The sequence below is a fragment of the Ovis aries genome, chromosome 3 (assembly GCF_016772045.2).
Source record: "Ovis aries strain OAR_USU_Benz2616 breed Rambouillet chromosome 3, ARS-UI_Ramb_v3.0, whole genome shotgun sequence".
Lineage (NCBI taxonomy): Eukaryota > Metazoa > Chordata > Mammalia > Artiodactyla > Bovidae > Ovis > Ovis aries.
In genome coordinates this window covers 202,409,750-202,541,927 of record NC_056056.1, presented here as the reverse complement: position 1 = coordinate 202,541,927, position 132,178 = coordinate 202,409,750, and the positions used below count along the sequence as shown (strand labels likewise).

At 45.1% G+C, this 132,178-nt stretch overlaps 2 protein-coding genes and 1 long non-coding RNA gene across 6 annotated transcripts; 2 read left to right on the top strand and 1 right to left on the bottom strand.

Annotated features, from left to right (window-relative positions):
• The first annotated feature begins 18,099 nt into the window (after positions 1–18,099).
• On the top strand, positions 18,100–20,676 carry LOC132659519 (uncharacterized). The gene is made up of 2 exons (XR_009600057.1): positions 18,100–18,219; positions 18,336–20,676. It is a non-coding gene; the product is annotated as an uncharacterized LOC132659519 (long non-coding RNA).
• A 26,681-nt stretch (positions 20,677–47,357) lies between these two features.
• On the top strand, positions 47,358–86,774 carry FAM234B (family with sequence similarity 234 member B). 3 transcript variants are annotated; one of them, XM_027967852.2, is made up of 13 exons: positions 47,358–47,415; positions 58,457–58,855; positions 62,642–62,740; positions 66,326–66,514; positions 67,564–67,694; positions 72,718–72,865; positions 73,190–73,331; positions 75,115–75,258; positions 75,402–75,483; positions 77,038–77,193; positions 80,193–80,310; positions 82,595–82,815; positions 83,708–86,774. In XM_027967852.2, exons 1-13 carry the CDS (start codon positions 47,379–47,381, stop codon positions 83,711–83,713), a joined length of 1,872 nt encoding a protein of 623 aa, XP_027823653.1. In that variant the 5' UTR covers positions 47,358–47,378; the 3' UTR covers positions 83,714–86,774. The 3 variants fall into 3 exon arrangements, with proteins under 3 accessions (XP_027823653.1, XP_060270194.1, XP_060270195.1); XM_060414211.1 differs by having other exon boundaries at positions 82,595–86,774; XM_060414212.1 differs by having other exon boundaries at positions 47,358–47,462; positions 82,595–86,774.
• Positions 86,775–87,631: 857 nt separating this feature from the next.
• On the bottom strand, positions 87,632–97,999 carry GSG1 (germ cell associated 1). 2 transcript variants are annotated; one of them, XM_027965844.3, is made up of 6 exons: positions 97,931–97,999; positions 93,981–94,299; positions 92,343–92,513; positions 91,387–91,539; positions 90,477–90,588; positions 87,632–88,047 (listed from the first exon to the last, which is right to left on the bottom strand). In XM_027965844.3, exons 1-6 carry the CDS (start codon positions 97,937–97,939, stop codon positions 87,708–87,710), a joined length of 1,104 nt encoding a protein of 367 aa, XP_027821645.3. In that variant the 5' UTR covers positions 97,940–97,999; the 3' UTR covers positions 87,632–87,707. The 2 variants fall into 2 exon arrangements, with proteins under 2 accessions (XP_027821645.3, XP_060270196.1); XM_060414213.1 differs by having other exon boundaries at positions 92,466–92,513.
• Positions 98,000–132,178: the final 34,179 nt, after the last annotated feature.

The window sequence follows — 132,178 nt, the reverse complement described above, 5'->3', positions numbered from 1 at the left end:
ACTTAGGTAGCAGTGGGGAACACCTTCTCCCCACACCCCCAATCTGTCCCCCTCCGCGGCCTCTCTCTGGTACTTGGGCTGCAGACCCTCCGGATTCCTCGCGTGCTTTGCGGGGCCGCCACCCACCAGCCTCTGTACCCAGGCAGGTACTGTACCAGGTTCGCAGTCTTTGTAGCCCTCGCCCCTAGGGACCCCCGACTGCCGCATCTCCACCAATGGAGGTCCTAGTTTGCCCCTCACCTGCCCCCTGCCCTTCCACCTTCCATGCACACGATTGAAAAAGCATATTAACTAGATTTCTACTTATCACTTTCTTTATCCAACCCATTTTAGTCACAGATTCTACGTTAATTTCCTAAATCCACAGCTTTTCGGATTTACTTCTATTCAAAACAGTCTAACCGATTTTATTACCACTTATCAAGTGTCTGCTGTCCCTACCAAATATTTTACAAACATTATCTCTCCTTATCACACCGCTAAAAGTCTTTTATAGTCATTTTACAAAGGACAAACCCGAAGTTGAACATAATTATGCTTTTTGCATATTTGCCCACTGGTTGCACTGTCATCTGGGATTGTCAGCCTGATTGTTTGCCTCCTTTGTGCAGGCTTTTCTGAACCAAAACTGAGGAACCTCTTGCTGTGCCTGTATCTTGGGATGGAAGACCTTGAACCTGAGCAGGGCAGTGGGAATCAATAATGGTGATACTAATGGTCTCCAGTTTTATGGTAACATATTAACTTTATTGGAGAAGGCAATGGCACCCCACTCCTGTGTTCTTGCCTGGAGAATCCCAGGGACGGGGGAGCCTGGTGGGCTGCTGTCTATGGGGTGGCACAGAGTTGGACACGACTGAAATGATTTAGCAGTGGCAGCAGCATTAACTATATTACCTGTGGATAAAGAGGTTTCAGTTCAGTTCAATTGGTCAGTCGTGTCCAACTCTGCGACCCCATGAATCACAGCACACCGGGCCTCCCTGTCCATCACCAACTCCCGGAGTTCACTCAAACCCACGTCCATTGAGTTGGTGATGCCATCCAGCCATCTCATCCTCTGTCGTCCCCTTTTCCTCCTGCCCCCAGTCCCTCCCAGCATCAGAGTCTTTTCCAATGAGTCAACTCTTCGCATGAGGGGGCCAAAGTACTGAAGTTTCAGCTTTAGCATCATTCCCTCCAAAGAACACCCAGGGCTGATCTCCTTCAGAATGGACTGGCTGGATCTCCTTGCAGTCCAAGGGACCCTCAGGAGTCTTCTCCAACACCACAGTTCATAGGCATCAAGTCTTTGGCACTCAGCTTTCTTCATAGTCCAACTCTCACATCCATACATGACCGCTGGAAAACCATAGCCTTGACTAGACAGACCTTTGTTGGCAAAGTAATGTCTCTGCTTTTCAGTATGCTATCCAGGTTGGTCATAACTTTCCTTCCAAGGAGTAAGCGTCTTTTAATTTCATGGCTGCAGTCACCATCTGCTTTTTGACAAATATTTGTTGATTGCTATAAAATAAGTGGCCACTTAATTATTTTATGTTTTCTTGACTTTTATAAGATGCCATTGATTTTAAGAGGCATGTTATTTTGCATCCCATTAACATAGAATCCAAATGCTAACAAGTTAACAGTGGTGTTCAGTTGATTTTACAGCATTCAGAGATATTAAAATGTGAAGTAGTGTGCAGCTTACAAGTCATAAGAAATTATATGTTGCTCTCAAGAGCCCCTGAGAGGGGCTGCTCCTAGCCATGTCCTTTTGTTATAAATGAAGATCTTCAAGGGTAAAGATCTATTTTGCTTTAGCCTTTTCCTCACTCACCACAGCCAGGGGTTGCATAATGATTATCGAATGATTAACAAAGTTGGTCTTGATATTAGAGCTGATCATCTATTTTAGTTACTAAACTAGGTACAGTGAAAAGGGGCCTAATTCTTCATGTGGTCACGCAGCAAAAACATTTAGGAATCAGAAGACATCTGTTCAGAAGATTGCAGGCCTCAGGTTTTAAAAAATACATTTATTTGTTTATTTTTGACTGTGCCTCGTCTTTGTCGCTGCATGGGCCTTTCTCTGCTTGCGTGCACAGGCTTCCCATTGCTGTGGCTTGTCATGTTTCAGAGCTTGCTGGCTTCAGTAGGTGTGGCTCCTGAGATCTAGAGCACAGACTCAATAGTTGCGTCGTATGGGCATGTGGGATCCTCCTGCATCAGGGATCAAACCCATGTCTCCTGCACTGGCAGGTGAAATTCTTTACCACCGAGCTAGTGGGGAAGCCCCAGGCCTCAGTTTTTATATCTGCAAAGTTGGGGTTTTAATGTCAACTCACAGTGCTGCTGAGTGGATTAAAAGAGCCTTGTCTGGTACTTAAAAGTGCCGTGTACATTGTTAAGGGCTAAACTCTCTTCCTACCAACTCCAGTCCCACTCCCCCACCCCCTCTCCCCCTTCCCCGCCACCCTCCCTGCCACCCCACCCTTCCTGCCAGCCAGTGAGTTGGTTTTGCTACCAAGAACTGAACCCAGCTACTTCAAGACTGTACCAAAGTTAGACTGTAGTCTTAATAAAACAGCCCTGGCTTGGCTTGTTTTTTGATTGACTTAAGTTGATCAGCCCCTTACCTAAATGCCTGAGGAAAAAAAAGAGTCTCTCCTTGATGGAAAATATACTATCTGTAATCTACAGCTGTTACTTAAGCTACTGCTGCAATGACCATGCAAGTTAAAATCATGCCAAATGATCTTAATATTTAATGGGAAAATAACTGTTGCATGGCCGTTAAAATGTGTTGTCAAAACATTCAAAATGCTTATTATCAGTTAGAAATGTATAGGGGAACTTTAAAAACCCAATATTTAGTACAGTGTAATTTGAAACTTTAGAAACATTGGGAATTAACGTGTGTTATTTCATTGTTGTAAAACGCCAACAAAAATATCACTTGCACGTTAAAAATATTGACATTTTACTTAAATATTGATGATGAATATACTAACAATATACTAATACTGACGATGAATACCACCAGTAGCATCAATGCAGTGAAAGCAGCCTCTCAACTATGGCAACTTTACTATATGACAGTTATAACTTAGTTTGCCCTCCCCCCAAGAGAAAAAGTTGCTTTGAATGTGCTGGTAAATCAAGTTTTTGAGCCATAAAAGCTGAGACTGAGAATTAGGCTCAGGACTGTTGTGTCCAGGAGAGAGATGTAGGTTGGAGAAATAGATATGAAAGACGTCAGCATTTTTGGCTAGTCCCTGGCACCTTGGAAGTGATGAAATTGCCCTGTAGTATATGTAGAACAAGAAAAGAGGCCCTAGAACAGGACACTGAGGGATACCAGTCTTCAAGGGGACAGGCGACGGGGGACAACTGTATAAGGAGGATGAGGGAACATGGGGACACAAGGCGGGGGCAATCCAGAGACCTGGTGAGCCAAGTCAAGAGAAGAGGATGTTCCTAGAGGAGTGATGGGCAGTGACGAATGCTGCCAAGAATTCACAGAAAAAGGGTCTGGAAAGTGGCCGCTGGATGTAGCAATAAGAATGCCTATGACCTTGGCCAGAACAGTCACAGTGCAGGCTGGGGGTGCAGACCCCAGGAGTGACTGGATGGTAAAAAGTGGACACCACACAGGTTGTTAAAAGGGGAGGGAGAATACACAGCAGCTCGATGAAGAGATAGGGCCAAGTTTTTTTTTTTTAACATGGGGAAACACTGAAGTGAGCTTTAATTTTGAAAGGAAGGAGCTGGGAAGAAGGAAGATGTTAAAGATTCAGGAGCAAGATAGTTGACTGATAGATGTTCCTGAGAAGTTAAAAACAATTGTGAGTCAGAACATGAGAGGTTAGATATATATTTCTTTCTTTTTAAAAATATTTATGTATTTGGCTGTGCCGGGTCTTAGTTGTGGCATGTGGGATCTAGTTCCCTGATTAACAATCAAACCTGAGCCCCCTGCATTGGGAGTGTGGAGCCTCAGCCACTGGACCATGAGGCAAGTGCCTGGATATATTATTCATCATAAAAAGAGGGAAAGAGAGACTGATCCTGAGTAGTGTACAGACTTTAGTAGGTTGGAAGTGGAAAGTTTGGGGAGCTCATGTTGGAAGGCTTTCATTTTCTCTGTGAAATTGGTTATGGTGATGATGAAACAGGTAGCAGTTAGAACAGATACGGACTGACTGTTCTTTCCATATCAGCAAAGCATAGGCAAATTAAATAACAACTGACAGTAAGGCATCAGAATATGGTTGTTTATATTATTAAGCCTAGAATTTATTGCCAAGGTGATAGGGATCCATCTCACTAAGATTTACATGGTTAAATAATTAGTATTCCTGCCTGACGTTGGCAGAATGTCTTCTGATGTAACCAAGACTCTCGGAGAGGGAGAGTGTGCGACTTAAGGAGGAGGGAGCCCCCACCTTGTACCTGGTGTTGACTATGGACGCGGGCTAGCCTTGTGGAGACACCCGCTCCCTGCTCATCACAGTAGCGATGGTTTCACCTCTGCCTCCTCTTAGAGCCCAGCATACAATTAGCACTACACACATCAGTTCCCTAGGCAATCACCTCCTTTCGTTTTTCCTTCCAAATTGCAAGGTGAAAGTCATCTCCTTTAATTCTCAGTTCTTCTTAAGGTGTGATTTGTTTAGTCTCAAATTCATTTCACATATGTTCATTTATTTATTTAAAAAATTGAAGTATAGTTGATTTACAATGTTGCGTATACACAGCAGAGGATTATAGATGTGTATATACATACATATTTCTTTTCACCTTCACATTCTTTTCTGTTATAGGTTATTATAAGATATTGAATATAGTTTCCTGTGCTACTGACAGTAGGTCCTTGTGTGTATGTGTTAATCCCAAACTCCTAATTTATCCCTCCCCACACCTTCCCCTTTGGTAAGTATAAATTTGTTTTCTAAGTCTGTGGGTCTGTTTCTGTTTTGTAAATAAGTTCTCATTTTTTAGACACAGATGAGTTACTTCACTTTCTGTCTGACTTAACGTCACTTAGTATAATCTCTAGGCTCATCCATGTTGCTGCAAATAGCAATTTTTCTCTTATGTTTTTCAAGTTTTCTTTTACAGCTGAGGGGCATTCCATTGTGTATATATATTAATAGTGCGTATTCTTTATTCATCTACTGATGGACACTTAGGTTGCTTCCATGCCTTGGCTTTTGTAAATAATGTTGCTATTAACATTGGGGTGCATGTATCTTTTCAAGTTAGAGTTTCCATCTTTTTTGGATATATGCCCTGGAGTGGGATTGCTGGTTCACATAGTAGCTCTGTGTTTAGTTTTTTAAGGAACCTTCAAACTGTCCTCCATAGTGGCTGCGCTAATTTATATTCCCACCAGCAGTGTAACAAGGCTCCCTTTTCTCCACACCCTCACCAGCATTTATTAATTGTAGACTTTTTGATGATGGTTATTCTGACTGGTGTGAGGTAGTACCTCATTGTAGTTTTGATTTGCGCTTCTCTAACAATTAACAATATTGAGCATCTTTTCAATGTGCCTATTGGCCATCTGTAACATATGTTTATTTAATACCTACTATGTTCCTGAGTAGGCTCTGGGGTTCTAAACTGTAGCAGTGAGCAAAACAGACAAAAATCCTTGCTTTCTTGGAGTTTGCATTTCAATAGGGGAGACAGGCAATAAATAAATATCCTGTTGTTGTTGTTGTTTAGTCACTAAGTCGTGTCTGACTCTTTGCAATTCCATGGACTGTAACCCCTCAGGCTCCTATGTCCATGGGATTTTCCAGGAAAGAATACTGGAGTGGTTTGCCATTTCCCCCTCCAGGGGATCTTCCCAACCCAGGGATTGAACCTGCGTCTCCTGCTGTGGCAGGCAGATTCTTTACTGCTGAGCCACCAGAGAAGCCCAAATAACTACACGAATACATATAAAGTAAACCAGGCTCTGTGTGTGTGTGTGTGTGTGTGTGTGTGTGTGTGTGTGTGTAGACACTGGTGTGCCAGTGTGTGCTACTTCAAATGGAGAGGTGACCTTTGAACCCAGACCTGAAGAAATAAGGGCATAATCAAGGAGATAACTGGGGGAGAAGTTTTCATGTCACTGAGAAGAGCATGTGCAAAGGTCCTGTGGTGGGAAGGTATCCAGAACATTGAGGAAGATGAAGAGGCCAGTGCAACTGGAGAAGGGGAGAAGGTATTGGCAAGAATAGCTTAGACTGGACCCTGGAGCCAAGCTTCCTAAGTTCAAGGCCCAGCTTCACTGCTTATGAGCTGAATGACTTTGGACAAGTTATTTGTCTTCTCTGTGCTTCAAGGTTATCATCTATAAAATGAGGATAACAATAATATCTTCCTTGTAGTCTTCTTCCTAGGGTGAATAATTACAAAGCACTCAGAACAGTGCCTGGCACATTGTAAGGAAGATCTATGTAGATCTGTGTCTTATACTGGTTATTTCTCCAGTGAGTTCTGGCAAACACAGATGGGGTGCAGGGCAGATCAGGTGGGACCTGGTGGGTGTGAAAGGAAAACAAACATGGACTTGGTATTGCTAAGAGAGCTCTCTAGTATACATGATGCAGAATCAAGGTCTCTAAAATGGAGCCGGGGTGGGGCAGCAAAAGAGACACAGATGTAAAGAACAGACTTTTGGACTCAGTGTGGGAAGAGAGGGTGGGATGATTTGAGAGAGTAGTATTGAAACATACATATTACCATATGTAAAGTAGACAAGCACTGTGAGTTTGATGTATGATGCAGGGCACCCAAAGCTGGTGCTCTGGGGAAACCTGGAGGGATGGGGTGGGGAGGGCTGTGGGAGGGGGCTTAAGGATGATGGGGACATATGTATGCCTACGGCCAGTTCATACTGATGTATGGCAAAAGCCATCACAATATTGTAATTATCCTCCAACTGAAATAGATAAATTAAAAAAAAATAAAATGGAGCTGGAGGCCATCAAAGGAGTATGATTTATATATGTCAGCCTGGATGGGAATCTGGCCTTTTGATCACTTTTTCTCAATGCAGACATCCAGAATATCTGCAGAATTTTCCAGAAGCTCAAGATACTTACCAATCCTTTCCCTAAAGCGACTGAGACAGTCTGCCCACTTATTAGACCCATACCCCTGGAATGGCCTGTGACAGCCTATCCTTCAGGACAAATACTTCTTTTTTTTATGTCAGACTATGGCTTTGTGGGGCTTCCCTGGTGGCTCAGAGGTTAAAGTGTCTGCCTGCAATGCAGGAGACCTGGGTTCGATCCCTGGGTCAGGAAGATCCCCTGGAGAAGGAAATAGCAACCCACTCCAGTATTCTTGCCTGGAGAATCCCATGGATGGAGGAGCCTGGTGGGCTACAGTGCATGACGTCACAAAGAGTCAGACATGACTGAGCGAGCTTTTGCCTCAATAGGCCCCTGACTCTTTCTTTTTCCCAGAACAGTCATGTTTCCTGAATTACAGTTCCTAGTTCAGTTCAGTCACTCAGTCGTGTCCGACTCTTTGCGACCCCACGAATCGCAGCACAGCAGGCCTCCCTGTCCGTCACCAACACCTGGAGTTCACTCAGACTCACGTCCATCGAGTCTGTGATGCCATCCAGCCATCTCATCCTCTGTCGTCCCCTTCTCCTCCTGCCCCCAATCCCTCCCAGCATCAAAGTCTTTTCCAATGAGTCAACTCTTCGCATGAGGTAGCCAAAGTACTGGAGCTTCAGCTTTAGCATCATTCCTTCCAAAGAAATCCCAGGGCTGATCTCCTTCAGAATGGACTGGTTGGATCTCCTTGCAGTCCAAGGGACTCTCAAGAGTCTTCTCCAACACCACAGTTCAAAAGCATCAATTCTTCGGCACTCAGCCTTCTTCACGGTCCAACTCTCACATCCATACATGACCACTGGAAAAACCATAGCCTTGACTAAATGGACCTTTGTTGGCAAAGTAATGTCTCTGCTTTTGAATGTGCTATCTAGGTTGGTCATAACTTTTCTTCCAAGGAGTAAGCGTCTTTTAATTTCTTGGCTGCAGTCACCATCTGCAGTGATTTTGGAGCCCCCCAAAATAAAGTCTGACACTGTTTCCACTGTTTCCCCATCTATTTGCCATGAAGTGATGGGACCGGATGCCATGATCTTCATTTTCTGAATGTTCTTAAGGCCCCTCCAAATAAATGTTCTTCTTATCTGCAGCTTTCTGTGGGCTTTGTTTTGGGGGTGAGGTTCACATAGATCATTCATCATAACGACTTTGGCTTTATTTTGAGCAAGTAGAGAAACCACTGGAGGGATGAAAAAGGTCTCCCTTGCTACTATGTTGTTGAACACAGGTGGTGGGGACAAGGGCTGATGCAGCGAGACCAGGCAGCTGGCCCTGGAGTTGATGCAGAGAGAGATACTGATGGATGCTCAGACAAGCTATGGGGATGGTGAGGAGTGGTTTTGCTCTGGATGAACTTGAAGGAACTACTAACAGGATTTTACAGGTGTAATGGGCTGTGAGATATTGAGGAGGTGTTTAGCCTGAGCAGCTGGGAGAATGAAGAACCTTAAAAATCAAGTAGGGAGACTTCATTAGTGATTCAGAGGTCAAGAACCCACCTGTCAATGCAGGGGACACAGGTTCAATCTCTGGTCCGGGAAGATTGCATATGCCACAGAGCAACTAAGCCCCATCAGTTCATTCGCTCAGTCATGTCCGACTCTTTGTGACCCCATGGACTGCAGCATGCCAGGCTTCTCTGACCAGCACCAACTCCTAGAGCTTGTTCAAACTCATGTCCATCAAGTCGGTGATACCATCCAACCATCTCATTCTCTGTCATCCCCTTCTCCTCCTGCCCTCAATCTTTCCCAGCATCAGGGTCTTTTCCAGTGAGTCAGTTCTTTGCATCAGGTGGCCAAAGTATTGGAGTTTCAGCTTCAGCATCAATCCTTCCAGTGAATATTCAGGACTGATTTCCTTTAGGATGGACTGATTTGATCTCCTTGCAATCCAAGGGATTCTCAAGAGTCTTCTCTAACACCACAGTATGAAAGCATCAATTCTTCGGCGCCTGTGCACCGCAGCTAAGCCTGTGCACCGCAGCTAAGCCTGTGCACTGCAGCTGTTGAGCCCGTGCCCTGGAGCTGTTGAGCCCGTGCCCTGGAGCCTGTGCTCTGCAACCAGAGAAGCCACTGCAACGAGAAACCTGCACACTGTAGCTAGAGAGTATTTCCCGCTCACCACAACTAGAGAAAGCCTGCGTGCAGCAGCAAAGACCCAGTCAGCCAAAAATAAGTAAATTTAAAAAATCTAGCAGGTAGGACAGCAGCGGTGGGGGCGGCGGGGTGGATCTTTATGGTCATTCCTCAGGACTGGATGTTGATGCTGTCAGTCCATCTGCCTCTCTGAATTCTCCTTTGCTTCATATACTCACCTCCAGGTTGCAATTGTTCAAATGAGGACAAATAGCCAGGAGTTTTTAGCTACAGTAAAGTCTAAATTCAGACTTAAAAATGACACATTTTTTTTTTCCAGCCTCAGCTCTCCCATCAGCATCACATTTTGACAGTGTTCTGACCTCCAGTTCCCTAGAGTCACGGCTTCTCAAGCAGTGTCCTTTCCCACCGCAGTTTCTGCTTTACATTTGTTCGTCAAAGTTGCCCATGTGAGCAGTTTCTCCCAACAAAACCATCTGCACCAGAAGGGCATTCAAGCCTTTAAGGCAGCACACACACACACACACACACACACACACACACACACACACACACACACACCCAAGCACGACTACAGTGTCTGTAGTGAGTCTTTTCGGTATCTACCATTCCTGATAATAGCATTTAGTTTTTTAATTACTTTTTTTTGTTGGACTATAATTGCTTTATAGTGTTGTATTAGTTTCTGCCGTACAACAAAGGGAATCAGCTGTATGTATACATATATCCCTCCCTCTGAAGGCTCCTCCCACGTGCCCCATCCCACCCCTCTAGGTCATCACAGAGCATCGAGCTGAGCTCCCTGTGCCATGCAGCTTCTTCCCACTGGCTAGCTGTTTCACATGGTAATATATATATGTATATATGTATATATATTGTATATATACTGCTACTCTCCCAATTCACCCCACTCCCACCTTCCCCCGTTGTGCTCACATATTTGTTCTCTATGTCTGCGTCTCTATTCCGCCCTGCAAGTAGGTATTTTACAGTCAAATCTCAGCATTTAATCTCTCCTCCACACCAGTGTTCATAGCAAGGAGCACTTGGTCTTGTGTAGCTCAGCCCTGAGGTAATGACTGAGAAGGCCTACCACAACACAACCCCATTTTATGTCTTTGGCCCCTGATTTGGTGGTGCAGGTATTGGGTTGGTCAAAAGGTTATTTGGGTAAACCTGAATGAACTTTTTGGCCAAGCTAATGTTTTTTTTTCCTGTTCTGAGCAGGCTCGGCCTAGGACTTTGGCCCTCTCATGAACTCTGCCCGAGATCTCATCCTCACTCAGCAGTGAGCTTTCAGAGTCTGGGGAGACCATAGCAGGGCCATAACCTGCTTCAGAAGGAGGTGACCTGTACGTGGGAGGAAGTGAGGACCCAATAGTCAACAAAAATTGGTGAGCTTGACGTGCCAGGTGCTGGACTAGAATCACGATCTTGCACGTGTGTTCATGATGCTTCTCCATCATGAAATTTCATGCTTCTAAGGATTGGTGGGAATTTACGATCCCTGTCCCTGGTCATAGACTGAAAGAAACTTACAAGACATAGCAACATTATATGGGCTCTCTTTGGAGCTTGATTTAAACAAACTAAAGTTAAACAATTTTTTTTTTTCCCAAATAACCCAGAAAATTGAACCCAGGAATTATTGTCTGTGGCATTGGGTATAAATGAATGTGCTTATAGTTAAAGGGTTCCTTAGATGAGGAGTAAGGGACTTGGTGGTGGTGGTGGTTAGTTGCTAAGTTGTGTCCGACTCTTTGTAACCCCATGGATTGTAGCCTGCCAGGCTCCTCTGTGGGATTTCCCAGGCAAGAATGCTGGAGTGGGTTGCCATTTCCTTCTCCAAGGGATCTTCCCCACCCAGGGATCAAACTCACATCTCCTGCGTCACAGGTGGATTCTTTATTACTGCTGAGCCACCATGGAAACCTACTCACATGCTCGCAAAGTATCTTTCCCCAAAGAGTAACAGTGCAGTGGAGAAACTGGACTTTACCTCTCCTAGATCATAATTTACCACAATTAATATAACTCTGGATCAATACCCTGAGAACAGAAAATCACCCCTGGGTCATTCATCCCAGCCATAGATCTATCACCTGAATCTAACCATAAAGACAACAGAAACCACACAGATACAAATTCTGTGAGATTACTGACCTGTATTCTTTTAAAATGCCGGTATCTTAAAAGACAAGTGAAGGCTGAGGAGTTGATCCAGGTTGAAGGAGACTAAAAGCTTCCCCAATGGCGCAGTGGGTAAAGAATCTGCCTGCAAAGGCAGGAGATGCAAGAGATGCGGGTTTGATCCCCGGGTCGAGAAGATACCCTGGAGAAGAAAATGGCACCCCACCCCAGTGTTCTTGCCTGGAGAATCCCATGGACAGAGGAGGGCTACAGCCCAAAGCGTTGCAAAGAGTTGAACATGACCAAGCGACTATGCATGAAGGAGACTAAGGAAACGTGACAACTAAATGGTGTCTGTGATTGTGGACTGGACCTTGGTCTAGGAAAAAAAAAAAAGCTATAAAGAAAGTACTGGAATAAGCATTACTGGAATAAGTCCTGCATTGGAATGAGGACTGCAGATTAGACAGATATAGCAGTGTTGGAGATCCCCATACTGATGACTGTATTGTGGTTGTGTAAGAGAACATTCTTGTTCCTAGGAAATATACACAGAGAATTTAAGGGGTAAAGAGGGCACGATTCCTCTGTGACGGAATGGTGCAGAGGTGAGTTATAGTATGCACACACACAGTCTCTCTCTCTTCTAATATTGTAGTGTCCTCCTTCTTGTTTAGTATCCTCCACCTGTACCGATCTTCTCTGCACGCCTCAAGAAGGGACTCTTGTTCGAGATCAGATCCCTCTTCCTTTGCTTGGCATATTCTTCTGCTCAGGAGTTCATTTGGTTGGCGCCTCCTCCTCTCAACTCTTGGCTCACCTCTTCAGAGAGACTTTGCTTGCTGGAACCTGAACTGTTCCACCTTCCACAGAGCACTTATTACTATCTAAACATATAGAATTCATTTCTATACTTCTGTTTTCTTTTGTCTGCCCCCTTTTACTAGAATGTACACAGCACGAGAAGAGGCACCTTGCTCAGGACTCTGTTCCCCAGTAACTAGAATAGCGCCAGAAACCTAGGTTCTCCATATGCGCTTGTTGAATGAATGAAGGTGGGCCGGGGTGGGATGGTATGAAAGGGCAGGACTCCAGGAGAAAAGCTGGCAACGTGAACACGATTACTGGAGAGACTGTGACTGTGTCCATGTGTGTGCTGAATGTCTAGCATTCTCTCCTATACCAAGTACTTTTTTTAAATTATTTAAATAAATTTTTACTTTTTGGCTGTGCCACGAGGCATATGAGCTCTTAGTTCCTCAACCAGGGGTTGGACTTGGTACCCCCTGCATTGAAAGCTCAGAATCTTAACCACTGGATTGCCAGGGAAGTCCCCTAAGTACTTTTTTAAAGAAGAAATAAGGGAAAAATTGTGCATAGTTCGTATTTGAATCTTAAGGCTGGTCACAATCAGCAGTTTTAGAGAAAAAGAGGAATCCAAAGAGAGGAACTCTATTGACATGTCCATAACTAAATTGTAGTATCAGCTATTTCTGATGGCAGGGTCTATATTAAAATTGCAGTTAGAATGGAGAAAGGATCTGGTTCTTACTTACATTTGCCTGGGTGGATTGTCCTTTATTTTGAGAAGTTTCCCTTCTATCTTCTCCTGTTGAGGACAAGGTTATAATCTCCCTGTTCTGAGGGATCAGTGCCTGGATCTCATCTTTGGCTCTCTGCCTCTTCATTTCTTTGTGATTACTTTTTTATAATAATTTTGTGTGTGGGTCTGTGATGTGGCTTTAGTTATAGTGTGCTCCTTGCATCTCCTGTATCACTTGGGAAGCCTGTTATCAATGCAGATTCTTTAGCCCCAAATCAGAATCTCTGGGAGGGGGTAACAGGGAAACTAACTTTTAAAATTTCATATATTTTTGGAGAAAACTACATATTTCAGACACTAAAAATGTTCTGAAGGATGTGTTATAAAGAGTTTCTATCTGGCCCTTGTTTTCCAAACACTCACTTCCCTTTCTCAGAAGTATGTACTATTATGTTAGTTTCATATATATTTTTTCTGAAGATTTTTTTTGTACATAGACAGTTAAATGCATGCATGTATTCTTCTCCCCTCTCCTTATTACACAAATGATAGCCTACTCTACTCATGGTTCCTGTTCATTGTTTTCTTTTCATTTGCCTGTATATCTCAGAAATTATGCCAAGTTTTGGCGGGAGCATTTTTCAGTTATCATTCCTGTTGTTAATTTCTGGTTTAATTCCATTATGATCTGATAAATGCTTTTGTGTGACTTTTAGTCTTTCAAATTTGCTAAGATGTGTCTTATGGCCCAGAATGTGTTCTTTTGAGGTGAGTGTTCCGTGTGGGCTTGAGAAGAATGTGTATTCCTGCTGTGGTTGGATGAGACAATCTATAAATGTTAACTGGACCAAGTGATTGATAATGCTGCTCACATCAGTTATATCCTTATTAATTTTCTGCCTGCTTGATCTGTCAGTTACTAATAGGAATATGTTGGTGTCTCCAATTACAACAGTCAAAAGCAATTTGTCTATTTCTCCATTCAGCTTGGATTTGAATGGCTTGAAAATTGGTATATCTTCTTGGAAAATTGACCCTTTTATCATTATGCAGTGCCCCTCTTCATCTCTGAAGGGTTTCCTTGATTATGATTCATGACAAAATGTTTGGTCTAAATTTTCATCGAATCTATAGAAATATTTTTTTTCTGGCATTTTTAAATTCCTTCTTTTTTTCCCCAGCTCCTCTCCTCCATTCCCCACCCCCCTTGTTATTTCTCTGAACAGCTGCTATGCTAGTTCCAATTTGATTACTCAGCTTTGAATGGATTTCCCACCCCCTCCCACCCCTATGGAGTTGTATATATGAGAGGTGAGTGTATTTCTGTCATAGATGCCCTAGAAAGAAGTTTCAGGATGAAGTGCTTAAAGGCCTCTGATACTTCTGCACAATAAAACTTGAGAACCGTTGTTTATGATTTCCATGGAGCTCAGGAGAATTGGTGGGGTATTTGAACCCAGCTAAGCTAGAGCTACATTTCTTAGAATTTCCTTCCTTGTGTGGTTCCAGGTTGGGGTTGATGATAGAAGAATTTTGTGTAGGATCTTGAAAGGTGGAATGGAAGAAGCAGTCTTTTTTTTATAATTTAATTTTTATTAAAGTATAGTTGATTTACAACATTGTGCTGTTCTCTATGTCTGTGAGTCTTTTTTTGTTTTGTAGATAAGTTCATTTGTGCCATATTTTAGATTCTACAAACTGATAGCATATGGTATTTGTCCTTTTTTTCTGACTTACTTGACTTATATGATAACCTCCAGGTCCATCCATGTTGCAGAGAGAGAGACACACAGAGAGAGTTACACACTATACAGTTATAGTTACATAACTGTAACTATATACAGTTATATATATATAGTTGTATAATTGTAACTATAGTGTACATATAGTTACAGTATATATACCCTGTAACAGTTATAGTGTATAACTCCACTATATATATTTGGACATTATTTTTTAAAATATTCTTTTTTCACTATGGCTTATCACAGGATATTGAATATAGTTCCCTGAGCTACACAGTGGGACCCTGTTGTTTATCCACCCTATGTATATATTAGTTTATGTCTGCTAATCCCAAACTTCTCGTTCTTCCCTCCCGCTTCCTTATTCCCCTTGGCTGGCACAGGGCTATTCTCTATGTCTGTGAGTCTTTTTCTGTTTTGTAAATAAGTTCATTTCTGCCATATTTTAGGTTCCACATACAAGTGATATCATTTTCTTTCTGACTTACTTGATTTAGTATGATAACCTCTAAATCCATCCATGTTGCAGAAACAGCCGTTTTTTTAATGCTCTCAAGGTCAGTGGAGGGCATCAGTTGCTACTGCAGTTCAGATACATCATTATTGATCTGCTGGTTTATCTTGTTGGCCTCGAACAGAAACCTGTAGCTCCTTCAGCTCCTGACAGACCTTTTCCTTTGACTTCTCTGTACTTTGGGGAAAGGAGAAGATACAGCTCCGTGGTGAAAGATGACAGAGTCTGGGAGAGTGGGCGCAGCCCTGGGACAAAACAGAGAGTGAGCAGCTGTCCATACCGCATTAAAAGAAAGAGACAAGCTTCTGGGCCTCTTTATCGCTAGGGAATGAGAAGAACGTGCTTGCCAGATCAGCAGTGTGTGCCACTTGACAGAAGCTGTGTGGTTCTGCTCCAATAATGGTGTCACATCTGGTGTAGCACCTGCGATTGGGACAGCTGTAGAGTTCCCCGGTGGCTCAAATGGTAAAGAATCTGCCTGCAGTGTTGGAGACACGGGTTCTATCCCTGGGTGGGAAGATCCCCTGGAGAAGGAAATGACAACCCACTCCAGTGTTCTTGCCTGGAGAATCCCATGGACAGAGGAGCCTGGTGGGCTAAGTCCATGGGGTCGCAAAGGGCGACTAACACTGAGTAGTGAACCAGCAGCTGTCAAGAAAGGTAAATTAAACTGGGATATGATGGGGACCATCATCTTTGCCTCCTTTAATTCTTTGAAGATGGTACTGATTTCTGTAATTCTTCCCAGTATATGGTATTTCTTCTGATCCATACTATCATGGGTGGAAGAGAAGGCAGGAAATTTCAGAGGCTTTCACTTTGCCACTTCTACCCTAATGACTGTTACAGAACAGGCCAACGGAATAAATCCACGGGCTTTTCCTGTTTCTAAGTGTTAATACATCCATCCTAAGGATACACCCAGGGACCTGCCAACCACTGGCAGGTCTGTGTACCCATTGTATATCCACCATGAGATGAACTTGGGCTAGGACACCATTTCTCTCCTGGCTTTCTTTTTATTTCTTTTCTTTTTTTTTTTTTTTTAAAACATCTCATTGATTTGTTTGGTCACACCAGGTCTTAGTTGTGGCATATAGGGTCTAGTTTCCCGACCAGGAGTGAAACCCAGGCCCCCTGCATTGGAAGCAGGGAATCTTAGCCGCTGGACCACCATGGAAGTCCCCCTATTTCTTTTATTTTTTAAGAAGAGAGAAAAGAGAATTTTGTTTGAGCTAAGTTGAAGATTATAACCTGGGAAACAGATTTTCAGAAGCTCCTGAGAACTGCTCCATTGATCAGGAGTTAGAGATGAAGTTTTATACATTTTTGAGACAAAGAAATTATGTATCATATTGGCAGGTTAACATTGTATCCATAGTTCAGCCAACAAGGTTTTTAGTTTTCTTTTCAATTATGCATGTACAGACTAGACTTTGGTCAGGGTGACCCACTGCACTCTTGTATGAGAAGAAAAAGAAATATATTAATCATAGAACTACAGTATTGCAATGCTGGCATCTGAAGAAAGGGGTTAACTTTTTCTCACAGATTTTTGTCCTCCTGTGTTAAGGAGATATAGTTAATGTATAACGGAGGTGCACTTCGCACATTGGGAAAGGCCTGCCACAAGGGGGCATGTCATTTGTCTTCCTTTTTCTTTCTGTTCTAGTTTGATTGTCCCGCCACAGAATATTTATGATTTTCTTCATTAGGTTTCATCAAGTACCTAAAAGTCTAAGCCTGAATGTGTACTTCATCTCTCAGCCACAAATGCTATGTGTTTCCAGTTATAGCTCGGGAAATAGTCTAGGCTGTATCATCAATTTGTGTTTCATAGGTAGTGTTTATAAACTGCTAAAGATCGCTATTAAAATTTCAGTATTAGAATATTTCAAATTTCTTGTACCTTCTCCATCTTCATAACTTCTTCAGCTCCTGAAATTTTTAAAAATTGTTTTAGGAAGATCCTCTGGTTCTTCAGGGTGAATAGTTTTTCCAAAAGTAACATGTTTGGATATGTGTTCTATACATGGGCTGGGTTGGGAAATATATTTTTATGACATTGTATTCAGTCCCTCAGTCGTGTCTGATTCTTTGTGGCCCCGTGGACTAGAGCCCACCAGGCTCCTCTGTCCGTGGGATTCTCCAGGCAAGAATACTGCGGTGGGTTGCCATGCCCTCCTCCAGGGGATCTTCCTGGCCCGGAGATTGAACCCGACTCTTTTGTCTCCTGTACTGACAGGTGAATTCTCTACCACTGGGCCATTAGGGAAGTCCCTGTCTAACATCCTTGAGTTCCATTCCCATACACGCCCCAGTTCCTGTTTCTGCATATTGGCCAGGTATTCAGATTCACAGACTGCATATGCCATATGCTTCCAGAGGATAATTCCCCGCTTGGGTTCTGCTCAGACTTGCCCCTAGTCCTTGGTTTGAAGGCAAATGGGCAAGATGGAGCCAGAGCTGGAGGAGAACAAGCAGCATTTTGTGAACTACCTGCCTCAGGTATGGTCTGCTGGGGGATCTCCATTTGAATGGAGTCTGTACTCCTTTAGCAAAGGGGAGGGAGCAGCTTGGGCCAGCCTGGAAGATTAAGAAGGCTGGTTAGGCTCTTGCACCCAGGTATCCCCATCTTAGTTTCTGATTCTCACTCTCCTGTCCTTGATTTTTGGCGTGAGGCCTCTTTAGGCTCTTGTTCAATGTTCTCTGAGCTCTGCTGGCTCAGCAGTTTGGTATCCCTGGTGGCTCAGTGGTAAAGAATCTGCCTGCTAATACAGGAGACACAGGTTTGATCTCTGGGTCAGGAAGATCCCTTGGAGAAGGAAATGGCAACCCACTCCAGTACTCTTGGTGGAAAATCCCATGGACAGAGGAGCCTGGTAGGCTATACAGTCCATGGGGTCTCAAAGAATCAGACACGACTGAGCTACTTCACTTTCACTTTTCCAGTATTCTTGCCTGGAGAATCCTGTGGACAGAGGAGCCTGGCCGTGGAGTATAACTCAGTGACTGAAGAGCAACACAACAGAAGCCTGGCTGTTAAATCCTGGACTTGATGTTCAGCTGCCTGTGAAAAAGGGTAAGAACCTCTTCAAACACTGCCACGGAGGCTTTCTCACTTTCACTCTAGGTCTAGAGTCGTCCGGTTAACCTGAGCCCATCTTTTAAAATTTTTATGTTTTTTTTTCCTTCAAGGCTTTTAAGGCTATGAACAAAAGTCAGCCGAAGACTATGGTCTTTCTTACTTACCACCAGTAATCGAGTCCTTACCACGGTTTGACCTATTAGTGATTCAGTCCCACAGTCCTTTTTCGGAGGGACCAACTATTTTAGCCTAGGTGCTTCAAAAAAGCAGAGCCTTCGACAAGGACTTGGGTGATGGTCATTGTTCTGGAAAATAATCCTCCAGGGAACAGAAGGAGGGAGAATGAAGCAGGAAAGGAGGAAACGATGACCTGAGAGTGCCTCAGTGAGTGGATCCCCTCTGGAGAACTAGAGCTTCATGCTGGGATGGATGCTGGGAAGTCACGCAGAGCGCGCCTAAGAACTGTTACTTGAAAGAGAAGAAAGCAATGTGTGTGCTGACTCCTGTTCTTGTAGGAGAATTGCCCTGTGGAGTATCAGTTCTCTTCCATTTCCAGTTTTTAGAAAAATTCGTTGGTTCTTCCGTATCCTCTAAAGGTGATCAATGAGGTTTTGGGTTTTTTTTTTTTTTAAAGTATCATTATAAACGTATGGATTTTACTGTATTTTATATGTTTCACTGTACTACAGTCATTATTCTTTTTTCTTCCAGTTTTATTGAGATATCACGGACATCATTCTCATGCTCAGTTGCTCAGTCGTGTCTGATTCTTTGCAACCCCAGCGACTGTAGCCCACCAGGCTCCTCTGTCCAGGAGGATTCTCCAGGCAAGAATACTAGAGTGGATTGCCATTTCCTCCTCCAGGGGATCTTCCCAACCCAGGGCATACAGCACTGTATATGTTTAAGGCACACAGCATAATGCTTTGGCTTATGTTCATCATGAAATGAACATATATTATCTCATATAGATGCAAAATTAAAGAAATAGAAAAAAATTTGCCTTGTGATGAGAACTCTTAAGATTTACTCTTTTAACAACTCTCATAAATAGCACACAGCAGTGTTAATTGTATTTATCATGTTCTATGTTACATCTCTAGTACTTATTATAACTGGAAATGTGTACCTTTTGACTGCTTTCATTGAATTCCATTTTCTCCCACCTCCCACCTCTGGTAAACCATAAATCTGATCTCTTTCTATGGAGACTAACTTTGAAACTATGAAAATATCTTCTTCCTCATCAAAATTTCTATTTATTTGTCTATTTCATTATACAATCATTATTCCTATTGGTAATGCTCCATCTTTGGCTATTGGGAAAGTGAAGTTGCTCAGTCATGTCAGACTCTTTGCGACCCCATGGCTCCTCTGTCCATGGGATTTTCCAGGAAATAGTACTGGAGTGGATTGCCATTTCCTTCTCCAGGGGATCTTCCCAACCCAGGGATCGAACCCAGGTCTCCTGCACTGTAGACAGACGCTTTACCGTCTGAGCCACCAGGGAAGTCCCTTGGCTATTGGGAGCCCCTTCAAATATTTTCGGACTTCCCTGGTGGCTCAGACGGTAAAGCGTCTGTCTACAATGCGGGAGACCCGGGTTCAAAGAGTCGGACACGACTGAGTGACTTCACTTTCACTTTCAAATTGTTTCAGTTTTGACCATTGGGAACTCCTTCAAACTGGCTCCTGTGGACTTTTTGACATGAAGCCAGTGAACTTTAAGAGCTTCCTTGTTTTCTAGCATGACTTGGTATTGCAGGCTCATTCCTGCTCCAGACAGAAATTCATCCCTTTCCCCAAGCAGCCCTGGTTCCTTTCCGTGGGAAATGGTATTTAGATAATACAGCCTGGCCACCAGGGGTCCCCATTGGGCTGGTCATTGCTTCTAGGTCGTTTGCCTGGGCAGCGCTAGAAACACACACACACACACACACACACACATACACACACACACACACACACACACACACACATATATATATATATGTGTTATTTAAACATATATACCTTCTAAGTTAATACTGATATTTCCAATTCAAATAAAGCATCACATTTTCAAAACCTAACTTTGATTTTATATTTGTGTTTCTTTGCTCTTATTAGCATCATTACTTAATTTGCTTTTGCTTATTCTATGTCTGTATATAATAGTTTCAATCATCATTAATGAGTTATTTATTTGCTTTATCCTATTATATGTATATGGAGAAGGAAATGGCAACCCACTCCAGTGTTCTTGGGAATCCCGTGGAGAGGGGAGCCTGGTGGGCTGCTGTCCATGGGGTCGCACAGAGTTGGACACGACTGAAGCACCTTAGCATGCATGCATGCATTGAAGAAGGCAATGGAAACCCACTCCAGTGTTCTTGCCTGGAGAATCCCAGGGACAGAGGAGCCTGGTGGGCTGCTGTCTATGGGGTTGCACAGAGTCAGACACGACTGAAGCGACTTAGCAGCATTATATGTATATATGTGTGTTTAATAGTTTTATACTTTTATTATTAGCAATATGACCCCTGAATACAATTTAAGATAACCTTGCATTTCTATTTTTCCTTTGGACTGTACCCTATAGGAAAGGTACAAATTGCTGTATTTTGAAGTTATTGAATTAAATCATCTCTATATAGTTAAGGCATCATCTTGATATATTTGATTTTTTGTTCTCAATTTTCAAGGATTAATATTTTCTCATGTTGATTTAAATTTGGTTTTATGAGTACATAAACCATTTATATTGTTTCGAAGTTAAGAACTATAAAACAAAAGTATTTTCAGAGAAGTTTAGCTTCTAACTCTGTTTCTTCAAACCTCCTGCTTTCCTCCTAAAGGTAACCATTTCCCGTGACTGTGTGCTCAGTCCCTTCAGTGGTGTGTGACTCTTTGCAACCCTCTATGGACTGTAGCCTGCAGGCTGTTCTGTCCATGGAATTCTCCAGGCCAGAATACTGGAGTGGGTTGCCGTGCCTTCTTTCAGGGGATCTTCCAGGCCCAGGGATCGAACCAGCATCTCTTACATCCTGCATTGGCTGGCAAGTTCTTTACCACTAGTGCCTCCTGGGAAGATCCCAACCGTTTCCCATTGCATTTTAATTTATTCTTCCATTTTTGAAAACATACATGTCTCATTTTTCCTCCCTCTTTTGGTAAAGGTAGAATACTATACGTTTTATCTTGCACCTTGCTTTTTTCACTTAGCTGTGTGTCATGGAATTTATTCCACAGTGGTACATAGGAAACTTTTTTTTTTTTTTCACAGCAGGATTGTTCTCCATTGTATGAATTTATCCAGATACAAATGGAAAACAGCACCAAGAGATTTGGAACCAGTAACTAGAAGGATAGAATTATCACTTAGTGTGATGGGAAAGACAGCAAAAGGCACAGGTTTTGGGGGGAGTATCAAGAGTTTGTTTGAGGAGGCATTTTGTTTGAGATGCCTATTAGACACCCAAGGTTATTAGTAAACAGTTTTGGCTAGATGAGTCTGAACTTCAAGGTGGACAAAGAGCAGGATAAGGAAGAGGCTGGCGGAAACGTGAACTTGTTTTTGCTGACCTATTTCTGCCAGCCAGTCTTCTGCTCTGGGCTCTAGCCACCTCCGCAGAGGTCTCTCACTGTCCATGTCGTTAGTTCCTGGAATTTATGTTCTCTTGAAGCTCTTCCTTGTTTGATTTTGGGGAAGGGAGCCAACAATCTGTGCCAGGAACCAGAAATTCTATTTGAGTTTTAAAATTAAACCAGGGAGAGGAATATTTATTTTTTCAAGAGGGAAAAATACGGGAGGAACTGCAGTTTATTGCCTCTTTTCAAGTATCCTATGAAAACATCCCAAAGAGACTGAACCTGATTTCAGTCAGGTTCAGGAAAACAAAGGTTCAGCAAAGCTAGGAACTACAAACTGAGAAAATAAAAGACTGACCCTTCATGAAGAAATGTTATAATATAGGCCTCTGAAGTTCTACTACGAGTAAACAAGTGTCGTATGTCCTTAAGAGGTATTTCCCTAGGCTGTAGCATGCATGGGGAAGATTTCAGGTCATCAGTATTCGATAGACAAGTTACAATCAGCCTTAAATACGATCACTGTGAAAATAATAGGAGGGGTAGATTATAAAATGAAACTAGGTGATACAACTTGAGGTCAATAATATATAAAAAGATATTTTAAAATTTCAATGGAAATTAACATCTGCATTTTGTATACGTTCTCTTGATTGACTCTAGGTTCTTACTATTTTTTCTTTTCTACTTCTGTCCTGGTAGCAACTTTAAATTTTTTTTTTTTACAAGTGTTACCTGCTTATTATCCAGTAATACAAGTGAATATGGAGTCAAAAGTGAGAGTTCTCTGATAAACCTCTCCTTTCATGAACTCAAGACAATATACCTCCCAGAGAGAAACATTCTTGGCAATTGTGTATTTCTCTTTCCTGTCTTAGCCTGTTTAGGCTGCTGCAACAAAAATATCATAGTTGGGGTAGCTTATAAACAACAGAAATTCGTTTCTCACAGATCCAGAGGTTGGAAAGTTCAAGATCAAGATACAGCAGGTGAACCTGCTTCCTGGTTCATAGATGGTCATCTACTTGCCACGTCCACGGGCAGCAGAGACACGAAGGAGCTTTGTAACCCTCTTTTAAAAGAGATGTTATTTATTTTCGGTTGCCTCAGGTCTTAGGTTCAGCACACTGCCTCTCTAGTTGTGGTTTGTGAGCTTGGTCACCCCATGGCATGTGGGATCTTAGTTCCCTGACCAGGAATTGAACCTGTGTCCTCTGTATTGAATGGTGGATTCTTAACCCCCTGGACTACCAGGGAAGTCCCTGAAGGGCTTTTTTGTAAGGGCACTAATCCTAAGACCTTTCAAAGTCTCACCTCTAAATACCATCACACTGGGGATTGTTTCAACATATGAATTATCTTTTTGGGGGGCGGGACACAAATATTTAGTCCATTGTACCTTTTTATACACATTAAACCATTTTTACATGCACACACGTAAGATAGATCATTATAGATTTACTTCTGAAATTTATCATGGGTATGTTCTCATATTAGTACATTTAGATTTGTGTCATTATTTTGAGTAGCTGAAATTCATCTTGTACACATATTAGTAAATTGTATTTTTATTTAATTGAAATGACATACAAAACGATCAAATTGAAGTGAATCATGCCTTCTCTTATTCTTTTTTAAGGTTTAATTTTATACCTACATTTAAAATTAAACATTGTAAACTGAAGTAGTACCTGGTCATGGATCCCAGTTGTATCTCTTCTTTTCTAAGTTGCCATTTTGTAACTTCTGTCCCTTCCCTAAAGGAGATCACAAATCCACTGATCTGTAAGGCTAAGGTGTGGAAAGCAATGCTTTTTGTAATGGAAGCAAATAGACTCTTGCATCTCTTATCTTTAGGACTGGGGAGTGGAGGAAAATATATTCAATTTTTCAGATAAGAAAACAGAGATGTAGGATTAAACTTAAGGTTAAAAAAGAGTTTGTTAGGGATTCTGTGGAATAGGCAGAAAAACTTCATGCAAGAACCCTTTCTCTAAGGTGCTTTCTCTTTTTTAAGGTTGGCCTAGTAAAGAAGAAAGGAGTTTCATTCTTAGACGTGAGAACAAAACCTCAGGTCTTTGAGGTTAGCCCAGAAACAGAAACAATGAGAGATTTCTGTGATGTCATAGGTCAAACTAGCTCCAGGTACATTCTCTTCTCTAGGTAATCCAATCTTTCTCTTCAATGGGCATTTTCAGCTTTTAGAATACATGTCTAAGGTCTTTAGGGATTTAAAGCCCAAGCAGTGAGAGAAAACATTTCTAAAGGGAAAGAGAAATTAATGCCATCAAAAACCTTCTCTCTAAGGAATATGAGGCTTGACTGCTGAAGGAGAAATTAATGTCAAAGGAAACTTCTTGCATTGGGAAACAGAACTTCATGTACTTACGAGAAAGAGGAAGGAGGAGCGAGAGAAAATATTTTTGATAGAAAGGAGGAAATAACTTCAAGCAAAATTTCTTAAGAGCCCTGACTCAGTATTTCAGGCCTCAGAAGGGTTGCCATACGGAATGAGGATTAGGCCTTGTTCGCTGTGGCTTTGGGAGGGGAAATTAGATTGTGAGGTGGTGGTCATGGGTAACCATCATGACATAATCCAGTAGTGGATTTCAGCTGCATAACCACCAGCTCTCAGGAGCTGATAATGTCCAAGCAGGGATGAAGTGACTGAGGATTACAGAAGCAATTCCTACTCGGTGGGGATTAGATTTGCAGACGTCTGAGACCTTCCAACATTAATATCAGTGCTATTAAACACACACTTGAATCCCCTTCAGCTGGTCTGACACTGGACATGGTGGAGGGGTGGGTGTTGGGGGTGTGTGGCTCTGTTGTCATAGACTACTGGTGAATGGGGTGTGAGGACCTTAGGAAATATATCTAGCAGAGCCTCATCAGCCCAAGCAGTCTGAGTTAAAATACATTGCATGGGACTTGCCTGATGTCCAGTGGTTAAGATTCCACACTTCCACTGCAGGGGGCCCTGGTTCAATCCCTGGTTGGGGAACTAGGATCCCGCATGCTATGTGTACAGCAAATATATGAAGTGAAGTGAAGTGAGAGTTGCTTAGTCGTGTCTGACTCTTTGTGGCCCATGGACTATACAGTCCACGATCTCCAGGCCAGAATATTGGAGTGGGTAGCCTTTCCCTTCTCTAGGGGATCTTCCCAACCCAGGGATTGAACCCAGGATCTTCCCAACCCAGGGATTGAACCCAGGTCTCCCTCATTGCAGGCAGATTCTTTACCAGCTGAGCCGCCAGGGAAGCCCAAGAATACTGAAGTGAGTAGCCTATCCATTCTCCAGCAGACCTTCCCGACCTAGGAATCAAACCGGGATCTCCTGCATTGCAGATGTATTCTTTACCAGCTGAGCTACTAAGGAAGCCCTTATATATTATATATATATACATACTGCAAAAATTCCTGGGTGTGGGTGGAGGCAGGGTCAGAGAGCTACCCTAAGGAAAGAAACTGGAGCTGGCAGGGCAGTGCTATAGAGTGGCCCACGTGCTGGAGGAGATTTAAAGCACTTCCACCAAGAAACTTCAAAGCCTGGGATGTCCTGAGGCACAGACCCCCAACAGAAACCCCCTTTGTCCCTATCTGAAGGCTATTTGTCCTTTAGTCTGAAATTGCCATTCTAGATTTACACAGAAGGCATGAAATTAAAGTTAGTGGACAAATAGCATCTGAGGCAAATACATTGAGTGTGATTAAAATTAAAGAAGATTTTTATTTATTATTCCATTTTAAACTTAATTTTTGGCCAATTTTTTGTATTTTCCTTTATACATAAGAACACGTAGTTTAGCATGTACTAGAAACTGGAAGAGATAGTATGTCATCAATGAGATTAATATTTTAAAACCTGGGTAATGATGTCATAGAAGACAGATTGAAAATTAAATTGTTATTCCACTTGGAAGTTAGTCAGTGTTATTTGCTCAGTTGTGTCCAGCTCTCTGTGACCCCATGGACTGTATCCTGCCAGGTTCCTATGTCCATGGAATTCTCCAGGCAAGAATACTGGAGTGGGTTGCCATTCCCTTCTCCAGGGGATCTTCCCGACTCAGGAATTTCACTTGGAAAGAATTACATAAAGCCAAAAGGCAATAAAATGAAATTCTTCAATGTGTAACATTTCTGGCCCTAGTTTCAAGGTGAAAGAGAAACAAGATACACAGATTTTTCTCAATAAGAGAAGTCGATATTCAGTATTGAAGGCTGAAAAGAAATCTGTATTCTGAAAGAACAAGTTAGCATTAATGTGAAATGTTTCTATCAGAAATCTACTTGTCTTAAAAGATTTTGTTCCTGAAGGAGAGAGTGGTTGTCTGTAATAAAAATCTCTGCAACAAGACAGCAGAGTTTCATTACTTTAAGGTCAAGGTATCAAAGAGAAACATAAAAATAAACATGTCTCACGGGAAATAGGAAGTATAAAAGAATAAAATCTTATCTCTTGGGGCGGTTGAATGAAAATGAAGTAAATGTGATGGTAATAAGTACTCAGTTGTGCCTGACTCTTTGTGACCCTATGATCTATAGCCCGCCAGACTCCTTTGTCCATGAACTTTTCCAGGCAAGAGTACTGCAGTGGGTTGCCATTTCCTACTGCAGGGGATCTTCCCAACCCAGGGATCAAACTTGCATCCCCTGCATCTCCTGCATTGCAGGCAGATTCCTTACTGCTGAGCCATCAGGGAAGCCCATAAGAAAATAGCTTCGTGTAAATCTAAGAATCCTACTGTAGCCCATGGAATTCTCCAGGCTAGAATACTGGAGTGGGAGTATTCTCCAGGGGATCTTCTCAACCCAGGGATCGAACCCAGGTCTCCTGCATTGCAGGTGGACTCTCTACCTACTAAGCCACAAGGGAAGCCCAAGAATCCTACTAATAGTCTTTAAAGCTGTTAAATACTGATGAGGCATAAACAACACCAAAGCCCCTGAGGTCGTTAAGGAGACAGAGAGAGTGAAGAAGAAATATGTTTAACGTCAGGGATGAGTAACCCCATGCCATGCGTTCTCTCTAAAAAAACCTCCTTGGTTTTATTTTTAGGTTCTTCCCAAATTAGGGCAAGTGTCCTTTCTCAGCTCAACTATATGTTGATGCTTTTTGATCTTGAGATGGAAATTTCAGAGCCCCAGAGCTAGAGGCCATCAGAGGATTTCTCATCATTGTGACTTTTATGACTCCTGTCCTCTGCTTGATGTTGTCTTCCTTAAAGTTCCCAGTGGTCCAGGGACTTCCCTGGTGGTCCGGTAATTAAGAATTTACCTGCAAAAAAAAAAAAAAAAAGAGGAAAGAAAAGAATTATCCTGCCAATTCAGGGAAGGTCCCACATGCTGTGGAGCAGCTAAGCCTGTGCACCACAACTGCCGAACGCCACGTCCTCTCGAGCCTGTGCTTTGCAACAAGAGAAGCCACTGCAATGAGAAGCCCAGGCACTGCACCCAGGGAAAGCCAGCTCACAGCAACGGACCCGCAAAGCCGAAAATGGAAACTAGATACATGTTAAAAATTTAAAAAGTTCCCCATGGTCCTCCGCCCAGACTCAGTGTGTCTTTGTCCATACGGACATGGAGGAGAGAGGGCAATTGAGTGTCTGCAGGTGTGACCTGGTGACTTGTCCAAGGACTTGGATTATTTTTCACTCCATGTGGCAGAGCAGGTACTGTGGGTTCATGGAGATGTGCCATGACATCCACTACTTCGTTTGGGTCACCAAAGGGCAAGTTTACTCCTGTCCTTTCAGAAACATGAAAACATACAAGCTCGGTGTTTTCCAGAAAGAGCAGCTTTTAACGCTATAAGAAAATCATGACATTTGGGTTTGCTGTTCAGCCTGGCTTCTGGGAAGAAGCGTACCTTGCTTAAGTACAATAATTAGAAAAGTGTTAATGTTAGTAGCTCAGTCATGTCCAAGTCTTTGCGACCCCTTGGACTGTAGCCCACCGGGCTCCTCTGTCCATGGGATTTCCCAGGCAAGAATACTAGAGTGGGTAGCCATTTCCTTCTCCAAGTGATTTTCCCCACCCAGGGATCAAACCTGGGTCTCCTGCATTACAGGCAGATTCTTTACTGTCTGAGCAAACAGGGAAGCCCAAAGTGAAAATGTTAGTTAAGAACGATAGTTAGGAATAGTTTCTTAATCTCATCTGTTTCCCTTGAGAAGAAAGAATCACTGTACGGCTGGATTATGGACCTTGGCTCCACACTGAGGTATCTGCACCTCTTAATTGTGTGCTCAGTTGCTCAGTTGTGTCCTACTCTGTGCGACCCCATGGACTGTAGCCCACCAGGTTCCTCTGTCCATGGGATTCTCCAGGCAAGAATACTGGAGTGGGTCCCATTTCCTCCTCCAGGGGATCTTCCCCACCCAGGGATTGAACCTGCGTCTCTGGCGTCTCCTGCGTTGGCAGGTGAATTCTTTACCACTGAGCCGCCTAAGAAACCCTATCTGTACCTCTTACATTGGTTGTTAAAAATTGGACTAGAGAAGAAGAAAGTAGTTTGGGGGAGAATCTTTCTAAGAACAGGAAGAAGAGAAAATAATACTGGGGAAACCCATTGTATTTAATACAAGAGAAGAAAACTCAACATCTATCAAACCCAAGACACACAAAAAGATTATTTGAGGTTATTGAAGGTTTTGGGGGCCAATAAATTCATACCCATGTTCCCTGCAGAGCTCTGATTCAAGGGAGAAGAGACCAAAGAGATGGGCAGATGGAGATTAAAATATCAGCTTCGCTGTGGAAAGAAAGCTAAACTGAATGACGCAGCTTAGAGCTGTGGCCAAAAGGGCTTGCACATTCTTTCTTTGAATTAGAGAGGCTTGCTTAGTCTGGCACAGCAGGAAAACTGCAGGTTCCTTAAGCCACAGCAGAGAGGAGAACAAAATGCACGCTCACAAAGCAGGCAGATCACTCCTAGTCTTCCCTTCCTTGGTTTCTCTGCAGCATTTCACCCCCAAACACTGCCTCCCACCAAATTCCCTTGGTCATCCTTTGATCTCGCTGGCTACTCCCACTGGTTGCCTGGCTGGTTCAACCTGTTTCCTATGGAGTATGATGCTGAAATGCTGCAGGGCCCACGCTCTCCTCCCTTCGCTTCCCCTCCTCTCTGCTTTATACTCACTCGTTTAGTGACCTCATTCAATAATAAGCTATATGCTAATGCCTCCCAAATTTACATCCTCCCTTAGGCATGCGTGCTAAGTAGCTTCAGTCCTGTCCGACTCGTTGTGACCCATGAACTATAGTCCACCAGGCTCCTCTGTCCGTGGGGATTCTCCAAGCAAGAATACTGGAGTGGGTTGCCATGCCCTCCTCCAGGCGATCTTTCCCTCCCAGGGATTGAACCTGCGTCTCTTTGGGCTTCTGCACTGGTAGGCGGGTTCTTTACCGCTCGCACCACCTGTGAAGACCTGAGGGCTTCTCTCTGAACTCCAGATCCTTATATCAGCTGCCCAGTCTCCATTTCCACTTGCACGTCTGATTGGATGTCCAGTTTAGCACATCCCAGCACAGACCTCTGACTTTCCCTTTCCAGCCTGCTTCTCCTCTGATCCTCTTTTCCAGTTTCTCAGGCCAAAGCTTCAAAGCCTCCTTGGTTCCTCTCTCTCTCATACCTCACATTCAATCTGTCAGCAATTCCCCAGGGGTCTACCTTCAAAATAAATGAAGAATCTTAATACTACTTTTCACCTCTGGGACCAGCACCCTAGTCTGAACCACCATCAGTTCTCGGCTGAATGATTGCTGTGGCCAAAAGTTGTTCATCACTCCTACCATCCTCATGGTCTATTCTCAGAACAGCAAACTGGCCCAAAAGAATCCCTTTAAAACAAGCTTTATTTACTTATTTATTTTTATTGAAGCTTAGTTGATTTACAATATTGTGTTAGTTTCTGCTGTATAGCAAGAGGAATCAGTTATTCATATGCATATATCTACTTTTTTGATTCTTTTCCTACATAGGTCGTTACAGAGTATTAAATAGAATTCCCTGTGCTATACAGTAGGTCCTTAATATGTAGCATTTTTACATATATTAATGCGTGTATGCCAATTTCAATCTCCCAATTTATCCCTCCTCCCTGCCCCTCTCCCTCTTGGTAACCATAAGTTTGCTTTCTGCATCTGTGACTCGATTTCTGCTTTGTAAATATGCTCATTTCTACCATTTCTTTTTAGGTTCCACATAGAAGTGATAAAATCTAAGTCTTTTAAAATCAACACTTTTGTGCCCCTAAACTTTAAATCATTCCCTATTTAATATACACTAAAAGCCAGTTTTTGTTCATACCTGCAAAGCCCACATAACCTGTTTCTGCTCTGGCCATATCTGAGCTCATCTTTTGCTAATTTCCCCCTAGAACCATACTTTCCAGCCACATTCTTGCTGGTCCTCAAAGAGTCCAGGTATGCCTCGGGCTTTTCACCTGCTATTCCTGCCATCTCCATGTTGGAATCCATGTTCAAATGTCACCCTCTTACTAAGGTCTTCTGCTGCTGATGCTAAGTCACTTCAGTTGTGTCCGACTCTGTGCGACCCCATAGACGGCAGCCCACCAGGCTCCCCTGTCCCTGGGATTCTCCAGGCAAGAACACGAGTGGGTTGCCATTTCCTTCTCCAATGCATGAAAGTGAAAAGTGAAAAGTGAAAGTGAAGTCACTCAGTTGTGTCTGACTCTTAGCGACCCCTCAGGCTGCAGCCTACCAGACTTCTCCATCAACGGGATTTTCCAGGCAAGAGTACTGGAGTGGGGTGCCACTGCCTTCTCCAACTGAAGTCTTCTCTAATCATCAAATTCAAAATTGGAAGTCTCCTCCCCCATTGCCAGTCACTTCCACACTTCATTTCCTGGTCCCTATTCTATTTTTATCCATGACATTTATCACCATCTGATACATTGTATATTTTGTTTATTTACCTATCTTGTCCCTGACCTGGCTCCACTGTTTTGTTTATGGGTCTAGAATACAGCCCAGAAAGTAGCAGTCACTCAAATATTTGTTGAATGAATAATTTAAAAAGTGAATGAATGAATACAAAGGGGAAGCAGCCACGCTAATATGCTTTCCTTCCTTTTTGCTGATCTCACCAATCAGAAAACACTTCTTCCATGGTGCTCTAGCAGAAATGCCGCCATATGGAAATCTGGGATTGGGAATAAGTGTTCCTCCAAAAAGTGATGGAGAGAAATATAAAAACCCATATCAAAGTATCTCCTCAAATAAGACCAGTGCTGGATTTTAAGACTGCAGAAGCAGAGGAAAGATTAGCTTCATGCAAAGTTGGCCAAGTGAAGAATAAAACTCAGGTTTTCATGATTACCTCATACAAGGACTTCCCTGGTGGTCCAGTGGCTAAGACTCCAGGCTCCCAACTCAGGGATCTGAGTTTGATCCCTGGTCAGGGAACTAGATTCCTCATGCCACAGGATATCCTGCTTTCCACAAACTAAGACCTAATGAAGCTGAATGAATAAATAAAAATATGTAAGACCAACTCGTACAAAGAAATAGATGAGCCAGTTGTGCTGGGAAGGAAAGAATGCCTTTATGCAAAATTTCATCTGTAAGTCCCCCCCTGTGGTCTCTAAGATTGGGGTAAGGGAATAAAAAAGTAATTACTTAGATGAACGAATAAAATGTAGAGGTCTTGATGACTAAAATAAAAAAGAAGATTTATGATAAGAAAGAAATAAAATGAACGAGATTTAAAGAACTGGATATATAAAAGGCAGCTTTATACACACAGTTTCTGGAAAATTTTCTCAGAGCCTTCAGCTCTTTAAGGACAAGTGCTTGGAAGGAAACCAAAATAAAAGAAAAAAGAATGAATGAAAATACTTGTGGTGGCGAACGTGGAGGAGATTCATTTGTTTCACAACCTCTGCGTAGTCTATGACTGCATACATCCTCTCAGCTCTGCCATTTATCCTCTCAGAACCTCAGATAACACCCTGGAAATGACAAAGCCCAGGCTGATGAGCTAAGCTGGTTGCCAAACCCAGGAGAATGGCCAGAAGTATTATACGTGGCAATCAGGTTTTATCAGATTATATTAGAGACAGATTATAATAAAATATTTAAGGAATAATAAGGTGATGATGAAAAATATTTACAAAATAGTTTTTATGACAACTATTTGAGAAATAATTTTTAGGTTTAATGTAACTCAGAAGTTACCTTATTATATAGGTTTCCCTGGTGGCTCAGATAGGAACAAATCTGCCTGCAATGCAGGAGACTTGGGTTGGATCCCTGAGTCTCGAAGGTCCCCTGGAGAAGGGAATGGCAACCCACTCTAATATTCTTGCCTGGAGAATTCCATGGACAAAGGGAACCTGAGGGGCTAAAGTCCATGGGGTCTCAATGAACCTGGCACGAATGAGCAACTAACACCTACATTATTACAACATGCTTCAAATAAGGAAAGCTGAAACTGTTAATTGTATAGGAGTGTGAATAATGGCTGGGGCTTCCCAGGTGGCGCTAGGTAAAGAAGCTGCCAGTGCAGGAGACATAAGAGACGTGGGTTCTGTCCTGGGGTCGGGAAGATCCCCTGGAGGAGGGCATGGCCACCCACTCCAGTATTATTGCCTGAAGAATCCCATGGACAGAGGAGCTTGGCAGGCCATAGTCCCTAGGGTCGCATAGAGTCGGACACAACCAAAGCAACAGCGTGCAGCATGTGAATGTTGGCTAGTATTCACTATGATTGTATGTTAAGAAGAAATTACTTTTTATATACTATACCTCATATGATGGCCATTTACTTTTCCTTGTGACAGATTAATATAGAAGGAAAGAGTTTATTTCCATACGTGTGTGTTGGGCTGTCACCTAAGGTGATAGTGATGCCTGGGGCATCACTCAGGGGAGAGAGATCCAGGGAGCCGTGGTGTCTCTATGTGATTTGGTTCAGTCCTCAGATGGTGCTTCCCTGGTGGCTCAGAGGGTAAAGAATCTGCCTGCAATTCAGGAGACCCAGGTTCGATCCCTGGGTCGGGAAGATCCCCTGGAGAAGGAAATGGCAACCCACTCCAGTATTCTTGCCTGGAGAATCCCATGGATAGAGGGCCCATGGACATAGCAGCCTGGCGGGCTACAGTCCATGGGGTCGCAAAGAGTCGGACAAGACTGAGGACTTCACTTTCACTTTTCAGATGGTTCAGTCCTGCGGGTGCCTGGCTGCTGGAGTGGCAGGCATGTGTCAGGCTAGGAGTAGATAACTCGCGTTTACAGCCAGGCTCCCGGGAGAAGGAATGTGAGTTTTTTAAGGGTTAACAGGTTGTATAATAGAAAGATAAACAGCGCTCACATTTTCCTTCTTGCTAAAACAGAAAAGCAGGTAAAGAGTCAGAATATGTGCCTGGTTTCCACTTCTGGTTTCCTCTATTTTCTCCACATAGGAGCTAGCTAGATGCTATCTGGACAATAAAAAAGGCTTAGCACCAAAGAATTGATGCCTTTGAACTGTGGTGCTGAAGACTCTTGCGAGTCCCTTCGACAGCAAGGAGATCAAACCAGTCAATCCTAAAGAAAATCAACCCTGAATATTCATTGGAAGGATTGATGCTGAAGCTCCAACACTTTGGTCACCTGATGGGAAGAGCCGACGCTTTGGAAAAGAACCTGATGCTGGGAAATATTGAGGGCAGGAGGAGAACAGGGCGACAGAGGATGAGAAGGTAGGATGGCATCATCGACTCAACGGACATGAGTTTGAGCAAACTCCTGGAGATGGTGAAGGACAGGAAAGCAGCCCTGTGGGGTCTGGTATACTGCAGTCCATGGGGTGGCAAAGAGTGGACATGACTGAGTGGCTGAACAACAAAACAAGCTGATTCCATGTTTATTGATAAAAGTCTTTCAGAGTCAAGGCCTTGAGGTCATTTGTATGATCTGGCTCCTGTTACCTCTTACTTCTTATCACCAGCTCTTTGCACAACTGTCCTCCAGGCCCGCTGCTTTCCTCCAGAAAACCAAGCTCTGTTCTGACTGGGGCACAGTCAACTTTTACCCATTCTCTACGTCTTAATTTCTCAGAGAGTCATTTCTTCGCCCCGACCCCCCACTTAAGCTGTGTTCCCCGTGTAACTGACTCATGGTACTGGGTTCCTTTCAGTCATAGTGTTTATCACCATTCAAAATGATAAGACTAGTTATAACTTGCTTAATGTCTGTCTCCCCTACTAGATTGCTAGGTCTTTGAAGGGAAGGGTCTTGCCGAATTTGTTCACTACTTCATATCCAACTCTGGGGAAAGAATTGGCCAGGCATGGCCCTTCAGAAGGATAGAACCAGTGGACTCTAGGTCCCTTGATAGCAAGAGTCAGTGTTGCTTACTCTCTATTATGATGTCCTGTGGAGACGCAGAGATGACCAGAGGTGATTATTAGAAAAGCTGAGTCCACCTAACTGGAGGGCCAGTTGGCAGTCATGAGGCATGTGTGGAGTGTATAAGCATTTTTGAGGGCTACATGTGCAGTGGGACTGGCTTTCCTGAAGTCAAACAAGATGGGTGCTTGGACATGGCACTGATATGAAGAGGTGCAGTGAAAGAATTGGGGGCACCACGGCTCCCTGGATCTCTCTGAGAATATCTGGATTACAGGAATCAAGGAATGTGAACTTAAGCAGAAAACATTTCTAAAAAGTGGTATCCCCTGATTAAAAATTGATTTTTTTCTAACGACTTTATTCTTCTCTACAACGTGATGTTCATTCATGAATTCCAATTTATCCAACAGACAGCTGAGACAACGTGCTTCGCATTGTTGTAGGACTAAAAAAGATGAAAAAAAAAACACCTCACTTCTTTTCTTAAATAACTCAGTGTTTTGTGGTAGACAGATATTCAAATCATTACAACACTGCTGCTTATGATAAATCCTCTGAGAAAGAAGAAAAATGAAGTCTTCTAGTATGTTAGTTATATAATTACTCAGGAGTCAACCAGTGAACAGGAAGTTTAGAACTGTAAAGACTTAACCAAGGTCTAATATAAATATTAACAAATCAGTACATGTCCTGACAAATAAGAACATGTCTGACTAATCAGCTAGGAATTCTCAACCAGTTAGAACAATTGTTGGCCAAATATCAGTCACTTTCAACACTGAATACCTATCAAGGATCAGCTACCATTTTGAAGGGGTTTTTACTTTGGCTTCTTCATCCCTGGTGGCTCAGATGGTAAAGCGTCTGCCTGCAATGCGGGAGGCCTGGGTTTGATCCCTGGGTTGGGAAGATCTCCTGGAGAAGGAAACGGCAACCTACTCCAGTACTCTTGCCTGGAAAATCCCAGGGATGGAGCGGCCTGGTAGGCTACAGTCCATGGGGTCGCAAAGAGTCGGACACGACTGAGCGACTTCATTTTCTCTTTCACTTTACTTTGGCTAGTATGCTATAAGTGAAGCATATAGTTTTCCATTTTTTGTTGTTATTTAGTTGATGAGCCATGTCCGACCCTTTACGACCCCATAGACTGCAGTATGCCAGGCTTCCCTGTCCTCCACTATCTCCCAGGGTTTGCTCAAACTCATGTCCATTGAGTCAGTGGTGCCATACAACCACCTCATCCTCTGTCTCCTCCTTATCCTCTTGCCCTCAGTCTTTCCCAATATCAGGGTCTTTTCCCATGAGTCAGCTCTTCACATCTGGTGGCCAGACTATTGGAGCTTCAGCTTCAGCATCAGGCCTTTCAATGAATATTCAGGGTTGATTTCCTTTAGGACTGACTGGTTTGATTTCGTTGGAGTCCAAGGGACTCTCCAAAATCTTCTCCAGCACTGCAGTTTGGAAGTGTCAATTCTGGTGGATCTGTCCTTAATTGCTGTCTTTCTTTTTTTTTTTTTGTAAACTTTTTATTTTATATTGGACAGCAGTTGGCTAACATTGTGTTAGTTTCAGGTATGATGACAAAGTGATTCAGTTATACAGATTTATGTATCTATTGTTTTTCAAATTCTTTTCCTGATTAGGTTGTTACAGAATATTGAGTAGAGTTCAGTGTGCTGTTCAGTAGGTCCTTGTTGGTTATCCTTTTTACAATTGTCACTCTTCAACATATGTGCCAGCTAGGGAGCTGTTAAGAAGACTTTGTTTAAATCTCAGGGCCCAGAAGGCATTTTATAGTCTAGGTTATGCTAGACTAGTCTAGAAAATTCTATTGATTGGAAGTCTATATGAGTTTAAGCTGGATGAGCCCTATTGTTTTATTTTTATGTTTATTTATTTTTAATGAGTGGGGAAACAACAGTTTTATTTTGAGCATGTTAATTATGACATCTATGACATTACCAAATACGTATTTCAAGTAGCCAGTTGGTATACACAAGCTTGGAAGTCTATGGAGACATTTAGATGGAGATAAAATGGGGAATAATAGATGTAAAGAAATGAACATACAGTTTCTGAGATAAGAAAAATCTCAGGATTGAGCAATGAAATATTCCAGTAATTAGAAGTCAAACAGAGGAGAAGACAATCCTCTCTTTGTCCCTAGTACTTACCGCAGTACCACATGTTCAGTGATTACTGAGTTAAATTGTTCCTTCTCCATATCAGAGTAAGAACAATTGTAGCATGACCTTGAGCCCCTGTGTTTTATTAAGGGATGCTCTGGGAATATCCATCAACAGAAAATTGAATTAAAGATTTACTGAGCATAGCCCTGCCCATCAGAGCAAGACCCAGATTCCCCCACAGCCAATTCCTCCCATCGAGAAGCTTCCACAAACCTCCTACTCTTATCCATCAGAGGGCAGACAGAATGGAAACCACAATTACAGAAAACCAGCCGAACTGATCACTTGGATCACAGCCTTGTCTAACTCAGTGAAACTGTGAGCCCTGCTGTGCAGGGCCACCAAAGATGGACAAGTCATGGTGGAGAGTTCTGACAAAACATGGTCCACTGAGAACTGAATGGCAAGCCACTTCAGTATTCTTGCCTTGAGAACCCCATGAACGGTATGGAAAGGCAAAAAGATATGATACTGAAAGATGAACTCCCCAGGTCGGTAGGTGCCCAATATGGTGGAGAAATAACTCCAGAAAGAATGAAGAGACAGAGCCAAAGCGAAAACAACTCCCAGTTGTGATGTGGCTGGTGATGGAGGTGGAGTCCGATGCTGTAAAGACCAATATTGCATAGGAACCTGGAATGTTAGGTCCATGAGTCAAGGTAAATTGCAAGTGGTCAAACAGGAGATGGCAAGAGTGAACATTTTAGGAATCAGTGAACTAAAATGGACCGGAATGGGCAAAATTAATTCATATGACCATTATATCTACTGCTGTGGGCAAAAATCCATTAGAAGAAATGGATTAGCTCTCATAGTCAACAAAAGAGTAAAAAATGCAGTACTTGGGCATAGTCTGTAAAAAGACAGAATGGTCTCTGTTCGTTTCCAAGGCAAACCATTCATTATTACAGTAATCCAAGTCTATGCCCTAAGCACTAGTGCCAAAGAAGCTGAAGTTGAACAGCTCTGTGATTACCTATGCAATATGCCAGCAAATTGGGAACACTCAGCAGTGGCCACAGGACTGGAAAAGGTCAGTTTTCATTCCAATCCCAAAGAAAGGCAATGCCAAAGAATGCTCAAACTACTGCACAATTGCATTCATCTCACATGCTAGTAAAGTGATGTGTAAAATTCTCCAAGCCAGGCTTCAGCAATACGTGAACTGTGAACTTCCAGATGTTCAAGCTGGTTTTAGAAAAGGCAGAGGAACCAGAGATCAAATTGCCAACATCTGCTGGATCATCCAAAAAGCAAGAGAGTTCCAGAAAAACATCTATTTCTGCTTTATTGACTATGCCAGTAGTCAACTGTGTGGATCACACTAAACTGTGGAAAATTCTGAAAGAGATGGGAATACCAGACCACCTGACCTGCCTCTTGAGAAACCTGTATGCAGGTCAGGAAGCAACAGTTAGAACTGGACATGGAACATAGACTGGTTCCAAATAGGAAAAGGAGTACGTCAAGGCTGTATATTGTCACCCTGCTTATTTAACTTATATGCAGAGTACATCATGAGAAATGCTGGGCTGGAAGAAGCACAAGCTGGAATCAAGATTGCCGGGAGAAATATCAATAACCTCAGATATGCAGATGACACCCCCCGTATGGCAGAAAGTGAAGAAGAACTAAAGAGCCTCTTGATGAAAGTGAAAAGGAGAGTGAAAAAGTTGGCTTAAAGCTCAACATTCAGAAAACTAAGATCGCGGCATCCGGTCCCATCACTTGGTGGCAAATAGATGGGGAAACAGTGGAAACAGTGTCAGACTTATTTTTTTGGGCTCCAAAATCACTGCAGACAGTGATTGCAGCCATGAAACTAAAAGACACTTACTCCTTGGAAGGAAAGTTATGACCAACCTAGATAGCATATTCAAAACCAGAGACATTACTTTGTCAACAAAGGTCCATCTAGTCAAGGCTATGATTTTTCCGGTGGTCATGTATGGATGAGAGTTGAAATATAAAGAAAGCTGAGGGCTGAAGAATTGATGTTTATGAACTGTGGTGTTGGAGAAGATGCTTGAGAGTCCTTTGGACTGCAAGGAAATCCAACCAGTGATCTACAAAGGAGATCGGTCCTGGTGTTCATTGGAAGGACTGATGCTGAGGCTGAGACTCCAATACTTTGGTCACCTGATGTGAAGAACTGACTCATTGGAAAAGACCCTGATGCTGGGAAAGATTGAGGGCAGGAGGAGAAGGGGATGACAGAGGACGAGATAGTTGGATGGCATCACTGACTCAGTGGAGATGAGTTTGAGTAAACTCCAGGAGTTGGTGCTGGACAGGGAGGCCTGGTGTGCTGCGGTTCATGAGGTCACAAAGAGTCAGACACGACTGAGCAACTGAACTGAAATGAATGATGATCTACAAGACCTTCGAGAACTAACACCCAAAAAAGATGTTCTTTTCATTATAGAGGACTGGAATGCAAAAGGAGGGAGTCAAGAAGGCAAGTTTGACCTTGGAGTACAAAATGAAGCAGGTCAAAGGTTAACAGAGTTTCGCCAAGAGAACTCACTGGTCATAGCAAACACTCTCTTCCAACAACATAAGAGATGACTCTACACATGGATATCACCAGATGGTCAATACTGAAATCAGATTGATTATATTCTTTGCGACTAAAGATGGAGAAGCTTATACAGTCAGCAAAAATAAGACCGAGAGCTAACTGTGGTTTAGATCATGAACTCTTTATTGCAAAATTCAGACTTAAGTTGAAGAAAGTAGGGAACCACAAGACCACTCAAGTATGACCTAAATCAAATCCTTTATGATTATACAGTGGAAGTGACAAATAGATTCAAGGGATTAGATCTGATAGAGTGCCTGGAGAACTATAGACAGAGGTTCATAATATTGTACAGGAGGCAGTGATCAAAACCATCCCCAAGAAGAAGAAATGCAAAAAGGCAAAATGGTTGTCTAAGAAGGCCTTACAAATAGCTGAGAAAGGAAGAAAAGTGAAAGGCAAAGGAGAAAAGGAAAGATATATCCATCTGAATTCAGAATTCCAAAGAAAAGCAAGGAGAGGTAAGAAAGCCTTCCTCAAAGAAATAGAGGGAAACAACAGAATGGGAAAGAGTGGAGATCTCTTCTCTGGAGAAGGAAACGGCAACCCACTCCAGTATTCTTGCCTGGAGAATCCCAGGGATGGAGGAGCCTGGTGGGCTGCCATCTATGTGGTCGCACAGAGTCGGACATGACTGAAGTGACTTAGCAGCAACAGCAGAAATCTCTTCAAGAAAATTACAGATGCCAAGGGAACATTTCATGCAAAGATGGGCACAATAAAGGACAGAACGGTAGGGACTTAACAGAAGCAGAAGATACTAAGAAGAAGTGGCAAGAATACACAGAAGAATTATACAAAAAAGATCTTAATGACCCAGATAACCACGACGATGTGATCACTCACCTAGAGCCAGACATCCTGGAGTGCGAAGTCAAGTGGACCTTAGGAAGCATCACTATGAACAAAGCTAGTAGAGGTGACGGAATTCCAGTTGAGATATTTCAAATCCTAAAAGATGATGTGAAAGTGCTGCACTTAATATGCCAGCAAATTTGGAAAACTCAGCAGTGGCCACAGGACTGGAAAAGGTCAGTGTTCATTCCAATCCCAAAGAAAGGCAAAGCCAAAGAATGCTCAAACTACCACACAATTGCACTCATTTCACACGCTAGTAAAGTAATGCTCAGAATTCTCCAAGCCAGGCTTCAGCAGTACGTGAACTGAGAACTTCCAGATGTTCAAGCTGGTTTTAGAAAAGGCAGAGGAACCAGAGATCAAATTGCCAACATCCATTGGATCACAGAAAAGCAAGAGCGTTCCAGAAAAACACCTACTTCTGCTTCATTGACTACACTAAAGCCTTTGAGTGTGTGGATCACATCAATCTGTGGAAAATTCCTAAAGAGACAGCAATACTAGACCACCTTACGTGCCTCCTGAGAAACCTGTATGGAGGTCAAGAAGCAATAGAACCAGACCTGGAACAACTGATTGGTTCCAAATTGGAAAGGAGTATGTCAAGGCTGTATATTGTCACCTTGCTTATATAACTTATATGCAGAGTACATCATGCGAAATGCCCAGCTGGGTGAAGCACAAGCTGGAATTAAGATTGCTGGGAGAAATATCAGTAACCTCAGATATGCAGGTGACATCACCCTTATGGCAGAAAGAGTAGAACTAAAGAACCTCTTGATGATAGTGAAAGAGGAAAGTGAAAAAGTTGGCTTAAAACTCAACATTAAGAAAACTAAGATCATGGCATCTGGTCCCATCACTTCATGGCAAATAGATGGGGAAACAATGGAAACAGTGAGAGATTTTATTTTTTTGGTCTCCAGAATCACTGCTGATGGTGATTGCAGCCATGAAATTAAAAGATACTTGCTCCTTGGAAGAAAGCTATGACCAGCGTAGATAGCATATTAAAAAGCAGAGACATTGCTTTTCCGACAAAGGTCCACCTAGTCAAAGCTATGGTTTTCCCAGTAGTCATATATGGATGTGTGAGAGTGGAACCATGAAGAAAGCTGTGCCCCGAAGAATTGATGCTTTTGAACTGTGGTGTTGGAGAAGATTTTTGAGAGTCCTTTGAACAGCAGGGAGATCAAACCAGTCAACTCTAAAAGAAATTAGTCCTGAATATACATTAGAAGGACTGATGCTGAAGCTGAAGGTCCAATACTTTGGCCACCTGATGTGAAGAACTGACTCATTGGAAAAGACCCTGAAGCTGGGAAAGATTGACGGCAGGAGGAGAAGGGGACAAAAAGAGCAAAAGAGGATGAGATGGTTGGATGGCATCACCAACTCAATGGACATGAGTTTGAGCGGGCTCTGGGTGTTGGTGACAGATAAGGAAACCTGGAGTGCTGCAGTCCATGGGGTCAGGCGAGACTCAGCGAGTGAACTGAACTAAACTCCGAACATAAACCTGTTTGTCTCCGTGATTAGCCATGCAACTCTTGATCAGAGAGTGAGGTTCTCTGTGATGGGAAGTAAATGTGCCACCTGTACCTCCCCTTTTCAAACTTCCTGCTCTAAATGCAAGGCTGGTATCATAGGCTCCTTGGCATTTGCACCTCATCCCCAGATTTTTGCTGAGCACTTCCTTTGTTTTTCTCCATCTCCCTGCTGTCATTTCTTAAACATTAGAGGGACAGTGAGCTGTTTTAAAAAAATAATTTATTTTAAAAGTTTTGGTTATGCTAGGTGTCTGTTACTGCTGGCATGCTTTTCTCTAGTTATGGAGAGTGGGGGCTACTCTTTCTTGCGGTGTGTGGGCTCTAGAGCTCGGGGTCAGTAGTTCCAGCCTGGACTTAGTTGCTGCTTGGCATGTGGGATCTTCCCTGATCAGGGATCAAACCTGTGTCCCTTGCATTGGGAAGTGGATTCTTATCCTCTCCGCCACCAATGTAGTCCCCATGCTATCGCTGTTATTTGCTATAGTGAAAGAAAGAAAGTGAAATTCACTCAGTTGTGTCTGACTGTTTGCAGCCCCATGGACTATACAGTCCATGGAATTCTTCAGGCCGGAATACTGGAGTGGGTAGCCTATCCCTTCTCCAGGGGATCTTCCTGACCCAGGAATCAAACCGGGGTCTCCTGCATTTCAGGCGGATTCTTTACCAACTGAGCTATCAGGAAAGCCCACAGTATTTTTCCTTTTTGATCTCATAGGTATTGCTCCCTGATTCAATCTCTTTGGCACCCCTGTAGCAGCAGGGACAATACTCTGAGCCTGAGGTGTGTCTGCCAGAGAGTTCAGATTGGCCCTGGCCCTGCTGACGGATGGAGGAATGGTCATCCGTGGAGAGGCTGAGGAACCTCCCAGGAGAGCTTGTCCTTAGATGCAGCAGCAAGTCCTAACTCAGGACAACAAGCTCAGTTCCAGAGCGAAGCTTTAGTCCCTAGAAAAGAAGAATGTTTCTAAGTAGAGCAGAGCCTGATGACCCTCCCCCAAACTGAGGACTCAGGTCTGTATCCTGTAAAGATATGGGGTGACTGGGGTCGCAGAGACTGGCTCGAAGCTCACCAAACTGTTTCCTTTCCTTCCTACACCTATATCTCCCTGGCAAACCTATTTTGCATCTAGTTAGTTGCTCAGTTGTGTTGACTCCCTTTGCGACTCCAGCCCACCAGGGCTGTAGCCCGGCAGGCTTCTCTGTCCATGGGATTCTCCAGGCAAGAATACTGGAGTGATTTGCCATTTCCTCCTCCAGGGGATCTTTCCAACCCAGGGATCAAACCTGCATTGCACGCAGATTTCTTTAGTATCTGTGCCACCAGGGAAGCCCATTTTGTTTCTAAGTTCTGGCTAAATAAATGTGGGCAGAGGTCACATATATCACCTCCAGTCCTGGCCCATAAACTTCCTGCATGATCATAAGATACAGATGATCCATTGGGGACTCGAAGGCCTTAGGGAGGAAGAAGCACCAGGCAGAAGAAGCTGGTTCTCTGAATGATCTGGAGGAATAGAGTCTCAGGGCTGATTATCCCCACCTTCACCTTGACCTTGCCATGAGCAGAAATGACCTGATTCTTGAAAACCACTGAAGTTTTAAGATTGTTGATAATGGCAATAACCTTGCCCAGACTGACTCACTGGGTAAAACAAATAGCACTGTTTAATGAAAATACTACATTTGACCTTGAGGAAAAGGCAGCGTGGCATTTGTTTTTCTAATCAAGTGTCTAACACAGAAAGGACAGTCTTCCCCACCTGCCACTGCCCTGAACAGCTTTGACATTTCAACAGTACTCAAATATGAGGTGGCACTGGCTGGTGGGAGATACAGGAAGAAGTAACAGTTTCTGAAAGGAGGCGGAAATGGCCATGAGGCTTGGGACGGCTCCAGCGGTGCCAGGAGGGAGGGGTGGCAGCTGCTGTGAGGTACCGATTTCAAGAGGAAGTGGTAAAAGCTTGTAGGAGAGTCATGACCAGTAGAACGGAACGTATTGTCTAGAGAATGGGAAAGTACCAGATGATCAGATTTGCTTGTGAGCCCATGGAGGACGCTTGGAGATTTTTGAGCAATACTAGGGCTTCCCTGGCGGAGAAGGAAATGGCACCCCACTCCAGTACTCTTGCCTGGAAAATCCCATGGACGGAGGAGCCTGGTGGGCTGCAGTCCATGGGGTCACTAAGAGTCGGACATGACTGAGCGACTTCACTTTCACTTTTCACTTTTCATGCATTGGAGAAGGAAATGGCAACCCACTCCAGTCCTCTTGCCTGGAAAATCCCATGGACGGAGGAGCCTGGTCAGCTGCAGTCCATGGGGTCACTAAGAGTCAGACACGACTGAGTGACTTCACTTTCACTTTTCACTTTTCACTTTCATGCATTGAAGAAGGAAATGGCAACCCACTCCAGTGTTCTTGCCTGGAGAGTCCCAGGGACGGGGGAGCCTGGTGGGCTGCCGTCTATGGGGTCGCACAGAGTTGGACACGACTGAAGCGACTGAGCAGCAGCAGCGGGGCTTCCCTGGTGGCTCTGACAGTAAAGAATCTGCCTGCAGTGTTCGAGACTCGGGTTCAATCCCTGGGTCGGGAAGATCCCCTGGAGAAGGGAATGGCTACTCACTCCAGTATTCTTGCCTGGAGAATCCCCTGGACAGAGGAGCCTAGTGGGCCACAGTCCATGGGGTCATAGAGTTGGACACAACTGAAGGGCTAACACATTGGGCATCACAATGGTCATAAAAATCAGCAAATACTGTTTTCCACCACAAAGTATTGGAAGCTTAGAAGGTGAGGAAGAACAGTCCCACTGCAGATCCTTGTAGGGAGACCAGAATAGGTTCTGCGGTTTCAGCTGTGACTGTCATATATAGAATTTCTTTTCTTCACGGCAGGCACAGTGGTCAGACAGGGTGGGCTGTCCTCAGGCTTGTCTCCCCAGCCCCCCAGTTTCACTCCTCCTAGAGAGGTCAGGTAAGAAAGCCAGGAAGCCCAGGTGTTTGCATTTTCCAGGGTGCCCTCAGTGTCGGGGGTGGGGTGGGGGGGGCAGTTTGCACAGCAAGGCACTGAAGTCCGCCAGGTGACTAGAGAGCATGTCACAGGTTTTCTTTAGGTAAAAGTCGAGGATTCTGATTTGTTCGGTGGCTGCTTTGGATTTTTCCCTGTAATTGAACGAAAGTACATTAAATGTGAGAAACACTGTTTTAACCTGTGGTTCTTGTTGTTAAAATGAGGGGGAAAAGTGGAGGGGATGGGAAAGATTTCTGGAGTTAAGAGAGCCAAAGAGGAGGCAAGGTCAGGGAGCCAGGAGGGACGGACTCCTTGGCATCTGTGTCCCCCTGAAAATCATTTTGGCAGAGCTGGGGGGATGATGGGGAAAGGGGGAATGCCCAAAAGATTAGGCATAAGAAGGGCTAGAGATGCCGTATCTGTGGGATGCACATACAATTACACACACGTGCTGCACAAATGTAAGTGCTATGGGTGATGATAGTTTTTTTTTTAATGCATGCTATTATTCTCTTTTCTTTTTTAGAATTTTATTTTTATTTATTTGATTTATTTGGGGGGCCACACCTGTGTAAAATCTTAGTTTCCTGAAAAGTGAAAGTGAAGGTATTCGTGGCTCAGTGCCTCTGCATGGACTGCAGCCTGCCAGACTCCTCTGACCATGGGATTCTCCACGCAAGAATACTGGAGTGGGTTGCCATTTCCTTTTCCAGGGGATCTTCCCCACCCAGGGATCATACCTAGGTCTTCTGCATTGCAGGTGGAGTGTTTACCCTTAGGTCCCTGACCCAGGGATCAAATCTGTGCCCCCTGCAATGGAAGTGTGGATTCTTAGCCACTAGACCACCAGGGATGTCCCAACAGTATAGTTTTAAGAAAAGTTTTAATCAAACTTTGTACAATTTAATTAAAAATTAAAAAAAAAATTTGGCCATACTGTGCGGCTTTTGGGATCTTAGTTACCTGGCCAGGGATTGAACCTCGGTCCAAGGCAATGAAAGCCTGAGTCTTCACCATTGGATCACCAGGAAATTCCCTTGTACAATTTATTTTACTTTCATCACATAAAAAGGGATGTGATGAAAAGAAAAATGGACAGATTTTCTCCTTCCCTGCTCTCCTGTGTTTCTGGCTATTTCAGCTCACAGGCATCCTCTCCCAGAAACCCAAGTTCCTATCCTACAGCAGAAACTGATTCTACTCAGCTTAAAGGTTATTCTTCTCAGTCTTTAGATCTCAAGAATGTGTTCCAGTTAGCTAATCTGATATCAGGTAAGCCTCTACTGGTTTACTGTGACCGGTCATGGTGCTTTTCTTAGATGACCCACATAGATGTCAAACATGGTTTTTAATCATACCTCCAGAGAAGTGTCAGTGGACATTTTGGGAATGGTAGTACACACAAAGAATAAACAACTAATTTTACTAATCTGTTAAAGTATTATTAAATTTATTATTAAGTTATTAGGGGGCTTCCCTGGTGACGCAGAGGTTAAAGCGTCTGCCTGCATTGTGGGAGACCTGGGTTTGATCCCTGGGTCAGGAAGATCCCCTGGAGAAGGAAGTGGCAACTGACTCCAGTATTCTTGCCTGGAGAATCCCATGGATGGAGGAGCCTGGTGGGCTAAAGTCCACAGGGTTGCAAAGAGTTGGACATGACTGAGCAACTTAACTAATTAAAGTATTATTAAATTTATTATTGTTATTTCATTGTCAAAAAGTAATAAATTATTAATAAAAAGGAGAGCTAACACAAAACACGCAGTGCCACACATGGTTCTGTGTGCTTTGCATGTCTCCATTTAATTCTCAGGAGGGCTTCCTTGTTGGCTCAGAAGGTAAAGACTCCACCTGTAATATGGAGGACCCAAGCTTGATCCCTGGGTGGGGAAGATCCCCTGAAGAAGGGCATGGCAACCCACTCCAGTATTCTTGCCTGGAGAATCCCATGGTTAGAGGAGCCTGCTGGGCTACAGTCCATGGGGTTGAAAAGAGTGGAACAAGATTGAAGTGACTCAGCATTCATGCTCATGCAAGCACGGCCTGGCTCCAGAATCTTCCTTCTGTCGACATGAGTGATATTATATTTTTGTGTGGGGTAAAGTGCAGTGGAGATAACTGTTAGAATGCTGGGAATGCCCCCAGAGGACAGTCCTAAGACTGTTTCTCATGCAAATAAGGCAGTCCAAGTGAGAGAGCTCTTAGAACTTTTGTTTGCCACTAAGAAGTCACATCACCTTTATAGACCTTAGTTTTCTCTTCAGTAAAACATGGAGTCTCTAAGGTCTGCTTCAGTTCTAAGATAAATACTGTCTTCAGCATTCCTGGACTAAAATGCCTACCTCTTGGTGCCTGAGGGGAAGAAACAGGACTGGTCGTGCGTCCTTAGACCCTTCAAGCTGGAGGCTGCGGGGTAGGGTGCTGAGTGGATCCCTGTAAAGAACTGGTAACCAGAGATGAAGCTTAGAGCTCCAGGGGAAACCTCGCCTTTAACCTGAGAAACGTAGAGAAAACACACTTACTAGGTGCCTGCTGTGTGCTACGCGTTTTAAATAGATTATGTAATATCATCCTCACAATATGCTCCTGAAGTAGGTGCTATTATCTCCATATCTAAGCCGAAGCTTAGTCATACAAGTGACTTGCCCTAGATGGCCCAGCGAGGGATGCGGGCTGAATTCAAACCCGTCTGACTCCAAAGCCCAGGCGTATTTCACAACCCTTGCCTCCTATTTATTATCTCGTTCCGTGCTCACTGCAAGCCCGTGGGCTGTATCAGATCCCCCAATGGGGAGGGAGAGTGAGGCTCAGAGCGGTGACTTGACCTGCCCAGTAAGGCATCTGTCCGGGAGGGGGCGGGGTGGAGGGGCAGGAGCGCGCACGTGGGCGCGGAGGCGGCAGCGGGCGCCTCCTCCAGGCCCTGCCACGCCGCCCGGCTCCCACCTTTTCAGGTCCCGGCCCCGCGCACCTCGACTGCGAACTACACTTCCCGGCAGGACGCGAGCGCGCGCACGCGCACCGGGGCCTCCACCATGGCGACCGTGCTGTCCAGGGCGCTCAAGCTCCCCGGTAAGCTGCAACCTCGCGACCACCTCGCCCCCGCCGGACTTGGGGAGGTGAGGACTCCAGGCTCCCGGGGGCCAAGCCTATCGGAGTCTGGCCCCAAACCGAGCGGAGCTGCAGGCGCGCGGAGGCGAGACGGTGCAGCCCCCCCGCGGGCTGGGGTCCACGCGCCACCAGGGGGCAAAAGAGGCGCCCGGCGGGTCGGGGGTTGTCGGCGCGGGGCGAACCTGGGAAACGCGGGGGGAAGGACCCCGAAGGCGCGCCGGGATGGTGGCCTGGCGCTGCGGCGGCGGCAGCGGATGTCAGGGCGCGCGTCGCCGCTGTCCCCAGGGGAGGGCGATGAGGTTAGCATCCTTTCCCGAGCGCCGCGAAGGACCTACAGGAGGGTCTCCAACTCTTCCGTCTTGGGCTGGACTGGGGGTTGGGGGCACGGGGGCGGCAGGATGGCGAGTGACCCCTTTGGAGCAGCTTCTCCATTTAATGACAACATTGATGCGGTGAGGTAGGTGGAACAGGTATTTCCCCTCCTAAAATATAAATTGTCAAATTGACTTGTCCAGGGTCGCACAAACAGCATAGGAAAAGCCTGGACTTGAACATGCGAGGTCTTCTGACTTTAGATTCTGGGCCTTGGGTTCCACTTGTTCAGCCTCGGGCTCTCAAGCCTGAGCATTTATGAGGATAATTTATTTGCACCGGTAAGTTGCAGATAATGGACGGAATATTCTCTTAAGGAGGCACTAGTGGTGAAGTCAGAGCTAATTCAGTACTTGGGGGCAACAGCTCCAAGTTTTTGTTTTTCCTTTAAACCTCCAGAATGGAACTGTCCTGCTAGAAACTTGCTATTTTAATAAAAGTATATTTACTCTGCTCAAATAAATTTTAGATTTTAAGGCTTTAGAAAAATGTATGCTTTTATCTAAATAAGTTTGTTTGTTGTTTTTGATGTGGACCATTTTTAAAGTCTTTATTGAATTTATTACAGTATTGCTTTTGTTTTGGTTTTTTTTTTTTTTTTTTTTGTTTTTTTTTGGCCGTGAGGCATGGGGGATCTTAGCTCCCTGACCAGGAATCAAACCTATACCCCCTGCGTTGGAAGGCAGTCTTAACCATTGGACTACCAAGGAAGTCCCACCTAAATACATTTTAAACATTAAACTATAAACTTTGTTTGCTGGTAAGTTGTTAGTGAGAAACACAGTTGCTTCCCTAGCATGGGTAGAAAGGGCTGATTGGGTGTCTGGCAGATACCCAGTGGAAGGTCCCTGTTCTCAAGGAGTTTCCAGTCTGCTATATTGTGCCATGACTGACACTGGGTTGGTTGTGAATTTGATATGAATTTGCATTTCTGCCCCCAGATTTCATGACTTTAGACACTTTTTCTTTGCACATGGTCTCATTATAACTTTGGAAGGAACGCTGATCTCTCTATTGGAGTGTGTATGTAACATTGGAATAGAATGGGGATAACCCTTTACCTGCAGGATTTATTTTGAAGAGAGTAGCTGTGTATATCCTTAGTGTAGGATAGTGTCCTCCCATGGGCTTCTCAGGGGACGCAGTGATAAAGACTCCACTCAGGAGACTTGGCTTCGATCCCTGTGTTGGGAAGATCCCCTGTAGGAGGAAATGACAACCCACTCCAGTATTCTTGCCTGGAGAATCCCATAGATAGAGGCACCTGGCAGGCTGTAGTCCATGGGGTCACAAAGAGTCAGACATGGCTGAGCACACCTACATAGCATAGCATAGCTATCCTCCCAAGGGATAGTGGGATGTCAGATATATTTAGCTTTGTTTCTCCTTTTCTTTTAGATTCTTTCCCCCCTCGCGCCCCCTCTGAAGTGAAGTGAAAGTTGCTCAGTCGTGTCTGACTCTTTTCGACCCCATGGACTGTACAGTCCATGGAATTCTCCAGGCCAGAATACTGGAGTGGGTAGCCTTTCCCTTCTCTAGGGGATCTTCCCAACACAGGGATCAAACCCAGGTTTCCTGCATTGCCGGCAGATTCTCTACCAGCTGAGCCACAAGGGAAGCCCCTCGCCCCCTCACATATAGCTAATTGTCATTCTCAAAGGCTGGAAATGCGAAACAAAAAGTCTTGCTTTGGGAACTCTTGAGCTCTTTTGCATGCTGAGGCTTCATCGTTACTCCTGGACTATTCAGATGCAGTAAGTGTGTCAGCTGACCGGGTAGGGGAAGCACAGTCTGGTCCTGGACCTGTGTGTGTGGACGGCAGTAGGGCCCTGAGCACTCAGGTACTCTTGATACTTTTAGGTCCAGGTGATTGTAATTCAGTCGCTAAGTCATGTCCGACTCTTTGTGACCCATGGAATGCAGCATGCCGGGCTTCCGTCCATAACCAACTCCCGGAGCTTACCCAAACTCATGTTCATTGAGTTGGTGATGCCATCCAACTGTCTCATCCTCTGTTGTCGCCTTGCTCCTCCTGCCTTCAATCTTTCTCAGCATCAGGGTCTTTTCCAATGAGTCAGTTCTTCGCATCAGGTGTCCATAGTATTGGGTCAGCATCAGTCCTTCCAGTGAATATTCAGGAGTGATTTCCTTTAGGATGGACTGGTTGGATCTCCTTGCAGTCTAAGGGACTCTCAAAAGTCTTCTCAAACACCACAGTTCAAAAGCATCAATTCTGGGGTGCTCAGCCTTCTTTATGGCTCAACTCTCACATCCATACATGACTACTGGAAAAACCATAGCTTTGACCACACAGACCTTTGTCAGCAAAGTGATGTCTCAACTTTTTAATATGGTGTCATAGTTTTTCTTCCAAGGAGCAAGTGTCGTCTAATTCCATGATTACAGTCACTGTCCACAGTGATTTTGGAGCCCCCTCAAAATGAAATCTGACACTGTTTCCACTTTTTCCCCATCTGTTTGCCATGAAGTGATGGGACCAGATGCCGTGATGTTCCTTTTTTGAATGTTGAGTTTAGGCCCAGGAACAAAGGCTGTATGTTTTTTTTTAGGTGATGTGGGTCTTTCGGGTTTTATCCTCATGCTTTTGCTTTTCTCCCTCTTGCCCTTTCTCCCTTCTACCACAAATACAACTGTTAGCTTTTATATTAGATAGAAGTTGCTTTCTGAGAGCCCTTTTTGGGTACTCTGTAAGTGGGTGTGTGAAGCTGTCATCCTGTTTTGGCTACTGTATCATGTTACTTTAGTTAACGTCCTCACTATTTATTTATTTATTTTTTACACTGAGTATCATTGACATGTAACATCGTATTAGTTTCAGGTGTACTAATAATTTGATATTTGTAGATACTGCAGAATCACTACAATGACATCCTCACTATTTTTATGTGTAAGGACGCAGAATAGAATGGTGGTGAAGAGCATGAGAGCGACTTGGATTAATCCACTCTTTATCAGATTCTCTTTAACCTTTAGTTTCTTCATATGTAGTAATAATATTATTATGGAACCTTTCACTGTTAGCCACACAGTAGGGTTATTTGGCATAGTAAGAGATGGATGTTCTGAAGAAGTTTGTTGATCTTTGATATATGTTAATTATTCAGTAAGGGTCAGCCATTATTATCTTCATCATTAGCACCATGATCTGGAGAAGGCAATGGCACCCCACTCCATTTACTCTTGCCTGGAAAATCCCACGGACGGAGAAGCCTGGTGGGCTGCAGTCCATGGTGTCGCTAAGAGTCGGATACGACTGAGCGACTTCAGTTTCACTTTTCACTTTCCTGCATTGGGCAAGGAAATAGCAACCCACTCCAGTGTTCTTGCCTGGAGAATCCCAGGGATGGGGGAGCTTCATTGGCTGCCGTCTATGGGGTTGCGCAGAGTCGGACACGACTGAAGCGACTTAGCAGCAGCAGCAGCACTATGATCTTTGCAAATGTGGTAACTGGAGGGAGGCCTGATGTAATGTGCTCATGGCCAGTGTCCATCAACCTGGTGAAGAAAGAACAGTCCCTGGGATGTCTTTCAGTTCCATATCCTTTCATCAAGCTCAAGATGGAAAGACGTTTGGCCGACATGCGTAGAATGCAGTTAATTAGTAACAGAAGGACAATGTGAGATTCATAAAGCAGCTGGTGGGGCAACTTATCTCTTAGAATATATATTTTTAGTTCATTTAAAAGTTTAAAGGTCAAACACTGAAGGGAATAGAAGAGCATAATGTTATTATAATGGTTTGTTTTATTATGTGTAACTTGGAATGATTCTGTGCCCTTGGATAAACTAATTCATGATGGGAGTGATTTACCTTTAGTTGCAGTAGAGTGTAGGCGATAGTCTGTGTAAAGTGTAGTGCATGTCACAGAGTAGGATACATTATAGTATGTTTTCCTGAAAACACTTGGGGCTGGTACACTTGCATCTCTTTCCTGTTGATATTTTCCTCTATCTCATTTTGGGATTGCTGTTTGCCCAGCATCCTGTCTTTCTAAAAGTGACAGTCGTGGGAAGCTTATTTACAGTGATGTATTCTGAAATTGGGCTTCCCAGGTGGAACTAGTGGTAAAGAATCCACCTGGCAATGCGGGAGAGGTAAGAGACACCGGTTTTATTCCTGGGTCAGGAAGATTCCCTGGAGAAGGAAATGGCAACCCACTCAGACAGAGGAGCCTGGCAGGCCACAGTCTATGTGGTTGTAAAGAGTCGGACACAGCTGAGTGTCTAAGCACATTCTGAAATCAGTGTCCTCTCTTTATTTTCTGAAAACCTTTCATTGACTAAAAATGTGGGTGGTGGCTGAAATCAGCAGACAAGAGGTTGGTAAAATTCCCTGAGGTTTGAAGCATGGATTGGATGTTACTCCTCAGCCTGAGTATAACTTTAGGCAAGTGATGTACTATATATTTCACTCTTTTTCCGTGAATAGATAGAAAACATATTTTACTTAGGACTTCTGTAATTGAAACTTGCTGTAATAATTAAGTGGAAGGTTGCTTTTGCATGTTCTGGAAAAATACATATTAATAGTAAAAAAGTCAATATTTATTTTCCTCTGTAATTTGGCCAAGCACTGGTTGTAATCTGTGGTCCCTTAAAGAAAGCATATGTGATCTTTTGTGCTTGCCTTTGTATTTCAGAAATATCATGTCTGGGTCATTTCTTGGATTTTGCGGTCTCATTTTCTTTCTTTGAGGATTTTTCCATATTGCCACACTGTCATTTAGTAATGTGTTTTGCTGTGGAGAAGTCAGCCTGATTTTTGTTCCCACCGTTCGTGACTTGGTTCTTTTTCTCTTGGGCTGACTGCCACTCACAGGAGTCTGTCTTTGTCCTTGGAGTTCTTTGCCTTTACTAGGATATATTTCAGCATTGATTGCTCTGTATCAGTTTTTCTTGAGACTCAGTGGGCACCTTATTCTGCAGTTTCAGGTCTTGGTCTACGGCAGGAACCTTTTTCGTATGGGCTTCCCTGGTGGCTCAGATTATAAAGAATCCACCTCCAATGCAGGAGACCTGTGTTCGATCCCTGGGTTGGGAGGATCTCCTGGAGAAGGGCACGGCAACCCACTCCTGTATTCTTGCCTGGAGAATCCCATGGACAGAGGAGCCTGATGGGCTACAGTCCATGGGATCCCAGAGAGTTGGACATGACTGAGCAACTAACACTTAACTGTAGGAGCTTTATTTGTATGTCTTTTAAATCATTTTTGGTTTCATTTTCTTTTCTATTTTCTTCTTCAGTTACATGTCGATTGGATCACTTTTGTCCCTCTCTATCTGTCCTTTTCTTTCTAGTCCTTTTAAATACCTTGCTATTTTTCTTATGAAGTGCCGCGATAGTACAGCCTTCAAGCCAGACTGCCTGGGATTGAATCCTTGGACTATCACTTATTTGCTGTTTAACTATGGGCTGGCTACTTAAACTTCCAAACCTCAGTTTCCTCATCTTTAAAATGGAGATAATATTGTGTCTGCCTCAAAGAGTTGCTGTGATAATTTACTGAGCTAAGGCAGTTAAAGGGCTTGAAAGAGAGTATAGTAAGTACGCAAAACTGCCAGCCCTTGTTATTTCCATTTCATCTCGCTTGACTTTCACAGTCTAACCTTAACATCTCTATGCTCTTTTCAGCCATTTAGGTTCTTTTTGCCGATTCCAATAAGGGGATTGTTTTATTGTAAGACTGTTTTATTCTTTTCTTCCATCATTTTCCCGAGTCCTCCTTGTTTACTTTTCATCTTCTCTGTTGAATCATCGTTTCTTCTTAGAAATGTTCTGTTTTTCCATGAACCCTTATTTCAGAGAAGATAATTGCTTGAATTTCTTGGATTCTAGGGGGAAGTATCTGTCACTGTTTCTTCTATTTTGTGGTTTCATTTGTCCAGCATGTGTTCTGTAGCTGGGTTTTTGTTTGCTGGGTTTTGTTATAATTTCTTTCTTGAATGTTTGTAGAACTTTGCAGTAGCTTATGGACTGAGTACTAATGACGGCTGTGTTCTGATTTCTATTCGTATTTAGATGGGCGGCTGTTTTACAGCCAGCTATTGGCTGCCTGGTGGGCAGAGGCTGAATGAATTTGGGCAGCTGAGGCTGGAACCTAATCTAGGCTGTCAACTCAAATTCCTTTCCCGCCAGTGCTCTTCCTTTGTGGAGGTTGCTTCATCACAGGCTGGCATTTGTCACGGGGCCTCAGAGTGCTGGTTCAGCATTTACTTCTGTTTCTTATTCTGCGTGCATGATCAGTCATGTCCGATTCTGCGACCCCATGGATGGTAGCCCACCAGACTCCCCTCTCCATGGGTTTTGCAGGCAAGGATAGTGGAGTGGGTTGCCATTTTCTCCTCCAGGAGATCTTCCCGACCCAAGGATCAAACCCGCATCTCCTGTGTCTCCTGCATTGCAGGCGGATTCTTTACCCTGTAAGCCCTTGGGGAAGTCCCTTGTTACTTGTGCCAGCTGTCAGTTTATTGACCCTGAGCTCCACATTCACTTTTGTTGTCTCATCTGTAAACGTGGATCTGGACCCTTTAAATACCACGTTTGTCCTTCTGGGCTACAGTCTCCCCATTCTAGGATACCTTTTGGATTTCTCTTCCCAGATTTATATTTACTTTCCTTTCACTGTTTAATCATTCTCTGCATGAAACTGTCCTGTTTGAATTAGTGGCTGGTTTCTGTCTCCTGATTGGACCCACACTGTCCAAAAAAAATCCGCCCCTTGAGAACTGCCAATGTTACCTTTTCTAACCTGTCGCACTGCCAGCCTGCTTCTTGTAAAGAGAAAAGCTCGTTCTCTTTCTTCTTCAGTCTTATCTTGGCTGTTCACGCCATGGTGTTGAATGAGGCTCACTGATGCTTCTGGGACCCCCAAGCTTTGTCTTTCTGAGGAGAAGATTATTTGGTTTGGCTTTGTATCTGGGGAACAAGGGAGGCAGCGCAACTGATTGGTTAGAGCCGTGGATTCTAATCAAATTGCCTGAGGTTGAATCCTGGCTTTTCTTGTTAATTCTGTGATCTCAGGCAACTGACCTCTTTATATTTTAATCTTCTTGTTGATAAAATGGGGATAATAATGACACCTACCTCCTGGAGTGGTTGTGAGGATTAAATGCGTTAACCCCTGTAAGCGCATGGACCAGTGCCTGGCGTACTAGCTCTTAGTACATTTCCATTGGTCATCCATGTCGTCACTATTATTAATTCCGTGAACTCGGCTCCTTGCTGGAGACCTGAGATGTATGTCCCTATTCTTACTATACTCCCTCAGTTGGATGCAAGTTTCACTGCCTTTGGCAATGACTTTTCATAAATTACAGTTTGGGGATGTGGCTGTTTCCTTTTTTATTCTTTGTCTATTTTTGTTTCTTTTTCTTCCCCTCTGGTTTTAGGGAGAGACTGACAGAAAGGCCATCCTTTGCCTTCGTTAACTAGCAGCACCTAATCTTTTTAGAGGGACCAGTTTGACAGAGGCTTTGATTTTCAAAGAATGCTTGTAATTTATAGATTTATTAAAGAATTTACAAGTCTCTGCAGCATTTGCAGTCAAGTTCTCTTCTTCCCTGTGATAGTATATCATAAAATGAAAATGGATTTCCTTTAAACTGTTTTTTTTTTTTCACTAGTATTACAGTCATAATTTCACTTTGGGCAGAGATGCTATTTTAGGCTGTATTTGTTGCCGGCTGGAAACTGACTAGGAAGATGGAATTCAGTTAGTGTCCATGCTGAATTTTTCACTTGATGCTAAAAATCATGTAATTGTAGGACAGCTTGAGCGTATGTAGAAAGTGCTTTGGAGTTTTAGTTGAATCAGGTGTTGAATCAGTGTTAGCTGAATCAGTGATGGGACGACCAAGAAAGCTGGCCTGATCCTAGGTGGTGGTGGTGGTTTTTCAGTCACTAAGTTGTGAGTCTTTGTGACCCCATGGGCTACAGCACGCAAGCCTTCCCTGTTTTCCACTATGTCTGGAGTTTGCTCAGATTCATGTCCACTGAGTCAGTGATTCTATCCAACCATCTCATCCTCTGTCGCCCCCTTATCCTCCTGCCTTCAGTCTTTCCCAGCATCAGGGTCTTTTCCGGTGAGTCAGCTCTTTGCATCAGATGACCTAAGTATTGGAGCTTCAGCTTCAGCGTCAGTCTTTCCAATGAATATTTAGGGTAGATTTCCTTTAGGATTGACTCGTTTGATCCTAGTTACAGGTTTTGAATTGTAGTGGCCCGTCTGCCCTCCCCTGGTCAGACTGCACCCCTGGGACCATATTCAGGTCTGGGAATTGTCCTTTGAAGAGCATGGGCATGTTGTGTCCAGAGGAGAGGGACCAAGGTGTCATGGATGCTTGAAATAATGCTTCTTCAAGTAATGGGTTGAAGAGGTAGAGATATTTAGCCTGGGGATGAGGAGAAGGGATGAGGGCAGAGAAGAGATAGAATACCAACAGTAATAACAGAAGCTGAAATTTACTGAGCTTGACTCTTACGTCAGCACCGAGAACCATGTGTGTATTATTTAATCCTCATGACAGTGGCTCATTGGTAAAGAATCTGCCTGCCAGTGCAGGAGATGCAATGCAAGAGACACAGTTTCAATCCCTGGGTTGGGAAGATCCCTTGGAGAAGGAAATGGCAACCCACTCCAGTATTCTTGCTTTGGAAATTCCATGGACAGAGGAGCCTGGTGGGCTACAGTCCATAGGGTTGCAAAAGAACTGGACACGACTTAGTGACTAAACAACCATAATAAGCCTGAAATAAAGGCATAAACTCCTCCAGTTGCTGGCAGTTAGGGCAGGGGGCGGCTTGGGAGGAGGAAGGTTTAACCCCCCCACCCCCGTAAATGTCCGCCTCCTGCCACCCCAGCAAAGATATGGTCTAAATAAAACTGGGATGCTTATTGTGTAAAGCAGTGTCAAGACAAGTCCTCCATCTCCACATGCCTGCTAGATTCCACCACTCCCAGCTTGCAGGATCAGAATAGCAATTTTCAGGTAACCACTGTTTATTGAAACATGTACTGAAATGGTGTTAGACTCTCAGGAAGGTTCTCAAAACTAAGTTTTTGGTAAGATGTCTCCAGGTGGCTTTCAGCATTTGACTTTCTTCGTGGTTTTCATAGAAACAGTTGTCTGCTAAGTCGCTTCAGTTGTGTCTGACTCTTTGGGACCCCAAGAACTGTAGCCTACCAGGCTGTTCTGTCCATGGACTTCTCTAGGCAAGAATACTGGAGTGGGTTGCCATTTCCTCCTAGAGGGTATCCTCCCGACCCAGGGATTGAACCCGAGTCTCTTACGTCTGCTGCGTTGGCAGGAGGGTTCTTTACCACTAGTGTCACCTGTGAAGCCCAGAAGCAGCTGCGAAGTCGCACATGTTGGCCTGTGAGGAGCGGTGTGCAGAGAACAATGGTTCGGAAAGTTTAGAGGAGTCATGGGACAGGTTGGAACATCACCACTCTAAGAAAATCAAAGGAAATATGCACATTAGGTGTATGCAAGGTGTTCTTTGCAAGGACTGATGCTGAAGCTGAAACTCCAGTACTTTGGCCACCTCATATGAAGAGTTGACTCATTGGAAAAGATCCTGATGCTGGGAGGGATTGGGGGCAGGAGGAGAAGGTGACGACTGAGGATGAGATGGCTGGATGGCATCACCAACTCGATGGACGTGAGTCTGAGTGAACTCCGGGAGTTGGTGATGGACAGGGAGGTCTGGCGTGCTGCGATTGATGGGGTTGCAAAGAGTTGGACACGACTGAGCGACTGAACTGAACCGAACTGAACTGAAGGCCCATGGAAGAGCCATGGTCTTTTCGTTACTGAGAATCACACAAACTAACAGAACTTTTTAAGAAAAACTAGTATTTGAAGTTAGCTATTTTCTGTTTCTTTTAGAATGTTCTTAAACTCATGAAAGTGATAATTCTAGAACAGCAGTGCCCCACCTTTTTGGCACCAGGGACTGGCTTGGTGGAATACTAGATCCCTCTCATGGGCTGTTTACGGTAGGGTTCGCACTCTTATGAGAATCTAATGCCGCCACTGATTTGACAGAAGGCAGAGCTCAGACAGTGATGTGAGTGATGGAGTGTGTATGTGTGTGTGTGCACGAGCGCCCAGTCATGTCTGGCTCTCTGCAAGCCCGTGGACTGTAGCCTGCCAGGCTCCTCTGTCCGTGGGATTTCCCAGGCAAGAGTACTAGAGCAGGTTGCCATTCCCTTCTCCAGGGGATCTTCGTAACCCAGGGGTTCCTTATCTCGTGCATTGACAGGCAGGTTCTTTACCAGCTGAGCCACAGGGGAAGCTGAGTGATGGGGAATGGCTATAAATACAGATGGGGCTTTACTTGCTCACCCACCTCTTAGCTCCTGCTGTGTGACCCAGTTCTCTGTTGGGGAGCCCTGTTCCAGAGCACTGTGATTTTCTTTCTTTTTCTCCCCCATCCTTTCCCCTCTTTTGCTGGCATCTGTTTTTATAGATGGCTCCACGGTCCAGGCTTATCAGCCTAGACCTGTTCTGTTCTGTGTGTTCTCCTAGGTGTTTCCAGTTTCCATGTGTTGACTGAAGGGTCTTCCTTGCAAGTCCCCCTTGACCATCTGGCTTTCTGTCTTTTCAGGAAAGAAAAGCCCGGACCTGGGGGAGTATGACCCCCTCACACAGGCCGACAGTGATGAGAGTGAAGATGATCTGGTGCTTAACCTGCAGCAGAAGAACGGAGGGGTCAAGAACGGGAAGAGCCCACTGGGGGAGGCACCGGAGCCCGACTCGGATGCCGAGGTTGCAGGGGCTGGGAAGCCACGTCTCTCCGAGGTCACCCCCGAGGGGTACCCCTTGGAGCCCCTGGGGGCCCTGGAGCAGAAGGCGGCCTCCTCCGTCGCGTCCTACGTGCGCACATCTGTCTTTCTGCTGATGCTGGTGGTCTCCATGGTCCTAGTGCTCGTGTGTGCTTTCCTGATCCCCTGTCCCCCCCGAGACCTGCACAGCACATGGAGCCGCCACCTGGGTCCCCAGGGAGGTAAGCGGCTGGGGGGGTAGGGTGGGGGGTTTCAGTCTGTAAAACTCCATCGCCTGTCATTCTGGAAAGTGCCTGATGACACTGAAAATTTCCTTCAAGTCTTTACATGTTAATGCATGTCACCTACCATTTCTCTTGCTGTGTGCAGAGACGGTTTGGAAGTTAAGGTTGGACATAAGACAAAAAGATGGATTGGTATGGTTCCAAAATCTTGGGAGGATGGCTGGCTGTGTTTCTACTGGGGAAGGTCTTATTTGGATGCAGAGAGAAGAAAGCCCTGGTTTGCTGGGATCCAGATGTGCAGCTGAGGCTGGATCAGGGGAGGGCAGAGCCGGGGGAAGGAAGATTCACAGAGAAAGCGAAGCTCCCATCCCGGCCAGGCCAGAGGCCATGTAGGGCTCCTGTAGGGCACTTGGGCAGTCGCTGATCGTGGAAGCCCGGTCTAAATTGAATTTTCGAATAATTTTTTAAAATTTATATTTTATTGAAATATAGTTGATTTGGGGGGCTTCCCTGGTGGCTCAGAGGGTAAAGAATCTGCTTGCAGTACAGGAGACCTGGGTTCAATCCCTGGGTCGGGAAGATCCCCTGGAGGAGGAAATGGCAGCCCACTCCAGTATTCTTGTCTGGAGAATCCCATGGACAGAGGAGCCTGGTGGGCTACAGTTCATGGGGTCACAAAGAGTTGGGCATGACAAAAGGAATAACAGTTTCACCTTCATAGTTGATTTACAATGTTGTATTAGTCCCTGCTGTACAGCAAAGTGATTCAGTTTTATCTATATAGCTTCTTTTTTAGATTCTTTCCACTATGAGCTATCATAGGATATTGAATATAGTTCCGTGTGCTCTACAGTAGGACATTGTTATTTATGAAATAATTTCTTTTCCAGAAAAAAGAGAGTTACTTTGTTGCAGTAACTTTTTTTTCCTGCTCTTAATGGTTGGAATGTTGCTACCGAAGTAATTCTGGCTATTTTGACTCATTTTGGAGCAGGTTTCTTTATTTTTTATTTTTATTATGTTTTTTATTGAAGGAAAGAGTCTTTAAATTTTACAGTGCCTTACAGTTTTCAGAAGTTTCTCGCCTGTAGTTTCCTATAATCCCATAATAACCGCTTTTAAAAAAATCCACCTTGTTGCTCTGCCCATCTTTCCTCTTAGCCACTGGTAACTTTTAGTTTGTTCCCTGTAGCTGTGAGTCTGCTTCTTTTTTTGTTAGAGTCACTGTTTTGTTGTATTTTTGAGATTCTACATATAAGTGATCCTGTACAGTATTTGTCTTTTGTCTGCCTCATTTCATTTAGCATAATACCCTCCAAGTCCATCCATGTTGCTGCAAATAGCAAATTTCATTTTGTTTATGACTGAGTAGTATTCCATTGTATATATGTATGCATATTTGTATACAAGGTATATATATATCTTTTCTTTTTAAACTTCTTATTATGTATCAGGGTATATAACCAATTAACAATGTTGTAACAGTTTCAGGTGAACAGCCAAGGGACTCAGCCATACCTACAGATGTATCCATTCTCCCACACCCTCCTCCCATCCAGGCTGCCACATAATTTGAGTAGAGTTCCATGTGCTGTATCTTTATTGAGATCCTTGTTGGTTATGCACTTTGAATATAGCAGTGTTCCACATCTTAACTTTATCCATTCCTGGCGATGGACACTTAGGTGGTAAAGCAGGTTTCTTTAACACAACTTACTCTGAATCAGGTCTGGAGATCCCATCTAACTGTTAGTGTTGAGTGCTCCTGTCTCTTGTAAACTGTACCAGGCAGAAGGGGCTCAGAACACACAAGCCCAACTGTGGCACTTTGGTGGATTGGCTGTTTTGTGTTGAAGGCGTTTGAACAACAGCAGGTGCAAGAGGGCCGCCGACCTTCGAGCCTTCCTAAAAGCAGGAGATGAAACTCCCAGGTGAAAGACGCTCTCCCTATAGCAGGAGAAAATAACAGTCTTATTACCTGAGATTGAGGCCGAGAAAAATCTGTGTACGTAGACCTTATAATTCCCCACGTGTCCTTCACCTCCTCACCTTATCCCCCTCTGTCCACCAAAGGGTTCCACTGTCCTGAGTTTCCTGTAGGTATTCCTTTACTTGTGTTTAAAGTTCTGCCACATAGATTTGTATCCCTAAATGATCCACCCTTTAATTTTGCCTGTTTTTGAGCGTCATATAAATATAATCATGCAGTCTTCTGTGACTTGCTTTTTTGTTCAGCATATTTAAAGAAAATATTTGAGGTTTATCTGTTATCAATGTACTGTCACTAGAGTTTCTTTATTTTCACCAGTAATTTTCCATGGTGTGAATATCCCGTGATTTAGCAATCCATTTTACTGTTGGTGAGCATTTAGGTGGCTTCTATTTTTTAAAAGTAAATAATACCAAAAAAAAAAAATTAAGTAGTACGACTACCCTGGAGAAGGAAATGGCAACCCACTCCAGTATTCTTGCCTGGGAAATCCCATGGACAGTGGAGTCTGGCGGGCTACAGTCCACAGGGTCGAAAAAGAGGTTGGACACGACTTAGCCACTAAGCAGCAGCAGCAATACCGCTAAGAAGATTCCTGACTGTGCTTCCTGGTGGAGTATAAGAATTTCCCTTGAGCGTAAACCCGGGAGTGAAATTGCTGGTTGGCAGGCGTGTTGTATGTCTAGGCATGTGTGCGTGCCAAGTTGCTTCAGTTGTGTCCGACTCTTTCGCAACTCTATGGCCTATAGCCTGCCAGTCTTCTCTGTCCATGGGATTCTCCAGACAAGAATACTGGAGTGGAAAAAACAAAAAAATACTGGAGTGGGTAGCCATTCCCTTTTCCAGGGGATCTTCCTGACCCAGGGATCAAAGCTGTGTCTCCTGCTTTGCAGGCAGGTTCTTTACCACTGAGCCACCTGGGAAGCCCACACGTCTAGGAGTTTATTTTAAATCATTTTCCTTAGTGGTTGTACCAGCTTACACTTCCAGCAGCCACGTGTGAATTCTCTCTGAATTTGACAGTCATCCTCTGACTGCACGCTGTGTGCGTGTGTGTGTGTGGAGGGGTGATGCTGCCTACCTTGTCACTGCTCGGTGGAGGAGGAAGTCCAGGCCTCTGAGGACACCAGGGGCGGGGGGCTGCCCCGTGAACGCTTGGTGGAGGTAGGACTCTAGGCTTCCCTTGTGTGTGGAGGCCTGAGTGCTGCTAGGTGAGGATGAGAGTCCAGCCTCCTCACCCAACTTCTCTGACATGACCTTGGGGCGAGAGGGGCCTTGTTACCTGGAAAGGGTTTCCACTTGGCCTGTCCTGTGGGCCGGGGTGGGGCCACAGTTTTATCTGTGGTTTTTGGAGTAGAATGGTTATTGTTGAACACTTCTTTGTCTTGCTGGGCTGCGCCTTTCCTATCCTTTGGCTGGAGACCAGCTTTTGTGGGGCCTTCCTGTGTGTCCCTGTTGGCATTTCTGGGATGCCAGCTTCTGCAGCACCTTCCCTGGGATATGTGAGGTCAAAGAAAGCCCAGGGGAACCCCCAGATTGTCCTTCCTCGGGGCTTACCATTCCCAGCCGATCTGCCTTCTCTCCTCCTTCCAGAATCTTCTCATGTTTGACTTACGGGTAATGCCCAGGGATTCTAGCTGTCCTTAGTGAGAGGCACAGGCAGAACTGGGTCTGTGTATCTCATCTAGGAGCTGAGATCTGCCTGGTTTTTATGGAGCGTTCCCTGTCCAGCCTGGAACAGGGAACTGGTCTGTGTCACTTGCTGAGGGCTCTGTGTCTCTTGTGTCCATCAGGCGGGGACCTGTCGCCATTGGACCTGGCGGATGTAAATGGAGACGGCCTGCGAGACGTGCTCCTCTCCTTCGTGCCGTCAGGGAACGGGAGTGCGGCCGGTAAGAGGGTGGCTTTTGGAGGCCTGGGTGGGAGGAGCTGGTTGATTGGAGGGTATGAAATAAGGGAGGCATTGGGGTTGTGAGCTGATGAGTCTACAGTGAGGAGAAAGCCCTTGGCAATCCCTCGTACCCAATGAACCTGGTCATCCCTAGATAAGATATGATACACAGACCTGCTTCTGACTGTGCCTCTCACTAAGGGCAGCTAGAATCCCTGGGCATTAAACATAAGTCAGGTTCATGCAGGAGCTTGTACATAATGCCTGTTTGAAGAAGTCATGGCAAGTGAGAGCTGCAGGGCACTTTCAGTGGCCGCCCTGTTCAGCGACGACCCTGAGATCCAGAGACAAGGTTTCTTGGCCACACGCCTGCCCTGAATAGCACCAGCGCTTTGGTTGCTTGAATTTTCCCTGAGTCAGTCCTCCCCGGCCTCTTAGATGATAGTAAACATAGGCTCTCATCCCTGGCAGAAAGCTTTTACTGATGTTCTAACATATCCTTACGCATGTACGTCTTGCCTGGGTGTTTTCCTCTGACCCCATCTGTTTGCTTCTTTGTCTCTGCTCCCCATCCTGCTCCCTGAGGGATGAGAAGCGGACCTGTATGCATTAAGTCAGCAGGTTTGCCGGTCTGCAGGCTTCCATTAGGTTTGGCCAGTGGGGAGCACAGGCCAGAAGCTGGAGGAGAGGCAGAGTAACCAGAGGGAATTTATCTCCCGGGCTTTCCCCATTGGGTCTCCTTGATCAGAGGTCACAGTCTGTCTCAAGGTGGTCCTCCCACGGACCTTCTTTTTCTGGCTTCTGAGACTCCTTCCTTCCTCCCCTGTCTCTTGGGTCCTGGGAGTGGTCACAGTTCTGAGGGACTGTACTGTCTCTTGTGATTTCTCTTGGGTCCTGGGAGTGGTCACAGTTCTGAGGGACTGTACTGTCTCTTGTGATTTCTCTACACCCTGACCACATCTTTATGTCTTTATTAAACCTTCACAACTTACCCTACTTGAGTGGGCTGTTTTCTGGGGGGACCCCAGCTGATACATATCAACTTCAGAAACAAAAAAGTTACATTTTCAGCATAGGTACATGGGGCTTTTGGGTTTGCCCTGCAGTCTTCATTTAAGTGGATTTGAGCTGCAGTCTGTAAACTGATAACAGTAGCTATGGTTGGAGGCAGAGAACGCCCTCCTAGGGCTTCCCAGGGGTCCGCCTACTAATGCATGAGACACAGGAGATGCCAGTTCAGGAGATGCGGGTTTGATCCCTGGGTTGGGAAGATCCCCTGGAGGAGGAAATGGCAGCCCTCTTCAGTAGGAGAAAATTGCCTAGAAATTTTCTCTTGCCTGGAAAATTCCATGGCAGAGGAGCTTGGCCCCACTATAGTCCATGGGATCACAAAGAGTCGGACACACCTCAGTGAGTGAGCACGCATGCACAACCTCCTAGCTACTTTTTAATCATTCAGGCCCTGAAATAAAAGTTTAGGTACATTGTAGAGAGCATTAGAAATATCTTCTCAGGGCTTGTGCAATATGTGGAAGCAATTTGGGTATAATTTTTTTTTATGGGAAGAACCTCTAGCCTAGAAATTGACTTATATGATTGAACTTTAATTATATTTATATATTTTTTCCGCTTATGACTGATCAGCTTTTGAAGTAAAAACTCCCCCCATTCACTTTTTAGAGATTTTTTTTTAGTCATTTGGTATTTTGCATGATTTGAGTTTGGACATAAGATGGACCAGCCTGATTTGGTTATAGATTATAAAAAATAATAATAAAGTGAACACATAGTACTTTCTATGTGCTATGCACTATTGTATATACATATTATGAATGGATTTATCCCTCAGTGTTCCTATAAGACAGACTAATGTTATTATCCCTATTTGCAGATGGGGAAAACTGAGGCATAGTGAGGTGAAGGAACTTACCTGAAGCCCCACAGTGGCAGTGGTAAAACTGGGATCCAGATTGTACAGCTTGGAGATTCTGGGGAGTTCATGACCTTGACCCTTATGTCAGACTGCTGTGCCCGTAACCCCAGCCAGTGGGTTCAAAGGTCTGTGCCACTGGATGTGAGGAGGACTGCGTTTCTTATATGACCTGCTGTGCTCCTTGCATAGAGCTGCACTGGTTCTGTTGAGCTACCAAGGAGAGTGGTCTCTGCCTCAAGGAGTCGTCGTCTGGTAGAGAAGGGATCACCCATCACCACCCAGAAAAAGATGAGTCACACAGTTGATGTGGAGTTGGTAGGGATTTGAAGAGGGAAGGACAGCCAAGTCTGTTAATGAGAGTGTCCCTGGGAAGTCTGGGAGATAACATGTATTGCCACGATTTACCATGTAAATTGCTGCTCTGGCAACAAGGTCTGAATGAGTGAGCCAGTTTGTTACTTGCTTTTAGATTGTTTGTTTATTTCAATTTTTTGAGCATATTATGTGGCATGTGGGATCTTCGTTCCCTAACAGGCATTGAACCTGTGTCCCCTGCAGTGGAAGCTTGGAGTCTTAACCACTCCACGCCCCCAGTAGGTCCCCTTGGTTGTGTGTATTTAATTAACAGTTTCAAGGACTAGGCACAGTGAAGCTGTAGAACCTACATGTCCAGTCCTTACTAGCTCTTGCTAGAAGTGGGGAAGTGAGTTGGGCCTTCTGCCCGTCCTGAAAGTGAGTGTGCAACTGGCGAGAGCGAACATGATGCTTCTGATAGGGTTGCTGCGTGACGCAGAGGATTGTTTGTTACAGAAGCGGGCTGTGCGTATCCTTTATCAGCTGTCCTTGGACCTCAGTACTAAGTTTCCCCGAGTATTCCTGGGACCAGATCAGCTGAGTCCATGGGACTCCAGACCAGGGGACCTCCTGAGAGCATCGCTGTGTGTCATCTTCCGGTTTAGTTTTAAAAAAGATTCTTTTCTGCTCCCTGCATTTGCTAGCAGTGATTACAGTTCAGGCACTTTGCTCCCTTCTCTCCACATATTCTACATCAGTCTTAATTTTCGTGTTTTTTGGCCACACCATGCAGCATGTGGGATCTTAGTTGCCCAACCAGGGATCGAACCTGCACCACCTGCATTGGAAGTTCGGAGCCTTAACCACTGGGGCACCAGGGAAGTCCCTAGATCGTTCTTGAATGTTTGAGCATAACCTTGCCTTCTGGGTTTTTTGTTTGTTTTGTTTCCAACCACTCCTTTTTCATATTCTTGATTTTGCTCCTTTTATTCAGAAAGCAGTTGGCTGCTTTATGTGCCAGGTGCTTTGCAAAGCACCGAGGATGCAAAAATGAACGTGGCAGGCTTTAGCCTTAAGGATACCTCTGCTTAGCAGGACTAAGGCGACAGACATGTCAATAGACAGGGTGTGAGAGTGAAGGTGCACACAGGTCGTCTGGAGGAGGTCCCAGCAGCTCACCTTACATGAGAGATGTGTTGAACAGATGTGACAGGTGCCCCGTTCGCAGACCTTTTTCCCAGGAATATGGGGGGGGGGGGGAGCTGAGCACACAGGTCCTTTAGCTTTCCTGCTCCCCTGCTCATATCTCCCTCTCATCTCCTTGGCTTACTCCCTTTGCCGTCTCTTGTGTGCTTTTAGGTGTCTCCAGACCCCCTGCTGTCCTCGTGTGCCTTTCGGGGATGAACGGCAGCACGCTGTGGTCTAGTCCCCTCCCCGAGGAAGCCCGAGATATTACCTGTTTGGATCTGACACCAGGGGACATGGCCAAAACTGTCTGCCTGGTGACGGGGACACACAAGATGCTCAGTGCATTCAACGGGACGTCAGGTAAAGATCACTGGCCACGAGAGGGCCCTGCTCCTGGCAGCCCTCATCTTCGATTAGAGCAGTCTGGTAGGGAAGGGACCATTCCACTCTCCCATGGTGGGAGGTCTGATCTCCTGCTCTGGAAGGTGGATATTGAGGGAAATAAGAGAAAGGGTTTAAGTAGAGTAGCACATCCATGGTTCAACCTGTTTGGTGATAGGATAGGGCTAAACTGAGTTATCCAAACAGAAACTGCCCCAGGGCTTTCGGTTTTGAAATAATCTCCCTGCTGTGTTCTTTGTACAGAAGACAGTGGAGCTTTGTCTCTTTGTATTTGATATATAAGGGTTCACATGTAAACTTGGGCATTAACCAGTTAAAAGTAGGCCAGTGAAAAAACTTAAGGTTCGTGGATGCGTGTTGGTTTGTCCTCTTCTCATCACATTCAGACATATGTGACAAAAGAGAGAGAAAAAAATCAAGTATTATGGAGCCTCCTTACAGAGTCTTACACTTCCAGTGTGCTCTTAACCTTGGACTCAAATAAAGCTGGGTAAGTAGCCTCCTTCCTAGGTGTAAAGATTGGAGTCTGGGAATGGGGTTCTTCTGAGTGAAGGAAAAATTTTGCATGTGAGTTAACTCCAGAACTGAGGTCATCTTTTACGGTTTCTCTACTCCTCTGAACATGTGCCAGAGGGAGTGAGTTGGGCTTCTGTTTGGCTGTCCTTGGACAGTTCCTTAGTAGTTGGAATCATCTTTAACAGATCAATTCCTCCATTCCGGACAAGGGGGCTTTTCTTTCTTGAAAAAACTTCATCATGTCCCTATTACCTAAAAAACCCAGGTGTTGGGTTATTATATGGACTTGATAGCCAGATACTTGCAGATTTCAGTTCACACTCCCTGCTACCTTTCTCCCCAGCAAGATACAAACTAAAGGGAAAAGTGTGTAGGAGTTTCTGTCTGTCACTCAGCCCTTTTGAGTCTCTTTTCTGGCCTGGGAGCCTAGCATCTGCCTTTTGTAGAGGCAGAAAGCGCTCGTTGTGATCAGCAATTTGATCCTTCCCCAGGGAAAGCCATGTGGACTTTAAACCCAAACTACTTATCCAACGGGACCCTGGCCGCCCCGGCCGTGGTACTGCCAGATGTGGATGAAGATGGTGTTAGAGACCTCGCGGTTCTGGCCTTTGGGGAGTTGCAGGTATGTGCCATGCTCAGCTGTCCTTGTCTCTTACAGGGAAGGCAACTTTGGTCACTTCCTAGTATCATTACTAGAAACGCTGCTTGAAACCGCCTCATTACAAGGGCTTCAGTTCAGTTCAGTTCAGTTCAGTCGCTCAGTTGTGTCCAGCTCTTTGCGACCCCATGAATCACAGCACGTCAGGCCTCCCTGTCCATCACCAACTCCCGGAGTTCACTCAAAGTCATATCCATCAAGTCAGTGATGCCATCCAGCCATCTCATCCTCTGTCGTCCCCTTTTCCTCCTGCCCCCAATCCCTCCCAGCATCACAGTCTTTTCCAGTGAGTCAGCTCTTCACATGAAGTGGCCAAAGTACTGGAGCTTCAGCTTCAGCATCATTCCTTCCAAAGAACACCCAGGGCTGATCTCCTTCAGAATGGACTGGTTGGATCTCCTTGCAGTCCAAGGGCCTCTCAAGAGTCTTCTCCAACACCACAGTTCAAAAGCATCAATTCTTTGGTGCTCAGCTTTCTTTACAGTCCAACTCTCACATCCATATATGACCACAGGAAAAACTATATCCTTGACTAGACGGACCTTTGTTGGCAAAGTAATGTTTCTACTTTTGAATATGCTACTAGCTTTCAATAAATTCTCTTTGTGAGTTCAGGTGAATAAATTGCCAGTATGAACCCATTCACCTGGTTCCATTGACATGCATGGTGGAGCTTGGGAGCCAAATAGGTCTGTGTTTGAATTCCCGCTCTACTGCTCTGTGCTCTTGGTAAACCACAGAGCCTGTCCCAGCTCTGGTTACATCGTATGTAAAGTGGGGATGTTACTCTACTTGCAGGATTGTTATGAAAATTAGAACTAACATATTTCAAATGCCTGAAGTGGTACCTATTTTTCACCAAGAGTATGTATTGTATTGTTGATTTTACAGTGGAGCTTTGTCTCTTCGTATTTGACATACAAGGGTTGACATGTGAACTTGGGCATTAACCAGTTAAAAATGCGTCAGTGAAGAAACTAAGGTTTGTGGAGGCATGTTGGTTTGGTCTCTTATCATCTTATCGCATTCAGACATAAGTGACAAAAGGAATGGGAATATATTAATATGTTTAACTTTTATTGCAACTATAAACCAGTGAGATAGACTGATAGAAAGTCCATAGGATATATGTATACACACATATATATAATTGTAAGTGCAACAAGTAATAACAACAGGGACCAGAAAAAAAAGAGTTGTTGTTTAGGCTGTGACTGCAGACTCACTCTGGTACAGTAGTCCCTAAATTTTGCTCCTCAATTTTTGCTTTGTTGGAATTCCAGTGCCTGGCAACTAGCTATTCTCTGCACAGATAAAATAATAGTATGTTCCCTAAATCACAGGAAAGAATATATTAATGGCCAGAATTGTCTCAGTCTTAAGTTTTCATTCCTGAAGCTTTTCTCAGAACTTCTGTCAGACTTTCTCTTAGACTTTTTCTTGGACTCTCTAGCCTGCATCTGCCAGAAAAGGCTCATGGACAGAAGAATTAAACAATTGGCCAAGAATATTTGTGGACAGATGTGTCTATAGAACATTGTAGCTTATTGTAATTTGATGAGACCTCATGGTTTTTGTAATGCATACGTGGAATGGAGTTATTAGTACAAAATATGCAAATGAAATTATTTAGAATGGAGTTAAACTTGTCAGTACTTTATGGTTTTTTGTCAAGAGAACCATAAACTAACTCAGAGTGCCCTACCAGTCACAAGTTTCAGGAGCCCTGCCCTAGTACTTCAGATGATACTTTATGTTCATGAGATGAGAGAAAAGAAGACAGATCATGAGGGAAATTTCCAAAGATGAGTCACTTTTAGGGGTCCTTTCTGTTTGTTTTTCTTCAGTTGGCCAGTTGGTCTCAGAGAAGATTGAACCAAAATGTCTAGAATTCTGCACATAATCTTTTTTCATTCTGGTTGCTGTGAATGAAGAGACTGGGGAGTCGGGAACATTTTAACAATTCCATTCATCAGGGAGTGAGTTTCAGAAGGTTCATCTGTCAGGGAGTGAGAAGTATGGGGAGTTTAGTTTTTGTTTTTTTTTTTTTGTTGTTTTAAGGAACTATGGTTGTTGGCAGAAGCACAGCAAAACATCAGACAGATTTGCATGTCGCGAACAAGGTTATAAATCTTGGCCTTGACTCCTCCGTCTGGCTTCTTGCTGGCCAGGAGCAGGGGACAGGACGATGGCTGGGACCTGACTGAGGGGCCCTCCATGCTGGGGAGGCTCTGTTAGAAGAGTTGACTTCTCACCTAGTCCTACTCTGTGCCTGTTTTTTTTTTTTTGGTGGTGGGGGTAGGGATGTGGATGTGGACCAGTCTCCATTCTGTCTGGAAAGTGATAGGCAGGAGTAGCAAAGTCTTGGAGAAGTGGTGGGTTCAGAGCCATCGCTTCATCTTCATACTGACCTTTCTGACTTCTGTACCAGCGACAAAGAACCCGAGGAACACGCTTGCCGTCCACTGTAGGCATGGAAGGGGGAATGAGGCGTGTCAGGTCTTTGATTTCGAGGGGCAGCATTCTTAGATCTGGGCTTAGAGTGAGGCGGCCTTGGGACGTCGGGACCCGGCTGGGGTTACAGAGTGCACCTGGGCTAGCACGTCAGAGGGAGTGGACCTTGGAAGCTATGACATTAACGCTGTCACGCTGCGCTGCAGTCACTGATGCACTGTTCCAGACATGTGGGCAGCCATACCCTCTGAGTCCTCAGGCTGATGGCAATAGCACTGATTTGTGACCTGGTATATTTCATTCTTGGTTTTCTCTAGAAATTTCTGTCTTATGGGTGAGAAACCTGCTTTCTCCTAGCCTCCATTCACTGTGCCCACATCAGCCCCGTAGAGCACTCTGAATGAACCTAATCCTCTTCTACATGAACGCTCTTTCGCTGGAAGCCTGGTCCCTCTAAAGCCTGCTACTGTCAAGGCTTAAAAAAAAGAGGAAGTGTTAGTCTCTCAATCGTGTCTAACTCTTTGTGACCTCATGGACTGTAGCCCACCAGGGTCGTCTGTCTGTGGAATTCTTCCGGCAAGGATACTGGAGTGGACAGCCATCCCCTCCTCTAGGGAATCCCTCCTGAACCAGGGATCAAACCCAGGTCTCCTACATTTCAGGCAGATTCTTTACCACCTGAGCCACCAGGGAAGCCTGAATAGCTAGTTTCTCATACTGTTCCTCATGCAACATGATCCAGACCCCTTCTTTCTTGATTTCTTTCTTTTTTCACTCCACTTTGTCTGTTTTTCTTTTATGTGGTACCGATAAATGAAAACAGTATTCTGTTTGTAATATAACCAGTTATATAAAATAAAGAAATTGTTACTTCTTCTGATATTGACTCCATATATGTATAAATGCAGCCAAAGATGGTGATACCCTTCCTGTTTTTGTTTATAATCAGTTAAAACACCCATATCTTTCCCACTACTCCCATTCTTTTTTCCTTCCAGTTTTATTGAGATATAGCTGACATAATAGCACTGTATAACTGACATATAGCACTGTTTAAGGTGTTACAGCAAAATGATTTGACTTACATACGTCATGAAACGATGACCACAATAAATATAGCGAACATCTGTTATCTCATACTGATGCAAAATTAAAGAAATAGAAAAAATTTTTCCTTGTGATAAAAACTCTTAGGATATATGACTTATAACTGTTAATTATATTTATTATGTTGTATATTACATCTCTAATACTTATTTATCTTAGAGCTGGAGTTTGTCAGTTTCAACTACCTTCCTTCAATGCCCCCTCCTCCCACCCCCTGCCTCTAGAACCATGAATCTGATTTCTTTTTCTATGAATTTGTTTTTGAAGTATAATATAATTAACCTGCAGTACTATGTTCGTTCCTGGTATACATCATACCAATTTGATATTTGTATATATTTCAAAATGATCACCACAGTAAGTCTTGTTACCATGAAATATCCATGTCTTAATTAACGGGCCAATTTTTTTCTTTCAGATTTTGACCCATCTTCCAGCCTAAGACTTTTTGGAATTTTCAGTTTGTCATATAGCATACTAGCTATCTCTCTCAGCTTTGTGATAAACCTGAATTCTATTCATTCATGTCTTTGATAAAAGAATGAGCAATAGGAATAAGATAATAGCTGGGTGAAGTGACATTCCACCAAAACTCCCTCTGGGTTGGCACTGGCCCCTTCCTGGGGTACACTGAGAACCATATCTCTTTATCTTGTCCATAAGTATTCATGACAATAAACTCAGTCAAAAGCTTTACTGAAATCAAGACAGCAATGTAGTCCTTGTATTTCTCAACCAGTGCCTCTATTCCCAAAAGAAAACCCTCTCGTGCAGGGGTTGGTAAACCATGGCTTGCAGGCCAAGTTGGGCCCACTGTTTGTTTTTGTAAATAAAGTTTTATTGTCACACCTATTCATTCACATATTGTCTATGGCTGCTTTTTCACTAGAGTAGAGTAGAGTAGTTGCTACGGAAACTACCTGGCTGGAAAAACATAAAATGTTTACTGTCTTGCCCTTCCCAGAAAAGGTTTGCTGATGTCTGCTTGCGAGTGAGGTTGATAGTGGCCAGGCCAGACATGTGTGTTATAATGGGAGCACATGGCCTGCACTGATTCTTGTGGGACCACATACTGCTGGGGATTTATGGGTATAGGGGTGGGTAGTGACTGGTAGGTCCTGTATGTAGCTCTAGGCTAGAGTTCAGTGCTTCAGGAGACTGCTCCTCAGCAACAGCTGTACTTTGGAGAAGTTGCCCAAATCACCATGCAGGTGCCCTTGGCTTGTATCTTACAAGGGAATGCGGCATTTGCTTCACTTTCTAACTTCCTGGGAAATACGGCAAAGCAGGTGTGGCCTTGGGCTTTTCAACTTTGGGAGGTGTTTCTGACCCCTTAGCTGACGAGAAGGAATGACTGTGGAGACAGGACTTGATTCGGTAACAACAGGGTCTCTATGGACTCAACCCCGGTCTTTCACTGTATCAGCAGGATCTGTGTTTTCTGCTGGTGTCTGGCCGGACAGGGAGCCCCGTGGGCCGACCTGTGAAGTACAACATCGTGGGAGTGGGCAACCTGATTGGCCCTCAGGTTTACATCACTGCCAGCGGGGCCGCCTACATCCTGTTTGGCTTTGGTAAGAAGTGAGGCTCGTTTTTGCTGCTGTCCCCATGGGTGTGTGGTGGTCTCCCTGGACGATGGGGAGAAAGCCTGGAGTCTCCAACACCAGCCCTCTGTCACCTCCTCTGCCGGGGACCCCCTGCCACAGGGTATTCACTCTGCTGTCCCTGGCCGCCTTCTCCAATGAGAAGACTGTCCAGCATCTGCTTAGCCACCTCCCTACTGGCTCCCTGTGTGAACCCATCCCTCCTCCCGGGCTCTGGGTCTCCCACTCCTGTCCTCCCCCTGGGAAAGTTCTATGGAGTTCAGCTTCTCCATGTTGGTTCTTCTGTGCTGTTAGGTAATATCCAGGCTGTCGCCCTGCGGGATATTTTCATCCAGGCCCAAAATCGAGACAACTTACCACCTTCCCTGCAGATAGAGGAACCTGAGTGGGAGAAGCAGAGATCCGTCAACCTGTCTGAGCTCATTGATGTTTACAGGTGGGCAGCCGTCTGGTCCTGCCATGGTGAGACCTGAGCCCACGCTTGCCTGGAATCTCGGTGTCTGGTGGGCTGGCAGACACGTGGGCAGAGGTTTGGGGGTAAAAATGGTGCCTGGCCTTTGTGGACCACCTCCTAATCTGGTTGCAAGGAATTAGAAATGCTCTTCTCCTGGCAACATAATGTGTTGATGTCTGTATGTAGGTGATCACTTTGCACACAGCGGGCAGAGAAGGGTATTTGGAGTGGGAGTCAGAGCAGGGCAGTTGAGACTGGGGAACCTCAGGTAGGGAAATGGGATTTATTTAACAGAACTGCTTGTAAAACTCTGCTAAAGGATCAGCCCTGCTGCATTCCTGTGTTTTTCTCTTAAAGAATCATTGTGGCAGAGGAAAAAAATAACATCCACGAAATCTATTTTTTTTTTTTTTGCCTCATTTTTTTCTCAACTAAAAGCTTGTTATTTGTCATATGCAGTGGATGTTATCCATTTCATCCTGGGCCTGGGTAATAATTTTCTTTGTTATTTTTCTACCAGAAGCTTCAGATCATCTTCTAGCATTTTCTTTGTTGTTGTTCAGTGCTAGGTGTGTCTGACTCAGTCCTATCCAACTCCTTGCAACCCCATGGACTATAGCCCACCAGGCTCCTCTGTCCATGGGATATCCCAGGTAAGAATATTGGAGTAGGTTGCCATTTTCTTCTCCAGGGCATCTTCTCGACCCAGGGATTGAACCCATGTCACTTGCATTGTAGGTGGATTTCTCACTGCTGAGCCACTGGGGAAACCCAGCATTGTCTTAGGCAGTATCATATTGTGTCAGTGCATTTGACAGATGTTAAATAAAGTGGTCCTAGCAACTTCACTTTCACGCATTGGAGAAGGAAACGGCAACCCACTCCAGTGTTCTTGCCTGGAGAATCCCAGGGACGGGGGAGCCTGATGGGCTGCCATCTATGGGGTCGCATAGAGTCAGACAGAAAAACCCAAATGAACTTTTTGACAAACCCAATAATTTGATGAAGTGTCGAGTGTGAGCTGGTGCTGAAGCTCCAATATTTTAGCCCCTTGATGGGGGAAGCCAACTCATTAGAGAAGACCCTGATGCTGGGAGAGATTGAGGGCAGGAGGAGAAGGGGGTGACAGAGAATGAAATGGTTAGATAGCATCACTGACTCAATGGACATGAGTTTGAGCAAACTCCGGGAGATGCTGAAGGACAGGGAAGCCTGGTGTGCTGCAGTCCATGGGATCACAGAGTCGGATACAACTTAGTGACAACAACAGCAACGACGAGAATGAGCTGCTGTCCAAGCGTAATGACAGTTTCAGGCATCCTGTCCCCACCTCTGGCTCCTTCCCTGTGATTGTTCTCAGCTCTGTTATCTTTTCAGAGCATCCAATGTGAGGGGCACTTTTCTTGTCTTTTCCTTCTGAAATTGCATAAATTTTCTAGGGCTCCTTGATTTCTAAAGAAACCAGGAAAAAGAGATTCAAATGAAACAGCAAGAGTGCCCCTCTTTTTAAGAAAAAAATTTCTTTTTGGTTACACCATGTAGCATGTGGGATCTCACTCCCCCTACCAGGGAGCAAACACATGTCACCTGCAATTTAAGCATGGAGTCTTAACCACTGGACCACCAGGAAAGTCCCAAGACAAGATCCTGGTAGGAGACTAATGCAAGGGTCTGTACAGACATCTGCACTTAGAGGATTAGCCAGAATATATGGGCAGGAATTTCACCCCAGGCTGAGACTGTCAGGGTCTCTCGTTTAACTCAGCGATGGGGTGGAGCTCCTCCAGATGGTGAAGGCGCCGGATTCCAACAGCAGCAACCTCCTGATCACAACCAGACAAGGCCTCGTCCTGCTTCGGGGGCAGAACCTCACCCCTTCCTGGGTCTTGGGCCTCCAAGGCCCGCACAGGTTAGTGATGTGCTTCTACTCACTCAAAACCATGCGGAACCATTGCTTGATGTTAATATCTGGAGCCGGTGCACGGGGAGGGGGGTCCCATTCTCCCCTTTTGGTCCTTCACTTCCTATCACTCACATTGCTTTCACTTGCAGCCAGCCTACTCCAGGGTATTTCACGGATGATGAGACGATAGATTTCCTTCTGCAGATACCAAATGGAGTTGGGATGAAAAAGGTAAAACCTGGGGATGCAGATCAGTCAGAACATATATCCAGAATGAACGTGGTGTCCAGGCCTGCGCTTGGCATCATGAAAAATAGAAAGAACCTTAAAACACGGTCCCTTCCTTCCAAGAACTCCAAGTGTAGCTGGATGGGTAAAATGAACAGTCACAATGCAGTGCTAACATCTACAGCAGCAGAAGCTTTTCTCGCTGCCCTACTCCTTGTATAGCAGTTCCTTGTGGATTCTCAGTGTCCATGTGCTTTCTGAAGTCTCTTCCTGGGGAAAGGCTGGTACCAATAAATGTACCACTTCAGTTTATATACTGAGATTTCAGAGAAGGTAGGTCAGCTGGGGCAGTGGGTTGTCATGGAAGACTTCATGAAGGAGGGAAAGGTTATCAGGGCCTGGCAGTTGAATTGCATTTCTAGAAGCAGGGCAGATCCACTCAGGAGCTCAGAGTCCCTGAGATGTATGGTGGAGTATATTCCAAGGTCACCAATGTTGTTGTCATCTGGTCGCTAAGTCGTGTCTGACTCTCTGCGACCCCATGGACTGTATCCTGCCAGATGCTTCTAGCCATAGGATTTCCCGGTCAAGAATACTGGAGTGGGTTGCTTTGTTCTCCTGTAGGGCATCTTCCCGACCCAGGGATTGAACCCAAGTCTTCTGCAGCTCCTGCATTGCAGGCACATTCTTTGCCCACTCAGCCATACTCAGCCATCAGGGAAGTCCCTGGAATTTTGGCAGATGGGAAGCTGTTTTGTTCTAGAACTGTGCAGTATGAGGGATTTGGGGTGATGAGGAAGTATGCATGCAGCCAGGGATTTTGAATTCCCCTTAATTATCTTTTGAGAGATACAGCTGAGTGAATTTTCTCTTAATTTATTTATTTTTTGCCTGTTGAGAGTTTGCTCTTATAAATTTGAGGCTCCCCTTGGTCTGAGCTGCACCTGCCAGGTTGCACATGGCAGAGTGAGACTCTAAAGCACAGGGGACAGGACTGAGCTGTCACCTGATCGTGTTCCCCTAACTGTGGTTGGCCATGGTCACCAGCAGGAAGGGACAGAGACGAGGCGTGGGTTTTAGCTCCTCCACAGCGGAATGGCTGCTCTGCCCAGGACCGCCCCAAGTACAGAGTAATCGGTGTCACTTCCTGTCTCTGAGCCTCTGTTTCCTCATCTGACGATGAGAGGAGGCCTTGATGATTTGTAATGTCCCCTCCCACCGGGAATTCTTCAGTCCTTCAGGCTCTGTCTAGACTTCTGGTTGTTGTTGTTGAGTTGCTAAGTCATGTCCGAATCTTTGTGACCCCATGGACTGCAGCACACCAGGCCCCCATGTCCCTCTCTGTCTTCCAGAGTTTGCCCAAGTTCATGTCCTTGCCCAGACTCCTGGACCTAGTTGTTACATAACGCTCCCTGAACACCCCATTGTTTGCATCTGGTTTAAGCTCTGTTAATGTGTGTGGTGTTTGCGTGTCTGTGGGTTTTTGTCTGGTTTTGTGTTTGTGCGTTTTGCTGTCTCTCTGAGGATGGGTCGTACTCATCGCCTTCTCTTCTGCAGGTGATGGTGGTGGACGGAGACTCTGGCCTGGTCACGTGGAGTTACAGCATCCCGTGTCACATGAAAGAAACTCCGGCTACATCAGCAGCCACTGTGGAGCAGAAATCTGTCTTCCTCTTCTGGGCTGAAGGGCTGTCAGCTGCATCGCCCAATCCTGTGAGTGAGCCTAATGTCAGATGGCACCTGCTCTTGAGGCTGACCGGGTCTGGAGGTCTTGTTAGACCTGCTCTCTTCGGAGCGGTTGTGGGTAGAGACAGTGACCTGGATGGGTGGGAAACCCAGAAGGGAGGGCGTGTGTGTGTGCATAAGGCTGATTCGCTTCACTGTGCAGCAGAAACCATCTCAGTGTTGTGAGGAAACCATGTTGTTGTTTCTAGTCGCTAAGTCATCTCTGACTCTCTCCATCGGCTGAAGATGAAGGTTCCCCTGGGGGTTCACAGGAGAGACGTTCTGATGTGCAGAAGGCAGATTCGAGAACAGATTTCTTTTTGATTTAATTACTTACTTAATTTTTGGCTGTGCTGGTCTTCGTCTCTGTGCGGGCTTTTCTCCAGTTGGAGTGAGTGGGCGCTGCTCTCAGTTGCAGTGGCTTCCCATGGGCCCTAGGGCGTACGGGCTTTAGTAGCTGCAGCACGTGGACTCCGTAGTTGTGGTTCCCGGGCTCGAGAGCACAGATTCAGTAGATGTGGTGCATGGGCTCAGCAGTTACTGCACTCTGGCACGCGGGATCTTCCCAGACTAGGGATCGAACCCACATCTCCTTCACTGGCAGGCAGATTCTTCACTACTGAGCCGCCAGGGAAGCCCTGAGAACATCTTCAGTACTATCTTGAAGGGCTTTAATGGGGTTGAGGAGATGGGCGTGCTGCCCCTGCCGGGTGCCAGGGGGTTTTGAGTAAGACTCACTCTGATTTAGTTTAGTTAAACCCAAGTTGACCAGCACCTACTGTGTGCCAGGGACCTCAGGATAAACTGGGGACAGTGCTGCCATCTGGAGGACAAGCAGATGATCCTGGGTGATGGGGAGCCTGACGGAGGGGGAGTCCTGAGTTCATCAGCCATGCACTCTAGAACTTACCTTTTCTGAGTCTCACGCTCTTTATCTGTTAATGCAGATGCTAATATAGTCCCTCGCTTTAGGATCAGATTTCCAATGATGATTGTCCTAACTCTGAAGTTCCCTAATGTATGACCGTGGACATTCTACCTAACATTTAACTTCCTGGTTTCCTCATTTAATAAAACGAGGGACTCAGACCAGATGACTGTCAAATGTAAGCAACTACAAACAAGCACAAAACAAAAGCAGGCTACAAATGCTCTAAGGGGGTGCAGATACAAAGTTTAGATGGAAGCACCAAAGGAGGAGGGTCTTCATTTTGTGGAGGGGGGAGGCGATTAGGGAGCTTTTCACGCAAGAGGTGGCATCGAGTTGGAGACCTCGTGACAAGTGTTTTAATGTGGAAGAGTGGCTCTTGAGGATGATGTCCAAGGGGAAATGAAATTGGCCAAGGACAGGTAAAGCCTGGTGAAGTGTGAGCTTGTTTCACAGACCTTCTTGGAGCATGGATGTGCAGGCAGATAATCATAGGAGGCTGGGAAAGGCTGATTTAGGTTACATGGTTTTCATGCGAAGGAGTTTGGGCTCCATTCTGTAGGCAGTGAGGAGGGACGTTGGCTATGTCCTTTCTTTCTTTCTTTTTTTAAATTTTTGGAGTGGCTCTACTGGTAAAGAACCCACCTGCTAATGCAGGAGATGCGAGAGACCCGGGTTCGATCCCTGGGTCGAGAAGATCCCCTGGAGAAGGGCACAGGAACCCTCTCCAGTATTCTTGCCTGGAGAGTCCCATGGACTGAGAGGAGCCTGGCGGACTACAATCCTTGGGGTTGCAGAGAGTGGGATTTGACTGAGCAGCTAACACTTTCCCTTTCACATAGTTGATTAATAATGTGTTAGTATCAGGTGTACAGCAGAGAAATTCAGTTATATATACATACATGTATCTCTTCTTTTTCAAATTCTCTTCCCATTTAGGTTGTTACAGAATGTTGAACACAGTTCCCTGTGCTATACTGTACACCCTTCTTGGTTATCCTTTTTTTTTCAAAATAACTTTTTATATTGGAGTATAGCCAATTACCAATGTTGTGATAGTTTCAGGTGGACCGCAAAGGGACTCAGCCACACGTGGTTATCCATTTTAAATATGGCAGTGTGTACATGTCAGTCCCAAACTCCCTAACTATCCCTTCGCCCTAGCCTTCTCCCCTGGTAACTTAGGTGTCTGTGACATGAATAAGCTATTTTCTTGTCATGTGAGCTGCCCATGGTGCTGGGATCCTGGATATGGGAAGTCCCTCTTATGCTCTGTGGGTACTGGTGGGAGCGGGGTTGTGAGCTTCCCGCCCAAGTGACCCCTCCCCTGCTGACCGTGGAGGAGCAGGGCTGACACTCACTCCCGGGAGGGGAGGCACTGGGTACCCATTCACGGGGTTCCTGTGCTGTACGGCGTTGTGTCTGCAGAATATCAACCTTGCATGCAGTCAGATGGTGAAGAAAGTTCCAGTGTGCATTGCATCTGCCTTAGGGGGTCAGGAGACTGACAATGAGATCTTGGGATTTTTGTTTTTGTAATTAATGAGTGTCTGATCCATGTCTTTATTTATTTCAGGAATAGATAAGATTTTCATGAATTTATTTTTTAGCTTGACACTTGCAGTTGGCTTTGCTATCCAGTAAAAGCAGGAGTCTTTGGTTCACCGTGTTTTTATAAGCAGGCTTTCCCTTGACAAGCCCCTCCTGCTGCCAGGGAAGAACTGTTCCTGATACTCGCCGAGGCACCAGACTGTGAGGGCTCCATCATTTTCTCTCCTGGGGCATGCCTATTTTCTTTCTTCCTTCCTGTTTCCTATGAGGGAGAAAGCGTTTTCCAGCTCTGGTGGTTTGATGAAGTTAGTGTTTAGCCAGTGTTTTGAGATTTGAAATGACATGTCTCTCGTATGTGGAGTTTCACTCATACATGCCCTGGAGTGGGATCGGGGCTTGGCCTCATAGTAGATGAGTAACCCCCACCATCTCTGCCGTCCCTTCATCTGAGCAACGTTGTACAAGGGAATGTGGACTGACCTCTGCTCTCCCTGTTTCTCATCATCAGGATGTTGTCCTGGGAACTGGGCCACCCAGCCTTCACCACCTATACCTCCTGCATCCCACCTTCCCCTCCATCCTCCTGGATCTGGCCAATGCCACTGGCACTGTGACAGCTTCAGAGGGTAAGTCCCTGGGGGTGATGCAGAGGAGGGGAGGGGACGTGCTGGCCGGGTGAGGGGGATGAGGTGTGTGCTGTGGATGAGAGCAGGACGTGTGCCCTGAGCGGCTCCCTGCATTTCCCTTGGTACCATGGCGCCTGGGGCCACTGCCCAAGAGTGCCCTCTGAGGCTGTACCTGGCTCACAGGGTGAGGACCCACAGTCCCCGAACATTCTAGAATGCTAGAAGCTACCGGGCAGTGCTATCCCATCCCCAAGCGTTCAGGGAGCTAATGTTTCAGCGGCCGTTTACCTGTCGTCAGCCATGGGCCAGGCACTGCGCCTAGTGCTGGGAATACAAATCAGAGTAGTTTCTCAACCCTGTAGGAGCTTAGGAGCCAGAACTCACTGCAAAGGATAAAACAGAGGCAGGATATTTCCTCAGGGCATTTGTTTAGGCTCAGTCACGTCGGATTCTTTGCGACCTCGTGGACTGTAGCCCCCCAGGCTCCTCTGTGAGATTTGCCAGGCAGGAATACTGGAGTGGGTTAGTCTCCATAGAGACTTTCTTACTGCACATGCCCAGTGCATGGAAACTGGAGCCAAGAGGAAAAGGGAAGAAGAAAAGTCACCTGCAGTCTGACCACTCATAACCACTAACATTGGCAAGTGATGTTTCATGTGGTTGTTCAGTTGCCAAGTTGTGTCCAACTCTTTGTGACCCCATGGACTGCAGCCCACCAGGCCTCCCTGTCCATCATCAGCTCCCAGAGTTTGCTCAAATTCATGCCCACTGAGTCAGTGATGCTATGCAACCATTTCATCCTCTGCTGCCCCTTCTGCCCTCAATCGTTCCCAGCATCAGGGTCTTTTCCAGTGAGTCAGCTCTTGGCATCAGGTGGTCAAAATATTGGAGCTTCGGCTTCAGCATCAGTCCTTCCAATGAATATTGAGGACTGATTTCATTTAAGATTGACTGGTTTGATCTCCTTGCAGTCCAAGGGACTCTCAAGTCTTCTCCAGTACCACAGTTCAAAAGCATCAGTTCTTTGGTGTTCAGGCGTTCCTTATGGTCCAGCTCTCACATCCATACATGACTACTGGAAAAACCATAGCTTTGACAGTGCTGACCTTTGTCAGCAAAATGATGTCTCTGCTTTTTAACACACTGTCTAGGTTTGTCATAGCTTTCCTTCCAAGGAGCAAGGATCTTTTAATTTCATGGCTGCAGTCACTGTCCACAGAGATTTTGGAGCCCAGTGTCACTGCTTCCACTTTTCCCCTTTCCACTTTTTCCCTTTCTTTTTGCCATGAAGTGATGGGACCAGATGCCATGATCTTAGTTTTTATAATGTTGAGTTTCAAGCCAACTTTTTCACTCTCCTCTTTTAACCTCATCAAGAGGCTCTTTAGCTCCTCCTTGCTTTTTGTCATTAGGGTGTCATCTGCATATCTCCGGTTATTGGTATTCCTCCCAGCAGTCTTGATTATAGATTATCATTCATCCAGCCCTGCATTTTGCATAATGTACTCTGCATATAAGTTAAATAAGTAAGGTGACAGTTATACAGCCTTATTGTATTCCTTTCCCAATTTTGAACCAATCATTGTTCCAATGAACATTATGTAATGGTAATTAAGAATCAAGACCATTTTTATTGCAACACCTGGTTTATAGATGAGGCAGAATAAACACTAACTTGGTACAGAGATTAGGCCACGAGGCACTGACAATCTAGGATTTACCAGAATTTCTAATTTGTTGTGCTCCGTTTTCTACCGCAGTTGGCCAGTCCCCTCACTTCCTGATCTTGGGCTTTCTCAGAAGCAGCTTTGGGACTTACCTGGTAGCTCAATGTAAAGAATCCACCTTGAAATGCAAGGGACATGGGTTCGACCCCTGGTCAGGGAACTAAGATTCTGCATGCCACAGAGCAACTAAGCCTGTGCCACAACTACTGAAGTCTGTGCGCCACAACCAGAGAGTCTGTGTGCTTCAATGAGAGATCCCACGAGACACAATGAAGACCCAACACAGCCAAGATAAAGAAATTATTAAGTGCAAAAAGGTAGCCGCTGTGGAGAAGCGCAGGTATAGAAACAGAGGATTTGCCGCTTTGCTGGCCACCAGCTGCTCACCAGTGTGCACCCATAGTCTAGTCGGTCCCTTGTGTTGATTAGCACTCAGTAAACGTCTTGCATGAATCAGCAGAGGAGGAAATGGGTGAATGAGTCTTGAGCCCAGCCACTCTCCTGTGAGCCCAAGTCTTCTGTCCTCATTGACTGCTCTCCTTTGTATCCTGCCTCAGTTGGGATCAACGACCTGTGGAAAGACGCCTTTTACGTTACCAGGACAACAGGGCCCAGCTCTGAAGGGCACCCGGCACCCCTGGTGGTCAGCAAGCTCAGTCTGCGGTGGGCACTGATGGAAGGCCAGATGGTCCAGCTGGAGGAGACCACCCCCAAAATCGGCCGCGGGGAGCTGCGCAGATTCCTCTCGAGGATAAAGTTCGTCGACTCTCCCTACCAGGTGACAAGCTTGGGAAAGAAAGTGTGTGGTTACTCTTGAGGGTGAAGGGCAAACACAGCCAACTCCAAGTCTGCTCTTTAGAAGGTCAGGGGTGCGGGTGGGCACCTTCTTGAGTTGCTAGGTATCAGGAAATAGCTGTTTTGGACCAGCATTATTTCATAGGGGTAAGTGATGACCTTGAACTATTGCTTGGTTGTTCTGAGCTGGAAATGGTACCCTCTCTCTTAGAGGAGACATTTGGAAGTGTGGGGTCATAGCTTTTGCTGTTACTTCAGGTCTTTCCTGGGTAAGGCTGGTGATGCCAGCCTCGTGCAGGGCTTGTGGCAGTTACCTGCTGTGAAGAACTCTTAGTGTTGTTGTTGAATTGCCAAGTTGTGTTTGACTCTTTGACCGCATGAACTGCAGCATGCCAGGCTTCCCTGGCCTTCACCGTCTCCTGGAGTTTGCTCAAACTCATGTCCATTGAGTCAATGATGCCATCCAACCATCTCATCCTCTGCTGGCCTCTTCTCCTCCTGGCCTGAAGTCTTTCCCAGCATCAGGGTCTTTTCCAGTGAGTCAGCTCTTCGCATCATGTGGCCAAAGTACTGGAGCTTCACCTTCAGCATCCGTCCTCCCAGTGACTATTCAGGGTTAATTTCCTGTAGGACGGACTGGTTGTCTTGCTCAAAACGCACCCCCTGCCCTAGCCAATACGACAGCCTAGTTCAATGTTCAAGAATGAATCATGGAAAAAGATACAGTCTCTGGGCCTTTCTGGAGGGACACTTGTAAACTTTGGAGGCTGAAACAAAAGGATAGGGAAATAGAGGGATATTCTACCTTGAGAGTCCTTCCATGTCTCTACCATGAAAAAAATTAAAGTCACTGATTCGTGCCCTTTTCTCCCTAGATCTAGGCTGCTGGACCCTTCAGTTCCAGAAGAAGTGAACGGAGTGGCACTGTCCCTCCCCAGCGGGTGTAAACATAGTGCTTTGGAGAGGAGGACTTCTGTCAGCCCCTTCCACCTCCTCTGCATGACCGTCGCCAGGCACTTTGAAAGGCACTTGGAATTCTTCGATAACAGCACCATCCGTTCGGCTGGGGTATCTTACCTGCCCGCCCGACCCCTGAATTAACCCCTTCTCCTAGGCACTCTGTGTGGATAGTTTGGAACTGTGAATCTTACTGTTTTATTTTCTGTTTGTCTAATGTATGAACCCTGGCTGGGAAATTCCAGTGAAGTCCTTCCCTGGAACGTTTTGCTGTGCCTAACGCCCTGAGCGTGTATCTGTCTGTTCATGTGGTGATGAAGCCTTCTCTAGATACGCACATCGTAAGCGCCCAGGTTCTCATCCGCCTGAAACACATCTTGTTGGTTTGGGTCCTCTTGAGACAGGTAGCCCACCTCTGACTTGGAGGGCCCCTCAGCCTCTCTCCCCTATTCCCCCTCTGCTGGTCTCTCTCCTAGTCCCTCCTGCTGGTACCTCGCCTGGCCCCTGACCTTGGCAGCAGCAAGAAAGACTGACACGGGGATAGCATGAGCCAGCCAGAATTCTCATTTCTTCCTCATCTTAGGCCTCCTGTCTCGTCTCCTCACATATTCCTTCTCTGTAGGTGTAATGACCATAACGATTAACCCTGATTGGTGTGAGGCGACACCTCGTTGTAGTTTTGGTTTGCATTTCTCTAATAATGAGTGAGGGCTTCCCTGGTGGCCCAGAGGTTGTTGAGCATCTTTTCATGTGTTTATAGGCCATCTGTATGTCTTCTTCCTGAGAAAGACTGAAGGCAAAAGGAGAAGGGGGCGGCAAAGGATGAGATGGTTAGATAGCATCACCGACTCAATGGACATGAATTTGAGCAAGGAGATAGTGGAGGACAGAGAAGACTGATGTGCTGTAATCCATGGGATTGCAAAGAGTCAGACACGACTTAGCAACTGAACAACAATAACATATCTTCTTTGGAGAAACATCTGTCTGGGTCTTCTGCCCGTTTTTGATTGGGTTGTTTTTGTGCTGTTGAGCTGTGAGCTGCTTATAGATTTTGGAAATTAATCCTTTGTCAATTGCTTTGTTTGCAATAATTTCCTCCCATTCTGACTATTGGAAAGGGAGCAAAAGTGGTTTAAATACCCCCTCCTCCACCCCTCCCCCAGCCAGGTCCAGAGGCTATGTCTCGGTTGGTATCGTTCTGCCTCTCGTGGTCATTTTTATCGTGTTTACTGCGGATGTGCTTATGTGTATGCCACCCTCAGCTTAGAGGAAAACTCAAGTCAGGAACAACTGAGGCAGGCAGCCTCAGCCCCCTTTCATCTCCACTCTGCTTTCTCAGCATCTTCTCCTCATGGGCGTCTTCCTTTCTGCTCTTTTATTCAGGGAAATTTCTGCTTTGCTTGCGCGAGAGCCAAGCTGTTTCAGGACTTTGGCTCTGGCTCCTTGAGCCCAGCATGCAAACATTCTGCCGTGTACACTCCTCTTCCTTGTAGAACCCTTGAAGTAGAGTATTTTGAGAAAATGTCTCTGTAAATACTATAGCTTTTATAAGTGGTGAAATTCTTTAGAGTTATCTCTAGCGCTTCCTTCTTCTGTATGGATATGTTACTTTATCAGGTTCTCTGTTAAACGTCTAGACCATTGTTCATACAGCAGGGAATCCCACATGAGCCGGAGGAGAACCACTTTTGTTCTGGAATAATTTTGATAAGTCATCCCTGAGTACACTCAGGTTCTCTCTTGACTTAAACCTGTGTCTTTTTAGCTTGTGTTAATAGGTTACTTGACTTCAGAGATTACAGAAAGTTGGGATGCCAGATTTAAAGGGATCTGTCTGAATTGCCCACTGGTAGGCATTGTGACCTAACAGAAAGTTGGTAGCCAGAGCTCTAAGCAACCATGGTGCCCAGCCTGTAGACTGGTCTTTTAACCAGGTTTCTGCCCTCCCATCCCCTCTGAAAGCAAATTTGGTTCTAGCTCTTTGAAAGGCATGTATGGGTCCAGCTTATTGTAAACTTAGGGGAACAATTAGAAGATATCCAGGAGCAAGGGATTGATTCCAGATTCACTTCTAGGGTTTTAATCTGCCTGGCTAGAAGGATGTAGGATCAAGTTTGGTCTAGGAGAGAATTCTAAGGACTAATTCACAGTCAGCTGAATACCTAAAGCCTGAGTGGCCATCATGTGGCCTGGGGCTGGGCCACCTGGGGCCCTGCCACATGGACGCTTCCTGGGAAGCCACCCACTGTGGGCAAGAGTCAAATGCAGAGTTGTTTACTGAGGATCTGGTTTGAGAGGGACTGTTGAGGGCGGGAGAGTGTATTTATGCTGGGCGTGTCCCAGAAATACATCAGTAGCAGTCAGGGGGAAAAAAGTCCCTGAATTCTTTGTGGTGTGTTTGCAAACCAACTTAACAGAGACTGTTTTGACCTTGATCACTTTGAATCTCTCTCTGGCTAAAACAGCAGGACACAGGTTTCCTCTTTCTCTTGCAGCCAGTACAGTGGGGTGTACATGATGGATGAAGATCGAGGAAGCTTCATCTGACTGGTGTGGGTGCTGGGCTATTGTCAAACATGTCCCTGAACTTCCTTCTCTTCTCAGGCAACCCCCTGACCAGATGTCTAAGACAGGAAGGGCTCCTCTCCTCCCCTGCACTCCACTCGGGGTGCCAGCAGAGCCCATCAACCACTACTTAGAAACGGTACTGACTTCTGAGAACACAAGGCTGTTCCTTCTCCCAGCATCTCCTGTTTACGTCCCTTATGAACCCTCCACCCTAGATAACATCTTCCCCACCATCCCCTCCCAGAGGGTCTCTGCCGCCTTTCCTCGTGTGGTCGGTGGCTTCCCCCCGCCCCTTCGAATGTGAATGGCCATCCTTAGTACCCGTGTTTAAGGAGAGCCAGCTGGTACGTTGTCAGGAAGCACTGTTTAAAATGTGAATTGTTACAGAACAAATAAACACTGTATAGAAGCGTACGTGTGTGCTGCTCACATTATTCCCAGCCGTCAAGGACGGTGTGTTCTCCCTGATGGAAGAGGGAAGGGGCGAGGGTGTGGACGTGAGCCGGGGTCTCAGGAGTGTCAGCTGCAGCCTGGTCTCTGGGGAAGCGTCCCTTGGGTTCTCCACTGGGGAACTGCTGTCCTGTCCGTGTGGCCTCGGTGGGCTGGTTTTTTTGTTTTTGTTTCGCTGCACCCACTGCTTGTCGGATATCTCAGTTCCCTGTCCAGAGACTGAACCCAGGCCATGGCACCAAAAGCCTGGCCTGCTAAGCATGAGGCCACCAGGGGACTTCAGGGGGGCTGTTTTGGGGGTGGCCTGTCCCTGCAGGCTGTGGGAGCCTTCTCATGTGTCCTGGTCTCCTGGTCTCTCCAAGGATAATGTGTAATTAACATAGTGTGATGTGGTCCTTACCACACGGGTGCAGGACGCTGTGGCAGGCAGCGTGGAGGACCTCCGCTCTACATGGCATACATAGCTCCTAGTACTGCCTGCCAGTGTGTGGCTTTAAAGTCAAGTGCGCCTCAGCTGAGCCGAGCCCCTATCAACCACCCATCTCTGTTCTCCTGACCAGCCTGATTGCCCCTAAAGGGCAGGATCTCTGCTTTACTCCTTTTTTTAATCTCCCAGAACCTGGCACATAATGACCAATCGAATCGAGAAGAACTTCTGAATGAGTGAGATGTGGGGTGAGGGGCGGTGGAGTGGGGGCGGTGAGACTGAGCTGTGATGGAAGAGGGAGCCAGGGCACTGGGCATCTGGGCGTGCACCCCTTGGACTTAGACTTTCAATACCCTTGTTCTTAACCTCTGGAAGTCACACTCAGGAAACAGACTGTGGCTTGAGCACGTGTTGATCACAGAGCAACGTGTAAGGTAGGGCTTCGGCCTGCTCTCCAAACCCCCTAACTCCTAACACTCTTCTACAGATGAGCCAGCTGCTTTGGCCTCGGGCTCCTGGCTGGCGCCTCGTTGAAGTTCCTTGTCATGTAGTTCTGAGTAGAAGTCCACCCCTTCGGAGATGGAGCGGATGGGCTGACGGTGGAACTGGGGGTAGCTGGTCACGGGCGCCCCCTGGTGGGCGGTGCACGCCAGCTGCTGCAGGAAGCACTGGTGGTGATGCGGTCGGCAGTCTGGGGCTCCACGGAAGCTCTTACTGTGCTTGCACTTGAATTCCAGCACCAGCCGGGTGTAGGTGTTGAAGGTGGTGACCGCCGATGCCATGCAACAGGTAAAGGAGACCCAGGCCGCGCTAGGGACACAGACACGGAAGATGGGAAAGAAAGACACTTTCTTACGGGCTTGAAAGGAAAATACCAAGGTCCCTTCCTACTAGTCAACTAGGGGATGCCTCTTAGGGATTTAGGAACATGAGGGTGTCACCTTTCACATGTAGATAAAGAGCAGTGGGCAAGAGGTCTGAATCTGGTCTGTCCTAGGGTAAGTTCTGAATGTTTTGTAGTAAAAAACCATGATTTATACGGTGTTAAAGTCAGGAGTTTACTGCACCGATTCGTTCTTTTATACCTGGCGGTGGCGGCCTGTTTTATCTGTGTGTAGGTTTGTGTGTGTGGTGGTTTAGTCACTAAGTTGTGTCTGTCTCTTTTTCGATCCCATGAACTGTAACCTGCCAGGCTCCTCTGTCCATGGGATTTTCAAGGAAATACTGGAGTGGGTTGCCATTTCCCTCCTCCAGAGGCTCTTCCCCACTTAGGGATCAAATTTGCATCGCCTGCATTGGCAGGCAGATTCTTTACCATCTGAGCCACCAGGGAAACTCTGTGTATATGTGTACACACACACACACATACACACACTCACTCCTGCCCCACCACACACAATTTTTCGGACTACTGCACTTTCCCAAGCTGCAGACCCTCATATAATCTCAACAATTCCACAGACCTATAGCTCAGCTGACACAGTACACGCAGCCCAATGCACTACCTCTTTCCTTTCCCTGACGTGTGTGTGTGTTTGTGTGTGTGTGTGAGTCGCTCAGTTGTGTCCAATCCCATGGACTATAGTCTGCCAGTCTCCTGGAGAGGGTAGCCATTCCCTTCTCTAGGGGAATCTTCTTGACCCAGGGATTGAACCTGGTCTCCAGCATTGCAGGCAGATTCTTTACCATCTGAGCCACCAGGGAAGCCTGACACACACATATTTCCTGCCAAAGATTTTCCTGCACTCAGATAGCTGTTCTGTCTTCCCTAGTTGTGACCCTAGCTGTCATAGAGTCTCCAGAGTTGAGCCTCTGGGAGGCATTCAGGAAACCCTGAGTACACATCCAGAGGCATTAGTATAGACTTCTCCAGTGGAAACAAGGCCTACAATGCAAACAGTGTGGTTCTTGGATCAAAGAAATTTGTAAAGGATGGAAGAGAAGCTGGACGGATTCAACAAAGAGAAAAAGACACCAGGGAACCATTCAAACACACTCCTCAGAACCAGGAAAGTCAAACCCCTAAGTGTCTCACAATCGTGGGAAGCCCGGGACACCAGGAGTTGAGGGGGCATTGTTGGGGGGTGGATTTCATGAGGCCGTGACGGTGGAAGGCCACACGCCACTGCTGTGTGTTCCCCTCTGCTGCCTGTGACGGACAAAGATACTTTGCTGGGAGTTTTGAAGTCTAAGCCCTGCAGTTGAAATGCCAAGAATGGCTCAAAAAATGGACAAAAGCTGAGAAATGATGAGTCTGGAAAATGAGCTAAACTGTGATAGGGTTGGCTGATGGAAAGATGAGAGACCCCCGAATCTAATAGCCCATATTATACCACGAGGAAAGGGGATGGGATCCTGTGACAGACAGGCATAGGCTTCCATGTGCCTCTTCGGCACAGAAATTCAAGTCTGGTACTGTCTTTCCAGCACTGGTAAGTGCTTAGCACTCAGTCCAGATGGTTCATGAAGATCTAAGTTAACATCTGTGTAGTGAATGGAGAGTGTCCCTCAAGGGAGAAGCTGAGAAACCCACATAAAGGGGATGTTACCCTTGAACTGTAAGTGTTTCATCATGGTCTCTGCTTCCTTTATAATAAGAGAAGTCTAAACTAACTGAACCCTTAGTTCTTTAAGGGTTAGAGGGAGACTGTTTCATTTCTAACACAGTTTGGTGGAATAAGAATGGAGGCAGGATGAACTTATTCACTATAGGAGGAGAGTGGGCAGCCATTCACAGAAATGGAATCCAGATTTCAAGGCTATTTCTTCATTTCTCTGTCTCCCAAGTATTTTGAATCATAAAATATTGGGTTGGCTGAAAAGTTTGTTCAGGGTTCTCTGTAAGATTTTATGAAAAAATCTGAATGAACTTTATGGGCAACAGAATATATAAAATGTAGAGCCTCACTTCCATAAACCATGCAAAATCAGTCTCATTTCCCTAGGACGTCCTACATGTCAGGTGTAGAAGCACTTATTAATAGCTTTATCAGCAGAAAAACTTGACAATGTCCTCATGAAAAATAAGCTGGAGGAATCCACTCTGTCCCTCTCCTTGGAAGGTGGGGAGAGAATGGGTATGGCCTGCTGGTCCAGCCCTCTGGATGATTGACAGGTGTCTGGGATGAGGGATGGAGAGAAGGAAGGAGGACAGACAGCAAGCGCCTAGTTGAGGGCTGCCATTTAGTGGAGGTGGACTGGGGAAGAAGAGAAAGGTGGCGGAGGTGATAAGCACTTACTAGAAAGCCCAGCCGTAGTTCCAAGCGTGTGGCCTCCAGTCTTCTGGACCCAAGTTGGCCGTTGCCTGGAAAACTTGTGAGTACATCATATGGCCCACCATCCCCAGAAGGCCTGCAAAAGATACAGGGAGGCAGCACCCTTAGAGAAAGGCTGGCACTGCCATCTATCTATAGGGAATACGATTTGGGAGCAAATCGTACTCCCTATCTGGCATCAGGGCTACCCTGCGCTGGGGGCTCCCTCCTTGAAGGCGTGTTTGCTGTTGGTTCCCCAGATGTTAGGTTTTGAGCTATGGGAACATTTCTAGTCAATGCTGCATGCTGGGCTGCTCCTCCCTTTAGGTCTTTCCCATCTGCATCCCTAATGTGAACCCTCCTCTCCTTCATCATCTACACAAGGGGCTCCAACCTCTGGGGTCTAATGCTTGATGATCTGAGGTGGATCTGAATAAAGTGCACAATAAATGTAATGTGCTTGAATCATCCCCAAACCATCCCCTGCCTCCATCTGTGGAAAATTTGTCTTCCATAAAAAACTGGTCCCTGGTGCCAACAAGCTTGGGGACCACTGATCTACAGGCATCTCTTACTTGATCCAACAGAGTCTGGCAAAGCTGTGTGCATGACTCAGAAGTAATAAACCAAACCGTATTGTATATAATGAGAAAACTTGCAAGTAGAAAGAACCCAGAGAGAAATGATTTTGCAAAGTACGTAATGATGTAATCTAGCATTTTGCATGCTGTTTCAGTTTAAAATTAAAGATGCCTGTGCTGTATCTCCTGCCTCCATTCTTTAGCATTCTTTGGGGCTCCTTCCTTCCCTTAGGACAGAGATTCCAGCTGCCGGCTGGGCTTCAAAGGCAACAGGGGACACCCACCCCCTCTGTAGCTCCTGAGACTCTGCTCACCCGATAAGACAGAGGAGATGGCGGCAAAGGCGCTCAGCTTGAGGCTGCAGCCAGGGTTCCCCGTGAACAGCAAGTCCATTAGTAGCAGGAGGAAACTGATGAGTTCAAGTCCAATGTAGGCAAACTGGGCTCCCAGTGATAACCATAGGATCTCTGCAGAAACCAGAGGAAGAAGAACCCTCACCCTGGCAATTAAATAACTGAACGAGCGGTGAACAGTTGCTGCCCATGAGGAGTGGAGAGCCTCATTAGCACCAGATGAGAAGGCAGAGTTGACAGCAGCTGGGACAGTCCTTGACCAGGGGGCTCTTGGCTATCAGCTCTCACTCTACTCAGTATCCCATACACAATCAACCATGCTTAACTCACTGTAAGTACTCTTAGGGAGAGTGGAGGAGAAATCATCCAATTTCCACCAAATCTTTTAGGGATGTAACTTTTGCTACTTATTTCTGTTTCTTTTCTTAAAAAAATTTAATTCTGGAACCATCTCTTTTGTTTCTCTTCTTCCTCCTTGACTCCTTTCTTTCTATGTTACAAAAAAATGTATAACATCAGTGTTAATTTTGCATTGGCAGAGGTAACCTAACCAACTATCATTATGTTTTGATACTAAGGGATATATACCTTTCAGTAAAGTTACTGAAATGCAAAAAAAAAAAAAAAAAAAAAAGGAAAAGGAAAAATTCAAGCTTTCTACATGGTTACTTGGCAACAGGAGTAGGTTAGAGCTGTTGGTAGATTTCTATTTGGGAACTTTATTTGTCCCTGCTGTTGCTTTTTAGCATTCCTGCCTAGGGATGAGTGTCAGCCAGGTGGGAGTTTGAATCAGCCTAGTGGGAGTTAGTGTCACTCTGTGAGGCTCAGAAGAAAAGAAAAGCAGGAGATCACAGTACAGTTTAGATCCCCAGAGGCCCAACTCAATGGCAACTAAATTTCTCATCAAACCCACATACTTGCCACAAGCCCCAAGGGAGGGTAGGAGAGGGAAGCCTTCTCCATCAACCGCTTCCCTCCAAATCGGAGAGTGGGGTGACGTGGGCCTTGCAACGTGGCAAATTCCAGTAGTCCTTTCTCACCTCTCTCGGTTGGTGGTGTGAGTTCAAGGAAACTTCGGCACCTCTCCCCTGAAATAGACAAGGTACAAGGTGGTGAGCTGCTGCCCTGGTCGGAGGGACACAGGCTTTTCCTAATTGCATCCTGGGGGCCTGCCCAGCACATGGGAAGCAGCCCATAAATGTCTCTTTGGAAGCAGGAAAGGATGCAAGGATGGATGAACAAAATAGGCCAGAGTCATCCAAGGTTAATTTCTGCCTCAAGTCCTGATTATGAAGAGGACACTCCCCGAGTCACCCAGGGGGTGTTTCCAGCATTGGTTCCCCAGCTCCTCCTGCTCCTGCTGCTGGCTTGAGTGGCTCTAAATTGTTTCCTGGACTGGAGTCACAGCAGTGCTAAATGGCACAATAATAAATATAAATGGAATTCTCTCAAATCATCCCATCCCCTCCTTCTCCCACTGAGTCCAAAACTCTGTACTTTACATGTATGTGGAAATGTACACTTCACCACATGTAAAATAGATAGCTAGTGGGAATTTGATATATGATGCAGGGCAACCAAAGCCAATGCTCTGTGACAACCTGGAGGGATGGGATGAGGAGGAAGGTGGGGGCTTCAGGCTGGGGGGACACATGTATGCCTGTGACTGATTCATATTGATGTATGGCCAAAGCCATTACAATATTGTAGAGTAATTATCTTCCAATTAAAATAAATGAATTAATTAAAAATGTAAAAATAAATGGAAATACCCAAGAGTTTATAATCCTTTCCAATCTCCTTTTCACCTTAGCCCAAACTGGGAGAAGCTGTAGACTGCAAATTGTACACAGTTCTGGGCTTTAGGAAAACCTCACCTCAGGGGGGTCTTTGCAAGCTTTGAGCAGGGACGAGGGAGCGTCCTCTGCTATTTGCCCAAGGACAAGCCCCTACCTAACATGCTGGCATCACGCCTGCTTTGCGAGTGTACGCCTGTGACCTGAGACCTGAGAGGGTCTGTCTGCGGCTCCTCTGGGGAGAACTTCCACGATGTATTTATCCTCCCGGGGCTTCACTTGCCCTGCCTTTTCAGTGGCAACAATAACACTTAGAATGAGAACACGCTTCTGGGATGCTTTAGGGGCCATCTACTCTGATGCCTGCATCTCACAAATGAGAAAATCAAAGCCTGTAGGAGTGAAGTTGTTCCTGTAAGGTTCCAGCTGGTCAGAGCCCAGGCTTTTTCTACGATACTCTCCTTGTTTTGTCTCTAAATGGCAACTCTAGCTGGCAGGAATGGGAAGTCTCATAACCTTCAAAGTCTGCGTGAAACTGTTGAAGGGAGATGCTGTTTGAAACCAGCGAGTGTCTGGAGGTGAAATGCCAGATGGATGGAATTTGGGCCTTATGACAGAAGAGTCTGATGTGGAAGGGATACAATGGAGAAGGGGGAGACGCTGAGGCTAGGGGTGAGCCCTGCCGGTGTGAACGAGGACTACACACTTCCCTCTGCCGGGGAGGACAAGAAATCAGGCGGCCGGGGGCGAGGCAGCTACCTGGCTCTTCCATGATCTCCGCGCAGGATAGCCACATGCCGCTCCGGAAGGAATGGAAGGTGAAGCGGTCATCCCCGGTCTCCCAGCTGTAGTGCACCACCTCCGGGGAAGATGCGTTGCTGCCGCCCCCATCCAGGGGCACCGGCACGTCAAAGCACTTGGCTGGTAGACCTTTCCCGCACAGGGGCTTGGGCACCTTCTGTGTGCCCACAAACCAGTGGTTGCTGAGCAGGGATGCTGTGGAGAGGCTGAGTGATAGCATGTTGAGGACGGCAGATAGGCATGTCCGTTGGCTAGAGAAGCCCTTCGGGAGCCCCATCTGTAATAAAACACACAGGCGTGGAGCCTGATGTTAGAGACTCATCTGAGATCCGAGATCAGCGCCCTCCCCTGAGGCTCCCTAAACTCCATGGAGCTGCTTTCCTCCAACACAATGGGCGCGACCAGCCCTTAGGAGTTTTCTCCAAGCAGCCTTGGGCGAGCTCGGCTCCAGGAGTGGCCTGGAGCAGGCGCTGAAGCGATGATGTTTATTTCAGCTGGACCTTATTATAGTAAAACGCTTATTGGGGATAATCTGAACAAGCATCAGATAGTAACGTGATTAAGCCACTGAGCTAGTGTGCATCTGGTTGAGAAAAAGGATTAGGCGATCACCAGATGTTCCTGCTGGTAATCTTTGGTTTTGTCGTCAGGGAAAGGTAGTGGGGAGGTATTTGTTGTTGTTGTTGTTGTTACGAGGATTTACTTAAATAATACAAACAAAATGTTGGGCACTTATCTGACATATAATAATGTCTCACATGTTAAATTCCTCATTGCTCCAATCTAACAAAAAAAAACCATTTATACTCCTTTCAGTTATAAATGGGTTTTAATTTATGAAGTGAAGTGAAGTGAAGTGGTTCAGTTGTGTCCGACTCTTTGCGACCCCATGGACTATAGACCACCAGGCTCCTCTGTCCATGGGATTCTCCAGGCATGAATATACTGGAGTGGGTTGCCATTTCCTTCTCCAGCGGATCTTCCCGACCCAGGGATCGAACCCAGGTCTTCCGCAATGCAAGCAGACACTTTAACCTCTGAGCCACCAGGGAAGCTATATAAGGTTTTGATGTCTTCCTCCCTGGTAGCTCAGATGGTAAAGAATCCACCTGCAATGCAGGAGACCCAGGTTCAACCCCTGGGTCAGGAAGATCCCCTGGCGAAGGGAATGGCAACCCAGTCCAGTATTCATACCTAGAGAATTCCATGGAGAGAGGAGCCTGGCAGGCTACAGTCCATGGGGTCTCAAAGAGTCAAACATGAGTGAGTGACTAACACTTTCACTTTTCCCTGTGTTCGATTCCTCTGAGAGGAGTAAAGGGGCATATATCCATGGGAATCTCCCAGCAAGAATAGTGGAATGGGTAGCCATTTCCTTCTCCATGGGATCTTCCTGACCCAAGGATCGAATCTGGGTCTCCCACATTGCAGGAAGATTCTTTACCATCTGAGCCACCAGAAAAGCCCATTTATCCTACTAATGAATGATAAAGAGGATGCTCCCTAGGGAGCAGATAGAGGCACTGGGCTCTTGAGGGTAGGAGGACAGAGAACCAACTGGGATGCTGCAACCCTTGGAGAGGAAATAGAGTGATGGGTTTTGAGAGAGGTGGAGATCTGAGTGCAGCTTCCATCCACTATGCCTGAACTGAGAGAATCTCAAATGAAGGGTGGCTGTGTGGTACCCATGGAGGCGGGACACTGAGTGCTCTGGCCTTGGAGCCATAGGGAGGGTGTCCTTGGCGGGTGGACAAGGAACCTGCAGGTGCAGCCCCACAGCCCAGTGCAGTTGCAGTGTCTGGGGAGACCCAGTGGGTGGCTGCAGAATGAATGCAGCCCCTGTGGCTTTGGCTGGAGCTCTCAACCTTGTCATTTTTAGCCTAAAAGAAGGGTGAGATGAAAATGTCCCAAAGTTAGATGTTTCAGTGCTGGGGAGTGGTGGCATGGAGCCAGACTGAATTTGATTTATTAATAAAAATAAAGAGATCTGACAGGTCTCACACTTTGCATTACGAAGCAGTTTGTACTGTTATATTAATATATACTGAACGGAAAAGAAGCCCATACTTAGTTGCTGACAGACACTTCCTAAAGTAAACCATCTTGAGCTTTCTAAGGGGAATCACTTACATCAGAATTAATCAGACCCAAATCTGCTTAGTTTAAGAGATGTAAATAAAACCATAGCTAAATAAGACAGGCCCATAAATCTGCCTCTCTCATCATCTCCAGCTGAACATTTTCTACATTAAACAGGCAACTTTATCTTAGAATCATAACAGTTTGTTCTTTATAATTTTCAGGGACTAAAACAGTACATGCCACGACAAAGTGCAGTTTTTTATGGCAATAAGAAATACACCAGATTCATATGTAGATAGAAGCCAGTAAGCAAAATGTATGATAAAACAGCTTCTGTAAAGCAATTTGCTAATAAGATTTTTTTTTTAAAGCACTCAACAAATTAACTCCAGCAAGAATTGTTGGTTCGACTCTGGGTGACCTTGGTGAGGACTCAAAAGCCATGATACCTGGAAGGGGGCGGGGGTGATCTTATATTGACAGATATGGAAGTCATTATGAGCCCCTTTTCTTCCCCCAAAAGAATGTTGTCATCTTGTTTTTTAGTTTTGAAAATCCTATTTGTTTTTGTCATTGTTCTGCTACCCTTAATTAGTTACCCTTTCTATTTTTATATCCATTGCTTGAATAGGAAATAGACTTCAAGGTACAACATCTTCATCCATTCTTCTGTATAAAGATGGAACTAAGGATTCGGGCAATTCTACATTTTTGACAACTTTATTTTCGACCCCATATAACTTTGAGATTTAGCCACTATCCCATCACATCCAGATTTTTATTTTACCCTCAATCCATTTAAAATCATACCTATTCACAAATTATTCATCAGGTTATTCCAAAATAAGAGTCATGAATCCCTCACCACAGTCCAGCCACTCTGTAGCAGCACTAAGGTGACAACCAACTTAAGAAGTTGAGAAGCAGAGAATGAAAAAGAGCTTGGGAGAATGAACTTATGGTTACCAGGGGGAAGGGGAAGGGGAAGGTATAGTTAGGGAGTTTGGGATGGACATGTACACTCTGCTATATTTAAAATGGATAACGAACAAGGACCTACTGTATAGCACGAGAAACTCTGCTTCGTGTTATGTGGCAGCCTTCACGGGAGAGGAATTTGGGGGAGAATGGATACACGTATACGATGGCTGGGTCGCTCTGCCGTGCACTTGAAGCTATGACAGCATTGTTAATCAGTTATACTCGAATATAAAATAAAAAGTTTTGAAAAGAGAAGAAAAAGAGCTTGGAATGAAGTCCAAAGACGCTGTTCCCAGGAGTGTCTACCAAGGACAGACTCAAGGAACCTCATTCAACGATTATCTTGATAACTGAATGAGAATCCATTCAAGAATCTTCAAGAATTGTCTTCAACACCCACACTGCCATACCCTTCACTACATATTTTATTCTTCCCCCTAAAAATGCCTTGCTCTTGATTTAGAAGAACAGTTTAATTTGGCAGTGGTTTCCTTCAGGGGATCGTGGAGAGGAAATAGCGGCCACAGACACGTTCCATCTTTGCATCTACTGACAAGCCCCAAGACGAGGGGAATCTTCAGTCTCTAAAAAAGGGACAGTGTGTGGCTTCAGACACAGGCTCAGACCACTAGGAAATATACAGATTGAAAATCTATACTTTTCAATAATTAATTTCTACCAATTTTCTGTGATTCTTCCATCAACATAGGTTAATGGCAAAACCTCAGGATTAACACAGACTAGTGAGGACAGCAAATGGATGAGACTGGCACATCTCAAAAGAATCGGGAGCAAAACAGCCATGAAATGCATGTTCCAAACAATAAGAGAGGGAAGCTGGTTACCTTGACCATGGTCCTTGTCTCACAGCTTGTCCAGAAGGACTGCAGATGCCATCTGTGCTCCAAATCCCTTTGGTTTAGTGTTGGAAGAAGGAAAACTCCCTTTCCATTCCCCTCCCACCTCCTCCCAGCCCTCCCCTCTGTCATATATTTTGGAGTGCTTCATGATTAAATGCTGCCTTGCAGGGAACTTGGGCATTTAAAAATTGACAAGGCACTCATGGTCCAGTTGTCCTGAGCGATTACACAGAAGAGCTTGCCACTGGGGCTCTGGGATTCAGCACAAAGACGCAAGGACCTACATGTGCAGAATGAAGAAACAACAAAATTCTGCAAAGCAATTATCTTTCAATTAAAAAATATATTAAAAAAGTGCACAGTGATTGAGTGTCCATCTCAGTGCCACTCCCTAGGAAACTGGTGAGAATGGATTGGGCTTGATTTTATGGCAGACAAAACATTGTAGAGTCACCACTGCTTTGTAGTGACTTTTGTCAGTTCCCATTCCCTTGTGTCCGATTTTCCGTCTCCTTCATAAGCCCTGTGATCTGCAATGTCAGGGGCCTCATAGAGCCATGGGTATGGAAAGGCTTCCTGGTGTCTCGGGTGGTCTCCACTCTCCAGTAAGTGACATTAGTAAGGATTATTATAACATCCTGAGACCATCTGTGTAAGGTAGTGTTGGGGGTAAGCCTGCAGAGGGAGGAGGATTGGAGAGAAATAAATCCCTGGGTTAGCAGTGCTGTGGCTATCTACCATGTCTCTCCCAATCTTTGGGTAAAGGGATAAATTTTTTTTTTAAAGTACATTTCTAAAACTTAAACAAAAAGCAAACAAACCTGGCAAATTAATAGGGGTTTGATTGCATATCTTTTGTTGTCAGTCCCCTAGAAATACAAATGGTGCTTTCTGTCCTCAAAAGCTGTGCCAATTAATTGGGTTGAGAAGGTGGGGAGACTGCTGTGTTCCCCTGAATACCCAGGGACTTCACCCTCTTCGTCCTGGCTGATGCTCTTCCTTCCTTCTTCCTGGAATGTCTTCTCTTCTTACCTAAGGATCTGCCTCTTGTCAGGATGAACTCAAGTCACCCATTCTTTGAAAATGCTTCTTCCTAAGGACCGTTCCCTCTTCTCTGTCCTTGTCCGCTCCCATGATGCTTTCTATATTCCAGCTGTTTGTCTTGATTGTAAAGTCCTCAAAGTTGGCTCCACATTTGAGAGCAGTAGGGCTCAATTCTGACCAGCATCAGAACCATCTTTGCAACTTTGGAAGATATGCAGATTCCCAGGCTCCATCCTGAGCTGCCATAGTGGTTCTGGGGTGATGCCCAGGAACCCGTAATTTTAGAAAACTTTTTGCATACACCCAGGGCTGGACTTCTGAATTTCCGGTTCCACATGCGAGGAACTTGGGAGTCACCACTCTGATCACACAAGTAAAAAAACTGAACAGACTGAAAACTATATAATCAGGGAATTAACGTGTCATAAAAATCACACCTGTTTGACTCACTTTGGGCTGACATTTAGCGAAAGCCTCTCTGCCCTGCCCTGCCCTTCCGCCGCGTCAACCAGATCTGCCACCAGCCGAGTCATGATCCTCCCATCCTATGTTTGTGCAGTTGGTTTGGGGACTCAAAGGCAGGCTCCCCTTGGAGCATTTGAATTAGTCCACATTCTGGCCCAATTAGTCTCCTTTGATCTTGATCCTGTCACCCGATATATTCTCTATGCTATTTTTTTTAAAAACTTTTAATTTCATATTGGGGTATAGGTGATTAACAAAGCTGTAATAGTTTCAGGTGGACAGCAATGGGACTCAACCACACTTGTATCCATTTCCCCCCAAACTCCCCTTCCATCCAGGCTTCCAGGTAACATTGAGCAGAGTTCCCTGTGCTGTACAGTATATGGTTTTGTTGATTATCTATATTAAATATAGCAGTGTGTACATGTAGATCCCAAACTTCCTAACTATCCCTTCCCCTGATCCTTCCATTCCCCCATCCACCATGAGGTCTGTGAGTCTGTATCTGTTTTGTAAATAAGTTCATTTGTATAATTTCTGTTTAGATTCCGCATATATGATTCCTCCCGGGTCAGGAAGGTCTGTGGAGAAGGGATAGGCTACCCACTCCAGTATTCTTGGGCTTCCCTGGTGGCTCAGCTGGTAAAGAATCCGCCTGCAATGCAGGAGACCTGGGTTTGATCTCTGGGTTGGGAAGATTCCCTGGAGAAGGGAAAGGCTACCCACTCTGGTATTCTGGCCTGGAGAATTCCATGGACTGTATAGTCCGTGGGGTAGCAAAGAGTCAGACACGACTGAGTGTCTTTCACTTACTCACTATACGATCCCACATATAAGGGGTATCCTACCATATTTCTCCTTATTTATCAGCCTTATTTAACACCCTGTCTGACGCACGTGTGCTTCAGTCCAGGGGTGATGTCCGTATCACCCAAACGACCCTTTATGTCCCTCCTCTCCTTCAAGAAAAGGGAGCGGGGGATTTCTGATTCCTGTTCACCGTTGAATCGGCTGCTGTTTTCTGGCTGCAGTTTTCATCTCAACGCTGGGTGGCACTATCTTCCCATATTTTCCTTCTTCAATCACATGCTTTGCCCCACCAGCAGCAAAGGTGGGTGGAGGTGGCTGCCCCACCCTGCAGGCTCGCCCGCTCTTTTCTTGCCTTGGCTTCCTCCCCACACAGTAAGCTATAGAAGCCATGTGTCAGCTCTCTGGAATTTAGGGCTCACAGTGAACTCCAGGGCCATCCAGCTGCTCCCTCGAGGACATCTTGTAAGATTGTTTCCTGTGGCACATTTTCCTGTGGCCAGTTTTAGTTTTCAGTGACTCAGTAGGTCCTCAAATACTTTCCATGGGAAATACAACTCCGAGGTATCAGAAAATACTGTTCGGCAATGTTTCCTGATGAGTTTTGTGCACATTTTTCTTGACTTAATCGTATCCTCATTCCCTTTCCACCCCAGAACAGTGACCGATTCTTTTCCCTTCTCTCTGCTTCCACCCTGCAAATACTTGGAGACACTTCTCATATCCCGCTTGAGTCACCCTTTGGCACAGTCCTGTCTTTGGTTTTTATTGCCTCTGCTCATAAACCGCGCCCCCTGTACCTTAATAGCCCGAAATATCCCCTCTCTCCAGGGAAAAGGAGATGGGAGCAGCAGAGTTTCAGATGGGTTACGGAGGAAGTCACGTAACCATTGAGAGATGAGTCTGTAACCAAGGAGATGAGAGTCTCGGATGGGTTATGTGAGGAAGTCTAGAGGTAGATTTAGAGAGTGGAGCTGATGAAACTTTAGCTTTTGGTCCCCTACTTATTCAGGCCCCTTCCAAGACGCTTATTATTTAATTTGTACTTGTCATTTTGTACTATTGTTTTTAAAGAGGGCCTTCCAAATTATATTATTTTAGCCTTCCCAAAGCCTAGCTCTGGGCTTCTCTGGTGGCTCAGACAGTAAAGAATTAGCCTGCAATGCAGGAGACCTGGGTTTAATCCCTGGATAGGGAAGATCCCCTGGAGAAGGAAATGTCTACCCAATCCAGTATTCTTGCCTGGGAAATTCATGGACAGAGGAGCCTGGTGGGCTACAGTCCATGGGGTCGCAAAGAGTTGGACACGACTGAGAGATTAACACTAAGGCCTAGCTCTGGGAGAGGAGCCTGGTGGGCTAGAGGCCATGGGATTATAGAAAGCTGGACATGGGTGACTTAACATGCACATACCCGAAGGAAGATGTGCATTTAGTGTGCGTGCCTGTTTGACTGGCTGGCTCCTAGCTGCAATCAATGTTGAGACCGCGCCCCCCGCCCCAATCCCCTCCCCAAGGACCCTGGGCCACAATGTTCAATTTCCTCTTTTTGACAAAGCATGAGTTTCTCTGCCTGACCACAAAAATCAGAGCTGAGTATCCCACTCACTTCCTTTCATTGTAATTTGAGCATGTTAAGGTTTTGTTCCTTCTCTTTCTTCTCTTAAAGTAATTGCTAGTCAATGCCACATAAATATAATGTGAGTAGGCTCAGAAGCTCCTGACTCAACACAGATGAGAAGATTCCATGTCTCAGAACATTACTGAACTTTGGTGTGTTGGACTCTGATCCCCTCAGGGCACCTCCACAGGGATGTACGTGCAACTGAACGTTTGTGACATCACAAAGCCAAGGGCTGGGACCAACTTATCACTGTTAAGGTCCTCAGTTACTGTACCCTGCACTGTCCCAAAACACGTTTACTAGGTATGAAAAAAAGAGAAACTGGTCTTGGGACACCCACACATACTTTGTGAACAGGAATTCAATTTGGTTTGTGTCTACTCTGGAGATTAGAAGTGATTAAAACAATGGGTTAGAATGCTGAGATGCTGAACCAGTTCAGTTCAGTTGCTCAGATGTGTCCGACTCTTTGTGACCCCACAGACTGCACGCCAGGCTTCCCTGAACCAGGAAAGATTGCAAAGCACAGCCCTTCCCTCAGGTCCAAGCCTGGGGCTATGGATTCCAGTTTTTTTTTTTTTTTTTAAATTCTTGCATATATCCATTCTGGCATCTTGTCCCAAGAAAGATTTGTTTGGGACCGTTGTTCACTCACTCACTCGTGTCCGACTCTTTGCTGCCCCATGGACTGCAGCACACCAGGCTTCCCCGTCCTTTACTATCTCCCGGAGTTTGCTCAAACTCATGTCCATTGAGTGGGTGGTGCTAGCCAACCATCTCATCCTCTGTTGTCCCCTTCTTCTCTTGCCCTCAATCTTTCCCAGCATCAGGGTCTTTTCCAACTAATTGGCTCATCACATCAGGTAGCCAAAGAATTGGAGCTTCAGCTTCAGCATTAGTCCTTCCAATGATATTCAGAGTTGATTTCCATTAGTTTGGGACATAGATAGTATACTCTCTATCCTCCCAGGAGTCAGATTTCTGACCCAGGCCCTATTAACTAATTCTTTTCTGTTACTAAGTAGACGAAAGGTTGGAATACAGTGTAAATGTTGCGGTTGTTATTGGCTCTGGTCTACACTGCTCTGTTCTGTGTGCCTTCTCCTGTAACTCATCACATGGTTTACTTGGCTGGTCTGTTCACTTGACTAACTTTCTAGATACAGTGGCAACTATGTCTTATTCATTGTTGATCCTCAGAGCCTAGCCCCAACAGCCACAAATGAATGGAATGAATGAATGAAGTGCGTAATGGAAACCCGGCTCACAGATACAATTAGGAAGACCATGGCTGAAGATATGATCTTGAAGAAGTGTCCAAACAGCCTCCTATGGTGAAAGGGACAGGGATCCTCCTGCTTCACAAAGGAAAGAGCAGGGAGAAGTTGCAAAGAGGGTTCACAGACACACCCTAGGCCTTCCTACACAGAAGCGCCCTGAATTTCATCAAACAGACCCTGTGCCAATACGCTTCCTCCCACCTGTGGAAACATTCCTGCTGCTTGATATGCCAAGCCCAGAAAACAGCAGTGATCTCACGAGCAAGTATTATCTTCAGTTCACAGAGACTAGGGTACAATCAGATTGCTCAGAAGCCAGTGACAGACTGGAAATGTTATATCCTTTCCCAAGCCCTGTGATTCCCTCCTGGCTGGAGCCCTTTCGGATGGTAGATCTCAAATGTCCAAAGTTCTGAGGTTCTGTAGCCCATACTACAATTGTTACTTCAATGCCTCACACATGACACATTTACTAAGGACGATTAGCAACATTTGCTCAGGACATTTTGATATCCACTTCCCAGCCCTAATGGGAAAACTAACATCACTAAAGTGCCCATGCCAAGTGTCCAAAATACTAAAGCCGCTACAGGACATTGAGCTCCGAGGTGTCCCAGCTTCAGGTTAATTCCTAATGCAATCATGCTTCATGTTCACATGGCCCCAGACACTCACAGAATAAGAAAAAGACTCCAGTTTCCTAACATGGGCCCCGAGTTCTGGGAACACCTACTTCTGTGCAGTGGGGAGGGCCAAAGAAAATCATTTGCGGGGGCTCTCTTCTCTGTGGCTTTTCCCGTTCCTCTTTTTAATGGAATTGTTTGAGGGCTTTTGCAAATGCAGTCATTTCCAGGAGAGGAAGCCGCCTTCCTTCATGCCTCAAGCAGCTGGAGTGAATCAGAGGGGCAGTCCCATCTGGGCATCCTGTGGGGCAATCGCTCACGCGGGGGTGACGGAGCTCTCGGGGACTGCTGGGGCGGGGCGGGGGTGGTGGGGTGTCAAGGACAGGCTGGGAGGGCAGGGGCCTAACGGGAGTGGCCTCTTAAGGGGTGCCCCCCGTTTGCATCAGGCATGCGCCCCCGACCCCGTCCCTTCCTTCTCTGCCCTCTCCCCCAGCTTCCCCCGGCAGTCTCAGGGCCGGAACGTCGGGCTAGTTCCCGCGGGCCTCCTCCCATCCGCTAGTAACACGCCCGCCCTCGGTTTACTACGGCGCCCGGTCGCCTAGCAACGGGAGAGCGTTGCCAAGGTGACGGGCAGGAGCCTGTTTTGAATCATTTGGCTAGGCCCAGCCCTGCGGCGGAGCGCCGGGATGTCCCGAGCGGGTGGGGCTCCCCGACCAGGGCCTCTCCATCTTCCTGGAGGGGGACGGGGACGGCGTCCCGAGGGTCCTCTCAGGCGGGGTGGGCGGAGGGAGTGCGGAGATCCCCGTTCATCCACTGAATTCCGCTCACGAGCCGGTGGGTCGGGAGGAGCTGAAACCCAAGTCTAAGGTCTCCGCGCACCCTGCCCCCTTCCCACAAAGTTACGCCCGGCTCCTGTTCTGCAGAAAGGCCTTGTCTCTGCCTCATTTCGTGGGTCCGAGAGACGGAACTTCGAGGCCACCAACCCACAGCAGATCTGAGTTCTAGTCCCTGCCCCACCCCACGACTCTGCTAAAGATTTTGGCCAAGTTCCCTAACCTCCCTGAGCGACTGTTTTCTCAGAGGCGAATTAAAGAGAGTTTGTCCTCCCCGGTTACCCCGTCCCTGTCCCAAACGGTTTGGCAGTCCCTCCACTGACGTTTAATCCTCACTACCAGGAGAAGTCAGAACCCCAGTGTCTCAAGGCCACACGCTCGTAAACGCAGAGTCAACTTGGAAACCTCCTGAGTCAAGACCAGGCCGCCCCTCGGTCAAGGCGAGGCCTGGTCACCCTTACCCATGGCCCAGTTATGAGAGCGCATTCAGAATGAGGCAACAGATTGCCTCCTTTAAACTTCACTGGTGTATACTGATAAACGGACTCTCCCATCATTTCCTCTGTATCTCTCCTCGTAAACCAATAAAGTTTTTTTTTTTTTTTCACTGCGGCTAGTCCTAGCTGTATTCCCTTCTGAGGGGTGGCCTATTCATGATCTAATCGCTTAGGGAGATTCTGAACCAGGGAAGTGGGCTGAACCCAATAATCTGGTGGTTCTTCAGAACTGTGAGCTCTTCTCTGAGGCTCCGGAAGTGTCTTTTTTTGTTGTTTTTAGAAACTCCTTTTTTTCTGAGATCTCTAACTTCCAGCCCATAAACAGTGCACCACATTGCTCTGTGTGTGTGTGTGTGTGTGTGTGTGTGTGTGTGTGTATATTTTGTTTCTCAAGCTAATTGTAAGTTTCATTTTTATCCCCTGGGAAAGGTAAGATATAGGAGAATGAACATCATTTCTTTTTTCTTTTTAGTAACCCTGTGAGCTGCGAGCTGGGAGCTGCCAACTTTCTCAAAATGGAAGGCAAGTCACTTCCAGATGTGCCTTCTCCGCTAAACAAGCCAAGATGTCTTTGTTGGCTGTGAGTGTCTTTCTGGGTCTGGAAGTGTCTCTGCAGATTCTGAGACCAGGAAGAGCCCAAGATTGTGCTGTCCTTTCTTAGTTCCAGCAGATTTTGGATTGGAGCTGGTCATGGGAATGCCTCAGCATCTCTTTCAGTTCACTGGAGTGATAGATGGGTTTATCACTGCTATCACTTCCATGCCATTGGGCCTTTTCCAGGGACTAGATTTTGTAGTAGAAATCATACAGATGGAGAGGGAAAAAAGACCTAGAAGACATTAAGCTGCCCTGGGAGCAGAGGAAAGGTGTGATAAGAGACAAAGGAGAAAGAAATGGGAGTTTTAATGGAACATGATGACAGAACAAGAGGCCAGGGTAGGGCCATCACTGGGCTTATCAATAAAAACGGGGCTCAAGTAACACATTTTTACTCCATTTTGGATAACCCTACCAAGTGTTCTCAAGCTCCTTACGATGAGTTTGTATAACCCATATTACACATCCAGTAGTAAGGGACTACACATGAGATAGTCATGAGATTTCAAAATTTAAGGTACCTACCTTCTGGGTGAGACAAACATTTTGAATCAGCTGAGAGGAATTGCTCATTCACTTTTGAAGCTATGAGGCAGAGGGGTTTCAGTGTTTCTTCTGTCTTAATTGGTTGCGTGGGATGAGCCTTGAGTGTGAAGATGAATCAGAGCCCCTCTTGCCAGCAGAGGGGTCAGGTGGTATGAGGTAGGCTGGAGAGGGTGTCCTCTCATAACCAGGACACGCTGGGGTGGGGCTGGCTGACCCAGGAGGCTGCTTCTGTGACATCACAGTGGCAGGCAGGGGTCTCCCTGCCGCTCACTCTGCCTCCTCCCCCCACCCTCAGAAGGACTGGGGCCACTCTGGGGTTACTGCCCAGAGGCCAGCATGTCTTTTGTGTCCTCCAGATCTTATGCTTTTATTGCTGTGCATAAGAATCACCTGGGCATCTTAGTAAACTATCAGCTTCTGAAAGTCGGGAATGGCTCCCACGGGACACTGACCAGCCCTCACAGGGTTGTAAGACCCTAGACCAGTGCTGCCCTAAAGAAATGCGATATGAGCCAGAGATGTAATTTAAACTTTCCCAGTCGCCACATTAGAAAACAAAGTAAAACTGAGACACACACTGCAATCTAACAATGATATTTTATGCAGCGCTGTTGTTGATGTCAAACGCAGGCCTCCCTCAATAAAGTTGAGTCCAGTGGAAAAGTCATCTACACTGGGAAAGGTTCTAGTTCATTTAGACTAGTTTGCTATTTTAATAAGTACATAATGAGGATTTAGGAGCTTCTATTAAAAATATCATTTTATTTACAGTTGTGTTGGGGCTTTGTACTGCTGGTGGGCTTTCTCTAGTTGTGGCGAGTGGGGCTCCTCTCTAGCTGCAGCACGTGGGCTTCTCATTGCTGTGGCTTCTCTTGTGCAGAGCGCAGGCTCTAGGTCACATGGCTTAGTAGCTGTGGCTCGTGGGTTCCAGAGCTCCGGCTTGGTCATCGTGGTGCACAGGCTTAGCTGCTCTGCGCCATGTGGGATCTTCTGGGACCAGGGATGGAAACTGGGTCCCTTCCATTGGCAAGCAGATTCTTCACCACTGGGCCACCATGGAAGTCCTGCTTCCATTTTTAAAATGTAAATTAAAATGAAATACAATTAGAAATCCAGTGCCTCAGCTGCACTCCTCCAAGGGCTTAAAGAGCTTGGTAGCTACTGGACAGCTCAGCTCTGGAGCATCCCCAGAGAAGGTCGTGATGGACAGAAATTAGCACTCTAAAGAACTAAGAAACTAGTAGATGTTCACTAATGTTATTTTAATAAGTACATAATGAGGATTGGAGCTGTTAACACTGAGGCTTGAAGAGCGTTTTCCAACCAAGGGTCCGGCTGGGGGCTTTCTGCCCTGTGCAGTGCCATGCTTAGTCCACCTCTGAGCTTTTACCTAGGTACCCCTCACTGAGATTCCTTCTTCTTCCTGTCACCCCACCTAACTCCTACATGACCTTCAGGGCATATGATTCCACCCTAAATTCCATCCAAAGTCTCACCCTGTTACTCTAGCCATCATTTCTCTGCCCGCCCTCAGAGCCTGCACTGCATGGACGGTCTCGCTGTGCTGTGGGGGGCTTTCTTCCACGGGCTCTCACACTGCTTGCTTTGTTTCAGGAATGTTAGCCCATCTCGCTTATGAAATTTTAAGCTGTTGGAGGACAGAACCTGCTTCTTTATTTCTGTTGTGCTTAATATAGTGCTAAGGGTGTAATAGCTGCTCAACAAATATTATTTTGTTGAATGGACTGATACCTAAGGAAATGTCCAAGAGAAAACATCAGATCTAAAAGTAGCAATAACTTGAACAAAAGGAATAGCACGCCTTGTTCTTGGCACATCTCAGTTTGATCAAGATGTCAGGTCACCCTAAGTTAATTTATAAATTTAATGGAACCCTGATACAAATACCAAGGAGCATTTAAAAAGAGCAAGACAGATTGATATTAAATTCCTACGGAAAAATAAATGCATGAGACTAGCTAGGAAAACACTGGAAGGAAAGAGCTCAGAGGGGGGTTGTGTGTGTGTGCTCAGTCGTGTCCAACTCTTTGTGACTCCTTAGACTGTGGCCCGCCAGCCTCCTCTGTCCATGGAGTTCTCCAGGCAAGAATATTGGGATGGGCTGCCACTTCCTCCTCCAGGGGATTTTCCTGACCGAGGACTGAACCTCTGTCTTCTGCATCTCCTGCATTGCGCTGGCAGGTGGAGTCTCTACTACCTTGCCATTAGACTTTATAGCATGCTTCAATATGTCAGAGGGGGATTAGCCCGAACATATGGCATGCTGTAAAGCTTCTACACTTAAAATAACATGGTACTAACTGGGGCATGGCTAGATAAACAGACCAGTGGAGGAGAAGAGAAAGTCCAGAAATAAGCACAGCTACAAATAAACCCCCAGCATCTGACAAGGCTGATGTCTGTAATCACCAGGGCAAAGATGATCTTCTAACAAATAGTGTTGCCATTTAGAAACTGACAGCCATTTAGAAAAATATAAATTATATCCATTTTTATACCATATATAAAAACAAACTCCAAATGAACTAGAGATCTGAATGCAAAAATGAATTATACAAATACAGAAGAAAGCATGGGTAAATTTCTCTATAACTTAGATGTAAATAAAGGCTTTCTGAAAAGTGAAAGTGTTAGTTGCTCAGTCCTGTCTGACTCTTTGTGACCCCATGGACTTTGTGAGCCCATCGGGTTCTCCTGTCCATGGATTCTGTGGGCAAGAATACTGGAGTGGGTTACCATTTCCTCTTCCAGGGGAAACTTCTTGACCCAGGGATCTAACCTGAGTCTCCTGCGTTGCATGCAGATTCTAACTGCATGCACCAGGCTTTCTAACTATGTCTAAAAATACAGCTGTTAGAAAAAATATGGATTTGACCACACTGAAAAACAAAACAAACTTCATGGCAACAATCACCATAAACAAAAAACAAACTGGGAGAAGATATCGGTAATATGTATGACAGATAAAAGCTTAATAACCCTAATATATAGAAAAAATTATAAAAATTAAGGAAGGAAAATGGCCAAAATGCCTATAGAAAAACGGGCAAAATACAGAAACAGGCAAGGCACAAAAAGAGACATATAAATGGCCCTAAATACATGAAAATATGTTCAACTTCATTTATCGTAAGAGTCATGTAGATTAAAACTACAAGAAAATCATTTATTTGTCAGATTGACAAAGCGGAAAAGCCTGACAATAAATCCCTTATGATTATACAGTGGAAGTGAGAAATAGATTTAAGGGACTAGATCTGATAGATAGAGTGCCTGATGAACTATGGACGGAGGTTCGTGACCTTGTACAGGAGACAGGGATCAAGACCATCCCCATGGAAAAGAAATGCAGAAAAGCAAAATGGCTGTCTGGGGAGGCCTTACAAAGAGCTGTGAAAAGAAGAGAAGTGAAAAGCAAAGGAGAAAAGGAAAGATATAAGCATCTGAATGCAGAGCTCCAAAGAATAGCAAGGAGAGATAAGAAAGCCTTCCTCAGCAATCAATGCAAAGAAATAGAGGAAAACAACAGAATGGGAAAGACTAGAGATCTCTTCAAGAAAATTAGAGATACCAAGGGAACATTTCATGCAAAGATGGGCTCGATAAAGGACAGAAATGGTATGGACCTAAAAGAAGCAGAAGATATTAAGAAGAGGTGGCAAGAATACACAGAAGAACTATACAAAAAAGATCTTCATGACCCAAATAATCACGATAGTGTGATCACTCATCTAGAGCCAGACATCCTGGAATGTGAAGTCAAGTGAGCCTTAGAAAGCATCACTACAAACAAAGCTAGTGGAGGTGATGGAATTTCAGTTGAGCTCTTTCAAATCCTGAAAGATGATGCTGTGAAAGTGCTGCACTCAATATGCCAGCAAATTTGGAAAACTCAGTAGTGGCCACAGGACTGGAAAAGGTCAGTTTTCATTCCAATCCCAAAGAAAGGCAATGCCAAAGAATGCTCAACTGCTGCTACTGCTGCTAAGTCACTTCAGTCGTGTCCAACTCTGTGTGACCCCATAGACGGCAGCCCACCAGGCTCCCCCATCCCTGGGGTTCTCCAGGCAAGAACACTGGAGTGGGCTGCCATTTCCTTCTTCAGTGCATGAAAGTGAAAAGTGAAAGTGAAGTCGCTCAGTCATGTCCGACTCTTAGCGACCTCATGGACTGCAGCCTACCAGGCTCCTCCGTCCATGGGATTTTCCAGGCAAGAGTACTGGAGTGGGTTGCCATTGCCTTCTCCAAAGAATACTCAAACTACCGCACAATTGCACTCATCTCACATGCTAGTGAAGTAATGCTCAAAATTCTCCAAGCCAGGCTTCAGCAATATGTGAACTGTGATCTTCCAGATGTTTAAGCTGGATTTAGAAAAGGCAGAGGAACCAGAGATCAAATTGCCAACATCTGCTGGATCACTGAAAAAGCAAGAGCTCCAGAAAAACATCTATTTCTGCTTTATTGACTATGCCAAAGCCTTTGACTGTGTGGATCAGAATAAACTGTGGAAAATTCTGAAAGAGATGGGAATACAGACCACCTGACCTGCCTCTTGAAAAACCTATATGCAGGTCAGGAAGCAACAGTTAGAACTGGACATGGAATAACAGACTGGTTCCAAATAGGAAAAGGAGTATGTCGAGGCTGTATATTGTCTCCCTGCTTATTTAACATATATGCAGAGTACATGATGAGAAACGCTGGGCTGGAAAAAGCACAAGCTGGAATCAAGATTGCCAGGAGAAATATCAATAACCTCAGATATGCAGATGACACCACCCTTATGGCGGAAAGTGAAGAGGAACTAAAAGCCTCTTGATGAAAGTGAAAGTGGAGAGTGAAAAAGTTGGCTTAAAGCTTAACATTCAGAAAACTAAGATCATGGCATCTGGTCCCATCACTTCATGGGAAATGGATGGGGAAACAGTGTCAGACTTTGATTTTGGAGGCTCCAAAATCACTGCAGATGGTGATTGCAGCCATGAAATTAAAAGATGCTTACTCCTTGGAAGGGAAGTTATGACCAACCTAGACAGCCTATTAAAAAGCAGAGACATTACTTTGGCAACAAAGGTCCGTCTAGTCAAGGCTATGGTTTTTCCTGTGGTCATGTATGGATGTGAGAGTTGGACTGTGAAGAAAGCTGAGCGCCGAAGAATTGATGCTTTTGAACTGTGGTGTTGAAGAAGACTCTTGAGAGTCCCTTGGAGTGCAAGGAGATCCAACCAGTCCATTCTGAAGGAGATCAGTCCTGGGTGTTTTTTGGAAGGACTGATGCTAAACCTGAAACTCCAGTACTTTGGCCACCTCATGCAAAGAGTTGACTCATTGGAAAAGACTCTGATGCTGGGAGGGATTGGGGGCAAGAGGAGAAGGGGACAACAGAGGATGAGATGGCTGGATGGCATCACGGACTCGATGGACGTGAGTCTGAGTGAACTCCGGGAGTTGGTGATGGACAGGGAGGCCTGATGCGCTGGGATCCATAGGGTTGCAAAGAGTCGGACACGGCTGAGTGACTGAACTGAACTGAACTGAACTGATGAGTGCTTCCTCCCTTGATCACAGAAATTCAACTTCTAGGAATTCCCCATTGAAGTTGTACCTCAAAGATATGAAAATAAATATGCACAAAGTTGTTCACTGCAGTGTTATTTATAATTGTAAAATACTGGAAACTACCTATATCTCCAAGCATAGGAGATGGGTTGAATAAACTACGGTATATACACACAATGAAATACTGTGATCTGTATTTGAAAAAAAAGAAACCCACAAAATAAGGGCGATTACTCTGAACTATTAATATCAAATGATTTCTAGGAAATACTAACTGAAAGCGTGGAAAGTACAAAAGAGGATACATAGTACACCATCTTTTGTGTAAAAAGGGAGCGGAAATAAAACATACGTATACCTTATTGTTACCAAAAGAAACACAGGAAAGATAAATCAGAGAACAATCAACTTGATTACTTACTGGAGGGAGGGGTTGGAAGTGATTCAGGAGGGAGTGACACTTCTCTGTGAATAATATTGTTTGTATAGTTTGACTTCTGGAAGCATGCTAGTCTTCTACATATTCAAAAATAAAGTTAAAGCAAGACGGGAAGGGAAAGAAGAATCTAAACTGAAAACGAATGAATCCGGTTGTATTTCAATCACACTGAAGGGGAAAAAAGCACAAGAAAGAAAGAATCTAGTCATTCATGAAAAGGTTGCTTGACTATTTACCTTCTATCTTGACTGAGGTAGAACGGCAACCAACTCTTGAACTTGTTTTTTTTTTTTTGAACTTGTTTTAATATATATTCTTAATTATCTCATGGGAAGATATGTCAAGCAATTTTGAAACTATTTTAGATGTTCTGTGGTGTTGGGCAAATGAAGGAATGTGCTAATGTAGTCGGGAGTGAGAAATTCTATACGGGGAAAGTGAAGTCACTCAGTTGTGTCCGACTCTTTGTGAACCCATGGACTGTAGCCCGCCAGGTTCCTCTGTCCATGGGGATTCTCCAGGCAAGAATACTGGAGTGGGTTGCCATTTTCTTCTCCAGGGGAACTTCCTGACCTAGGGGTCGAACCCGAGTCTCCTACATTTTAGGCAAACACTTTACCATCTGAGCTACCAGGGATGCTGCTCAGTCAACAAACATCAAAATGTGACCTGGGAAAGGCGGGAAGGAGCCCTACGGGGGTGGACTGAAATTAGAGACAGCAGGTTAACTCATGGTTTTATGCACCCGCGCACACATGCACACGTATGTACACACACATCTATACACACGTGCACATGAACATATACACATGTGTATGTATTCGTGTACATGTATGTATAGGCTTGTCAGGTGGTGCAGTGGTAAAGCATCCACCTGCTAACGCAGGGGAGGCAGGTTCCAACTCTGGGGCGGGAAGATCTCCTGGAGGAGAAAATGGCAAGTACTCTAGTATTCTTGCCTGGAAGATTCCATGGACAGAGGAGCCTAGAGGGCTACGGTCCATAGGATTGCAAAGCGCTGGACACGGCTAAGTGACTGAACATGCGCCATATGTGTGTATATATACTAGGTATATGGGTGTTAGGTTTGTATGTATGTGCATTTGTTGTTGTTTAGTCATTGAGTCTTGTCCAACTCTTTTGTGGCCCCATGGGCTGTAGCCTATCCATTCTCGTGAGCATTCTTCTGTCCATAGGATTTTCCAGGCAAGAATACTAGAATGGGTTGCCATTTCCTTCTCCAGGGGATCTTCCCGACCCAGGGATTGAACGCATGTCTCCTTCATTGGCAGGCAGATTCTTTACTTCTGAGCCACCAGGGAAGCCCATGCATGTATATAAATACATGTATATTTTCTAGCTTTGTCTACTGAAAGGTCCTAGGAGCAAAGACTCCCCGGTAACAGCGAGCACCTGACACTCAAACCTTGGTCTCTAATTCCAAGAGTTCTTTGAAGAAATGGCCAATTCCAGAGCTGGGACAAGATAGGTACATGATGAACTTGGAACATTTTGCCAGAAAGCAAACAAATTCTTGAATAACAAAAAATGATGAGGGGTATTCACAAGGACACAGGAAGGACCTTGAAGGGACTCCTACCAGTTAAATCTGGTACAATTGGAGGCCAAAATGATTTAAGCATTGCATTGCATTGCATGATAAACCATTGAAAAAACAGGAATTAATAAGTGCCCACTGGTAAAAACATAGGCAGATAGATAAATAAATGACATTCTATTTTCGGACTTCCTTGGCAGTCCAGTGGTTAAGACTTTGCCTTCCAATGTAGGGGATGGGATGTAGGTTCAATTCCTGGTTGGGGGACTAACATCCCATGTGATGCAAGACATGGCCAAAAAAAAAAAAGAACATTCTATTTTAAAAAGTTGGACTATGTTCCTTAAAAACTTCAGAGTCAACAAAAGTGAAAGAAAATCTAGGGAAATATTTCAGATTAGGGGAATTAAAGAGACATGACAATCAAATACAATCTCTGATCCTAGGCTGGATTTTGGTCTGAAGGAGAAAAAAAACAAAAAAAAAAACTAATGATAAACAACTTTATTGAGCCAATAGTATAACTGAAAAATCTGATAACTGATTAAATACAAGTATTATATCAGTGCAAAATGCGCTAAAGTTGTTAATTGCATTACAGTTGTGTGAACAAATATTCCTGTTCTTGCAAAATAAACAACAAAGTATTCAGGAGGAACGGGTCCTGATGTAAGCAATTTATTACCAGGAGATTTAGAAAAATGTATTCATCTATGAGAGAGAGAATTTATTTATCAATGAGAGAGAGGACATATGATAAAGCAAATAAGATAAAATTATACCAATAGATAAATTTGCGGAAAGAGGACTATTCTTTGTATTATTTATATTGCAGTTTCCCCATGAATTTTAAATTATTTCTGTCCCCCTCTCACCCCTCCAAAAAATATTAAAAGTTCTAGCGACTCCTAAACAGTTCTTGGCTATGCTTCAGAAATTCATCTAGAGTTGCCATTAGACCTCTTTGGAACGAGGGAATTTGTCCGTCTGTGACTCCTGGTCTTCACCGTTATTGATCTCTCATTTATCGTGTTATTGTTCAAAGGAAAGTGGAACCATGGTTTCCTCTAGTTTACCTTCTAGTTTACCTTCCTGGGGGCAAAGAACAAAACCTTAGTTGTCTCTGAAATCCCCACAGTGTACTTACTCAATTATCATTTGCTGACTTGAAATTAATTGAATGAGCCCATACTGGTCTATTGAGCTAGCCAAAAAGTTCGTTTGGGTTTTTCTGTAACATCTTAGGAAAGTCTAAACAGACTTGTTGGCCAATCCAGTAGTATTAGTATCTGACAAGTTTGTGGGGTGGTATACAGAAAAACCTCCTGAAGGTCGAGCAGAGTCGTCTAGTCAGCAGCAGCTCCAAGATCTCCCCTTTGGATCTGGCGAAAATGGTGTAAATAGTGCTGGGTGCAATGATTAGCAGATAAAGTGGCTGTGGTAGCCTCAAAATGGACCCCTCCCGCCAAAAGAGGATAGTCACATGGTAATCTCTGGAACCTGTGAAAGTCACCTAATATCCTATAAAAAGATTTTGCAGATACAGTGAAGTTAAGAATCTTGAGATAGGGAGATGACCTTGGATCATCAGGTGGACTCCAAATGCAATCACATGACTCCTTATAAGAAGGAGTAGAGGGTAATTAGACACACACAGAAAAGGGGATGACAGGACCACGGAGGCAGAGACTGGAGTGATGTTCCAAGGAATGCTGGCAGCCACACTCCTGGAGTGGGAAGAGGCAGGGAAGGATTCAGGAGCCTCCGGAGGGAACACGGCCCCTCTGACATCCTGATTTTGGTCCAGTGAAACAACTTTCAGACTCGTGGCTTCAGAAAAATGAGAAAGTAAATTTCTGCTGTTTTAGGTTTTCAAGTTTTGTGTTAATTTGTTAGAGGAGCCTTCAGAAACTAACACAGTGAAATGACTTCAACAGCCATCCTTACCCTCCCATCTTATACACATTCTTTCAGGAAGGTGTGTGCTTTATTGCTTATTTATTTATTCATTAGTTTAAGCAAACTCTGGGAGATAGTGAAGGACAGGGAAGTCTGGCACGTTGCAGTTCATGGGATCACCAAGAGTCAGTCACAACTTAGCGACTGAACAACACATTTATTCATTTGTTTATTTGACTGCACCAAGTCTTAGTGGATCTTTTATGCAGGATCTTTTGTGATGGCATCTGAGCTCTTAGCTGCGACATGTGGGATCTAGTTCCCTGACGAGGGACTGAACCCAGCCCTCCTGCATTGGGAGCTCAGAGTCTTAACCACTGGACCACCAGGGAAGGCCCTGTGCCTTACTGCTTGTAATTTATAACAAAGGAAAACAGAAAATGTAGGGACATGCAAAGGTCTGCAAAATACAACCTCTTCATGCCAACCTTTCCTCCCTCTAATACAGAAGGTTAGGTAGATCCCAACCATGCCTTCTCTCTCTGATCCATCCAGACATCAGGGGCTCAAGGTGATCCAAACTGATTCTGTGAATAATTCTACCTCCTGTCTTTTTCTTTCTTAAATCATTATTTGGCTGAGAAGGGCTCTAGTTCAGAATTTAAAAGAAGAATCTGATTGCATGTACTTATTAGTCATACTCTCCTTAATAAAAGTTAATATACTTAAACTCCTCATCATTAATTTGGCTCATTGTCTCATTTAATCCCCACGCAGCAGCCAGGTAGTCTTATTCATATTGTTTTACTGGTGTGGGTAACCTTGAGGATGTGACCATGAGGATGACTCATGCCTTTCTGATAAGTTACGGTAGGGTTGCAGATCTAAGTGGAGGGCTATGCAAGCATGACCTGGACACACATTTTGCCCAGCTTAGCTCGGTGATTAAAAGATTTGACAGAAGTCCAGAGAAGGTGAATCTTCATGGAGGCAAACTGAGAGTGGACAGGGCTTGTGGAGAGGAATTCCAGCGGAATTTGGAGTCAGTTGAGTCATCAGTGATTTCAAAATAACCAGTTTTAAGTGGATAAGGGCTCAAGAAAGTCTGCTCAGGATTCCAACCATCTCTGGCAACATGTGGCTTTGAGAGAGGCTAAGAGAGAGGAGTTTTCTCAAATGTAGGTCATTTCTAGCTTGGCTTTGAAGATTCTAAACCATCTACATTCTCTGTTGGGTAAAGGGTAGAATTTAAACATTTGGAGGTAATATTAGCCATGTAGCAAAGAACAGTTTAAAAAAAAAAGGCATGGTTAAAAAATGCAGCTGAGGACATCCCTGGTCCAGTGGCTAAAACTTCGTGCTCCCAATGCAGGGGGCCTGGGTTCAATCCCTGTTAGGGACTAGATCCTACAGGCCACAACTAAGTGTTCAAGTGTCACAGCTAAATGTCCCGCATGCTGCAGTGAAGGTCAAAGATTACGTGTGCAGCAACTAAGACCCCTCACAGCCAAATAAATAAATCAGTGAATAAATAACTTTTTAAAATGCAGCTGATACTTCCGTCTCCAAGTCAATTATAATAGTCTGTCCTTTCTTCTTGATATAAGTAGTTGCTGGCACTGTATAAAGATGGTGGAATAGATCTTAGGTAGAATGGAATTATAGGGTTAGTGCCAAAACTCTTAGGTTAAGTCATTGAAACTTTGACTAAATCTGTTTCCTTGTCTTTAAAATGAGGTTACTAAAATCTTTCCTACTTATTTCATGAGTATGTTGTAAAGCTAAAATGAGGAAATGTGAACTTCTTAAGAGCTTTGGATTTAGACTGATCTGGGTTCTAATCTACTTGGTCCACTTATAGCACTTGGAGCTGGTTTATTCAAAATCTCTCTAGTTTCTGTGTCTAAACAGTGGAGATCCTGGAGTCTTAGAGGCAATGAAATGAGATAACTCATACAAAACATTTAATAGTGTCAGGCATAAACATCTCATTCATGAAAGCTCTTATTATTGAGTCATAATTGACATACAAGGAATTTAAACGGGTAAAGGAATTGTGCAGCATCTTACTGATGATAGTAAAACCAAGCAGGACCCTATGATCCTTCCCCTCCATGTCCTATGCCTGCCTTTTGTCTGTGGAAAACATTAGTCAAAGAATAAGTTTCATCAAAGAAATAAGACATGCAGAAACAAAGGAAAACAGTTTAAGGAGAACAAGTAATAATAATGTAGTCATTAAGCAGGCTCAAAATTCTCCAAGCCAGGCTTCAGCAATACATGAACTGTGAACTCCCTGATGTTCAAGAAAAGGCAGAGGAACCAGAGATCAAATTGCCAACATCCGCCGGATCATGGAAAAAGCAAGAGAGTTCCAGAAAAACATCGATTTCTGCTTTATTGACTATGCCAAAGCCTTTGACTGTGTGGATCACAATAAACTGTGGAAAATTCTGAAAGAGATGGGAATACCAGACCACCTAACCTGCCTCTTGAGAAATCTGTATGCAGGTCAGGAAGCAACAGTTAGAACTGGACATGGAACAACAGACAGGTTCCAGATAGGAAAAGGAGTACATCAAGGCTGTATATTGTCACCCTGCTTATTTAACTTATATGCAGAGTACATAATGAGAAATACTGGACTGGAAGAAACACAAGCTGGAATCAAGATTGCCAGGAGAAATACCAATAACCTCAGATATACAGATGATACCACCCTTATGGCAGAAAGTGAAGAGGAGCTAAAAAGCCTCTTGATGAAAGTGAAAGAGGAGAGCAAAAGTTGGCTTAAAGCTCAACATTCAGAAAACGAAGATCATGGCATCCGGTCCCATCACTTCATGGGAAATAGATGGGGAAACAGTGGAAACAATGTCAGACTTTATTTTGGGGGGCTTCAAAATCACTGCAGATGGTGACTGCAGCCATGAAATTAAAAGACGCTTACTCCTTGGAAGAAAAGTTATGACCAACCTGGATAGTATATTCAAAAGCAGAGACATTACTTTGCCGACTAAGGTCCGTCTAGTCAAGGCTATGGTTTTTCCTGTGGTCATGTATGGATGTGAGAGTTGGACTGTGAAGAAGGCTGAGCGCCAAAAAATTGATGCTTTTGAACTGTGGTGTTGGAGAAGACTCTTGAGAGTCCCTTGGACTGCAAGGAGATCCAACCAGTATATTCTGAAGGAGATCAGCCCTGGGATTTCTTTGGAAGGAATGATGCTAAAGCTGACACTCCAGTACTTTGGCCACCTCATGTGAAGAGTTGACTTATTGGAAAAGACTCTGATACTGGGAGGGATTGGGGGCAGGAGGAGAAGGGGACGACCCAGGATGAGATGGCTGGATGGCATCACGGACTCGATGGACGTGAGTCTGGGTGAACTCTGGGAGTTGGTGATGGACAGGGAGGCCTGGCGTGCTGCGATTCATGGGGTCGCAAAGAGTCGGACACGACTGAGCGACTGAACTGGACTGAACTAAGCATAGTCAAGGACCTTTAGTTCCTTCTTAAGGGTCTGAGCTGTATCTTGTTAACTGTCTTATAGATACGGAAACTCCCACTAGTTGGAGGAGTTAGCTGCATGGTGACCAGAATGTAGCTGTGACATAAGCTGCCACATTTCTGAGAACTGGCCTCAAAGAAATGAAAGCAAACCGACCCTGAAACTGAAGATTAACTGCGCCCAAAATAATGAAGGTGACGCTGATCAGACCACCGATGACCAATTTGAAGATGACTGTCAGAGCTGACTGCTGTTTCTGCATGTAGCCCCTCCCTTAACCTATAAAAGCTCTCACCCTCTGCTTCGCAGGGTAGGGGGAGTCAGCCTTTGGACAGATGATCGCCCTTCCCACTCCAGTTGCCAGGATCTGAAATAAAACAAACTTTCCACCAATCCAACCTGTTTATTGGCTATTGGTGGTGAGCAGCTGGATTCCACCTTTCTGTAACAGATGCAGTAGTAGTAGGTACAAGGCTAGCAATATCTAAGCAAGTCTGTGAAACATGCTAACACGTTTTTATCAACTAGTGACAGTGAGCAAAGCAAAGGCGCTTGTTCGGGCAGTTGGCTTTAGACGTAGAAGTACGACCCAAACCCTAATTGAGACATTGTCCATCTGTTATTTCGACTTTATGTATGCCTACGAATCCTGACATTTTGTGAAGCTTTTTGCTCTGTGTGTAACTTGATATGCATCTTCTACTTGCTAAGACTGCAAATTCCTTGAGAATAACAACAGCATTTCTTGGTGGCCACTGAGCCAGGTGGGGCTTGGTGAGAATGGCATGGGTGTTCAATCTATTAATTACTCACTGGTGCCAGAGCAGAGCAGAAATTGTTCACTTTTCTACCAAGTGTGATTCTGGGGAGCTGTGTGTAGGGGACGTGGGGAGTCAGCAAGGGAGATGCTAAAGATCTGCCAGGATTGTTGTTCAGTTGCTCAGTCGTGTCTGACTCTTTGGGACCCCATGCACTGTAGCAGACCAGGCTCTCTTGTTTGGGAGCCTCTTATTTGGGAAAGGACGCACTTCTCTCCCTGGGGTTACATCCACAGCGGTGTGAATGAAAGCAATTCTGAAGTGAAGTCCGAAGGACTAGGTATGCCTCCTTTCTTTCTTTTTTGAAGTAGTGCCTTTCATTAATGTAGAGACTGAAGTCTAGGCTCTGACACTCCCTAACCGTGGGAGCTGGAGTGTGTCATTAAGTTATTTTGAGCCTCCATCTTCTTATTTTTAAAGCAGGGGTGATAATATCATTTCTATTTGCTTCCTGGGGTTGTCTCAAGTACCAGTGAGAAGGCATCCATAGAAGCTATGTACACTGATACACAGGAGGGGGTCCAGAAAAGTGTATTATGATGTCATCCACCCCTACAGGCATGGGTCTTTTTGGTGGCTTCTTGCCCAGAGATGATAATCAGCTACTTCTGAAGCATTGAGGACTCCACTGGTTTCCAGGAAGGGGTGCTATCCAGAGGGCTTCAGGGCTGTGCTCTCTCCAGCTCACAGACTGTGCTATCAATTTTTCCAAAGCAATCCAGACCCAAACCTCGTGTTTCAGCACTGACCGATCACTGTTCTGCTTAGTGTTCTCTGCGGCCACGGGCAAGCATTTAGGCAGCACCTGGCTGTATTTGGGGGTGCAGTTGAGGAGCCCAGAGCAGAATTTCCTGTGGGAGCGTAACCGTTCCCTCATTGTTCTGGCTTCCTGGTCTTCCACATGCTTCTGTGAGTGTTTCTACCCTACCCACCCCCAGGCCACTCCACATTTCCTCAGGCTTCTTCCAGATTCTTTGCTTTCACTCTTGGTTTGGGTGACCCACTTGCACACCTGGTGCTTGGAGTATGACCCCTGACCTGGCCAATGACAAAATTGGTGACTGATGTGTTGTAGGTCAATTATGTCTTCCTAGGTCCCTCAGAAGAAGGGACACCATTGGTTGTCACTATTATCACCCATCACCTCATTTTTCAAGGACATTTCCAGAAGAGAAGGGGATATCTGAGGTTGCTTTTGCTCCTCCCATTGGACATATAAGACAAAGATGGTTGTTGTTGTTTAGTCACTAAGTCGTGTCTGACTCTTTGTGACCCCGTGGGCTGTAGCCTGCCAGGTTTCTCTGTCCATGGCATTTCCCAGGTGAGAATACTGGAGCGGGTTGCCATTTCCTCTTCCAGGGGATCTTCCCAGCCCAGGGATTGAACCTGTGTCTCCTGCATTGGCAGGTGGATTCTTTGGCACTGAGGCATCTGGGAAGCCCAAGAAAAAGGTAGATAGAGGTAACTGATCCCCTAGAGAAGTCTAGAGACTTTTATGCTTATATTTGTCATCGACTCTGTTCTTTTTTACAAATACACCAAGATGCTCATGAGACAAATTCCCTTCCTGCTACTCTCTCCATTTCCTCATTTTACCTGGAGGAAGATAATTCCAGGACCATTATAACTTCCTCTAGGGACTTCCCTGGCTGTCCTGTGGCTGGGATTCCCCTTTCAATGTTCGATTTCTGGTCAGGGAGCTAAGATCTCACATGCCTCGTGGCCAAAACACCAAAACATAAGACAGAAGTAACATTGCAACAAATTCAACAAAGACTTTTCAAATGAAAAAAAAAATGGGGACATTATTTCGAAAAAATTATAATTTCCTTAAAGTTTGACTCACTGAACTTCAGAGTTAGAAAGGGCCTTGCAAACAGCTGTCCTAAAAGTTTCATGTGGACACACATGGATTCAAAGCCTCAAAGAGATGAGGGGATTCAGTTAAAGCCTCATAGCAAAGGAGGGGATGAAGTGGCTCCCTGCTCCTTGCTCTCTCACATTGTGAGTGGCTGAAATTCCTCCTTGCAATAATCAAAGCATGTTACTTACACTAGAAGGGAACCTGAGAGAGCTTCGACTATACCTCCGGATTGAGGCAGCATCGACCTGGTACCCAGACTGGGTGCAAGTCTATTTACTTCATCTTCCTAAATGATGTTCTTTCAACGAGGTCTCTTTTAAGTCTATCTTTCATTCTCTCTCTCTTTTGCTTGCTTTTACTCGTAATTCCTCCCTCCCTATACACTGTAATTAAATATAACTATTTCAGTCCCTAGGTTTATGATGTATTTTCTTAAAAAAAAAAAAAGGCATGAAGCAAAGCTAAGCCGTGCAGCCATGTAGCAAGGCAACTTCATCCCAAGTGCTGTTTTCCGACAGGCATGTCAGGACACCAGGCTGGTCCCTGCTCATCCCTTCTGCTCTTCCCTCCCATTTGTTTTGAACTTAGATTCTTTCACCAAGTTCCCTAGACCCCAAAGAACACCCTGTTCAGTGAGCCTGGTCTCTCCTCCACCCTGCCTGCCACATGTCGTGGAATTCCAAGTCAAACAGTGCTTTCCTGCCTTTTCCATTCAGCACAACATTCCAGGGCTGTTTCCTCTCTCTGCTGGCAGGGAGCTCACAAATAGAGGAAAACGGAGCAAGCCTGTGAAGGAATGGGCTCAGTTACCGCAATGGAAATGATGGAAAAGTGGATACGGAGTATATTCTTTATAGTTACAAATCATTCATAAGATTATTATCTCAAAAATTTTGGTACATCTAAATTAAAAAATTACATGCTTGGAAATGTTTTGCAACCTACCCAAGTTATCCGGGAGCCAAAGGGCTGTGTTTTCTCGCTCTGGTGACCAGTAATTTTGTTAGGGAACCATTGACCGAAACTGCCCGCCTTGGCCAGGCATGAAAATAACCACTTGCATGAGTTGTTCTGATAAGAGACATGGTACTGCCACTGGAAAACTAACCAGGAAAATTTGGGAGGGGCCAAAAGGAGGGAGGAGAGGCCAACCCATAAGATGTTCTGCCAACCTCCCTAAAACGCTCGTGCTGGGAAACATCTTGACTGAGAGATGTGTTTGCCAGCAGGAAGGGCCTTGAATTGGACCAAATGTGGGCACAGTCAAGATGAGTGGCCAGAGAAAACCCAGAAAGCTAACCTCATCATCATAAAATCTGTGACTGTGAGCCACATGGCAGAGCAGTTCTTCTGGGTTCTCTTGCCCTGCTGCCCTCTTCCTGGGTGCCCTTCCCCAATAAAGCCTTTTGCTTTGTCAGTACATCTGTCTCCTTGGATAATTCATTTCTGAGTGTCAGACAAGACCCCACTCTCGGGCTCTGGAAGGGGTCTCCCTTCGGTAACAGTCTAGACCCAAACCAGCTGAAAGAATGCATTGCTATCGACGATGCCAGTGGTCTTCTAGTGTGTACTTGAATACAAGACTAGGTGGTGTTGCTGAACTCAAGTTCGTGTGCCTGATGCACAGTGAGGCCCAACCAACAAACTGAAACGTCAGAGTTTGGAGCAGAGATAGGTTGATTGCAGGGCCAAACAAGGAGAATAGGCAACTGATGCTCAAAAAAACCCCAAACTCTCTGATGGTTTTTGAAGAGTTTTTATAGGCAACATTTGGAGTGAGGGCTGCAGGGTGTGTCATTTTCTTCTGATTGGTTGGTGGTGAGGTAACCAGGCAGTGCACCAGGAATTGTGTGCCCAGCCTGCAGTTACCATCCTCCACCTGAGCGGGGTCTTAGGGCCTGCAGAAGAGCTCACAGATACTGTTATGCACATCCCTGGAGGAGGGCCAAGCCTCTACTCCATCACTGCATTATTGTTTCTTGCCTACTTCTTCTTTGGTTCGTCATTCTCTCCCTTCCCTAATTAGCAACCGCTTGAATCTGCCCTTCAGAACTCAGAGAAGGTCTAGGAGACTGCAGCCTTTTCCCTATAGATAAGAAACTGAGACATGGAAAGTCTTTTGTACCTGGGAAGGCCCCATAGGGTCCTGCCCGGTTTTGGCAGTGCAGTCGTCTCTGGACAGCTCTGAGCATTAGCTGAAATCAGCTTCTTTGCCTCTGGGTGGGTTTTCTCCACTGAGCCATCAGGCAGGACCTCAACCTTCTTCCCACAGGAACAGCTCTGGTGTTAGAAGATAGTTCTCCTGTCCTGCTGAGTCTTTTCTTCATCAGGCTAGATCATTCTAGTTCCTTTGGCAATTTCTTATTTGGAGTAGTCTCCTGGTCTTTTGCCACCTGGGCTGCTCTTCTGAAAGAGCTTCACTTTGTCTGTATTTGAAAGTGCTTGCCTGGAACTAAAAGCAGTCCTCCTTTAGCCTTCAGCTATTAGATCTCCCACCTTGACCTGACACAGCAGCTTCTTATACAGACCTGAGAACAGGCTCAGCAGATACCCTCTTATTTTCTTGAGCTTCCTTTTGTTGCAAGAGAGAGCCAAGATTTTGGCTTGCAACACATTCACATGCTTTCTTGGACATGGTGGACAGGATTGGTGTACATCAGTGATGAGAACGGAGGTGTGGAGAGAGGAACAAAGGCTTAAAGACCACCTGAGCTGGTCAAACATCACTGACTTGATGGACAGGAGTTTGAGCAAGCTCTGGGAGTTGTTGACGGACAGGGAAACCTGGTGTGCTGCAGTCCATGGGGTTGCAAAGAGCTGGACACGATTGAGTGACTGAATTGAACTGAATTGAGCTGGTGAAGCCATTTATGAGATGGGCAGGATTAAATAGCCTTGACTGATTTTTTTGGTCAAGGGCTTAGCCTTCAGACTCAGCCAACTTAGATTCAAATCCTGTCTTGCACCATTTATCAGATATTTAAACTCGAGCAACTTACTTACTCTCTCTGTGCCTCAGTTTCTTCATCTGGAAAATGTAAAATCTTACTGCTGTTGTCAGGATGAAATTGAAGATGCTGAGGACAGCACCTCGTGACACGGAAGTCTCTCTGGTGCTATTATCATTATAAGCGTTTTTATTCTCTCTGGTTGCTCAGATGGTAAAGAAACTGTCTGCAATGCGGGAGATACAGGTTCAATCCCTGGGTCAGGAAGATCCCCTGGGGGAGGGCATGGCAACCCACTCCAGTATTCTTTTTGTAAAAAAATTTATTTATTTTAATTGGAGGTTAATTACTTTGCAATCTTGTCCACTCCAGTATTCTTGCCTGGAGAATCCCCATGGATAGAGAAGCCTGGTGGGCTACAGTCCGAGGGGTCATAAAGAGTCAGACACAACTGAGCAACTAACACTTCACTTCATTTACTGCCTCTGCCATTTTTTTTTTCTTCATGCTGTTGGTAGAAGTAAGCTGGAGAGCTTTTCTGAAGCAGCAAAAACTATAGCTCATCTGAGTGCTTCAGGCTGGAGACTCACCTTTGCCCCGCAGATTGCAGGTGTCTTAGTGGGAAGATAATAACACTGAAAGTCTGTCATTAATCCCTTTCAGGCTCCTGGGGCCTTTCATGCTAAAGAATTATTCCAAGGCCCTTGGATAAATGAAGCCAAAACACTCATTAAAACATGGATATTTGCATGGCAGGTACAAGAAGTCCTTCTGATAGAGCTTATTATCTGTAGTAATTGCTTGTTATCTGAAGTTTTTGTTTTAAAAGCGTATTCTAAGTAATTTTTAAATTTAGAAGCTCAATCCAGAGTCTTTTTTTTTTTCCCCCCTTCCCTTCTGGAAAACCAGAGAGAACGGTTTTGAGCACTCCCTTCAGCTCCATCTCCTCAGATGGGAGAAAAGGAAGGTGCAGGACAGAAGAGGACAAAGGTAGTCACTTGGGATTCCTGCAAAATAACATCACAGACAGCAAAGAGAACTGTCCTTTCATCTTAAGATCTCAAAGCTCTTTATTCTTGACATAGCTCTATCTGCTGTCAGACATAATTGCACATAATTTATAGAGAGAGTATTTTGACTTACCCAGGGTTAGAATTTCACCTCTTAGGCATAAACAACAACCAGCATGATATATTGGTTTGTGAGATCAGTCTCATTGTTTCTGATTTTTAATTAACTCTGCAACATTCCTCAATCAAGGAAATGCTGGAGGTTTGCTCTGGCCCCAGCTCTGGGAAGCATGGTTGGAAGGAAGTGATTGCATTGTTGAGAAGGTAGAAATTTTCCTCTACCCTTCTTAGGTAGTTCTGGTTGGTCTAAGAATGAAGTTGACAAGAATGAAATCGAAACAAAAGTTTAATAACAAGTATACATGGGAGAGACCCAGGAAAACAAAGTAACTCACCAGAGTGTTGGCCAAGGTCCTTCCCTTGCGACCCTATGGACTGTAACCTACCAGGCTCCTCTGTCCATGAAATTCTCCAGGCAAGAATACTGGAGTGGTCTGTCATTCCTTGCAGGGAATCTTCCTGACCCAGGGAGGGAACCCAGATATCCTGCACTGAAGGCAGATTCTTTACTGTCTGAACCACCAGGGAAGCTTAAAGAAGGATTTCATCTTCAGCTAAAGATGAAAGAGAATGTTAGGGGTAGGGATTTGGGATTTTGAAGGGGAGGGAAACAATTTACATGGAGTTAGAAAAGCAAATGCCTGGTAAACCACTGTTTGCTGGGCCATTCAGAAATGATGGGACCCGAAGTGGGCTCTGTTCTCCAGGCTCTGCAGCTGGAATCTCCCCCACTCAGCCCATACTCTTCACAGATCCCTCTGATGACAGCTCTATTCCAGGAACATGCCCTCTATCTAAATTCGTCTTTTTTTGTTTTGTTTTGTTTTTTGGCTCCACACAGCATGTGGGATCTTTATTTCTCTGACCAGGGATGGAACCCATGCCCCCTGCAGTGGAAGCCTGGAGTATTAACCACTAGGCCACCAGGAAAGTCCCTCTGTCTAAATTCTTTTAGGCAGTTATGGGGAAGATCAAAGTTCCTGAGTCTTCTGTTTCCCAAAAATAAGCAGCCTAAATTAATCATCAGGCCAAAGAGGTATATTTTGGGGGAGGGAGCAAATTTTGCTTCCCTACAGCTTAGTGGGTGATTTGGAGGTTGTCACATGCGCAACTGTGATGGTCAGAGGCTGTATTCAATCACATTACAAATCCTTCATGACCTGGTAAAAGAAAGAGATGCTAAAATTCCGTTTCCTGATGGCTCACGTGAACACTCCCAGTAGGATGTGTCATGTGCCATTGCCTGGGGATAGATAACCTGACCCTCTAGGAAAGATTCTATTAGTCTGGGTGGATCTTATCATGCAGCAGACTTTCAAAGACGTGTGTTCCCATCTTCAGAGGCAACAGATGCCTGGGTCCCCTCTTGCCCTCTGCCCCTCGTGTGGCTGGCGGGATGGGGCACTCGATGAAGTGATCTGCAGTTTCTGTCATGGCTCTCTTGGGTTTGGTGGCACATTCTTTAGTTTTTTTATTAAATTTTTTTTTATTGTAAGTTATCCTTTCTTGGCTGTTCCACATGGCAAGTGGAATCTTAGTTCCCTGACCAGGAATCAAACCTGTGCCCCATGCAGTGAAAGAATAGAGTCCTCACAGCTAGACACCCAGGGAAGTCCCTTGGTGTGTGTGTGTGTGTGTGTGTGTGTGTGTGTGTGTGTGTGCATGCGTGCTCAGTTGTGTCTGATTCTTTGTGACTTCTTGGTCTGTAGCCTGCCAGGCTCCTTTATCCATGAGATTTCCCAGACAAGAATACTGGAATGAGTTGCCATTTCCTTCTCTAGAGGATCTTCCTGACCCAGGGATCGAACCCGTGTCTCTTGCATCTCCTGCATTGGCAGGAGGATTCTTTACCACTGTGTCACCTGGGAAGCCCAAGTACCTTGGCAGCAAATTCTTATTCCTAATTTCTGGTTTCTTCAGGGATAAGAACAGATAGAAGTGACTTAATGTTTGGTGAGTGCTTATAATGAATCAGACATATTACATACATGATTTCACTTAATTTCACAGGTTGTGATGTTCCTTGAGAATCTTGGTATTTTCTGAAAATCCAAGTTAAGGAACATAGCAGATGATATGCACTTTAGACCAGAACACAGGAGATAAAGGGACAGGAAGATGCTCTCTGTAGAACCTCCTCATTTCTCTCTGCTCATAGGTGAGGGAGATGCTGCCATGCGGTCAGAGTCTAACACTTGGGGAGTGCAAATCCTCCTTTGCAGGTTTGTGAAATGATGGACTCATATTACTTTGTAGATTGTCATACCCGATGGCAGTAGCCTTTTGCATTTGTCCTGGTGACTCTGTAGAAATAATTTAGCATCTTTGCGCAGTTCATTGAGAGAACATTCTCAGTACTTTGTAAATCATGTGTCTGAGATGCATGACTGTTAGACGATGAGACTGTGACCAGGGTACCTCTACCCACCTTGCAGGACAAGTATCTCAGAGACAATAAACTGTCTGCATATTCTGAACATGTATAATGATGTCAATAGCGTAATAAATATTTGTAGTATCAGCTTAATTTTGGTTCTTATTGCCTTAGTTTCACTTTTGCTCAGAAGAGTAATTGCTTGCTGACCATAATAGCGAAGAACTTAATTCCATTAACATTGTTTTTGAATAGATGACACACTTTGTGCCTCAGAGATCCCAGGAACAGGGTAAAGATGTGGCTTCTGAGGTTTGACCCTGATTGTTTCCTGTGGGTGGGCAGATGGTCTGTTCCACATGATGAGCTGCTGAAAGGAACTTGTATGAATTATTGCATTCTGCTTTGCATATATAAATACTTAAGTCTGAGCCTAATAATACCCTTGATGTAAATATCCCATGAACACACGAGCTGCTAAATCAGCCTTTCAGATACAGTTCTTAACAGCCTGCCCTCTCTCCAGGCTATAAAACCTGTATCACAGAGACAGTAAAACTGATTAAAAACAATTAACATTCTTTCTTATTGACTTTTCTTAAGCTTCTCCTGGTAATAGGTATGTAGAATGGTGACATCAATTTACAAATGTTTACTGGTCATCTTTACCATAAAGCTAAGTGCAAATGCTGGATCCAAAAGAGGTGGGAGATATTATCTCTGCCCTCAAACACTAATAAAGTCCAGGAGTTAAAAATAACACTCAAGAAATGAGCCTAAAAATGTCTGATGATATGAATAAATTGTGTGACTAATCTCTGTCCTGGAGGGTTGGGGAAGGTCATTGTGGAGATGAAGAAATGAGCTGGAACTTGGAAAAGCTGTAGAATTTGTGCTATTAATAATAATAATGGAGCCCACTGGTATTTACAGTGACTTCTTTTTACGATCTCTGTATTGTCTCTCTGAGACAGATGGTGAAAAGAAGACAAAGAATTTGTTGAGTAAATATGCAAAGTGGGCGGATGGCACCTGCACACAAAGTGGGTTTCATTACAGAAGAGAAATCTTGAGCTTAGGGAACGCAAATCTTTTACGATGGGAAATGAGACTTGATTTTTATTCCAAAGGGAGACTTATCTTCCAAGGCTGTATATTATACCAATGTCTTTGAAAAGATAAATCTGGAATAAAGAGTTGTCAGTGCCTCTCTCATATGATGTGTAAACTTACAAGAGACCCAAGAAGATCTGTCTTCCATGGCTGTCTCAAGGTTACCCAGCTAGTTAGTATCAGGGGTAAGACAGGAACCAAAGCAGCCAAGATCACTGAAATGGTCTCGCTGGTTCCCTAAGATAGCAGACTCAAATTTCTCCCAACACAAAGAACCAGCCCTCATCCTACTTGGAAAGTTATACTGCTGGTCTGGCTCACGTGAGGCATCCCTCGTCAAGCACTGGGCTCCTTCTTTGCCCCTTGGAGCCAGGTCTAATCTTGGCCTCCATTCTTGTGATGTTTCTTGCTTTGTTCCTCATTGCATTCATGCCTGCCTTGGTTCTCAGCCCAGTTCCACAGCCTCAGGAATTCCATTTCCCATGCTGGGTCAGCATCATGCCTGACTCTGGGTGTCTCCTACCCCTCTGTATTTGGTCCAATTGTCACAGTTGCAGGAGCTCCTGATAGTGACCTGCCCACCAAGAGCATTGTCATCTATTCCCTCTACTAAGGCCACTTAGACCAGTTGGGCTTCAAATATCCTTTCCTGTAACATTCCTCCTTTCATGTGCTTGTATGACTGTGTCAAATGTGTTTTGTTTCTGGGTCATCATCCAGTTGCTTACTTGATTTCATTCCAGTGGGAGAGGGAGGAGGTGATGGGGAGATGAAGGATGAACATTATGAGCAGAGTGCTGCAGGGGGATGGCAATATTGGGCCAACCCAGAGGCCAGGGTGATTAGCACCAAGGGGAAGAGTGTCACAGAAGAGACTCTGAATGCCAGGTTGTAGAATACCCAGGGGACAACCACTAAATTACAGAGCATGGTAAGACTTGATGGTAGTGTGCTCAGCAATTCGTGGCAAGAGCATGAATCTGGGAATCAAGCAGAACTGGGTTTGAATCCTGGATCTGCTAGGTACTAGAGGATGACCTGGGAAATTTTGCTCTATGTCTCAGAGTTTCTCATCTGTAAAATGGTAGTAGTAACACCTGTCTCATGGGGCTGTGATGTGGACAGTTGATAACATACATAAAACACCTACCACCATGACCTCAATTTTCAGATGTTTGATAAATGGCAGCTGTTATGTATTCATCATTACGGAACGTTTGCCCAGGGTAGACCTTAGAGCTTATTTAACCCGACCCTCAAATAAGAGGTATAGTTGATTTACAATATAGTGTTAGTTTCAGGTGTGCAGCACAGCGATTCAGTATTTTTTGCAGATTATACTTCATTACAGGTTATTACAGGGCTTCCCTCGTAGCTCAATCGGTAAATAATCTGTCTGCAATACAGGAGACCTGGGTAGGATTCCTGGGTCAGGAAGATCCCCGAAGAAGGAAATGGCAACCCACTCCAGTATTCTTGTCTGGAGAATTCCATGGACAGAGGAGCCTGCCGGGCTACAGTCCATGAGGTTGCAAGAGCTGGACATGACTTAGTGACTAAACCACCACCACAGGGTATTACAGGATCATGGGCATAAGTCCCTGTGCTCTGCAGTACGTCCTTGTTGCTTGTCTGTTTTATACATAGCACTTCATACGGTCTAACCCTGATGTAAAGCAGTAAAGTGCCCCTGTGACACAGCCAGCCTCACCCCCTTGCCTCCATCCCTCACAAAAGGCCTCACTCTTTAAAACCCGTTATTCATTTATTTATCGTTGGAGTATAATTCCTGCACCATGTTATGTTAGTTTCTTCTGTGCCACACAGTGAATCAGCCGTATGCACACGCATATCCCCTCCATCCTGAGCCTCCCGCCTCACCCCCCACCCCACCCCTCTAGGTCATCACGGAGCACGGAGCTGAGCCCCCCGTGTTGTTCCGCAGCTTCCCTCTAGCTATCTATTTCACACCTGGTAGTGCAGGCATGTCCATACCAACTTCCCAGTTCACCTAACCCTCCCCTTCCGTCAGCTGCCGCCGTACTCTACATCTGCGTCTCTATTCCTGCCCTGTACATAGGTTCATCTATACCATTTTCCCAGATTCCCTATATATGCGTTAATATACAATATTTGTTTTTCTCTTTCTGACTTATTTGGTATGACAGACTCTAAGTTCATCCATATCACTACAGATTACCCAGTTTTGTTCCTTTTTTTTTTATGACTGAGCAATATTCCAACATTGCTTCACTCTTTGCGGCCACTTAGGGTTAATACAACCAGCTAATTCCTCCCCACCCTGCAGGGCTCAGCCTAAGTGCCATTTTCTACATGAAGCCTCCCCAGAGCCCCAGCGAGGCATTGCTGCCTGTCACATGTTCCCGTCACGCCCCATGTCCTCCTTCACAATATTCCTTATGCTCCTGATGACATCACCAGCACTCAGCTTTTGCGCTGAGTGACCTCTGTGAGTGCAGCAGTTGTTGGTCTTGGCTTCTGGGACATCCCCAGAGCTCTGCAGACGGTAGATGTTTAACGAGTGTTGGCTAATTGATTAAATAAGGTTTGCTAACTGTAATCGTTGTTCCAGAATCTTGGCCTTGTTGCTTGGAAGGTAAAAAAAATCATCTAAAAATGGGAAGATAATAGTCTCAGAATAAAGGAGAGTTCTTTCCAAGAA

Bases quoted from the DNA above. Each gene is read 5' to 3' on its own strand.
- GSG1 (XM_027965844.3), bottom strand. The intron at 92,514-93,980 runs GTAGCTGCCTCG...TGTCTATTTCAG, and splicing joins GGAGATCATGGAAGAGCCAG to GGGAGAGGTGCCGAAGTTTC. The intron at 91,540-92,342 runs GTATGTGGGTTT...TGGTTTCTGCAG, and splicing joins TCCCTTGGGGCTTGTGGCAA to AGATCCTATGGTTATCACTG.
- FAM234B (XM_060414211.1), top strand. From the start codon at position 47,379: ATGGCGACCGTGCTGTCCAGGGCGCTCAAGCTCCCCG. The intron at 62,741-66,325 runs GTAAGAGGGTGG...GTGTGCTTTTAG, and splicing joins AGGGAACGGGAGTGCGGCCG to GTGTCTCCAGACCCCCTGCT. The intron at 67,695-72,717 runs GTATGTGCCATG...TCACTGTATCAG, and splicing joins TGGCCTTTGGGGAGTTGCAG to CAGGATCTGTGTTTTCTGCT.